Source organism: Thermobia domestica, unplaced genomic scaffold (genome assembly GCF_964235325.1).
Source record: "Thermobia domestica unplaced genomic scaffold, izTheDome1.hap1.1 HAP1_SCAFFOLD_269, whole genome shotgun sequence".
NCBI classification, from domain to species: domain Eukaryota; kingdom Metazoa; phylum Arthropoda; class Insecta; order Zygentoma; family Lepismatidae; genus Thermobia; species Thermobia domestica.
In genome coordinates this window covers 101-144,279 of record NW_027655984.1, presented here as the reverse complement: position 1 = coordinate 144,279, position 144,179 = coordinate 101, and the positions used below count along the sequence as shown (strand labels likewise).

General features: G+C 35.3%; 1 protein-coding gene across 6 annotated transcripts; it reads right to left on the bottom strand.

The window, feature by feature from the left end:
* Positions 1-42,147: 42,147 nt before the first annotated feature.
* Positions 42,148-142,327, bottom strand: LOC145676649 (uncharacterized). Of its 6 annotated transcripts, none has more exons than XM_081747492.1 (6): positions 142,175-142,327; positions 136,750-136,872; positions 126,669-126,809; positions 117,401-118,248; positions 47,090-47,178; positions 44,420-44,663 (listed from the first exon to the last, which is right to left on the bottom strand). In XM_081747492.1, the coding sequence occupies exons 1-6, from the start codon at positions 142,199-142,201 to the stop codon at positions 44,563-44,565; spliced, it is 1,329 nt and encodes a 442-aa protein (XP_081603618.1). In that variant the 5' UTR covers positions 142,202-142,327; the 3' UTR covers positions 44,420-44,562. The 6 variants fall into 6 exon arrangements, 4 of the variants coding, with proteins under 4 accessions (XP_081603617.1, XP_081603618.1, XP_081603616.1 ...); XR_014129422.1 differs by lacking the exon at positions 47,090-47,178 and adding an exon at positions 75,652-75,728 and having other exon boundaries at positions 44,545-44,663; XR_014129421.1 differs by lacking the exon at positions 44,420-44,663 and adding an exon at positions 71,793-75,728.
* Between the last annotated feature and the right edge of the window lie 1,852 nt (positions 142,328-144,179).

Genomic DNA, 144,179 nt, shown 5'->3' with positions numbered 1-144,179 from the left:
CTTCAGCCTTATCGAACTTCCTTACCTCTACCTATATCAGCAGCTGTCCCCGTCCAGAATTTTAATTTAAATCCTCTAAACCAGATACAAAATTTTCCTTTTTCTGCCTACTCTGTTGACGCAATCGGTAAAGTGGCAATTTGTTGACTAATGGGGCCTTACGCAGAGTCGTTTTGACGTATGATTAGCGTCATACTAAATACCTGACTACTGCAGGAAACATATGTTAGTCGAACTCTTTAATATGGTACTACTCACAGGTCAGAACGACTCTGCATAAGACCCATGGTGTCTTGGATTCCAATCCTCTTCAGGTGATGCATGTTTTATCTTCCTTTCTCTGTCTATCTGTCTATCTGTCCCTCTCTCTCTCTCTTTCTCTCTTCCCTGACAGACTACTTAATCTTTGTACATACATAAACATTGATCTTCAAGACATGTGGGTAGAAACTCTTCTCTCACTTCATTTCAAGGGAGGCAACTTTAAAATGAACACCCTGTGTACATGTAGTACATGTGTAATAGGCCTACACCTATGATAACATCGATTGCATTGTTTCTTCCAGATCTTTCAGTATTTACTGCTTTCAAACAATTCGAGTTTCTCAAATTCGCCGAATGTTTCTAACATTTCGAGTGTCTCAAATGGTTTCGAGAGCCTCAAATGGTTTCAAGAGTCTTAAACAATTCGAGAGTCTCGAGAGTTCGATAAAATTCTTTAGGACGAAGTGGTTTTGAAATTTTATCGAATTGTTATCGATTACTCGATTATCGGAACAGCCTTAGTCTGTAAGTCACAGAGATATGACGATGGGAGAACATTATTGTATCCTTGAAAAACCGGGTAACAAATTTCTTGGCCAAGCCTCTGACCGGATCAGCAACGAACATTGCTAGTTCCATCTGCGGCGAATTAGCAGAAAATAATATGGACTTATCAGATGTGGTAGCTATCAGCTACGATGGCACTAATGCCAATATAGGGCCAAAGCAGGCACGTAGCCAAGGGGTGGGTCCTGGGGGTCCGGACCTCCCCCTTCGGATCCAGAAATGAAAAATATTAACGAAGGATGAAACAAAAGGAAACGAGAAAAAGATGAATCAGCGTCAAAATATAAAGCTACACCAAGTGTTCGGATACTCTTTCTTATGAGAAGCTTTGTCTGGAGGAAACGGGGGATGGGGGGAATCAAGTTGAAAATGGATATTATTGTAACGAAACATTCGGAATTCCATCTATCTCTATGTTAATAATATGGACTACAAATGACGATCGATAAACCGGTTCGATAAGATAGACTCTCAGGTATAACTTAAGAAATGTCCAGAATCACCAATAATATGAGCCATTTTGAATTTCGCGGCAACAGTAATCCATTCTATAGGATGTCTTTACTCCCAAAAGAGATCTCGTTGCAATCCTTGACGGCATTAAACGAAGATAAAAAGAAGAAGAAGGAAGACAAGTAGAACCGAGTTCGAATGTCCTTGGAAAACTATATCTTTTTCAATACTTTTTTATATTTTTTTCAATACTTTTTTACTTTATACTCAAGCTTTCTTCATAGTTTTTTTTATTAACATAATTACTAACATATCCTCATTTTATTGTCCTAACAAACCAATATAGGTATGTTGTCAGTAAAATAGCTTACATTGATTGATCTCCTGGTGTGTAACCACAGTATTTCATATCAGCCCCCCAGCATTACGAAATTCGGGCTAAACGAACGAATATAATGTTGCCACTAAAATAGTTTAGAATGATCGAGTCCCTGGTGTGATAACCACAGTATTTCGTTACGGACCCCCCTATTGCAAAATCCTGGCTACGTGCCTAGCCAAAGGAGCAGTGATTCGAGTACTCGAAATTTATTTAAGGAGACCCTTGCAGTGGCGCATATGCTTTTCCATTTCATTGAACTACCACCACTTCATCATTTACTGCAAGAAATCGATGGTGTAACTATTGGTCCGTACATTTTCTCTGATCCTATTGATAGATCATTCGTAAATTATGAAACAAATCCAGTGTGGCATCGAAAAGGTTTCCTCAGAACTTCCTACATTCCTAAATGTACGTGATCTTAGTTATGAACAAATTACTTGTATGATATACAGGGTGCGAATTACCGGGAGGATGAGGGGGTTTTCCCCCTCAATCACATTATGTCCCCCCAAAGAAGTCAGCTGAAGTATCCCCACTGGGGATGCTCGCTTTCCCCCCAAACTATTTTTAGTATAACGTCAAATTTCACTGATTTTTGTCATTTCTTGTAAGTTTAATATTCTATCTGTATTTTGAAATGAGCGATGTAATTTTCATCAGTTCTAATATCCCCACTATTTTCACTGTTGTTTAGTTGAACTATATTATTATGACTACGTTTGTAACTTGCAATTGTACCTTCGTACTCTTCAGTTCGTCATCGCTCTTGAATTTGAATGTACTAATTGCTCATAGCAAAGTCACATATGGATTTATAAATGCTCTTAGTGGTTGACAAGAAGTAAACAAATAGCTTCTTCTACCATACTTGGAGATGGTCGGACGCGTCATATTCATCCTCTACATTTGTATCGATTATCACCTTATTTTAATTTTTGTTATATTTCATTTTCCAGTGTATTCTTTGTTAGTGCATGGCCCTCATTCCCTAGTAGTTTGCGTGTATGCAACTTAAATTTGCATTTAATTTGTGGTAGTTAGCATAATAATCACTGCATTTTACATTTTACGGAAATGAACTTTGAAACTGTACTCAAAATCTGAGATATATTCTCTCGTGGCTATATGTTAACGTACATGCTGGGGATGCGTTCCTAGTTAGCAGACATGTTAGTGAACGTGAGTAAGCGCATAATTCAAGCTTCGTTTCAGCGTTTGCTAATACCACTAGTTCTCCGTGTCATTGTCTGTCTGTAGAAACACTTCAACTGGAGCGGGCTTTTTAAAGTTTACCCTTCATTTTTCCATCTTTCTATTAGCTGTACAGTTTGCTGTCCACGCCAATAATGTTGTCTGGAAAACTTCAATATAATGTTTATATTTCATTTGATAACGTAGCACATAGTGAATCAACTCAGCTGTAACCTAACAGTAAAGTAATTGTAAGTGTTGACTTCCTGAGCTCCCTCACGGAATCGATATTTGTAAAAACAATCGTCGTGAGCGCAGCATTAGCGAGGAGTAGAAGCGCAAGCTCGAAATTTGAATTGAGAGTTTTTAAAAAAAATATTTGGCCTTCGATTTGACTATCATGTCAGAAATTGGGACCAGCAACAATTCATTTCTCGTATGATAAGCTAATACGTAGATAAAAAAAAATAATAATAAGTTCGCTTTAACCAGGGGCGGACCCAGGCACAAGAGTGAGTACAACATTTAGACACATTCACAAATGTTAAGTGTGGTGTGTGTATGTCAGATAATATATACGTACTACCATGAGCAAAATAAATGACGCGTCTCTTTATTTTGAAGTTTTTGGAAAATATCTCCGTTTTCTTTATATGTTCGAAATTTCGGAAGGTTTCCCCAGCAGGACAGGTTAATAACAAACCCGTTTTTAATATTTGTGTTAGATATTAGCTTAAAATAAAGAAATTAGAAGCAAAAAACATTAAATCGACAGAAATCTCGAGAATTACCAACTCTGCTAAAGTGGGAAATTTTCAAGAACACGAGGGAATTCTGCATTTCAACACGAAGCAGCGACATCTATGTCATTGAGAGAAATGTGGATTAAATCTACAAACTAAACTTTTAACGAATATTTCTAGTATGTCTTATTATATGCATTATCTGCAAACTCCAAATATATGAATATATGCTAAGTATTAACATAAAGATAGAGCAAATTGTCGAAATTATCTATGGAAAAGGACGAATTGGTGGGACGATCGTAATGAAATATCGTCTTTACCGGAACAGGCTCAGTTCACGTAAAAAAACAAATAGCTCAGTTAGTTAAAGCAACGAGTCTGTATGCTGAAGGTAGCGGGTTCGATCCCGTGGAAGTGCCGTTATCATTTTTATCACTACACTACGGTTATTTTTTTATTTTTTTATTTGGGAAAGAATCAAATTGTAACGTATGTGTAAAACTCATGACGATACCAAAAAAAGAAAAAATGCTGTTGTCGCACTTGCATTAGCGTCCCTAATTTTGTTTGCAAACAGTTTCGTAATTATTTCCCCTGTGCTCACTGCTCACCATATGCTCGCTGCGCATAACGAATGTTTCCCAGTAAATGTTAATTCTAATTTGGAGAATTTTATAAAGTTTCACAATATTTCTCACTAGATAGTCTTCTATCTACGTGTTTGGATATTTTGATAACTGATTTCCCTATTAAATGTTTAACTTTCCCTAGATGTTTAATTACGGAAAAGTTTTACAATGTATTTGTATTGAATTGAAATTGTTTTGAATTTACTACATAAGGTAAGTAGACCGAAGGAGGAGAACTCAAGTAATTGATATTCTACGTAAAAGCAACCTATTGTAGAATGATGATGCTTCTTACCTTCAGCACATAATCTTTACGTTAGAGAGTCAGAGAGAGAAAAATCCTGGTTTTTCCTCCTCTATGACCACCCATCTTAAACCTCTACATATCATTGTTCGTCTCACAGAATTTCGGTGCTCCAAAAACATTCAAATAATAATAATAATAATAATAATAATAATAATAATAATAATAATAATAATAATAATCCTGAATATGCCATCCTTACATAATGTAGGATATCTTAGTTTCCTAGTTTAAATCTTAAATATCTTAGTTTAAAATGCTTTCTTTAGTACTTATTTGAGCAACCATGTAGGAGGGGGTACGACTTTTTATTTTGCTCCTCTCATTTCAGTAGCCTTCCAACAGAAAGTTATTTTTGATAAGCAGGACAGACAAAATGAATAAGAAATATATTTACAGCATCCTCTCCCCTTTCATGATTGGAATATCACGTAATATTTTTTTATTCTACGAAAGATGGCCCTCTGCGGTTAGGGGTAGGTAACTAAAAAAATACCTAATATATAGCGCCCCTTGATTGTAATATTATCGCTTCTTTATTTGTACGAGGGAGCCCCTACACAATCAAGGGTGACAAAAAGAATAGGAAGAGTGTCTATTGATTCCAGTGGTGGATCCAGCAAGAACTCCTGGGGGAGGGGAGGGGAAGTGAAACATTCTTTTGATGATGTGAAGCTGTCACAAATTACCAGTTAACTAAACTAAACAATAGTGGGGGGAACTGGAACCCAGTCAGTTTAAATTGATGTAAAAGTTTAATTTTTGGATTCATATTAAAGTTTTGGTTTCAAATGAGAATTTCAGTCCAAGTGGTCAATGATCAAATCTCGTGGGGCTCTTCAGTGTAGGCTAATACGGCCCCCTTATGAGAAAAGGCATAATTATTAACATGTTTATAACTTTCGAATTTTGCGTCTATTTTAAAGAAATATTTTGCTTCGTATTAAAGTGTTGGTTCCAAATGACAAACTCAGTCCGAGTGGACAATGATCAAATCTCCGGGGGGTCTTCAGTATAGGAGGCTACAGCTCCCTTATGGTAAAAGGCAAAAATATGAAAATGCTTATAACTTCCGAATTTTTCGTCTATTTTAAAGAAATTATTGGCTTCATATTAAAGTCTTGGCTTCAAATGACAATTTCAGTCCGTGTGGACAATGATCAAATCTCGGAGGGCTCTTCGGTGTAGGGGCTTCGGCTTCTTTATGGGACAAGATTCACGTAGTTGATATTGCGAAATTGTTTTGTATATATAAGTGGAAACTTGCACCATTTGGTTAATTTTACCTCTTATGTTTTGCAGATTCATATTCCAAGCAATAGTTACTTCGCAGAGCTAAAAGAAGGCACTTACTAGTTTCATTAAAATGAAATGTCTTTTATGAGAGGAGCAGACGAACGAACAGGCACCCAAACGTTGGTTGAGTCGTACGGTTGAAACTCGTTAAGCTCGCTTCAATTATTATTATTATTATTATTATTATTATTATTATTATTATTATTATTAATAATAATAATAATAAAGCATTGCAGGGACCTTCGGTGCAGGGGGTCCTTGGCTCGATTCCACTTCGTGCCAAGTGAAATTTGAGGTGGACCAAATACCGTGTTCATGGGTATGTGTTTTCTTGAGATTTTCCATTTTCCTCCCACTTTCTTCATTTCACCATTTCATTCATCATCATTCTCCCTTAGCGTAGATGCATAATCGTCCAACGTTAAACTAGATATTGCAATTTCAATAATAATAATAATAATAATAATAATTAATTCAACTGAAAGGACTGTAATTTATGTGGACAGCAATTATCATAAATATGCAACCATTATAAAAACAATGCTTTGAGTAGAAAGATAATCCTTCCCAAGTGTTAACGAATGCGCACGAGATAAGACGTGTCTCGAGAAAGAGACAAGACGCGCTTTGTGACATCCAAGATAATACGAGGCAAATGTTTTGGACACGAGATAGCTTGTAAAATGTCTCGTCTTGTCTGGAATGTCTCGAAAACAAAAGTCTAAGTTTTAAAATTATTTTTCAAGATCTATTCTCTCAGAAGTAGTTCTCTGCCTTAAAATTAATAACGACATTTGTGATTTAAAAAACGATAAACAATGCCTAAAGTTAATAGTTAACTTTTCGAAAAGAAGCTTCATTAAGGGTGAACCTGAAAGATGTCCACAAACTTCGGGAGGTGATTCGTGACATCAAAAGGAGACAAATGGTCCTCTTGCAGTTTTCGAATTCAGCTTCGTTGTCGAGATACAGGGTTGCCAACTGGTCGTGTTTGAGAAACTCACTGGGAATAAATTCAAGTCCAAGAATAAACTACTACTCATATATTTTTCAGGTCAATTGACTTATACCATGTTGTAAGGTCAAATATTTATTTATGAAGTGTGTACAAAATTCGCCAGGGTCTTTTCTGAGAAAATCGTCGAGAAAAAGTCACCTCCAAGAATAAACTACCCCTCGTAAGTTTTTCTAAGAGAAATATCTGATACTGCAATATAGGGTTGTTAATTAAATATTGATTAATGAAAAATAAACAAAATTGTTAAAACCATTTTTGAGAAAATAGCGTTTTTCGATTTTCGGCTGTTTGTAAACCACACTTATTTTAGGTGGTAGGAAAGAATGGAAAAGCTCCTGTAAGAATACTAAGTAAACCCTAAGTTTAAAATTTGGTGTAGATAAGTTGAACGGTATGGCCTCTAGGCGAGTGCATATAAAAGTGTGCCGAACGGACGGACCGGAAGGACGGGTGTCGAAAAGTCACATTTTCGGTATGTAGACGCCATGAAACATGTAAATCCGTTGAAATCTGAATTTGATATTATTTTCACAATCACTGTATTTTCTTCTCTCTTTTGTCGCTCGAAAAAGAAAAGCCTGAGTTTACCACAAAAAGCTAGGGAGTTTCTCAAAAAATATTCAATTACAGGGCCACCACCCTAAACTTTTTCAATTCAATTTCTTAACTGTGTTAGGCCGCAGTTGTTACTGAAGTGTGTATTTGGATAATACGAATAAAATTATCGTATTATTCAAATACATCGAATGTCAGATTATCTAATAAAAAACTTCGATTGAAGAAAATCTATACTACAAAACTAACTCACACTTTGAGCACATTTTCATTAGACATATAATAGACCAATTAATGCAATCATTGTTTATGAAATATGAAAAAAATCAAATGAGTCACTTTGGGAAAGTCATTCAAAAAGAACACGTCAGGAGTAACCTACCTCTTGTGAATTGTTTCGAACAATGAGTTAAGATATACTTTTGGTTATTAATGAAATATTTATTTGCGAAATTTGAACAAAATCGCCTGTCGTTCGAGAAAATTGTCGGGGAAAAAACCTTGACCCCAAAAATAAACTATCCGTTGTAATTGTTTTTCATAGAAATGACTTATACTAAAATATAGGGTTATTAATGAAATACTTATTTATGAATTATCAATAAAATTGTCCGAGTAATTTTTGAGAAAATCGTGAGGGAAAAATAACTCCTCGAATAAACTATCTCTTGAGGATTCTTTCAGGGTAAGCGAGTTATTCCATATTACTAGGTTTTTAATGAAATATTTATTTCTGAGTACGAACAAAATTGCTTGGCTCATTTTTGAGAAAACCGTGGAGGAAAAACACCCCCAAGAGTAAACTACCCCTCGCATATTTTTTCAGGACAAACGAGTTTTGCCATATTGTTCGGTTATTAACGAAATATTTATTTTTGAAATATGAATAAACTCTTTTGAGTCGTTTTTGAGAAAATCGCCCAGACAACACTCCACCAAGAATAAACTACCCCTCGCATTTTTTTTTAGGACAAACGAGTTATGCCATATTGATAAGTTATTAATGAAATCTTTATTTATGAAATATGAACGAAAACATTTGAGTCCATTTTGAGAAAATCACTGAGAAAAAACTCACCCCCTTAGTATAAACTACCCCTTGTAGATTTTTCTCAGATAAATGCCTTATACCACAAAATAGGGTTGCTAATTAAATATTGATTGATAAAAAAAGAAAGAAAACAAGATCGTTAGAGCCAGTTATGAGAAAATATCTTCTTTTATTTTCATCGTACAGGAAACTACCCTTGTTTTGGGAGTAGGAGGGAAATAAAAAAAACTATAGGAAATACTATGAAAATCTTAAACTAAAATTTGGTGCAGATAAGTTGAACATACCGTAAATTTTTCAACTAATTTACGGTATGTTCAAGTATGGCTTCTAGGCGAGGTATGGCTTCTAGGCGAGTGCACAGAAAAGTGTAGCGAACGGACGGACGAACTGATGGACATGTATCGAAAAATAACTTTTTCGGTGTTAGGGGCTATAATACGTGTAAATTCGTTGAAATCTCAAATTTGATTTTTTTTTTCGAACACCATACTTTCTTCTCTCATTTGTCACTTCAAAGTAAAAGGAACTCAGAACTACAGATAAAAGACACCTACTTTTACACATAGACATTTATTGATTTAAAACTGTTTTAGTTTGTGTCATTTCACTTCCAATTGAAAGGTTTTACAATGATTAACGGCATACCAATGACGAGACGGAAGTTTTCAGGAAGTAAATGCATTCAGAAGTCTAGACTGCATTACAGCCTGTTTTTATTTCTGCAATTGTTAACAGCTGTAATTTCGTCCAAACGCTACATGAAATAATTTTTGGTTGACGTCATTGTATTACTATTTTAGTATTGTTCTCTTCAGACTTGGTTGAAGTTTTGTCTTAACGGTTATACATTTTTTCTTTCTTATTTCATCGTTACACATAAGAACAAAATGTTATGGTGAGTGGATAGATTCGAACCTACGAACATTGAGTTTATATTCTTCCAACACTTTACCAATGGACCAAGCTTTGTCTTCACGTTAACGCCCGGTTACAGGGTTTACTACGATTTAAATAAAATGGCTGGCTGTTAGAATTCCCTGCTCACATATTTCGATAGATAATTTTCATTGCTTCACAATATTGGCAATGGACAAAAGTTAGCCCGTGTTGAAGCTTTTTGCTCCTAATTTAGTTATTTTACTTATTTAAGGAATATATTGAAAATTGTCAGCAGGCACGTATGCAGTAATTTATTTCGGGAGAAGTCCGACTTCAATATTAGGATAAATTATAATAAAATTTAAAAGATAATCCTTAAATTTAGGCTAAATTTACAGAGAAGTTGGGATTTCAGAGGGGAGTCCGGACCACCTGGACCCACCCCTAAATGCGTCCTTGTTTGTCAGTAACGTTTCCTCATTTTGAAACCCTCAAAAACTTCGGATATATAAAGGAAAACGAGTTATTTTCGATAAAATATCACTTCAGAAGACGCGACAGTTTTATTGCACATGGTGGTGTCCCAAGTTCACAAGGGCAAGAATTCATTAATTTTGATTCTCTGTCATTGTGCTCTATCGAAAGGTTAGGTTTGTAACATATTACTCCTACGAACAAGCATGACTGGCAGATAGGAATACTGAACACAACTCTAGAGAAATGCATGCTGAACTTAACGTTTATAGCTACGCTTTGGTGATTTGCCCTCAAGGTCAATCGAGTGGTAATTCAGTTCCGTCCCTGTTCTTAAGCCATGTTCGTATTACTTCGAACAGTTTTGATAATGAAAAGCATGCCTCTTAATATAACAGACTTCTTTCGCGTAAGAAATCGAAACTCAGTTGGTCAGAGCAACTAGTCTGTAAGAATTAGGTTGTTAGTTAGTTAGGAGCCCAGTACGAGTAAGGGTTTTTATTACTATTGTTTTTATCTTTTTTATGTGAGGAAAGATCAAATTGTGACATCGCGATATCAAATGTATTTGATTAGGTAGCTTTGTCTTAGCTAAACTTTAAACATCAGTAACCGTCGAAATTATTTCACCAACTGATCACTTACTGAACATTTCAAACACGTCAAACCAGTGGCATAACATGAAGGTTAACCTCTCCTCCGCAGTCCTTAGTTATGCGTCCATACTTTCAAGGGCGGACTAAGGGCCGGGCGACTGCCCGGGGCGCCAGAGAAAGAGGGGCACCAAAACGAGCCTCAAAAAGTAAATTTTATAATGTGCTTTCTACTGACGTTTTTGGTTTATATTCTTGTAAAGTAGTGGCAATTATATGATCTTTTTCCATTTCACTATGGAAGAAGAGAGTTTCATAGTACTAAGGGGGCTGTGTCGAAAAATTGAGAGATGGCATGTAGAATAAAGAGTGCCGGGAATTAAGTATTGTTTGTTTGTTTGCTTGAGTTTAGCGTTCCACGGTTATGCCTTAATGGGCAAGGGAGATGTGGATACTAATTATAGTGGAATCCGAACCACTTTTATCGTTCAACAGTAATCCACCGGGAATTGGACCCGGTACCACAGAAGGCAGGCGTGCTAGCCACTAGACCAGGGGGGTGGAGTTGGTATTGTTTATAGCGGGCCATATTCTTTGTGAACTTTTCCTAGGTAATGGATTTCTTTTTGAAAATGGGTTTAAAACAGGAGCGTCATTTAGGGAGGGCAGGGAGGGGCATTTGCCCCCCGTGAGTTTGAGATGTATATAGATTTTATCATTAGAATAGTAGTAAATCAGTGAAAAACGCGAAATTTTACTTATATCAAGAGGTCTTGCCCCCCCCCCCAAAGAAAATCTGAAATGACGCTCCTGGTTTAAACTATTAAAAACACTATGATAAAATGTAAAATATAGGCTACTACTAGGGGAAGGGCGCCAAAAAGTCACTTTGCCCGTGTGAAAATTTGGCCTGCTCCGCCCCTGCGTACTTTCTGTATATTTTTTGGCCTTCCAGCTTGTGCGGTCCCCACGCCACATTGTTGCGGGGGCGCTATTTACGCCTACCCTTCGAACGTAATTCAATAACTGTTTAAGAAATTCTACCATCAGCGTGAAAACGGGAATATATTTTTCTAATAGTCCCATAGAACTTTCACTCAGAATGCCAGATGCAATTTTTCAGAGTGGGCTCTGGCTAAGTAGAAGGAAGATCTGTTTACTAAGTAAGTTCCTTTCAGAAAGTTTGCTATTTCTTTAACAGTGATGTAAATAAATATACTTATCGTTATTAGCTCGACACCAAACCATCCTGGACAAATCCCTCTAGAACAATGATAGGCAAAAGTTATTCTGCATAATTTTATAAGCGACTCAAGGGTGAAACACTTGTTAACGAAAGCAATGTTGTGTATATACTGCCTTGTTTCTGACAAAATATAAAGTCTTTTGTAATCTTTAGACACTTTTCCTATTCTTTTTGTCACCCTTGGTTGTGTAAGGAAGCCTCGAACAAATAAAGAAGAGGTAATATTACAGATAAGGGGCGCTATAAATATATTAGGTATTTCTCTTGTTACCTAACCATAACGGCCTAGGGTCGTCTTCAGTAGAATAAAAAAATGCTACGTGATATTACATTCACGAAGGAGGAAAGGATGCTCTAAATATATTTCTTATTCATTTTGTCTGCCCTGCTTCTCAGAAATTATATACCTTCTGTTGAAGGGTGCTGAAAACAGAGGAGGGGAAATAAAACGTCGTGCCCCCTCATACATTTTAAATTTTGTGACGTGGTTGCTCAAATTATTACTAAAGAAAGCACTTTAAACTAAGATGTGTAAAGTTACAACATTATGTAAGGGTGGCATATTCATTAATAATAATAATAATAATAATAATAATAATAATAATAATAATAATAATAATAATAATAATAATAAATATGAATGTCTTTGGAGAGCCGAAATTATGTGAGACGAACAATGATATGTAGAGGTTTAAGATGGGTGGTCCTAGAGGAGGAAAAACCAGGATTTTTCTCTCTCTGACTCTCTAACGTTAAGATTATGTGCTGAAGGTAAGAAGCATCATCATTCTACAATAGGTTGCTTTTACGTAGAATATCTATTACTTGAGCTCCCCTCCTTCGGGCAACTTTGCTTATGTAGTAAATTCAAAACAATTTCAATTTAAGACAAATATTTATAGAGAAAATTAAACATTTAATAGGGAAATCTGTTATCAAAATATCCAAACACGTAGATAGAAGACTATGTAGTGAGAAACATTGTGAAACTATAAAATTCTCCAAATTAGAATTAACATTTACTGGAAAACATTCGTTATGCATCAGTGAGCACAGGGGAAATAATTACGCATCTGTTTGCAAACAAAAATTAGAGACACTAATGCAAATGCGACGATATTTTCTCTCTCTCTCTTTTTTTTTTTTTTTTTTTTTTGGTATCGTCATGAGTTTTACACATATGTTACAATTTGATTCTTTCCCAAATAAAAAATAAATAAAATAACCTTAGTGATAAAAATGACAACAGTACTTCCACGGGATTCGAACCGTCTACCTTCGGTATACAAACTCGTTGCTTTACCTAACTGAGCTATTTGCTCTCTTACGTAAGCTGAACCTGTTCTACAGTAAAGACGATTTTTCATTACGATTGGGCTAACAATTCGTCTTTTTCCATAGGTAATTTCCACTATTTGCACTATCTATACGTTAATACTTAGCATAGATTCATATATTTGGAGTTCGCTGATAATGCATATAATAAGACATACTAGAAATATTTCGTTAAAACTTTCGTTTGTAGATCTAATCCACGCTTCTCTCAATGACATAGATGTCGCTGCTTCGTGTTGAACTGCAGAATTCCCTCGCGTTCTTGAAAATTTCCCACTTTAGCAGAGTTGGTAATTCTCGAGATTTCTGTCGATTTAATGTTTTTTGCTTCTAATTTCTTTATTTTAAGCTAATATCTAACACAAATATTAAAAACGGGTTTGTTATTAACGTTTCCTGCTGGGGAAACCTTCCGAAATTTCGAACATATAAAGAAAACGGAGATATTTTCAAAAAACTTCAAAATAAAGAGACGCGTCATTTATTTTGCTCATGGTAGTACATAGTTATTGTAGCTAGATTTGCTGAATTAATAAATCCCCTATTTATTACAGATGTCATATTTGTGGGGGGGGGGTAAAGCATTATTCTCTCATTTTGAATTATTGCATCTTCAGACTTTACGCCTTGCTGGCCTATTTTATCCCCCCCAATATAAATTATCTAATTCGCACACTGATGATATATGTCAATCTGTCATAAGAGGAGACTGTGATAAAAGCCTAGCAGAAACTTGGAACCTGGGAAACTTGTGCATGCTCGCTGGTTAACAATGGTTCGTGACTTTTGCGTCTATATAAGTATATCAACGCCAAATCCTTCAGGGGAGCTCAAAACTCTCGCAAAGTTCGTGGTAAGAGTATATGCAGCAGTGTGGTTTAACATCAAACTGAAACTTCTTCTCAAATACGGATCTAAACATTTGTTCTTGATCATAGGAATTTCGCTATGTTTTAAGAACCATACAAGACTTCTTTCTGTCAATAAAGTATTTTCCAGAAATGCATTATATGCGAATTTTGAAAATATTCTCATTGCTATGAATGTTTAAGATAGATCAGCTACACGATACCTTGCTGCCGATGAAATCTTTTAATCCAGTAAATAATGTAAACCTTCTGAAATTCGTTCCTTCCAAGAGCCAGTATTAAACTTCGAGGCTAATAATTACAAAGAAATGATAAACTGGAATGAGTGTAACATAACAGAACCACCAATACCGACTTATGTGACCGACGACAAATTGCAAGAAATTTGTTCTTAAGAAAATACACGGGTAGTTATCCCTGAGTTTCTATGTCATACGCAAGCAGTGGAAAGATTAGGGAAAATAGTTAGTGAAGCTTGTCAGTATGTGGGGCACGAGAGAGAGATTTCTTTATTCGTTCCAAAATTGACTCGAGAAAATACAGGCCTATTTTTAAGATAAAGTCTCAGTATTTTACACGAAGACGTGAATGAAACTTATGAAACATTCAAAGTAGCTTGTAACATACAATATGAACTTCGGTAGCTTTAGAAATTCACCTGGATACGCCAACGAATCTTAACGCACTCAAATGACAGTCTACTTCAAAAGAAGAGCTGCCTAATAATTATACACAATAAACGTGTATTTATTTACAAAATCTATAGATTTATGGCCCATTGCGACCTGGCTAAAAAATACTTTAGAGAAATGAAATTTCTTGTAGTAAAGTGCTACGATATGATGCAACTTTTGCCCCCTATCCAAAATCGAATTTCAAAAAAAAAAAAAATTGTCTCTTTTCAGTTTACCCTAAGAGATACACTTCTTATAGTGAACGTATTGACCTTGTGTCTAGATTCCGTTATACACTTAGCAAATTGAAGTGTCGTTTCTTTCATTGTAAGCTGCACTCCAAGCACTGAGTGTCTTTATCATCTCCCCGCCCTGTTTTGATATCCTTACTTCTGTATACAATTTCTTCCCTAACATCAAAAAAATAGAAGTCAAGTAACGCTTGCAAAGCTAAAATTTATTTATAGTTGCCCAATATATTGTTCCATGGTATGAGTAAAAATTTGGTATCTCGAATTCATTAACCACAAATATTTTAATGCTAATGCCTTTCACTCCTAAGACACCTATGAAATAATCTAAATCCTCAACTGAAATTTACAAACTTGAGTCTTCCTAAAGTAATTCAACATCGACTTTTGTGCATTTCCTCGTGTCTCACCAAACATTCGTCTACTATACGCAGGTGTTTCGAACAGCGTATAGAATTAGGTAACATGTAATAATGTTTAGCTCTTCTGCGAACATATGCACACGACCTTTGTTCAACCTGAAAACAGTCTAATATCTTGTGGTCTCCAAGATTTCCTCTTATACTCCAGCCGTCATGGGTTCATTATTACTGAAACAGCTAATAGATTCTTCACAGCTCACAGAAAAATATTCTTCTATCGGTAATTCATCAATACCTTTACCATAATTGTTTGATTAATCATTACTTGTATCACTAAGTTCGTCATCAGTCATTTTCCCTTATCTGTAATTCGACTGTAACATTTTCTGACTTAAAAGGTATTGCAGTATTCATGTTTGACCTGAAAGTTTCGGCGAAAACATCATCATGTAGCTTGATACGAAGGGGTATCGTAAAGTTTTAATTATAACTAGGAAGGTATTAAAATATGATGATGAAATTTTGTCAGTCTTATGCTAACGAAATTAGTTCCTAATGATTGTTTATTTTTTACAGGGTGTGCCGATAGTGACCAAAGTGCAATATGTATAAGATTGAGACTCGCAGTGGGATAAAGTTCCTGCATTTGAAGGATAATAATACCACACAAATTTATTTTGATCTGCGGATCATACTGATATATCTACGTTTCATCCATATTTACCAGACGCCCGAAAAAATCCTCTTCATCCTCTTTTAAAAGCGTCAACATCTGTTGGGAAAGGTCACGCCGTGCTTGCTTCTGAAAAGGTGTCAGCAAACGAGGAACCCAGTGCGCATATACCTTAGACATGTGAAGTTCGTCATTGATAGTTTTCCACTCACTACCATAATTTTACCGCACTCTCAATTACAATCGTTTGAATGGTTACATGTGTGTCTTCGAGGATTAAACACTCAACTTTTTTCACAGTGGCAGCATCGTCTCTCAGGGATGATCTTCCAGTTCTTGAGTCGTCTATGAGGGACATATCATCAGTTTGGAATTCCCTTTTCCACTTAACAATGGTGTCATAAGATGGACAATCATCGCCTAAATCATACATAGCCTTCATCTCGTCATGAATTTGTCTCGCATTATTACCCTTCAAATGCAGGAACTTTATCACATTGCTAGCCTCAATATTACCCATCATACACTTTGGTCACTTTTGGCACGCCCTGTAAAAAATAATCGTTAAGAGCTAATTTCCTTAACATCATGCACATGAAAGCAAAACATAACACTGACAAAAGTTAATCATCATATCTTAATAACTTCCTGGTGATAAATAAAACCTTATGGTACCCCTTCGTACATTGAATTTTAAGATGACGATGATATGAGAAAAGGTGCAGAACTAGTTAGGAATTATCTGAAGCACTACAAACTTCGAAATTTGTGAACGGTGAAAATGAAAGGGGTTATATTCACAAGGAGTCTACATGAACCCCTGTGATGCTTCTAAGTAAAAATCAAAAAATCTAATAAACGAAAAGTGTTCAAGTCTACGAATAAGTGAAAAGTAACTATTCTTGAAATAAAGAAATGTCATGACATATCGAAAATACACTCGAAACTTTCCGAAATATGTAAAGTTCATTATGCAAAAGGGGTTAGCATGGTACCTGCGATGCTAATGGTATTAATCGATATAAACACAGAAAGAAAAAAAATAGTTCACATTTTGTGTTAAATCTACCTTCACAAACCTAAGAACGACATTATATTGACTTTCTAAGTTGCATGTTAAAGCAAATCATTTCATGATTTTATCTTCAGCCAGCAATACTTTAAAAGCGAGGGAAAATGCTCATTCACGAGGTTAAATACAAGGATGATTAGATCACTGCAAGGTGAAACTGAAGGTTAGGAAAATATCGATTTGTTTCTATTGTTATAGTACTTTACGAATTCTACAGTTAAGCATCTGCTTGGGAAACAGGAGACATAAAAGGAAATGAACTTTAAAAAGCAGATCTACTACATATAAAAATCTTCGGAAAACTGTCCATATAGGCCTCATATCCAACTGTCCTTAAGACTTGTCAAAAGCTGCGAAAATTGAGTTTTAATCTAAGATCTTAGAAACTAAATTTTGAGAATGAACTGGTAACGCAAATTTCACAAACAGGATTGGTAATTACTTAACTAATGTGAAAGATGAATTCTATCCGAGATCGATTAGAAAAAGTAAATAAGTTTCTCTCTAAAAATTTCTAAGCAATTAGGTTTTGAAAATTCAATTGTCAGCTGTCTTGTATACCCAGTAATTAATGTAAGAATTTATCACTGAGGTAGTACTTACGTAATTTCTGCTAGTGATGTGTACAAAGTGATTATTATGTCGGGAAGTTCGGGCCACGATATGAGAAATAGGTAAGATCGAACATATCGGACACGTCGAAGATAGTCGGACGTGTTTTTAATATTCGTCATACACATTTAGGTATGAGAAAGCTGTCGGCAAGATGGATGCCGTAGTTGCTCACTGTTGACCAAAAGGGGGATCACACGAACATTTCGAGATAGTATTTGGATACGTGGAAGCACAATCGAAATGAATTTTACCCTTGTGTCACTGTTGATGAAACATGAATACATTAATAACCTCTAGAAAATAGAGAACAATAAAAGTAGTGGATCTCAGGAGAATATGCTTTAAAGAAAGGAAAAAAATCTATCTAGTGTTGTAAATAGAAAAAAATAACCGTTCGTATTTTTTCAGAAATGTACGTTTTTTTAAAAAAATGCCTCTCGTTTTTTTTCAAATGGTATTTGTAATGTATCTTACGTCTATTTAAGTCTGAAGTATTTTTATGAAGGGGTAATTACTGTAAAATGCAACATAAATTAAACGTTAGATACTGCCAACCCCCCTTCGTGTGCCTTCTATAGCAATTGCGTAGCTCAAAACGCAGGGAGATTGTCCTCCGAACATTCTTTATAATGTCCAGGAAAAGTTAGTAACTAATTTCATGAAAACAAACAACATGCCAAGTTTCATTAGTAAACTTTTGTATTTTCAGTAAAGAACTTCGTCATTAAAGTGTACTGTGTGTTGTGTAAAAAAATGTACGAAACATTATCAGATCACAACTCGCGAAGCCTGATTATTTTCTCTATTTGACAAGGATGATCAGATAGCAAACACATACCTTCTGAATTGATGTCGTTGATGGTCCTCTGAAAGCAAGGTGCAGCTTAACAAACTCCAACAACTTAGAATGATGAGACTACCAAGATTTTAGAACTTTGAATAATTGTAGAAATTATAATGGAGAATAGTTCACCATGACTAGTGACTATTCGCTGACTACTAACTGTCTCTGAATAAATCTCGTTGAATAATAATCCTTAGAGTGCTCCTCCTAGAATGAATCCTTAGAAGGCTCTTCTTAGAATGAACTTCTTAGAATGATCTTCCTAGAATGATCTCCTTCCAATCCTGATAGAGTGTTTATTTGGAACACGTAAATTTCCAAACTTCCACCTTGATTCACGTCACTCCACGTGTTTGCTTATCTCATTGCCGAAATTTACATTTCTGCAATGATCATCAAATAGACAAAACCCCAGACGTCTATGTCCCTAATCTGAAAGTTTTGTCACATCCTAAAATTGTGTTGATGTTAACAAATAACAAATAACAAATAATTTTTCAATTACTCTTACAATAGTTCTTACTCTGCAATTTACTTATTTGTTGTCCTTCGTCATCATAACATTACAAATTCACATGTCTGCGTTTACATCTTACTTGGACCACAGTACAATCTCATCATAATTTTGAAATGTATTTTCTTTTACTTAATTTTGCGTTTTGTAAATTCTTGTCTTTAATTTTATCTTTAATTTTGTCTTTAATTTTGTTACATCTTTTTGTCTTTATTTTAGCTAATTATTATGGATTTTTAAAATATAAATTTATTTAACTCTAATTCCTCAACAATACTGATAGGTACAAATATTTTACAATTTATATATGAGTAGCAAACCTACTAATAATTCGGGTTTCTGTAGTATTTCACCAATATCAACCAAGAAATTAAAGTATACATGAAAATTTGTTTTTTCGGGAAAGTAGGCCTTTAACAAGTACGAAAATAATATCACGAACAATATAAAATGCAAGTAACTTGTCTAAAGGTAAAAACTAATACTAATTTGCCTACTAGTATTTTTCTAAATACCATATATATAGATATATGATATGCATTGCCGGCTCTACCATATGTGCAACACACGCATTTGCACGGGGCGGCAATATCTATCATAAGTATTTTATTTAAAATAAATATTTCTTGTTGGAAACCGACTTCATGATCATGGTAGATAAATTTAGTTAGTTATCGGATTTTTGACATGAAAGCTACTCTTGTCTTTGTCACAAAAAGATCGTTATCATTGAAGGTGGAAACAACTTCTTTAAAAAAAAATAAATGAAAGATGTAGAAGGAAAATCAAGAAATAAAGATAAAAGAGTTAGTTGCACTATAACTGCAAACTGATACATTGAGATTGAAGCTCGATATTGAATTCTATAAAAAGGATTACCATCTTTCAGCAGGGTGTCTATCGGTCAGAAAAATCACGAATGTCACGAAAAAGTCAAGAAATTAGAAAACGGTCATGAAAGTCAAGAAAAAGCTACGAAATTTAGTTTTTGGGTCACTATTTTGTTTTATCTGGACAAATATAAGTATAGGCTGGATAATTTCGTTTTATAAAACATCAAAATTCCCTACCAAAAATGTGTACGGTCGGATTTAGACGCTGCCAAATCGCTAGCAAAACAGGCTTCTATCGCATGCATGAAAATTTGTCCTAATTCGCATCCAAATTCCCTCTTGAAAATTATTACGAAATTCTATGGTTTAGTAATGAAAAGGTCACGAGAAACTCACAAAATTTCATTTTGGAGTTTTAATAGACACCCTATTTAGGCGTGTGTGCTTTATATTTCACTAACATAATAGATTAATATTTAAAGAAAAAAACAGACACAACGAGATTGTATTTGTAGTAAGTATTTAAGCCTTTCTGATTGCGAGTGCAGTTTCCCTTCCCTTCGTTGTTCATGCCAAACTAGCATACTTTTGTTCTCTCTGGAGAAAGAGGAAGGCGGTAAATTACGTTATTGAGAAGGCAGACATTTGCCTAGGGCCGGCCCTGATGATATGTAGACTCATGTCCAAAATTATTGTTGCATGTCTATAAATATGTTGTTTTAAGAATATAATTTAATAACGAATTCGCCCGGTATTTCTTGCAATATTAGTATGCGTATAATCGGCAAATACATGCATATGACAAATTTCATGTTAAAAGAGTAGTAAATAAGAACAATAAAACGAAAATAAAACTTTCTTGTCCATTTAGCAACATTTTGTTTTATTCTTTCTAATTTTCGTATTTTTAAATTCTTTTCCTATGAAATTAACCACAAATATACATTTCCCGATTAAACACATAGTATCAGTATTAAAAGTACACTGCAAAATCATTATCAAATTATATTGTTACAAGAAGATAGTTATATAGATATGCGACAATCCTTTTGGACATGAGTTTAGATACAAGACATGAATATAGCATGACAATTTGAAGTAATGCAGGATGTTTCAAAATGAATATTGGGTTTTGAAACTTCGTAGTATCTATTACAATTATAAATATTATCAAATGAAAGAACAACTCAAAAATTTAATACACACGCATGCACATGCATTGTTTCCTCTGTCTGCCGTTAGAAAGAGCAAGTAGCAAGGATGGAGACGAGAGAGCAGAAAGCTTTTTCTGTTTTAATTTTTCAAAGACTAAACCTGTAGTTACAGTGCAACCGTCTGTGTGAATTGAATGTTTTGTGTCATATGGCGGAAAGTTTATGGGCCTTTCTCACCTATCAACTCAATGTGTTCGAATGAAGCTCACATCGAACACTTGTAGCAAAAACTGTTTGAGGTGTTCTTTTATTTGATGTATTGTTTATAATTGTACGTAAAATGTCGTAAAATGTATCAAGTACTACGAAGACTTAAAACCCCGAAATTCATTTTGAAACACCCTACATTTTTAGCAACAATGTTGGAATTAAAATGTAAAAAGGAGAGAAAATTTTCCTTATAAAGTGACTGTTTACAAAAACGATATTATTATTAGTCGAGACTATAACTACTACAACAACACGAGTTACTAGTCAAAACAATGTAATCAAATAAATGTTCAATAACACTTTCGGAACAGGTGGCCGAAGTGGAACATACGGGTGACTCACTTTTTTAATCCGTTCCTGGTGGACACTAATTATGATATCGGGATAATTTTTTGCTAAATATGATTGGACCATAGTTTACTATATTAGTTTCGTTTCCTTCTGTGTGTCGAATCTCCTTCTCAAATTTCACCTCAGTCAAAAATTGGAGAATTTTCGAATTTTCTTTATTCCCCCCCCCTGTAACTTCATTCGTTGTAGAGAGACCTCCTCAAGACTTGTCGGATGGAAACTTAATTGTTGACATCAATTGGACGGGCCTGTGTGCAGTGTTTCGAAGTACGGAAATTAAAATTTCCTTAAATTTGGGCAAAAAATTCGAAATTTTTGTTTATAAATCCGTACCTACACGTCCGAGTGCAAGTCAACTTACGCCAGTCGAACATTTGTCCTTACTGAACAAATGCGGGTACATATCGTTACAGTGGGGTAATTAGGGGGCGCACGAAAAATTGAGATTTAGGTTCTAACCCTTGATTTTCCCCTACTTTTCTGTTTACCGTAATATATTTTTGGTAATTAGAACCTTTGCTCCTTAAATATCGCCATGATGCTTGTAGGATATATTAGTGGTGTACCAATTTTTATTTTAAGATAGTTCTCGTCTGTCTGTAACAATGTTGCCAGCTGCAGAAAATTTTAATTCCAGATTTTAGGGGGAAATTTTGGGAAAGTTACCTGTTTTGTCTCTATTATTTCCCTCTTGTGGGCAACATCGGAACAAACGTACCAGTATCTGAAAGTGTTGTCTTCGTCCTTGACAACGCACTATAGAAAGTTTCAATAGGATAATTTGGGAAAGTACAGTTGAGGTTTGCAGTAGACTTTGTTCTCTGTAGAAAGATAACTTTTTTTAAGGTAGAATAAGATATTTTAATGACATGCTTACTTTATTAGATTTCGTCACGATACTTGTAGGTATTATTAGAAACACGAAAGCTTATTTTTAGAACAGTTTGCGTGTGTCTGCTAGCACTGTTGCCAGCTGCAGATAATTTTAATTCCCGATTTTAGGGATAATTTGAAAACAAATCCCAGTTTGTCTCTATTATTTCCCTCTTGTTGGCTACATTCGAACAAACGTACAACTCTCTGAAAGCCTTGTCCTTAGCCTACACAGCACACCATAAAAAGTTTCGGTAGAATAATTAGGGGAAGTACAGTTGAGGTTTATAATAATCCATGTTCTGTAAATGGTAAGAAAATTGTGAATTTCTGAGGAAGAATTATTTTTTTTTAATTTCAAGCTTACTTTGTTAGATATCGCCATGATACTTGTAGGATATATTCTTGGGGTACCAGGGTTTACTTTTAGATAGTTTGCGTCTGTCTGATGGCAGTGTTTCCAGCCTAAACGATTAATTCCCGATTTTTGTGAAAAATTCAGCAAATTTTACCTTTTCCCCTCTAATTTCCCTCTTGCTCGCTACATTGGAACAAATGTGCCACTACCTAAAAGCCTTCTCTTTGGTCTACAGAACATACCATAGAAAGTTTTAATAGGATAATTAGAGAAGCTGTAGCCGCGGCATATCTGTTGATTTTTGCTTCTGAGGCGTAAAAAGTGTCAAAATTTCATGTGTATGGTGACAAAGAATTTTTTCTTTCTCTCTTTGAATAGAAGCCAGAGACTTCAGGTTTTCACTGTACCCTCTCAACACACCAAATATTTTTAGGTGGCTTGGACCCATATGGCAACACTGGTGCTAGATACAAAAAAAATCTTGAAATTCGGTTAGGGAATTTTTTGTAAATTTTCACCCGTACATTTCCCTTAGCAATTTCCCACCCGTTGGCAACACTGCAATGTAACTTATACTAAAAAATAGCCACATTCCTTTTCTTAAAAACAAGGTCTTAATCATATGAATCGGGTAAATGGTTTTTGAGCAATAAGTCACTAACTGAAAATGTAGGAAAACGCCAAAAATGACCTGGGTCCGAAGGGGATAATCACACGATTTTGCTCGTATAAGTACAAAGAAATAAACGATTTGTAAATTACGATGAGAGCTGCGAGTCAAGTTCTGTTGATTATTTCAATAATCTTCAACATAAATCATTGCAAGAAAAAAACACATTTAAAAAAATGAAAAAGAACGATATTTTTTATTGAAAAAACTACACAGAAAAAAAAAACATTTTTTTTACAACACTAGTTCTATCCACCAGAAAAAGTATGACAAATACTTATTTTATTTATTCCCATGCATCGTTTTTATTGCAGAGGGAAAATAACGTATGTGGCGTACGTACAGGTAAGATCTGTAAATCCTGTAGTTTTTGGACTTGACATACAACAAACGTAAAACTAAGAAATATATATTTTATACGTACTTTCCGTATAAAGGTTCCGAGTAAACGAACTTTCCGTACGAACGGAAGAACTGTATAAAGTAACTGAAGAATTGTAACAGGGCAAGAACTGCATCTTGCCTAGTTTGAATAAATTTAAATAATCTTACTTGCTAGCTATAACGTTATATCATATACGTATACAATTTTCTACGACTTAGTGGAGTTACCTTAATGTATCCTTTAACAATTTTAACTCTTTACCCTTCTTAAGGCACTTCATGAATTCGCCTTGTATACTAAGAGGTCGAAAAGACAAAACGACCTCTTTCTGTGATAATCTTATAGTGTGCCTGTGTATGCATTTATATATATATAAGCTTTGTTAGCAGAGAGGGCACTACGTAATTCGAGTTTTCCTTCGAGGGTGACTACGTAATTCCATATTATGAACATTCAACGAAAGAATGTTCAAAGATGAGACAAATACTAATCGATAGATCTCATAAAGCTTAACAAAGTGATATATGTGAGTAAAAGCTCATGCATAAGTTTAGAGAAAATTGAGAAAAAACGATTTCTTGATAAATCTAATGTGAGAGAACTTCTGTACGAGAGCTTATGCTACCAGGCTACTTGCTATGTACTAGACGTGCAAGATGTGTTTATGAAGTGACTTGGTATTCATGTCCATGTCAATAGCTTACTGTGTTAAACAAGGTGACAGCTTAAGTAGCCTAAACCGTCCAAAAGAAATCAGACGTAATCAACGGAATTAGTGTTTCCAGATATCCTGATGGCATTTCTTTATCCACTTTTAATTAACACTTCGTTTTTAATTTCTATCCTCCATTACTATTTTCAATTAAGTGAGATCACAGAACGTATGTACTAACAACTCCGTTGTATAATGGACAAATTTGTCACTAAACGATTTCTACAAATACAGGGTATCCCAGAATGATGATAAACATTTTATTTGGAATTAGTGGGATATTAGTAAACTTATATATGTGTATGTTATTGTTCTTGAAAGCCAATGCATGTGAGTTTGTCATTATTTGTTGCAGGTGTCTAGTTCTTGATGATGTAGACCCCAAGGAAAACTGCGTACGCTTTAGAGGCGAACTTTCCTTTCCAAGACTCGATTATCACAGTACAAAAGACATTCAGATCTCACTTTAATGAACACGATGCACCATCCGGGAAAGTGAGCCTCTGTGCAGTGAGGAACTCTATACAGCAGTGGCGGTTTCTCTTAATGTTTGCATGTTTGTACGAACATCCTTCCAATATTTTCATTTTTTATTTGTGCTAAATCACTTTTCATTTTATTGTCAACATCATCTTTTCTTAAACAAGTGCGTTTGAAACGGGGCCGGCTAGTTGCTCTCTGCTTGATAGTTTGCCAAACTCCCCAGCTTTAACAGCTTCTGGGCCATTGCGGGGGTTGCGCAGTGAGAGAGTATCACGCCATGCACTGCTTCATAAGGATCCATATGCTTGCACATCTTTTGCAACTAAATCTACCAAACAAAAACAGCCTTTCCAAAACATAACGCTTTGGAACTGGAATTTCACCACCGTCCCTCCCCCTGCAGTATTGGTTGACACGGTTCTCGCCTGAAGGGGAATAGTGTGTTCCTTTGTGACTATGTTGTGTACCGTAACCAAGTCGCTACAGAGAGAGAGAGAGAGGACTTGCGCCTTGCCTAAAAGCGAGATTGCCAAGTGGTCATAACTATTGGTTCTGTCAACCAAGTAACGTCAAGGCAGCTATGAAGACAGTAAAGGCGACCCCGTGAAGAGTGGAGACAAATTGACGGTGTCGATATTTAATAGACTCGTATCTGAATAAGTAGAAATTTGGCAGCATAGATACAACGTTTTCCTTTTCGTGTGTGCATGAGTGAATGAGAAAATTGAAGGGCAGTTTTTAGAAAAAGGGCGTTAATTGGGGAAGGGGTGAGATTTTAAAGCGGGTAGCGGACTTGTTGTGTTGTATGTTTGTGTGTGTGCCGGTCTTTGTTGTTCATTGGAATATTGTTGCTGGGGTTCTGGGGTTGCGGTTGCATAATTACGTGCCTGTCCCTGATATACGTGAACTAGCAATGCAGTAGCAATGAATTCTGTAATGTCTCTGTTGAATTAGCCGTTTTCGAAAAGAACTTCAGAAGCAAACCTACTTGTGAAAGACATCGGAAGACCGATTCTGACTCTTAATATAACGCAAATAATTATAAGTCAGAAGCGAACATTTACAAGGAAGTTTAATCTCAACTTGTACGAACGACATAAGTGGTTATGTGAATGTGAAATTAAAAATGCTTTGTTTTGTTTTCCCTGTTTGTTGTTCGGGGCGGAGGAAGATGCATGGAGTAAAAAAAGGTGTGGATATCCAGAATCTGCACAAAAAAAAAAAAAAATCGTCAGGTCATATAAGACACGTTCTGATCTCACTGTGTTGGGAAACGTGAATAGTGCTGCTCATCTAAATGCTTGTTATAGGCTGTCCATTGAGAATCACAAAAAGTGACGCAAAACAGGTACGTGCTCAATATAATCATCAATTGCATTTAGTTTCGTGGCACCTTCGAACTGGCTTTAAGAGGACATGATCAAAAAGAGACTCGTCTTCAAATCGAGGCGTTTTTCGTAGATTAATTAATTTCAGTGCAGAACTTGACAGCGCTTTCAAGTCATTTAGAAAGCGCAATAATTTTCAAGAGTACGTCAAAAATCATACAAAATGAGCTTCTCCATTGCATGCTTGAAGCATGCCATGAAGAAATCGCTATTATTATTTATAACTATCAGTGGCGTATTTAGGGGGGCTTCCGGGCTTAAGCCCCTCGAAATCTTACTTAGTATAGTAAAGTATATGAAATATCTTGCAGAATTTTCACATTTTCAGGCAAAGCCCCCCCCGAGAGTTAGCAAAGCCCCCGAAACAAAATCGTGAATACGCCACTGCTATTATTATTATTATTATTATTATTAGTGTAAAAGGAGAGATCATCTATTGTGCACCACCTAAAATTCAAGCACCAACCGCCACTGCTATAGAGACAAGAAATGAAATAAAAACAAATCCCTGAATAGCCTCGACAGTCTTGTTCTCATGACGTAATTGAATATGTTGCAAACGCCATGAAACGAAGTCCAACAAGTTTGCCAGTCGATTGTCCCAGAAAGCAACTCCGCAACTCATGCAATCTGTTATCGGTCCGGACTTTCTTGAGGACAGAGATAGTGCTGCCGTTATCGTAAATAGTGAACAATATACTCACATGCTAATTGTACGTTTCTCATTCTTGAGTTGGAACATCGTAGTTTATCAGAAATGTAGATGTAACAGGACGACGATACCTGTCATACAGCACAACAATCTATGACAACTCTCGGAAAACACTTCCCAGGGCGCCTCATTTCACGAATTGGTGTCCCTAACTGACCAGTACGATCACCAGATCTATCACCCGCACACTACTTCTTTCGTAGTTATCTGAAGGAGAGAGTACATACCAACAATCCACGTATTTCATATGCTTATACAATATTCTCTGCCACTGTACTGATTATTTCAGATGATAGTTATTTATTGTTTTGTGCCGCGAATTTTTATGTATTTAATTAAAGATATAATCGTAGCTAATTTCTTTTCTTCACCAAACAAGCCAAGGTGAAGTAAAATTTCGTGTAACTACTGAATATGTGCTCTGTGAGTAATTAAAATGGAAAGATTATATTAATGTTTGTGCAAACGGGGCTGTTTCTGTGACAGAGTGAAAAGTTTTGTAGCTAAAGTGAGCGAAGCAAATCGTAACATACAATGTGTTTATTGCATCCATCACCACTATTGTAGTTAAGTCCTTGAATATTTTCTGAAATTTGAACTGGATGAAGTAACTAAAGTCGTAAACGTAAACATAAAAACATAATCAAATCGTAATACTTAAGTTCGAGGCTTTCTTCATTTTGTGTCAGAAAATGAGATCAGAGCGTACCCTCCTTCTACACACAGAAGTGCAGTCCCTATCACGAGAAATATTTTAACACCAATATTTGAACTTAGAAATGAAACCGATGCATTTTTGACCGTTAAAGGGCATGACTACTTATGCGGATTCATTTGCAGATAGTGATTGGATATGCAAACTACAATGTCTTTCCGATATTTTCATGCACTTAAATCAATTGAACATAAAAATGCAAGGCAAGAACGAAAATATGCTTACTATTATGAATAGCATTGAAGGATTCATAAATAAACTGAATTTGTACATACCGAGAATTGAAAATAAGTCGTTCGGGATGTTTCCAAATGTCTGGCAACTTGCTGACGGTAATAAAGTGGTGAAATCCTGCAGCAGCAATTCAAAAAGCATTTCACAGGTAATGTTCAATATTTCGACTGGGTTCGTGATCCATTCATTGTAAATTTAAAACATCTTTCATCTAATACACAAGAACTCACAAATTTAAAAGCCGACGTAACATTAAAATTCAAACTTCTCAGAGTTTCTTTGGACACGTTTGCTTGACAATATGAAGTGACCTCCAATATGACAGTTAATGTGTTATTGCCATTTTCAACTATATATTTGTGTGAACTGTGTTTCTCGACGTTGACAGAACTTAAAGCGGCTAAGAGAAAAAGACTCAAATCCGTCGATGAATAAGTGAGACTTGTATTTTCAACGATACTTCACGGATGAGTTGCGCATGTGCAGTTAAGCAGGCAAAACTATCATATTAAAGCTGTGAGTAAAATTATTTACTTAAATAGTAACAGAAATGTTTATTTTCTACACAGAATAACTTTATATGTGTAGCTTAAATCTATTGCCTTTATTTGCCGCAAAACGCTTAAATTCATTTAACAAATTATTAATAAATGCAGGACTCCATTTTGTTTAATAATAATAATAATAATAATAATAATAATAATAATAATAATAATAATAATAAAGATTAATCAGAATACACTTTCAAATTAATAGTGTCACACAATACGTTTTTCGGGAGATAGCATTTTGCTGTGACGCATTAAATCATGAATAATTTATGTTATGCCACTAGTAGAAGAGGATTGCGGATGAATGCACTAAAGGAAGAAATTAGAAGGAAAATGGCAGCCATTTCAATTGATACGCTTCCACGCACAATTCTGCAGCTTAAAAACAAAGCCCAACACTGTACTCGTAATGGTGGCTACCTAAAGGACCTGATTTGAAATCTTAATGTAGTGTGGAAAACTCATGTACATCACATATGTATTCATCACAGTTTGCATTAAATCTTATTATTACAGTAGAAGTACTTCACATTTATGGCCATTTCACAGTGTTGCCTGTAATGAGAATAATTACAGTGATTCTTTTTCCCCCTAAATAGGTATTTTTTTATTTTTTAAGGGATTTTTAGTGATTTTTGCAGTGTTGCAGCGAAAAGTAACTATATTTTTGATAATTTTTGTATGTAATGTAATTATTGTTCCCTTTTATGACTTATTTTAAGTACACTTTAATTAGTTTTTAATTAATAGTTTGCAATTATCCCGGATTGATAACGCGTGTTAGATGGAGCCGCTGGCGCCCTTACTGTCTGGTTATGCTGCGACTTTGCTTTATACTTTTATCGCTTGCGTTGTATATATTATCACATATGTGTGACCTAACCGCTTGTGCCATTATTTCAAGGTCACTCTTGACTTTTTTTTTATACTTTTACCGCCTGCTTTGTATATTGTTACCCGCTAGTCGCGCAGCAGCGGACGCTAATGGTATTTTCCTTTATAGATACCGGCACACTTTGTATGTTTATCCAGTACTTTAACTTAAGTAAGAAGACAAAGTTCACTTACCTTTGATGACACGCCCGCTATTTCGCTGGCTATTTCCTGGTTGCGGTTGGTGGTTCATTGATGTTGACAATCTTCTTTATGACGTAGAACTTGTTGCGCGAACCGAAAGCAAACAAATATTGCGATACCGCAGTTGTAGTTTCCAGTTTTAGGGTATATTTATAACCTCGGTTGACTATTTGATTTAGGTTATTATTGAATTTAATAAAATAATAATTAATTGGGTGAATATATAAATTTGATATTGTAACTTTATGAAAAATCTAATTACTGTGCACTTATGTATTGAAGAAATTTTTAAAAAGTACGAAAACTATACATTATTGCAATATGTAGCGGATATTTCTATGTTACGTGTTAGACATATGGATATTATCTGAAACTAAATATGTTTACAAACTCGCGTTGCATGCTGGTAATTGTTTACCACTCTTTTCCGAAACTTTGGCTTATTTGATACTGATTGCGCGCACCATTTGATTGAAGGATATTTGCGCATCCTTACATGCTTGAACTATGTTCTTTATACGCAACACTTTTTTATTGTTAATACAGCTTGAATTGGAATTTTCATTTATTATTATTATTAGAATTATAAAAATAAGTATTATCTTACGTAAATAGAATTGGAACTTGGGCTCTTTGAATTAATACTTCGTTATGTCAGGATATATATGACTGGAAGAGAGTTAGTGTTTGTATGTTGCAGGAAATTATTATAAGCATGTGATTGCGTTTTTAGTATATGAAATTGGATATAGAAATAACAATACATAACATGTAGATGCGATCGTTTTTATTGCATCCTCCTATTATTTAAATGTGAAATTACACGTTACAATTATTTGATATGTATAATACAGGTATTATTTTGTTACTAATTGCGGAGACGATATGATTATAGTTTACTTTTGGATTGTGATATTTAGATTTTAATGTTTAGTGTATGCATCCTACCAGTTATGTAATTGGTAAGATCGAACAAACAATTTGAAAATGCGTAGAAGTCTTGTTTACCAACCTAATTTTGCGCTGTTTAGATTTTATATTGCATATGCATAAGAATAGACATTCCATACATAGAATGAATATATTTAAAACTGAACTTGTATTTTAGATATTTTGGAGGGTGGATTTTTAAGGATACCCATTTTTTGTTTTGTTAGATACTTATTCTTTTATTTAGGGTGCTGCATTTTTATTTACAATATTAATGCATATACATTTAAGATATAAGACCCGAACTCAATAATTTTATTACTAATTTAAAACAGCTTGTATTCAAAATAATGGTGTGATTATGGATTGTCAAGTCAAGCATGAATTTTACTAATTAAACTATATTTACTACGTATGGCACTAATTTTACTAGAACTTACATTGGTTTTAAGCTGTTTTGCTTCCATGAAATTAACATTAGCGGTTTGATTTACATTGGAGTTATTTGAATTATGCTTTGAAATTAGATTTTTTTATAACGGGAAACTTTATAGTTGAATTTACTTAGAAATCCTGTTACAGCGTTTGAATGGTATATACGTTTATTGCATGATGGTTATTGTTCTTGTAGGTGAAATGAATATCTGTTTACTGAATGAAGATATGATTACAGAAATATTTGATTTTTGATAGTCTTATTAGGAATTGAACTACAATTTTATGCTCCAGACATTACAATCGAACACTAAATAATTTTAAGTTTAACGTCCTACAGTTATGCGTGCTAGGGTAAAGGGCACGCTAATGATGAGAAATGAATGAAACGGTGGAATGAGAATGTAGGAGAAAACGGGAGAACCCCGAGAAAATTCCATATGTACGATGTTTGTCCATAACAAACATACATTGTCCAGAATTGAAACAAGACTATTGACGATACTAACTTCGAAGTGTGTTCACTATAAGTAAGAATAGAGGGTATTCCATTTTTTGTAGTGAATTTAATGCGAAATTGTTGATAATTGTAGGGGTAAAAGTTATTCACTTTATGTGATAGATAATGTTGCAGAACTATTTATATATTATGTAGACTTAAGACTTACAATGAATACAGTACCGAGACTATTGATTTAGCCGAATATCTTAGTTGATGCCTTTTATAGGGAGTTTTTAGTTTAAGCTTGCTGAGGAATGTATTATTATACTTTGAAGTAAATATACTACAGATATTTAATCTTCCACTCACAAGTGGACTTGATTCACAAGCCTTTTGGTTATCACTTGGATGTGCTAGCTGATTATTTATTTTTTATGCTGCACAACAATATTTAATATGTATGCTTTATTTGACTCAATTTATATACATTTAAATCACTGACAGAATTATTATAGGTAAAAATTGTTTTTTGTTTCGAAATTTTATGTTGTGTCTTGATTGTTCACCGTAAAAATATTTTTATGGAGTATATGTGAATTTGATTATATCTAAGACTAGAATATATTGTTATTGTCAGAGTATTTGACATAGGTTTAATTGAAGTTGGGAATCAGAGATCCACAAATTGACATGTGATGCATATATGGCACATTGATATTTAGTATAGTGTAGATATATTTAAATTTACAATGCACGATAATATTAGAATTTGACATAACTTGTATTGTGGTAAAAAGATTACCCTACAGAACCATCATATGAAGATTTGACTGATTACACTTTGTATTTTGCTGAACTAGGTCCTTTAGAAGATTAGTTTTGTATAGAGATACAGATTAACTACACGCTATTAATGTATGATGGTGAAAATGATTGATACTTTATTGTTTGGATATTATATATACGGGTTATTAGTTTCTAGAAAAGAATTCACGGAAACTTATGTGCATTAAGATTTGGAATTTCAGATTGCAAGATAGAACTTTGTTTGATGTTATTTGGTTTATTTATGGATGTTGATTTAAATTTGTTGAATTATAATTACACTGTTTAAACTTGAAACCTGATTAATGTATAATATTCATGTAACATTACCAGAAACAACTACAAATTAGTTTGTTATATCACATTAGGCCATATTAGAAACTATTTATCAGAATTGGTAACTATATTTGAAATAAGATTGAAGACAAAGAAATATGCTTGAATTTAGCAATGAATAATATTTGCTTATTATATTGATTAGAACTTTAATTATGTGTTATGGTACCTCCACTGATTTACTACTTTATTGTACACATATTGCATACATTTAGGATAAATTAGTTTTCTACGACTACTTGTAGATATTACAGTACGATTAGAATGTATTTTATATTTGAAATATGACACAATATTACGTATGAACTATTGATAACTAATAATAACTACGGTTTACTAGGAACACAAGTTAAGACAATACTTTGTAGGTTTGAAATTACTAGTCTTTTAAGAAGTAGATGGTTACTATGTTTAAGAGCAAGCACAATTGATTTGTACAATAGTGACAGCTATTATACTGGATTGGAGATACTCTATTTATATAACTTTAATTTATTAGTATTGCAATTAGCAGATAGAAGTACATTATTTATAAATATTGATGATACCGACTCTTTTAATTATCTATAAATGGTATGTTTATTAATGTCATTTAGATTTGTTTAACTGGAATCAACTAAAGTAACAGTTTTAACTATGACCAATATTATGATCTACTGGAGAATGTTTTTGAGTTGATATTAGTGAAAATGTACGGTAGAGACTTATTATATCCTTGGAATTATAGTTTTTACTAAAAAATGCTATGATTATGAATTATTATGATCTTGAGAGATATATTGATATGTATTGCTTTAATAATAAGAATTAATTGATTTAGAATATTAGGATTGACAGATGATTCCTGGAATATTGTTATTTATTTATTTTAGATACAAAACACCACAGCTAGTGACAAGTATTATCCTCTTGAACTACTAAACACATAATTGAGAGGATTCCCACATAGTACTTTATAACATAAATGCATTGCAATTACATGTAATGCTAACTGAAGAGTGTACTATCAACATTTAATAAATAGATAGCCAGGCCACCACAAATAGTGACAACTATTGTTTTGTTTAAAGATATTTAAATATAATTGACAGATGGGTATGTTTTGCTTTTATAATAAGATATATTTGGTTTACATTTATGGAGACACTTTTGTTTTCGGCGTTAGTCACTTATTTTAGATATGAGGCAGCGCAACTAACGACAGCTATTATTTTATTTGAAGTATTAAATACGTGAATGTTAGCATGCTTTCTTCTTTTGTCATAAGATGTATTTGCTTTACATTAAAGGTGGATATTCTGATTATTACAATACTGAAATCTATATATGTTAGATAGAAGGCAATACAGTGACATCTATTAAATTATTTGAATTGTTAGAATGTGTGAATGCCAGTTTGATTTGTTTCCTTTTCATTATAAGATGTATCAGGTTTACATTTAATGATTGATATTTGATTAGTATAATACCAAGATCACTCATGTTAGATAGGAGGTAGCACAACTAGTGACATCTGTTGACTTATCTGAATTATTAATTACATGAATGTCAGATTGAATTGTTTTATTTCAAATATTCATTTATTAAACCATAAATATTTTTAAAATGCCTGTATAGTAACAAGGTATATTGACGGTAAATACGACTCAGTATACGTCATTACCATGTACTACATCGTATTTAAATTATTAGATTTTTGAATGACAGACTAGGACGTTTTGCTGTTATACTAAAAGACTAATTATTTTGAATATTTATTCATTCAATCAATAAATACTAATGGATATGCATTATATTTTCTTTTACATAACTTTATATTTCATTTATTTTGCTGCTTATATTAATTTGTTATTGTAGACATTTTCTTTTGTTAAAGAAATTTGATAAGATAAATATAATTGTATAAACGCAGGTAATTGAAATTATATATTTATAGCCTACATATTGAATAAATACTGGTTTGATTTACGAGTTGATGATGAAGAGTTGAACAAACACACTGAGTTTTATATTTGTACATTAGTAAGCATAACATTAAGGATAACTTTCTATGAATATGGATTAATTTTCTTGTACTGAAGAACACTGTATCCTTATTGAACAGAAATTTTTCAAATACATGAAGTTTAAAGAATCATAAGAAATATTTACAAGTAATTGGTAAAAAATCTAAAACGATGAGATCTGACTTTATGATGTGGAGATATATCAGGAGAATATGATGGATAAGAAAATAGCATTTTTTTACTTATGAAGACTCTTTATGTATTTTTGTTTAATAGTGACATCAAGTATTTTTTATTTCAGATTGATTACAGACAAAAATTATACAGTAGTTTCACTACTGATGAATTACATGATAATTTAATTATATTATAGATTATGACATTTACAGTATTAAGCAAATGCAGCCACCTCGCCGTCCTCCTCTCCTTTCCGTGATGAATCGGGGGTGGTGATCCTTATACCAATAAAGAAATTCAGGAGGAACTTACCTACGAAGAACACACACTCCTGAAGGTTATACGAATTAGAAATGTTATATGTCCCACGTACATTGTTCAAGTACTAACACCTTCTCAAACCACTAATGACTCTCTTCTAACTAGTGGGGCATACTTTTATAACAAAAACAGAGTTAAACTTTCACGGTCACCAACACCTCCTAACACTTCAATGCAAAAAATGCTATACATATAATCACCGCACTATGCCGCAATATGCCCAAATACTTCTGTCTGCAGCTATTGATCTGATGATCATTCCAATCATTCATATCACCAATCTACAACCCCCCCAAATTATTACACTTGCCATGAACAACACCCTACATATAGTTACAAGTGTAATGGCAAATCCGTCCATACTAAAGTTCATCCTGAGTAGGTGGTACCACTATGTATATACAACTATTTTGCAAACGTTCTACAATCACTGGACTCTTCTATAACAGTACGCAATATATTGTTGCCTTTCTAACTTACTCTTCAAAATATTCAACCAATTCATCGTTCACATGTCTTAAAAACAAATCACCCACGCAGCAAAAAAATATTCCATGTTACATTTCATACTACTTATTCTGGTCCAAATATCTATTTTCATACACTACCTTTGGAAACTACTGTCTAACCTACTAATCATGGATATAGTCTTTATATTTCTCAATATTAAATTCATTCATCAGAATAAAGCTTTATTCGAAGCGCTGTTAGTGGTAGAAAGAGCTGAAGTGTTTATCCTTAAAGAAACCTTTCTCACTCCCTCCATCATTTATCATTTTTCTGGATATACATTAATTCTACAGGCTAGCACCTTCCTAGGAGACGCACAAATGGATGAACAGTTGTGGAATTTTCTCCACGTATTCCATCACGCCGACACTTTTGTAAGTTGCCAGATCTTCCTGAATATCTCATCATTACTTTATACTTCCGTAATATAACTATAATCGTTGCTACATTTTATATCAGACCTGTAAAACCGCTACCTACTGTGATCGTGCAACACATTTCCGATAATAATAAGAAATTCATAATTATGGCCGAGTTCAACATGCACAGCAGATCAAAAAGAGACAGATCTACCTTTCAAACCTTTGTCATAACTTACATACCTGGCATCATCCATGATCTTCCAAACCTACTAGGCCTGTATCACAAATCATACCCAAATATTGTCATTACTTCTGCTAATCACGTTTCACAAATTCAAATTGATGTTCTCAATCCAATATGAAGTGAGCCTCTTCCGATCAAATTACAACTTAGTACTCATCATACGACTCAACCTACAGAATTTCGAACTAGCATCCGTTTTGACAAATTCGACTGTGAACAATGCAAAATATATTTGTCGGCAGCAGTAAACCCATTAAAATCGTACATCAATGGACGCACTGCATCATGATATTCATACCCACACATCACATCTTCAATCCAAGAAGCTAGTTCACTTTACATACCAGTAACTACATCAACGCCTTATCGACCAACATTGCCAACAAAATATCTCACATTTATTCGCTCTTGACAATTTTAGCGTAACTATCAACGTACAAAAATCCATAAGCACTCCGTCATCACCGATAACATCAAAGGATGGTCAAGAAGTACATCTGTGGTTACGAGCTATGATGTCGGATTAAAATCTGTAATACTCTCTAACGTCACTCGTCCTAACAAGTACTGGAAACATTTCAATGCTCTTTGCGAAAAACATAGTAGAACAGCATATCAACTATCAAATGTTGCATTACCTATATAGACAGACTCCTCCAAAGCTGGTGCTTTTGCTGATTTCCTTCAAAACATCTTCACACCACTCACTCGCACATATTTCTATGGACATCCAGCCGACACAATCAATCCATCTTCTTCTTCATTACAGCCTCATATCCTTCATACTCTTCAGCAAAATGAACCTCTAATAATAAACAAATTGGTTGTTATCATTTTATTATTGTCATTCAAATATCACAATACAGTTAAAACATTTGTCACTATATTGAAGAGATAGGATCAACAAACGTAACATAAATATATCTTGCAGAAAATAAAGAAATCATTATATTGAAAACAACCTATGCAATTGTTAAAGTCAATATAGTCTCAAACTGTCACCTAGATGAACAAGCGTTTATAGTTACTAATAATTAAATTATTCTTTGTATGTGCTGAAACTATGAACAAATCCTACAATGTGATGATCCCCCTGATTAATACGTTTATTAACACATTTATAAACGGACATAACATTCATCTATTTACAAACATTGTCTTGGAAGGATTTCAAACCTTCAAAGCACTTAATACTGTAAATGTCATAATCTATAATATAATTAAATTATCATGTAATTCACCAGTAGTGAAACTACTGTATAATTTTTGTCTGTAATCAATCTGAAATAAAAAATACTTGATGTCACTATTAAACAAAAATACATAAAGAGTCTTCATTAGTAAAAAAAATTGCTATTTTCTTATCCATCATATTCTCCTGATATATCTCCACATCATAAAGTCAGGTCTCATCGTTTTAGTTTTTTTACCAATTACTTGTAAATATTTCTTATGATTCTTTAAACTTCATGTATTTGAAAAATTTCTGTTCAATAAGGATACAGTGTTCTTCAGTACAAGAAAATTAATCCATATTCATAGAAAGTTATCCTTAATGTTATGCTTACTAATGTACAAATATAAAACTCAGTGTGTTTGTTCAACTCTTCATCATCAACTCGTAAATCAAACCAGTATTTATTCAATATGTAGGCTATAAATATATAATTTCAATTACCTGCGTTTATACAATTATATTTATCTTATCAAATTTCTTTAACAAAAGAAAATGTCTACAATAACAAATTAATATAAGCAGCAAAATAAATGAAATATAAAGTTATGTAAAAGAAAATATAATGCATATCCATTAGTATTTATTGATTGAATGAATAAATATTCAAAATAATTAGTCTTTTAGTATAACAGCAAAACGTCCTAGTCTGTCATTCAAAAATCTAATAATTTAAATACGATGTAGTACATGGTAATGACGTATACTGAGTCGTATTTACCGTCAATATACCTTGTTACTATACAGGCATTTTAAAAATATTTATGGTTTAATAAATGAATATTTGAAATAAAACAATTCAATCTGACATTCATGTAATTAATAATTCAGATAAGTCAACAGATGTCACTAGTTGTGCTACCTCCTATCTAACATGAGTGATCTTGGTATTATACTAATCAAATATCAATCATTAAATGTAAACCTGATATATCTTATAATGAAAAGGAAACAAATCAAACTGGCATTCACACATTCTAACAATTCAAATAATTTAATAGATGTCGCTGTATTGCCTTCTATCTAACATATATCGATTTCAGTATTGTAATAATCAAAATATCCACCTTTAATGTAAAGCAAATACATCTTATGACAAAAGAAGAAAGCATGCTAACATTCACGTATTTAATACTTCAAATAAAATAATAGCTGTCGTTAGTTGCGCTGCCTCATATCTAAAATAAGTGACTAACGCCGAAAACAAAAGTGTCTCCATAAATGTAAACCAAATATATCTTATTATAAAAGCAAAACATACCCATCTGTCAATTATATTTAAATATCTTTAAACAAAACAATAGTTGTCACTATTTGTGGTGGCCTGGCTATCTATTTATTAAATGTTGATAGTACACTCTTCAGTTAGCATTACATGTAATTGCAATGCATTTATGTTATAAAGTACTATGTGGGAATCCTCTCAATTATGTGTTTAGTAGTTCAAGAGGATAATACTTGTCACTAGCTGTGGTGTTTTGTATCTAAAATAAATAAATAACAATATTCCAGGAATCATCTGTCAATCCTAATATTCTAAATCAATTAATTCTTATTATTAAAGCAATACATATCAACATATCTCTCAAGATCATAATAATTCATAATCATAGCATTTCTTAGTAAAAACTATAATTCCAAGGATATAATAAGTCTCTACCGTGCATTTTCACTGATATCAACTCAAAAACATTCTCCAGTAGATCATAATATTGGTCATAGTTAAAACTGTTACTTTAGTTGATTCCAGTTAAACAAATCTAAATGACATTAATAAACATACCATTTATAGATAATTAAAAGAGTCGGTATCATCAATATTTATAAATAATGTACTTCTATCTGCTAATTGCAATACTAATAAATTAAAGTTATATAAATAGAGTATCTCCAATCCAGTATAATAGCTGTCACTATTGTACAAATCAATTGTGCTTGCTCTTAAACATAGTAACCATCTACTTCTTAAAAGACTAGTAATTTCAAACCTACAAAGTATTGTCTTAACTTGTGTTCCTAGTAAACCGTAATTATTATTAGTTATCAATAGTTCATACGTAATATTGTGTCATATTTCAAATATAAAATACATTCTAATCGTACTGTAATATCTACAAGTAGTCGTAGAAAACTAATTTATCCTAAATGTATGCAATATGTGTACAATAAAGTAGTAAATCAGTGGAGGTACCATAACACATAATTAAAGTTCTAATCAATATAATAAGCAAATATTATTCATTGCTAAATTCAAGCATAGTTATTTGTCTTCAATCTTATTTCAAATATAGTTACCAATTCTGATAAATAGTTTCTAATATGGTCTAATGTGATATAACAAACTAATTTGTAGTTGTTTCTGGTAATGTTACATGAATATTATACATTAATCAGGTTTCAAGTTTAAATAGTGTAATTATAATTCAATAAATTTAAATCAACATCTATAAATAAACCAAATAACATCAAACAAAGTTCTATCTTGCAATCTGAAATTCCAAATCTTAATGCACATAAGTTTCCGTGAATTCTTTTCTAGAAACTAATAACCCGTATATATAATATCCAGACAATAAAGTATCAATCATTTTCACCATCATACATTAATAGCGTGTAGTTAATCTGTATCTCTATACAAAACTAATCTCCTAAAGGACCTAGTTCAGCAAAATACAAAGTGTAATCAGTCAAATCTTCATATGATGGTTCTGTAGGGTAATCTTTTACCACAATACAAGTTATGTCAAATTTTAATATTATCGTGCATTGTAAATTTAAATATATCTACACTATACTAAATATCAATGTGCCATATATGCATCACATGTCAATTTGTGGATCTCTGATTCCCAACTTCAATTAAACCTATGTCAAATACTCTGACAATAACAATATATTCTAGTCTTAGATATAATCAAATTCACATATACTCCATAAAAATATTTTTACGGTGAACAATCAAGACACAACATAAAATTTCGAAACAAAAAACAATTTTTACCTATAATAATTCTGTCAGTGATTTAAATGTATATAAATTGAGTCAAATAAAGCATACACATTAAATATTGTTGTGCAGCATAAAAAATAAATAATCAGCTAGCACATCCAAGTGATAACCAAAAGGCTTGTGAATCAAGTCCACTTGTGAGTGGAAGATTCAATATCTGTAGTATATTTACTTCAAAGTATAATAATACATTCCTCAGCAAGCTTAAACTAAAAACTCCCTATAAAAGGCATCAACTAAGATATTCGGCTAAATCAATAGTCTCGGTACTGTATTCATTGTAAGTCTTAAGTCCACATAATATATAAATAGTTCTGCAACATTATCTATCACATAAAGTGAATAACTTTTACCCCTACAATTATCAACAGTTTTGCATTAAATTCGCTTGAAACAATGGAATACCCTCTATTCTTACTTATAGTGAACACACTTCGTAGTTAGTATCGTCAATACCCTTGGTTCAATTCTGGACCATGTATGTTTGTTATGGACAAACATCGTACATATGGAATTTTCTCGGGGTTCTCCCGTTTTCTCCTACATTCTCATTCCACCGTTTCATTCATTTCTCATCATTAGCGTGCCCTTTACCCTAGCACGCATAACTGTAGGACGTTAAACTTAAAATTATTTAGTGTTCGATTGTAATCTCTGGAGCATAAAATTGTAGTTCAATTCCTAATAAGACTATCAAAAATCAAATATTTCTGTAATCATATCTTCATTCAGTAAACAGATATTCATTTCACCTACAAGAACAATAACCATCATGCAATAAACGTATATACCATTCAAACGCTATAACAGGATTTCTAAGTAAATTCAACTATAAAGTTTCCCGTTATAAAAAAAATCTAATTTCAAAGCATAATTCAAGTAACTCCAATGTAAATCAAACCGCTAATGTTAATTTCATGGAAGCAAAACAGCTTAAAACCGATGAAAGTTCTAGTAAAATTAGTGCCATACGTAGTAAATATAGTTTAATTAGTAAAATTCAGGCTTGACTTGACAATCCATATGGAATGTCTATTCTTATGCATATGCAATATAAAATCTAAACAGCGCAAAATTAGGTTGGTAAACAAGACTTCTACGCATTTTCAAATTGTTTGTTCGATCTTATCAATTACATAACTGGTAGGATGCATACACTAAACATTAAAATCTAAATATCACAATCCAAAAGTAAACTATAATCATATCGTCTCCGCAATTAGTAACAAAATAATACCTGTATTATACATATCAAATAATTGTAACGTGTAATTTCACATTTAAATAATAGGAGGATGCAATAAAAACGATCGCATCTACATGTTATGTACTGTTATTTCTATATCCAATTTCATATACTAAAAACGCAATCACATGCTTATAATAATTTCCTGCAACATACAGACACTAACTCTCTTCCAGTCATATATATCCTGACATAACGAAGTGTTAATTCAAAGAGCCCAAGTTCCAATTCTATTTACGTAGGATAATACTTATTTTCATGATTCTAATAATAATAATAATAATAATAATAATAATAAATGAAAATTCCAATTCAAGCTGTATTAACAATAAAAAGTGTTACGTATAAAGAACATAGTTCAAGCATGTAAGGATGCGCAAATATCCTTCAATCAAATGGTGCGCGCAATCAGTATCAAATAAGCCAAAGTTTCGGAAAAGAGTGGTAAACAATTACCAGCATGCAACGCGAGTTTATAAACATATTTAGTTTCAGATAATATCCATATGTCTAACACGTAACATAGAAATATCCGGCTACATATTGCAATAATGTATAGTTTTCGTACTTTTTAAAAATTTCTTCAATACATAAGTGCACAATAATTAGATTTTTCATAAAGTTACAATATCAAATTTATATATTCACCCAATTAATTATTATTTTATTAAATTCAATAATAACCTAAATCAAATAGTCAACCGAGGTTATAAATATACCCTAAAACCGGAAACTACAACTGCGGTATCGCAATATTTGTTTGCTTTCGGTTCGCGCAACAAGTTCTTCTACGTCATAAAGAAGATTGTCAACATCAATGAACCACCAACCGCAACCAGGAAATAGCCAGCTAAATAGCGGGCGTGTCATCAAAGGTAAGTGAACTTTGTCTTCTTACTTAAGTTAAAGTACTGGATAAACATACAAAGTGTGCCGGTATTTATAAAGGAAAATACCATTAGCGTCTGCTGCTGCGCGACTAGCGGGTAACAATATACAAAGCAGGCGGTAAAGTATAAAAAAAAGTCAAGAGTGACCTTGAAATATTGGCACAAGCGGTTAGGTCTCACATATGTGATAATATATACAACGCAAGCGATAAAAGTATAAAGCAAAGTCACAGCATAACCAGACAGTAAGGGCGCCAGCGGAAAGATCACCCATACGTGATAAGATATACAAAGCGAGTTGTGAAAAATATAAAGGGAAGTCGCGACGGTAAGGGCAACAGCGGAAAGGTCAATCATACGTGATAAGATATACAAAGCGCGCGGCACAACCAAACACTAATGGCGCCAGCGGCACCGTCTAACAAACGTTATCAATCCAGGATAATAGCAAACTATTAATTAAAAACTAATTAAAGTGTACTTAAAATAAGTCATAAAAGGGAACAATAATTACATTACATACAAAAATTATCAAAAATATAGTTACTTTTCGCTGCAACACTGCAAAAATCACTAAAAATCCCTTAAAAAATAAAAAATACCTATTTAGGGGAGAAAAGAATCACTGTAATTATTCTCATTACAGGCAACACTGTGAAATGGCCATAAAAGTGGGGTACTTCTACTTATTACAACTCCATGTTGTTGTATTTAAAATGGGTTCCATCATCTGTATGATAGTAAAACTGGATTTCTAAAAATATGATCAAAAATACTATAATGATGTGGCTGATTGGCGGATATGTGGTTGATTGGGATGGAAACCAGGAACCTTATATTAATGAGCTGGCATGATAGGCCGTACACACAGATTCTGGGCTCTCACACTCTAAATTCCATTCGCAACGATTTTATGTTATTTATTAGTACTCTGACTTACTTGCTAGGAACATGGTTCAACACTAGAGCAAATACAATATGTAAGTATATTCCTTTCTAAATTTATTAATGCAAATGTTCATTTATTTGAATCTGTATTGTTTACTGGTAAATTCATACATTATTATTATAATAATTATTTAGAAAAGAAGCAGCGAATTACAATCGAAAGTATAAAATTAATCTTCTTTAAATTTTCTATAGAATGGATTTGCACATAACTATTACTAGTAAATGTAAGAAAATACATATCACATCTTACAATTATTATGTTTCAACGCGAACATGATTACCAGAGCGCTTAGGTATATCATTACGTTACAGCTACATAAGAATTCTTCTGACATGACCTCATATGCGTCCGCAAATTCCACTTCTGAGCAAATCTCTTTCCACATAAAGCACACACAATTTTACGAACTCCTCTGTGCAGTTTTAGGTGTGTTGTCAAATTGTAGTCACGAGCAAATTTTCGACCACAAATCTCACATACAAATGGCTGCTCACCTGTGTGGGTTGTCATATGAAGTTTAAGAGTATTAATACTAGACAGCTTTGCACCACAAACTTCACATTCTTTGCTTTCTTTTGATTTAGTGTGGTTCTTCATATGTTGTGAAAAGAATCGTGTTCTCACGTCTTTTCCACAAACTTCGCAAGAAAAGAAACTTTGGTTGTGAAGGACTTTATGATCAGCCAATTTTCTACCTGAAGCGAACTTTCTGTCACATTTAGGACAACTATACTTTGCAATTCCTTCATGTTCTTCCATATGGTGTTTCAATTTGTTCCTTAATATCTTCATATTACACACTTCACATTTCACACTGTTTTCGTCTTTTTTATGAACATACCGAATATGACTATCTAGGATATTTTCCGACAAAAATGATTTGTCACATATTCTGCAAGCAAAATCTCTGGTACGTGAATCTGAATGTACAATCAAATGTCGATTCAAAAGATAACTTTCAGAGAAACTCTTAGGACAATGTGGACATTTAAATCCCTCCATATTATGCTTCTTCAACATATGCTTCCTCCAATATCTAAGTTCTTGAAACTTCTCTCCACATTCAGTACAACCTTCTCTCCAGGAACATATTTCTGGAAGTTTGGCTTCAATTCTGAAAAATAATATACACTAAATAATACATGATACTATAGTTTTAAAATTACATTTTATTTTGTAGAAAGAGAAGATTATATATACAAAGTGTTTTCTTTACTAAATGTAGTACGTATTAAAACCTTTCATTCGTGATGACTCATCTCTTCACCTTTTTTCATTGGGGATCCATTGTTTTGGGGAATCATTGAAGAAAGAGATATGGTTATAAAAATTCTTTTAGAAGACAGTATTAACAGACTCCAAAAAGCAAAAAACAAGATAATATTAAAACACTTAAAACACTTAAAAGCACAAAACAATTCATTACCATTATCCATAAAAAAGTGTCGAAAGCAAGCAAACAAATTTATGGCTAATATGAGATTAGTTTGCATGGTGATTTCAGGAGCCATTAATTTGTTTGCTTCGGCAGAGACTTCCAATTTATATATATATATATATATATATATATATATATATATATATATATATATATATATATATATATATAATGGCAATGAATTATTTGTGCTTTTATGTGTTTTTTTATTATTTGCTTTTTAGCGTTTTAATTATTCCCTACTTTCTAGCCCCCTGTTTAATATTTTTAAAAATACTGCTTTTTAGTGCGTTCTTTAAGTCCGTTTTTTTTCTCTTAAGTTTATTTATTTATTTATTCCAGTTTCTCGTTACCGCAGTACTTTAGTTAGATACTAAACTGGTTCAATCCCGTGTCTCGTAAAGGCTTCTGAACAACATATTTTTCTATGATAAGAATGTACACCATTTTAGGCGAGATTCTTATCTTGCCTAATCCTACCTCGAATAAAACGGCGACGCAGGAATTTTTGTACTTCATTAATAACCATAATAACTATGAAATCTGTGAAATCATAAACACATTTGAAAAATCTACACTATTTACTAATTTCTATTAAAAATCATATACGAAAATAGATAATCTAATTTCAATATCAGTTATACTAGTCAATCGATTCTAAGTGATCAAGCATGTGCCGCTCGACCATCTCCGAAATATCTAATTTTTTCATGAATGTTTATCCTATATCAGGGTACTTCAAAACTACAATTAATTATTTTTTACAACATCCCATGGCGAAGCAGGGGCTGCCGCCATTTTGCGTTTCTTCGATTTTAGGCGTTTACGTTGTTCTCAATATCTCAGCATGTATTTGTCCTACTAAATTGAAAATTGATGGACGTTGCTTAAAACCACTTGAAGGGGGTGAAATCAGGGTCTATCGTAGAAACATTTTTGGACACGGAAGACATGTTTGGAAAGAGGAAACAACTGATGTAGAAGTCTGCATTTGTGTGTGCTTGTAGTCCGGGGTCATAAGTTAATACACAAAAAATTACAGACCTGTAGCTGCTCCCAAAGGCTGAAAAAATCGTAAAGTTGGGGAATTATGCCGATTTGGTATGTTTCACTGTTCACTATCTCCAATGGACCTGAATAAAAAAAAATAAAATTTTGGGAATAGTTAGTCTTTTAGTACATCATAACACAACTAAGCGCGTTTTGTGTTTTTGAGCTGAAGGGGTTCAAAATATTAAGGAATGATATACTCTAGGAGGTGTTTTTTCATAAATTCAACAACTAGAAATTTGTTGTTGTGAAGTAAAAAAAAAATACGATGAGTGGTTAACTATCCCCAAGGACTAACAATTCCCAAAATTTCAGATTTTTTTATCCAGGCCCATTGGAGATATTGGACAGTGAACCATACCATATTGGGATAATTCTCGAACTTTACGATTTCTTTCAGGCCTTTGGGAGCAACTACAGGTCTACTTTTTCCTGTATTAACTTATGACCCCGTACTACTAGCACACACAAGTTCAGACCTCTACATCAGTTGTTTTCTCTTCCCAAATGTTTTCAATGTCCAAAACTGTTGCTACTGTAGACCCTGATTTCACCCCCTTCAAGTGGTTTTAAGGCAAAGATGTTAAGAGATCAAAGTTTTAGCTCTGCACGAGGTGAAGACGTCCAGCGATTTTCAATTTGGTAGGACAAATACATGCTGAGATATTGAAAACAACGTAGACGACTAAAATCGAATAAAGTAAAATGGCGGCAGCCGTTGCGTCGCCATGGAATGTTGTAAAAAATAATTTTTGTGGTTTTGAAGTACCATGATATATGATTCATGAATAAAAATTGATTTTATTGAAAACGTCGAGCGGCAATTTTTCTTTTTTCTCGATCACTTTGCATGGATTGACCCATTAACAATATAAATGATTCATTTTTAAATATAAATAAAATTATTGAAGTTGTTTTGGAATAAACAGAATTTCAATTATCAGTTTTCAGTGTATTACCCTCATTCTTGAAGAAAGAGATGAAAGTGGAAAAACTACTCTATGAGTCTCATGAAGGTCTTACAAATTGGTCATCTAGGAATGTTAACTTACCAAAGGATGGGCAGAAATATAGATGATTGGCGAACAGACAGACATCAAAACCATCTTTTTTACCGCGTATAGGCCATGAAACAAATCGGCTGAAATACCAAATTCAATTTTGTTCACTATCATCTCTCCTATTCTTGTTCAAAAGAGCAAGCAGAAAATTTGCAATACGTTGATTGAACTCAACATGTAACTATGAACATAATATTTGTTATTTTACCGTTCAACAGCATGACGGTACTATTTACAAATTTTTCATTACTGCCTATAACCTTGCCAAATTGCAATTTCTACATTCAGTTTACAACATAATATACGATAAAGTAATATAACATTTCATTTCTCATCCAACATACAGCGAGCCCACAATATCATTCTGTGATTTCAATTAAAATTAAAACTGTTTGCAATATCTTTGTACATGTCAGGAAATGCATTAAATTTTTGTTTCTTCTCTCCAAGTTTTAACATTCACTCCTTGTTCACTGTGTTAGAGGGCAGTTAATTCAAGATGGCCCTCGACGAACAGCAACGCAACTGGTGCGTCTTGGAATTTCACTCAATAAAGAGTGTTGTGTCTGTGCAACGTGCGTTCAGGCGCACATCTCATGTGAAATCACCGTCGGAAACGTCAGTTTTGAAGTGGTATGCGTCTGTCCACATAAACTTGGAAACTCGTTCAGAGACTATGTCCAAAAAAGTGACTCTATATCCATCATAATTTCCGCAGATCTATAAACAGGGAAAGGCATTTCCCTTCCATTCTTTATATAAGCACTAAACTAAAAGACGTGAATGTACCGCCGGTAGCCGACCGTGGGGAGGCATTGAGTCTTCATAAAGAACTTCTGAAATTGTAATATTAAGGCTTCGGAACTCAATTTTAGATGTCTTGTTAATTTTAATTTAAAAACGAAGATGTGATGAAATAATTAAAAGTGTAATATTTGTTACATATGTAAATGTTAAATTTAATGATTTGGCTGTTGTTTACCGCTTTTGTTTAGTTCCAAAAGAAATACTTATAAGTCTTCTCAGTTTAAAATCTCTACACTAATCAGTGACACTTGTATGTGAATTTAGACTGAAATACATGTAAATAACCATGTAATTAGAAACTTATACATCGAACTAATTTTGTATCTGATAAAATACATTTCTATAGCAAATATATTTGATAAATTAATCATACAGTACTAACAAATTATATATATATATATTAGATAAAAGTTAACTTACTGCAATGAAGATAACTTTATTTTTTCTTTCTACCACGAATATAGTTATCCTTCCGTTACTATACAACAAAGAGTTTGCTTCCAGCTTTATGAATAATTTGCATATCCTTTTTGCTTTCTCGTAAATAATCATCCGATACGTATTGCTAAAATATTTGGTAATTTGCTAACGAAAAGGGGTTTGAAATTTCCACACATCAGAATAGATTCCTGCTGTGGAGTAACGTGTAAATGGAAAGTTTGAGAAAACAGTTAACAATATAAACTAATCATCCGATATTCAGTCAGTAACTATCAGCTCCTGTCTTTTCGAAACAAACGGCTGACAGAAAAAATCCCAGGTCTTTTAAGTTGAGATTCTCAACTTTCACTCTCTCTCTTTTGAGAGTATTGGAAACTGAAGAACTCTAGAAAATTAAGTGGGGCATATATATTATTAAACCAGTCAAGTAAGCAACCTTCCGGAATCGAAATGTTACTTGTCTCGGGTGGTTATGTGTTAAGGAACGGAACAATAAAATTCACTTTTTTGTTCAGTTGTAAATATTGTATGATATACGAGTCAGGTAGACTCATTTTAAAATAGCTTGTTGCAGGGCAGGGTGAGAATTAATAGGGGGAAACGCGTCCCACAGCAAAATGTTCATTCGCTATTGTAAATACAATTTTCATCATTCATGAAATAAACAGTTATTGCGACATATTTAATAAATTGCACCTCTCGAAAAAGAGACTAAAGAACGGGCTCTGTAATACTCAGTCATTCATACATCAATCTAATTTCACACACGTTTTCCTACAGTTATATCTATTACAATTTTCGAGATGTAGATATGGAAAAGGATGGAAAAATCAACTGGAAAGAGAAAATATGAAAAAGAAGTTCTGAGAAGAATGAATGAAGAAAGACGAATGCTGCAGTTGATACTAAAAAGGAAAAAAAAATGATTTAGACACTGCCTAATCATGAATTCCCTTATAAGAGAAAGAGGGGAAGAAGGTGCCAGCTCGTGGACGATATGAAGATCGAAAGCTTTGATGCCTTAACAGAAACTAAGTAGGATTTGTTGTGTCCCTATCATGACACATAGTAACGCCCTTTCTTTGGATAAAAGAATTTAGATTATTTATCTGTTCTATTGATATTTTAACAAAATATAGATAGTAAGAAATAGTAAAGAATTGTTCGGATTTACAAATTTTGGTTAAGCGGATATATGGAAATGTTGGAGAAGACGAACTAAAATATTATTTCTAGCAATAACAGTAATAGCAGAACAAGTAGAAAATTAACAACAATTCCTCAATTGCTAGAATAAATAACGTTTGTTTTTGATCAGTCACAATATTATGTTTGTTTTTGACCAATATTAAGGATAAGCCATCGGTTGTTTGCTAAACACGTTACATTCTCAGACAGTACGAATAAAGGTTCATACAGATGTCATTTTGTAGACATGTTGTTTGTATTTCTCCTGTGAAGAAAGCCATCTCAACTCGAAGGTCGAGAGAAATTGAACATTTCTCATGTTTTTATCTATCAGAAGTATCAATACTGTAAATGATAAAAATTTCCTTAACTAACTCAACGAGAATCAAACTAAAAACCCCACATGCGAAGCCGATGTTTAAACCATTACTCTAAGAAAGCACTGTTAACAGGGATTGCTACTTTTTCATATAAATGCTAGAGTGAAATTTTAAATTCACATTAACAACTATATATTTACAGCTACAGAACTTGTGTTTGGTATCTAACGTTTTTGAAACATTAACAAGTTTACAAAAATGGAATTTTAAAGAACAGTACTTTACTGTGTTGCATTGTGGACCGCAAAATGACGCCCAACTGCTCAAGTGGACCGATAGATTGAACGTTGGGCATTACTGACCCAGAAGGAGAAACCCTACCATTACCTCTTTAGTTATATAATATAGTTTTATATATATTAAATTTAATTTTCTCACTTAAGCCCCACTTAATTTTCTTGAGTAGTTCAATTTTCATTACGTTTCTCCAAGAAAGTGAGTGAAAGTTGAGAATCTCAACGTAAGAGACTTGATTTCTTTTCTGGCATCCGTTTTGTCGAAAGACAGCAGGTGATAATGACTCACTCTGAACGAGTTTCCAAGTTTATGTGAGCAGGAGTATACAACGATTTCCTTGAAGAAGACATGTATGACAAATGAAAAGGGAATTCCGGCCGACCACCAGTGACGAAACAAGTTGTTAATCGCGTGAGATAAACCTTTGTGCGGAACCCCAAGAAATCTGTGCGCAGAGCTAGCTAAGAACTACAAACCCCAAGAAGTACAGTTAGCAAGGTGTTACGTAAGCGCTTGCACATTCATCCGTATAAACTATAATTGGTGCAGACGTTGAAACCCGAAGTAGAACTTTACTTGGGATGGACGTGGGTAAATTTCCCATGGGGACGTTCCCTGGGCGCTGGGTGCTTAGTTGCTAAGCTGGTATACACATGTTCATGTTCTTGGACAGCTACCAGCTACAGAAACAAGATGAAACATGTTGTTTTCTTTTTTTTCTTCTCGACGTGTATTGGTTAATTATTTTGGAACCCAGTCCCTATTACGAAGAACGTGTCCATTGATCGAATCGGTCTTAGTTGCTACGGTGAATATCGTGTTACATGATTTTTTTAAATAGCTAATTTTGTTGTTACAACAATTTTATTAGAAAAAGTTTGATTAATATGAAATATTTTGTTTATTGCGAAAAGAGTGACTGCTATTGCTGAAAGTGAAAACGTGGGATGAGAATTCATATATGCAAGTACTTGGTCTTGGTTCCCACGTGAAAGTTGTTGCAGCATCATCGAAATTTAGCCTTGGTCCTATTCAACGGAAAAGGTGATGTTTAAACAAGATGAAACAAGACTTATGGTCGTTGCTAAGTGCAATGGTCATTTCCCAGGTCTTGAGTGAACAGCTGAGGATCACGTGATGAAAAGTTGCGAATGAAAGGATGGTGACGTCGTAAACGGAACGTGATGTGTACTCATGTGTTTGTGTAGATCATTTCGTTAGCAGATCTTGCGAAGGAAGAAACGTCAAATTAAAGATGGCATCGTCAATGAATTTATTAGGTAAGCTTAATGTCATCATTGGTTCCTTTTCCAAAAATGCGAGATTTAAAGATTGGCGTATCATTTCGTATTATAAACTGTGAGATAATTACGATATATGATAGGAAGGCATGTGTGACATTTGAAGTGTGCGAAAAAGTGATTTTACCAGGATGCTGTACTGAGAAATTGGAAGCAGATAATGGTGTATTATTAACGTTTTTACAAAGTGGAAATGTATGTTTAACATATAAAGGAATGAAGATTAATGTATCTGGACGTAACATGCACGATCTTGAATTTACTGAATTGGTATCTTCATCGTAAGTGTATGGTGGCGTGTATAAACAAGATGAAACATGAATTTCCTCTTCGTCCTTCCCTTCATGCATGCGCAGTTATCTGTATGCATATTGCCTTTATTCTGTTGATCAGCTACTGGAGTAACATGTCTTTGACTGCTTGTGCATCAACTATGGCTACTAAGAAAGAGTACTTGTTAAATGCTGAATATGAACTTAATTCAATGAAAACCAAATTAATTTGTATTGGACTGGATAGTGATACATTTGAGCTAGTGATTCGTGTTGGTAAAGAACTTGTGTTTGGAGTGAAGTTAAATTTGGCAGAGTGGGAGTAACCTGTACCTGTACCATTTGACTCCGTTTGTTTTGCACTATTTAGATACTCAAGTGGAAATCACATTTATAAAATCTCTTGGACGAAAAAACGAACTGGTGGTGCGAAAACTAATGGGTGAAAATTAGTGATCTTAAAGAAGAAAGGAACACTTCATGCTCCCCGAAATACAGTGTACTTCAAGTGATTTGCTTTATTTCTTGGAAATATTACCGTGTATTGAACATGCTGTGAAAAACAGTAAAGTTTGCAGTGTTGTGCTGCGTGAATATTTTGACTTGTGTATAGATACTATTCGCAATCATGTACAATTGCAGTGTCTTACATACAGAGAACTAGCCGGAATTCATACATGCGTAAAGAGTATTATTAATGGAATGAATATCAGTTTTTCAAATTTATGTCTTGATACAAACAGTGATGGTGAAAGATTAAAATTGGAAATGAAAGCATTTTGCAAACAAAAACTCATAGATTCAATTATGGCTGATTTATTTGATAGTGAACAGACACAGCCATGGTGGGGGAAAACCGATACTCAATCTTTGAAGGGTATCGACGAAGTGGACTTCTGTTCATCAAGAAGAAAATTGATTAATACTGAACAGTGTAGTTATAAATTCAATAATAAAAATATAGTGAAATTGGAATGTTTTATTTGTTTTCTGTTCGTTTAATACACTTCAATATGATAGAATTTTTTATTAGTGCACTAATGTTTTTTATAAGAAAATCGTAACATATTTTTCCTTGTATAAGTATTATTTATAATAATAATGAATTCACATACTTGAAATGTTTGTTAAATAAAAGTTAGTATTTGAATTCATTATCATCATACAACTTTGTCTTAAGTATAAGGCCTTTTTATTTTGAAAAAAACTTTAAAATAATTAATATTAAATTTTAAAATAAAGTCCCATCATCATCATAATAATATCGAATTCACATACTTGGTTTTTTTTATGGAAGAATAACTTATTAAGGATTTGAATTCATTTTTTTATTATTATTATATGATTACATCATTGAACTAAAGCCGTCGCTGTGTGTCCCCTTAGCGTAAAGGGGACGTTAAAGTCCAGTTAGCGTAAAGGGGACGTTCAACTGAAAGATTTCTCTCCCTTACGCGGTACGGTGTCTGAATAATAGTGTGATTTTCTCTGGTGTTTAGGATCGCCTTGATTCGTTCTCCAAGCGAGAAAATTTGTGGTAGACAACATCGTATCCGTGAGTTTTATCGGGGTACTCTCTTTGCACATTGTATTCCATCACTTGTCTTAATCATGTGTTCCCTTAGCGTAAGGAGCATATTTGTGGAACGTTAAACTGAAAGATTTCATCTCTCTCTTACGAGGGGCATGGTGTCTCAATGATTGCCGAACACTATCACTTAACTCAATATGATGTTCTTAATCCGTAGAAAATATGAAATCTCGATTTAGGTGCCGCTCAATTTTTTTGACCGCTCATCCAAGATCCAATATATTTCAATCAGAAATTTTCTTGTACGCCTTATGTCTAGAAAACTACATATAGTGTAGCCAAACCCAAACTATTACTTAACTCAGTAGGATGTTCTTATTCTTTAGAAAATACGAAAACTCGATTTAGGGGCCGTTCAAAAATTTTGAACCCTGATCCAAGATTCAATAATTATATTTCAATAAAAAATTTTCTTGTACGCTTTTTCCTGGAGAACTACATATAGTGAAGCCAGATTCAAACTATCACTTAGCTCAGTATTATTATCTGATTCCGTAGAAAATACGAAAACTACATGGATCAGGGGCCGTTCAAAAATTTTGTGACCCCTGATCCAAGATATTTAAATCAAAAATTTTCTTGTACGCCTTATATTTAGAGAACTACATATAGTGTAGCCAGATCCATGATATCACCCCTGGAGACCCCACTCCAACCCCATACATGATGAGCTAATGTGTTCGGATTTTCATCACTGATCACAGCGGCTCCGAAAACTATGAATTTGACACTAATATCGAGCATTTTGAGTTATCTTTACGTCTCGATATCACCCCTGGGGGCCCCCACTGCAACCCCTCCCCCTTAGATGATGTGTTAATGAGTTCAGAGTTTCATCACTGAACACAGCGCCCCCGTAAAGTATGGATTTGACACTAAAAAAGATCATTTTGAATTATTTTTACATGTCTCGATAGCCCACCCCCTATTACAGGTGTTCCTGACCTCATGCGGAGTGGGATAACTTTGAAAGTAACGTGTATTCAAATTTACCCAGAAAACACACTTCGTCTTGGTCTAACACTAAGATCAAATTTTGATTCATTTTCAATTCAATCGGCTGGTCCCCGACCACATACGACAGACAAACAGATAAACACTTCTTTTATTTTAAAGCTATAATTATATATTATCACGGCCTAAAACACACATCTCCATTCATATTACTATTTTTTAACATACAGCAAGTGATGTTTTGTGTTCATCATCTGCTTTCACAGAACTCACCAGTAATTTTATCGCACGTCGCTTGGGAATGAAAATGAAATACGAAACACACACACACACACACAACTACATACTCTGTGAGCTTATCTTTTGTTGTTGAAATTACACAACATTTTTATGTATGTCTTCTTCCTTTTAACGCTGAATTCAATGTACAGCAAAGTGAAGAAGCACGAAACAAACGTTCACAGCTTAATTCAGATTACCTTATATGTATGAGTCTTTTTTCGTTAGAATTCATTGTCGTGTCTCTCAAGCTCTTTGTAAATAAACGAACATATACAGTTTTAATGCTTCATGACATATTCATGGGACGTGTAACTTAAATATTATTATTTAATTACTATTAATATTTCTAAGTTCTGTTTTTACTTATCTATTTTAATAAATACAACAACTGACTGAAATATTGACCTCTCCGGAAAACGAAGCACTGAACACATGTACGTTGTTTCACTTATCAATTACAACTATTCTTTTCCCTTCCTATACAAGTTCCAGCATCACACACACACATGATTACCTTCGACATATGTTCTAACAAGAACCTGGGGCTTTATTATGAGATTTATGCGTAGAGTATTTTCCTCCGTCATTCAGACTAAAAAAAAAAAAAAAAAAAAAAGTGGCTTTGAAACATTAGTCAACGCATCCTTCAGTTTACAAATACGTCTTCAATATCCAGGGCCACATTAATCACAACCAATTTTTCGGGTGATCTCAAGGCTATACTAACTTACAATTCACTGACATAATTTGATCCTTGGGGCTCTCTGCATAGGTTACTTTCATTACTAGTCATCGTTTTCTATGGGAATGTGTTTCGAAAAAATATCTCATCACGGCTTCAACACAGGCATCATCATCATATATTATAGTTTTCGTTTATGTAGTTCTTCATAACACTTCACGTATAACACAAGCCCCCTGGGGGACTTGAGTATACAAATTTTCATCCTATATTGTCAAAAACATTATGAAATGCTATGAGGAGCTTCCGTTCTTAGATCATGCTCAATGGAATCCAAATAACAAACTATTCACTCAAGACCTGGGACAGTCGTGTTCATCTAGTTTATACAGGCATTTCCGAGGGAATAGGACCCAGGCTAAAATTTCGATGCTGCAGTTCTTCGTGAAAACCAAGGCCAATTCATATTCAATGTCTATGCGGGCACCTGCATATACGATTTCTCATCCCGAGTTTTCAAAAAAATCATGCAATACGATATTCACCTTAGTAACTAAGACCAATTCGATCAAACGACAAATTTCATACAGTCTGCTCCCATGGACACTTACGCTCTTCGCAGGAGGAGCGGGGGGTCCAAAATAATTACCCAACAGTAAGTACGCCAGAAATTTTTACTTGGGGGTGTGTTCAAAATAAAAGGAGGGGTGTGCTCTCAGAATAGTGATATAATTTTTAAACAAACTCAAACAAAACAGTATATTTTCTTACGCAATTTTTGCAATACTACTATTACTACTACTACTACTACTACTACTACTACTACTAATAATAATAATAATAATAATAATAATAATAATATCTGCTAGGTTCAATAAAGTTCGCATATTTGAGCATTTATTATTATTATTATGAAACTAAGTAATACAGTGAAACCTCTCAAAACGGACATTGGTGGAACACGATTATTTGTCCGTAAATGAGAGGTGTTCCTAAATGGAAGGGTTTTCTCTCATAACACCACACCACACATATTTATGGAATGGAAGAATAAGAAAGTTTGTCCTCTTATGAAGATGTCCACTATTGAGAGATGCCTGTTAAGAGAGGTTTCACTGTATTAGGAATTAACCTCCACTATTTTACCCAGTACTTACACGTGAATTGATTACATGCGAATTATTGTAATTATTTTGCAAAATTCTGCTATTATTTCAATTTATTCACCCCCAGCAAGTTTTAATGGGTGATATTTTTGCAAAATATTAATTGGGAAAAAATCCCTCGTCCCATGCTGAAATCACATTCGTTTAGTAATTTATACTATACATAGTTCCAATTTCATTATTTTAATATACTATACATAGTTCCAATTTCATTATTTTAATATTCTAACCCTGTTGTTAACGTTAATTGTTGTAATATTATTTGATCTCTTAATCTCCGTTCATGCCCCCGCCTGGCTACGTTATTGCCTCTGAATATCTTTCATCAGAAAATTATTCATTGATTTAGTTGTTTTCCAGAAATCCAGTTTTTCAATTTACAAATATTTTGTATCTTTCTGTTTTGTCTTCTTTAATATATCCTAATTTTAATAATCCCTGGGCTCATAGTGGTATGGTCGCTTGTAAATAGTTGAAAAGTGACCAAAAATGGCCAAAAGCACACGAAAAAGTGACCAAAATCTCATTTTGCCCCTTTTTTTCCTTTGTCAATTTTTCCATCACCACTCCCTTTGTTTGTTGTTTTGTTTCTTCTTTACTTCTTCTTTTTGAGCTTCCTTCTTTCTTAGGTTTTCAAAATAAGCTTTGTAGTTACGGTATGCAGACTTAGCAGATGTAAAAAGCTTCTGAGTAAGTGGAACCAGTTCTGGCCTATTTCCGAATTTCTTCATCCCAGACATTATGTTTAACTTCGCATTAAGAGTTCTCAAAAACATGAAATATTCAAATTCATCACCTACTCTTAAGAAGAACATACAAGAAGCATAACACAAGACGAACATCATGAACCACACAGACACACACACACAACGTTGAGCGGAGCGTTAACTATTATGAGAGAAAACTAAAAGACTATTATGATAGAAGAAAGATTAGACTGAGAAGGGTTCTCAACTGTGCTTTAGAAAGAATAAAAGCTGAAGTGAGAAAAAAGCTGACTGTTTCACATGTGGCAGTAAGTACTGAAGCTTTCAGAAGAGTAATGAGTAACAAGTTTCTGCCATTTCCATTTGTTTTTATATTTTTCTTAGAAAACTGCTAATGCAAAACATAAATCATGCGAAAAAGTCACTTTACCTCTCAAAAAAGTAACTTTTAGTGACAAATTAGAAAAAAAGTAACTTTTAGTGACCAACTTGAAAAAAAAAGTAAATTTTAGTTAAAAAAAGTGACTTGCTATGAGTCCTGTTCCAATCAACGAATTTACGTGAATAAAAATATATTTTACAAAAAATTAAGCTAGCGCCAAATGCGTTCCTGCATAATACTAGACTCAGTCTAAAATATATATAATTCTTACTTCGATCGATCTCTTCGTTTCTAAAAACGTTTTGACTACACCCTTCTATCGTCCATCCGTTGATACACTACTTGCAGAACAGGCTCGACAACCAGCCACAGAGCTTTGGGGGGCCATGAATATGTTAGGAGGGGCCAAGTCATTAAAAATTCTCTTACAAATATCTAAATTGTGCATTGTGTATTGAGGTCTGAAGGGGACATGAAAATTAAGGGAGAGCCAGGCCCTCCTTAGCCCCTCTCTGGTTCCGAGCCTGTTGCAGAGTAGCACTTACCAACTGAATCTGGTATAGGCTTATTACTATATTGTCACATTTTTCCTTATTGAGGAGGAGGTAGGTGAATGACCGCTCAAGACGTTGCCAATTTCAGTCATCTGCATCTGTCCATCAATCTCTTTTCTCGGAAACGACCGCGGAGCCCAGGAGGATAGGTATGAACGGGTCTGCTTTGTCAATTGTTTCGATTGAAACATCGCCTGAAACAATGAGGTCATGTATTTCTCGAAGCCGTACATGAGAACGAGGTCCCTTCGTATTTTGAAGTGAGATAAATAAATAAGAATATTGCCTTCTTTCCTAAAAGCTAAACTTTTTTAACTTGATGTAATAAATAACCTATATGATACTGATTGATACAGTTGGATTTGGGGGAGTATTCCTTTTCCATCCAGGGGTGTGTGTAAAGAAATTTGGAGGTGTGTTAGGGGGGTGTAGATTACTCCCTGTTACCCAATACACGTCAAGAAGAAGAAGAGTAAAACAACATGTTTCACCTTGTTTCTACAGCTGGTAGCTGTCCAAGAGCATGAGCATACGTATACCAGCTTAGCAACTAACCACCCAGCACCCAGGGAACGTTCCCATGGGAAATTTTCCCACGTCCATCCCAAGTAAAGTTCTCCTACTCCTGAAGACCATCCAAAGCGACTGCAATTCTATTCGGATCTCCAGCAATCACTCGAAAATTATAATAACTTTATGTCCAAGATCATTTTCAAAGACGAAGCTAGCTTCCACTTGTCTGGAAAGGACAACAGACACAATATGCGAATATGGAGATCGGAGAATCCCCTCCCTACGTTGGAGGTGGAACATTATTCTCTTTAGTGTATTTGTGTGTGTGATATCAGAACGGAGAGTTTACAGACCTTTCTTCTTTTTAAGATCTAACTGTGTATAGCCAAAGTTACCTGGATGTTACGGAACTAATTGATGCTACAATTTACTGAGGTAGGTGATTATCTTTTTCAACAAGATTATCCACCACCACACTGGCATCGCAATGTCCTGTCTCAGTAAGCTCCTGCCAAACGGATTGATTGGTCATGCTTGACGCAATGATCAAGTGTTTCTCCAGTGGTCTCCTAGGTCACTACATCTTAATGTATGTGATTTCACCTGTGGGTATATTCAAAGTTATAGTGTACTATGGAAATTCTGAAGGAACGAATAACAGAAGCTATCGACGCAATCACGCCGGATACGCTTGGAAAAGTGTAGAGCGAGGCTGATTATCAAATAGATGAATGCCATATAACATGCGGGATCTACATCCAGTGACTGTAATGAACATATACCACCTGAACTTGTGTGTTGATATACCTTTAGGCAAAAAATTAACTCTGAATTCCAAACGGTTTTCGTTTTATAACCAATTAAAATCACGGAGTGTTTTTGTGGACAAGCAGTATACTAATAGAATGATGTACATGTGTACGTAACGTTTTCTCGGTAAAATATTATATGGTATAAACATTACATCACCTTAATTTTATAAGAGAAAACAAATGTACATTCCTGATACTTTCAAAAGAATTAAATACTTCTGTCGACTGTCTTTGCACATGATCAACAGATACTAGGGTGGAGCGAAATATACGTATATATATTTTTCGAAATTCCAATTTGGATAGGGGGCAAAAGTTGAATCATATCGTAGTACTTTACCATAGAAAATTTTAATTCTCTAAAATAATTTTTGGCCGAAGCGCAAGGGACCTTAAATTTGAGATTTTGTGAATCAATTTCCATTTACTACTATTTGGCAACGCTTCGCTTTAAGTAAACTGTGATTTGTATTGTGGATAGAGGGCAAAATATGCATCCTGAGATAACAAGAACTTTTAATTCTTTAAAATTATTTTTATCCCGGGTGCAAAGGCCCTGAAATTTGGAAATGTTAAACGAAAAGTGTTCAACTATAAGCATTTTGCAACTTACTAACAGACTTTTTCTGATATAATGAATTTGTTGGCTGTATTAAATCACTAGTATAATAGTTTAGTGGGTAGAGATAAGAGGGTATAGCACATACACGGAATTATGATGCGCATTCGTGAAGGTGCTAAAGTCTTGCGCAAATGTTTGATAACCTAATGATTGTTATCAGTGTTGTAGCAGTGTACGGGACACGTGTTTGGTTAGCGGCCATGTTGATACGTCAGTGAACTGATTAGTTTTGTGCTTTCGTAGTTTCTGGTTGGTTCATTATCTACTACTCTGTTAGTGCTTAACGTCTGGTATTTTTGTTTTGTGCTATAAAGAAAGATGGTAAAATCAACCAGGAAGAATATGTCAAGATGAGAAGATACTTTTGTAGTGCCAAAGGTCTCGAGTGGAGTGGAATTCTTCAAACCTACAACGACGTTATGTCATGTTATTTATTTACGCGTCTGCAGCTGAAGGGGGAGGAAGCTAGGGATGCGCACGCGACAAGATTTGTGGCTGTCTCGTCTCGAAAATGTACTGTAAAAGTGATGTCTCGACTCGAATTTTTTCAGGAAAATCCTGTTTCGACTCGTCTCGTGCGCATACCTAGAGGAAGCAAATAACCAGCAGAGAGGGATTTCCATGAAGTTAGCTGAGAAGGTGGATGACATTTGGAAACCTACTTCAATTCCTGTTGTTTCGCTCCGCCGTATATTACTAATGATCTACAGTTATTACAGAAAACTGAAAAATATTTTTCAATTTGGCAGAAGGAAGAAGCATGAAAGAACAATTAAAATTACAAGAATTAAAAGAGCAGATCAATAAACTGTTTGATATAACAGCTTGCCAGTCTTTAGATTTCACGGCGTGTCGTTATGACAGGATACTCAAAGTGTCTGCATTGGAAATGGCGTTTTTATCAGATTAAAGGACAAATAAAAATAGTAACCGATAGTATTGATGTTACTTGGACAAAGAAATTGAAGAAAAGAGAAGAAAGTAAAGCCAAAAAGCAATGTTACGGTGAAGGTTTCAACCAACCCACTACCAGTTACATTATCAAAATCTTCATACTCCTCGCCATCTTCGGAAACAAGAAAGGAAAGTACTAATGAACACGCTGAAGCTGGAGGAAATCCTGATTTTAGTTGGAAGTATCCTTCGAATAAGACACGAAAGCAATCACAGATTATATGCATGCAAATGACAAAATCGCTCCCAACATTACCAAAATTGAAGAAGAAAACCTGTGTGATTGGAAGAAAAATTGCTGCCATTGCTACTACGGTTTTGGAAGATTTTAATATTGTGATTCCAGAACAGCCGGAAAACATAATTGACAGAAGTAAAATACAAACAGAGGTTGCGAAAAATTGTAAAAGTGTGAGAACTAAAGAGACTGTTAATAAACTGAAACCTCATGCCATTTATTTTAATGGGAAGAAAGACGAAACACTCGTGATGTCCGAAAGCCACATTGATATGAAGATGGAAGAACATTATTGTATCCTTGAAAAAGCGAGTAACAAATTTCTTGGCCAAGTCTCTTTGACCGGATCAGCAAAGAACATTGCTAGTTCCATCTGCGGCGAATTACCTGAAAATAATATGGACTTATCAGATGTGGTAGCTATTAGCTGCGATGGCTCTAATGCTAATGTAGGGTCAAAAGGATGAGTGATTCGAGTGCTCGAAAACCATTTAAGAAGGCCCTTGCAGTGGTGCATATGCTATTCCATTTCATTGAACTACCACCACACAGTGTTGGGAAGTAACGTAACGCAAGTAACGCGTTACTTGTAACGCGTTACTTTTTAAGTAACGTTTACTAGTAACGCGTTACATTTTTTCCAAAGTAACTGTAACGGTAACGCGTTACAAATTTTTAGGTAACGTACCAAGTTTGCGTTACTTTTTTCGCGTTACATTTCGGATGAGTAACTCCAATATATGTATTTTTTTTCGGAAACAAATGTTTCTTTCCTGTAAGTGAATTTCTCAGAATGAAACAATCGAGCAGGAACTATGTATGTCAGTGACCGATAGCCACAGCCACACAGAGAAACAGGTAAGTTCGTAGTGCCACTTGCTGTTTTTTGAAGATGAGGACAGCCTTAGGGAAATCGCGTGTATTGATTGCAAGCACCTGGAAGATTTTGCCGTAGATTTTGACAGCATCAAATCAATACATTCAGTGAGTGAACTAGGAGTGCAATGATACCGGTAGTCTATTTTACTTTGATTGGTGGTGTTTTTATAAAGATGGAGAACGAAAATATGTTACCGTTCGAACATTTGAAAGAATACTTTTTTTTTTTTATTTTAACGCTTTACTCTTATTCCATGGTGGCTGCAGGAGATCTACTACCTTTAGTGGTATCTGAACATTTTTTTTTTGTTCTACTGTACCCTATCTCTTATCGGAATTGAACCCTGAATAGCGAGCTCCGAAGGAAGTGTGCTAGATACTATACCAAGTAGAAGACCTTAAAATCAAATTAATCTCTAGTAGACTGTTTCCTTGAATAGTATCAAATTAATATCTCTGGAACTACTTTATATCCTTATGCCAAGCAAAGGGGGTCTATGTACACTCATGTCCAAAATTATTGTCGCATATCTATAACTGTCTTTTTGTAAGAATATAATTTGATAATGATTTTGCAGGTTGCTTTTAATACTGATATTGTCTGTTCACTCTAGGATGGAAGATGGTTTACAAACAACAATTGTAGTGCGAGCGTCAAAACCTTGCTTCTCACCCCTACATGGTTAATTCATGGTTGCCAGGCACATGAATCTCCGAACCGAATGTACCTACTTCTGCACAGTCATGGACCACGTGCTATTACTACATAAATTGCTGCTTTTGAGATGACTGAGATATTAACGTTATGAAAAATTGAGTTAGTTATTATGTAATACAATCTTACATATAATGCACACTCAATTTTGTACAAGTGTTCTTGTTCGAAAGTGTGCGAAAACTTTGTACGCCTGGCAATATTGGAAGATGGCAGTTTGTGTTGTAAACAATAAACAGAGGTAGCGAAGACCGTTAGGTTCGCTGGACAGCGTTGTTTTCATGATAAGGCGACAGAAACATATTGTACTGATTGTAAACAAGGGCTGGGAATTTCGATGCGAGTATAGGTGGAAATATTCTCCCCACATATTGCCTGTTGGTGAAGGTTTGCAATGTTGCAAACTGCTAAGTGTAGATTTTCATACTAATTGAACGAGCTTTGAGAAGGATTAGTATGATGCAATAATTATAAATACTAACAACCATAGACTTAAAGTATTAGGAAATAAACCATGCTGCTGTAAGAAGAATATAATACACATTGAATTAAGTGTTCAAAGTACAGAAAAAACGAATTTTAACATTTAACACGTTCGCTGCTGAGGACGCCCATCGGCGTCCAGTACTGAATTTGGCATATGCGCCGGACGCCTCTCGGCGCTTGTCCCTGCAGCTGATTCGTTTTCCCGCCAGCGCTAGTGCAGGTATTGCTAGCGCTGGCGGGAAAGTGAATCAGCTGCAGCGACAAGCGCCGAGAGGCGTCCGGCGCATATGCCAAATTCAGTACTGGACGCCGATGGGCGTCCTCAGCAGCGAACGTGTTAAACATTTTAAAGCTGTACACATTTGCCCTGTTTGGGTGCCCTTACCAGGCACTGTGCAACACGAAAAAAGGCATTAAAATAGGTAGATCGAGCGTGGGCATGAACGCGGCTCTGGCCGGTATTCCTTATTAAGGTTTTCCTCAGTCCAACGAGGTGAATGACTAGATAGTAGCTTTTTTAAGGCAGGGGCGGATCCAGGACGAACTTTTTGAGGGCGGTGGGTTTTAATACTGCTACTTAGAGCTATTTTTAAGAGCTCCAAACTCTGGGATTGGGTTTTATTTAAATATATAAAATGAGAAAGGTTCCTTTCCTGGGGGCAATCGCCATGATCGCCCCCCTGGATCCGCCACTGCTGCAAGGCCAGAATTGGGCCAAACACCGAGGCCCCAGAATTGGCGAGAAATATATTCCTTCAGAATATTATGTTGTCAACACTTCCACAAATATTATGGTGGTGGGTTCCGACATCCCTTTTTCGTTTATGTGTGTTTAAATTCATTATGAACTAAATGTAGAAGTGTTTCTTTCATTCTCTTTCTTTCTTTCTTCTCATCTTTCTCATCCTTGCTCTCGTTTCCCCACCTTCTTAAAATATGAATACTATCCTCCTGTAATATTGTTTCTCTCCATGGCCCAAGGTTTAAAGAGACCAACCTGATATAGTTAACTATTAGCAGAAGTGTACCAATAAATTCACATTAGAGACAGCGCCGTAACTTATATTTTTTTTCTGGGGGGCAAGCATTAATATGTGTATTTGGGCCTCCAAGAAAAAGTTGTTTTTCTCATTCTTGCCCCCCCCCCCTCTTTCTAACTTTTTCTTACTATTTATGCCCCCGGAGCCTGTCGGCCCTCCCTCACGGCAAGGTCTGCGGGGCCGTTACTTACGCCCTTGGGCCCATTCCATACATGACAAATTAATTAAGGGGACAACATTGACAAATCTCAAAGCCATACGAATAAATGTTATTTCTAGGGCCTCTAATAATAGACGTTTCTTACTGAAGTGGGCACAAGGCTCACTTTTGTTTTATTTACCTTTTGTGCGCTGCTTTATGTAATGTAGTGAAACTGTTTAATGCTTCATTTATAATTTCATGTTCGTATTGTATATGGATTAAGAAAATTTCGTCTCCAAATGGGCCCCTTCGAACGGCGGGGAACCTCCCTGGGGGGAAGTTGCCCCTCCCCTGTTCCACACAAGTTACGGTCCTGATTAGAGAAGAAGTAAACTCTTTCGAAATTTACGCAACTTGCAAATACCAAACCCTACTAGTGCTAAAATTGATGAGTTAGTTCCACTGTTACAACTGCTATAAGGGGAAAGTAGGGGAAGAACTGCTAAGATTCGATGGCCAGGTTTTGTGTCAAAACACAGCGCCAAGCTACAGTGAACGGACAATAAGGGAAGTTCCTCTAAGAGCGCGCGGCCTCTAAGAGTACGATCAACAATTTGCCAGATCTGGCAACGCTGTACGATGTTTGTGTGCATCCCTGCAGAAGCGTCGTTGTGTGAAAGGTGGTTGTAGGCAAGTTGTCTGCTTCCAGCATCTGTGCCCTATGTTTTATTGGTAAGTAAATATTTTTGATACTTCCAGTGTAATAATTGAGTTCCTACTAATTAGTGTGTGTAGTTGAATACAGATATATTTTGTTTCTAAACTTAGTATCAAATGTTAGGTGTCACAATCAGGTTTGGGCGTATGGCAGATAATATAATCATATCTGGAAACTAGTGCACACTTGCGATAGATTTGTAAAATGAGTGTGATTCCTCTAAGAGTACGCATTTTCTTTCCTTCAAGAGTACGCGCGCACTCTTGGGGACCGGTGATGCGTAACTCTTGGAGGACTGTGAAGACAATTGAATTTGACTATCAGAGAACACCTTGTCAGATTCTTTTCTAATTCTGACACTTCGGAGTTACTTTGAGGCAAAATGAATCGGTTTCTCTAATATAAACACTAGCGGTGTGCATCGCTGTTGATTCGCATGGCCCGAGAAAGTAGGTAGGCCTAGGTATGATGTGAATCGCCGGCGATTTACACGGCTCACTAAAGCAATACTAATGTGAATCACCAATGATTTACATTATAGCAATGTGTCATTACGCTATTATTGAAATGAATGAAGTAGGACAAAATCTCAGAAAAGTGGGTATGATTATTTTCAGAATCTGATAATGACAAATTTGAACCTACTGCATGCGAACTAACCTTAGAAAAGAATCTCATAATTAAACAAACATACTGCAATGAGTTTTTAAATGGTTTTTGTTTAGCTATAGTTCCCTTTTTTATTATTATTATTATTTTTCCAGGGTACTGTCCCAACGTGTCTGCCACGGATAAAGCAAACATTCAGCCCTCTGCAAGAACAGGAATTGACTCAGCACGTAAGGGACCTTGACTCCATACTTTACGGTATCACATGCCAACTGATGGACCTTGCGTTTGACTATACAGAGAGAAATCCCATCAACACAACTTCAGCAGAGAGAAGAAGAAAGCCGGAAAGAATTGGATATATGCATTTTGCAAAAGGAATAATAACTTAATATTGGGCTCTCCGGAGAAGTGTAGCCTTGGAAGAATAATTGGCTTCAACAAAACTCAATACGATATTCTTCAGCAACTTTCAGACAGTGTTACAAGACAAACAATTTCTATCTCATATAATGTTTAATATGGATGAAAATGGAATTTTAACTCTCCCACATAAAATTCCAAAAGTACTTTCGCCAATCGGTAAAAGGCATGTGGGTAAAGTTGTGTCTGGTGAGAGGGGACAGACGATTACTGTTCTCTGTTACATGTCTCCAGCTGGAGTTTACGTGTCTCCAGCCAACATATTCTCCAGAAATAGAAGGAAAATTGTGTTGTATGAAGATGGATCTGCAGGAACTTTACCTCTGGACTCAGATTCTGGATACATAACCAGCGAACTTTTTTGGATTGGTTGAAACATTTTCCTCACCTCGTGATGCCAACTCAGAATGATGAAGTGTTGCTCGTTCTTGATAACCACACCACACACTGCACTTTGGAAGCAGTGCTGTGTTGTAGGGATAAATACATTACCTTTCTTTCTCTTCCTCCGCCTGCAAGCCACATGCTGCAGCCCCTTGACAAGGGGTTTGGACCTCTGAAGACTGTCTTTGCAGCTAAATGTGACAAATGGATGGTCAATGGATGTGATGAGCAGTACACGGAACCCATCATCGAGGATTAGGTGCAATGTCATGCCTGCAGGAAGTGGTGGAATGAGGCATGTTCAAATTATGAGGGCCTCGGAGTTTTTTAATGTGACAGCTGCTAATGATCATAAAAATGTTAGGTTTTAGATGCACAATTTCATTATAATGTTTCTATTTGATTTATTTGCGCATATAAGTTTCTGTTTAGTTTAAAGGCAGTGCCAATTATATTTTGGTATAATTTGGCAGTTTTCAATTTTATTTTGTAATTGCACTTTCTAGGCCTAGGTTAATTGTAGGCTATCTTTTGGTTTCCCTCATTATCAAGAATTTGAATACTTTTGATGTTACACTTATATTTGTATTCATTTATATCAATTTCTCGCAAAACCAAAAAACTTTGTACCTCTTTCCGTGTTTCTGTCATAATTTTCTTTGAATTGTGTAATGTCATCTTCATTTGCTGCCTAGTAATAGTATTATTCTCACATAGCAAATGCGTACTCTTGGAGGACACATTGCGTACTCTTAGAGGCATAGTCCTTCAAGAGTGCGCAAATGCATTGTTTAATGACAATGCGTCTATTGTTGTAACTATTGCGTCACTGTCTTTATATTTGCCTCCAATTTTAACCTTAAGGAATGAATAAAGATTTGTGATAGAAATTATCACTCTAGGTGATTTCCCTTTTCTTCGTTACGTGTTTAAAGACTAAGTGCGTACTCTTTGGGGAACTTCCCTTACTATGTGTATAATCGGGAAATGTATGTTTGTGGTAAATTTAATAGGAAAAGAATTATAAGTACGAAAATTATAATGAGTAAAATAAAATGTTGCTAAATGAACAAGGCAATTTTATTTTCGTTTTATTGTTCCTATTTATTGCTCTTTTGACGTGAAATTTGCCACATATATGTCTTTGCCACATGTCATTTGAAATTTGCCACATATACACATACTAACATTGTAAGAAATACTGGGCGGATTTGTTATTAAATTTTATTTCTAGAACAATATATTTATAGACATGCGACAATAATTTTGGACATGAGTGTACATTAGAAATCCTAATTTTTGATACCGTTCAGGAACGTAGCTGGAGTTCTGATTTTGGGAAGCCATATTAGCAAATGGGCTCCTTCATATAAATAACTTTAAATAAATATTTGGAGGGTTAAGCCAACTTTTAAGGGGTCCGTGGGCCCCCATGCCCTCTCCTAGCTACGTTCCTGGCACCGTTGTAAGCATACGACGAATGTACAATTTTTAACAGTATGACATAAATGCACATTCTTTAGGGTTTAACGAAGCGATCAACATAAAATATGTGCAACATTTCCATTAGAACAATAAATAGCGCGAAAACACTGAAATCACTATTGCCTAGAATCGAGCATCAAACTTGATTATCATGAAAGCCTTTCACTTAAACGCGAATTTTTTACAATAAATTAAAAAAATAAACAGACGACACTTGGAACTGTCATCGACGAAAGACAGGGGAAAAAGTAGATAACGCCGATGTTGCTACTTAATATGCTAATTCTGAAAAAAAAATTACAGTAAAAAAAAAAAAACCTGGTCTGTGCCAATTTCAGGGTGATTTATCCTGTACTTTAATGAACGAAACGAAACCATTTGGTATGTTGGGATGGAAACACATTACTTCACATTGAGAAGCTAGTTCCAACTGAGCTCACTACAGGCGCTAGAAGCGACCTACGCAGGTGACCTCTCTTGACACTGATACAAACTACGTAGTGGATCAGCCCACTTTAAGAGCTGAGGATGATGGTGGACAGAATTTGAAAGTAAAGTGTCTGAAGTGCCCCGGCGGAAAATATTTATCAACAACTAGGGTGCCATAATTAACGATTTACAGTATGGGGTCAATATGAATAAACTGTGTTTTAATGAGCAGGCCTACTTTATTACTAGAAAATAGTTTGCTGATGGTATGTAATATTGGAGTTCTTTCAGATCAGTTTGCTTATCCTAGAGTCCCGTTGATTATAGAGTAGTGTAATGTTTCTCTATATTCTTTATTTTTAATTTTACATAACAACATTGTTATTATTATATAATTAGTTTAGCAGAATAATAATACGCAACCATTTTTTCTAACGCATAGGGATGAATACGAGTCAAGCTAAAACTCGACTCGACTCGAATTCAAGTCGAGTTTCGAGTCAAGTCAAGGGTAATATCCTCGAGTCGAGTTTCGAGCCGATTCAGTTTTTCGCTTCGAATTTCGAGTCCAGTCGAGTTTGATAAATGGCTCGTTCGTTTTAAGTCGTCTTGAAATCATGGCCTGATTACACTGGAAAACGAAAGCCATGGAATACTTTTAGTGTTGCTCTCGAGAGGGGACACTGCTTCCATCTCGTCTCGTCTCGATAATGAGACCACAAGATATTTTTTATAACAAGCTCAGCTCGGCTCGGCTCAACTGAGAAGATGGCTCGAGCCGGCTCACTTGGGGTGAACCATCGGCTCGAGCTGGCTTGGTAGGGATGAGCCATTTGCTCCGTTCGGCTCAAACGAGCCTAGGGCTCTAGTCGAGTCGGTTGGGTGAGCTGTTGGCTCGGCTCACTTCTCGGTTCTGGTCGATAGTGAATGAGCTGTCAGCCGAGCTTCTCGAGTAGTTGACAACTCTAAACCCGGGCAGAGCAGTTTTGAAGATATTTGGCCAGTGCCCTATAACTTTTAACAGTGTTTGGCTCGAACCCGAATACTCAACCTAGACAGTCAACCCAAATTCAGAAGCTCGTGAACAATGTCCTTGACTCCTAGACTTCACGACTACCGAGATTGGCGATCAACTAGTTTTTTAGTATTCAAATACAAACGGCCTATGTTGTTATAATTAATAATAATAATAATAAGCTGTAGTAGCAGTAGTTCCATTGATAATAATTATATAATCTATGTAATATACTTGAAGAATGTATTCGAAACTACACACCGGATTTGGCTCGAGTCGACTCGGAATATGACCCCAATTCGAGTCGAGTTGGAGGAAATTTTTCGAGTCGACTTCTCGGGTCGAGCTCAAATATGTCTGTTTCTAGTCGAATCAAGTGTCAAAGAAAACTCGCTCGTGTCCATCCCTACGAGAAACGCAGTATGGCATTTTATCAATGTAACACTATATGAAAATGTTCATATATCAAGTAAAAATTTGTCCTTGCATTTACATAAAGCGATTCAGAACGTGCAATAATAATAATAATAATAATAATAATAATAATAATAATAATAATAATAATAATAATAAGAAGAAGAAGAAGAAGAAGAAGAAGAAGAAGAATAGCGGTAGTAATAGTAGTACGGAAAATTGAAGTCATAATTTTTTACACATTTTTAAAGTTTCGGACCTAAAAGTAACGCGTTACTTTTGAAGTAAAGTAACAGTTACTTTTTGGAGGCAAGTAACGCGTTACTAACGCGTTACATTTTAAGGGAATGTAAAGTAACTTGTAACGCGTTACATTTTTACAAGTAACTTACCCAACACTGCCACCACATCGTCATTTACTAAAAGAAATCGATGGTGTAACTATTGGTCCGTACATTTTCTCTGATCCTATTGGTAGATCATTCGTAAATTATGAAACAAATTCAATGTGTGGGTTTGAAAAGGTCTCCTAAGAACTTCCTACATTTTTTAATGTACGTGATGCCAGTTATGAACAAAGTACTTGTATGATATATGCAACTCTGTCATAAGAAGAGACTATGATAAAAGCCTAGCAGAAACTTGGAACCTGGGAAACTTGTGCATGCCCGCTGGTTAGCAATGCCTCGTACACTTTTGCGTCTATATATATCGTCAAATCCTTCAAGGAAGCTGAAAACTCTTGCAAAGTTCGTGATAAAATTATATGCACCAGTGTGGTTTAACATTAAATTCAAACCTCTTGTCAAATACCGAGCTAAATATTTGTTCTTAATCATAAGACTTTCGCGATGTTTGCAAGAACTATACAAGACTTCTGTCAATAAAGTATTTTCCAGAAATGCATTATATGCGAATTTTGAAAATATTCTCATTCCTATGATTAGTGACGATAGATGAGCTACACGATACCTTGCTGCCAATAAAATCCTTCAATCTAGAAATCGGTGTAAACCTACTGAAATTCGTTCCTTCCAAGAGCCAGTCTTAAACTTAAGGCTAATAATTAGAAAGAAATGATCAACTGGAATGAGTGTAACATAACAGAACCGCCAATACCGACTTATGTGACAGACAACAAATTGCAAGAAATTTGTTCTTCAGAAAATACTCGTGTTGATATCCCAGAGTTTCCATGTCATACGCAAGCAGTGGAAAGATTAGTGAAGCTTCATCATCAGTATGTGGGGCATGAGAGAGAGATTTCTTTATTGGTTCCAAAATTCACTCGAGAATGCCTAATTTTGAGACAAAGTCGCAAAATTTTGCACGAAGACGTGAATGAAACTTATGAAATATTCAATCTCATGTTCGCGAGGGGTGAGATGGCACTCGACGGCAGCCACTTCCTCGTGGTGAGTTCTGGGTTGATGTAGCATGTAACACAGAGTATGAACTTCGGTAGCTTTAGAAATCCACCTGGATACGTCCACGAATCTTAACACATTCAAATTAGTCTACTTCAAGCGAAGAGCTGCCTAATAATTATACATATACACTATAAAGGTGTATTTATTTACAGAGTCTATAAACTTAAGGCCCATTGCGACCTGGCTAAAATATACGTTATAGAAATGAAACTTCCCATGGTAAAGTACAAAGATATGATACAACTTTTGCCACATATCCAAATTCGAATGTATGTATAAAAAAAAAAATGCAGGCCCATTGCGCTTCGTCTAAAAATTATTTTAGAGAATTAGAATTTTCCATGGTAAAGTACTAAGATATGATGCAAGTTTTGTCCCCTATTCATTTTTTTTTTAAACTCTACCCTAAGTGAGATACACTTCTTAGAGTGAATGCATTAACCTTCTGTCTTGATTCCGTTATACATTTCGCAAATTGAAATGTCTGTTGTTATATTGTTAGTTGCAGTCGAAGCATTGGTTGTCCTATTATCTTCCCGCCCTCTTTTGATTCCTTTCTGTATAATTTTTTCCCCCTTACATCAAAAGAAACAGAAGTGAAGTAACTATTTTGCAAAGCACAAATTTATTTTTAGTTGCCCAACACATTGTTCCATGTTATGAGTGGAAAACTGTCTCATCAAACATCCATCTACTATACGCAGGTGTTTCGAACAGAGTATAGAGTTAGATCCGGAGACTTAGGAAATATAATGTTTAGCTCTTCTGCGAACATACGCACACGAACTTTGTTCAACCTGAAAACAGTCTAATATCTTGCGGTCTACAAGTTTTCCTCTTATACTCCAGCTGTCACCGGTTCATTATTACTGAAACAGCTAGCAGATTCTTCATAGCTCACAGAAAAACATTTTTGAATCGATAATAATTCATCAATGCCTTTGCCGTAATTGTTTGATTAATCATTACTTGTATCACTAAATTCTTCATCAGTCACTTTTCCTTATCTGTAGTTTGACTGTAACATTTTCTGACTTAAAAGGTATTGCAGTGTTCATGTTTGACCTGAAAGATTTTGGTGAAAACATCATCATGTAACTTGATACAAAGTGGTATCTTAAAGTTCTAATTATCACTAGAAAGGTATTAAGATATGATGATGAAATTTTGTCAGTGTTTTGCTAAGGAAATTAGCTCCTAATTGTTCATTTTTTACAGGGTGCGCGATAGTGACCAAAGTGCAAGATGTAAGAGATTAAAGCTTGCAGTGTGATAAAGTTCCTGAATTTGAAGGATAATAATTCCATACAAATGTATTTTGATCTCCGGATCATACTGATATATCTAAGTTTCATCCATGGTTACCGGACGTCCGAAAAACCCTCTTCATTGTTTTCTATAAGCGTCAACATCTGTTGGGAAAGGTCACGCCGTACTTGCTTCTGAAAAGGAGGAACCCATTGCACAGATACCCTAGACATGTGAAGTTCGTCATGGATAATTTTCCTCACACTACCATAACTGAGACCACTCTGATTCACAATCGTTTGAATGGTTGCACTTCTGTCTTCGAGGATTAAACACTCCTCTTTCTTCACAGCAGTGACGACGCCAGCTGTAAGTTCCTAGGGGGGCAAAGGAGGGGCAGATACATTTTCGGGGGGGCGGCTATTTTCCACACCAAAAATGACATTTATTATGTTTGACTTACTTTACATTATGTATTTCGTTGTTGTTTTTATATTACGAATATATGATAAACTTATTTCAAGTAAAATTTGTAACTAACAAATAAGTAGCGTCTGCACATGAAATATTTTTCAATGCAACTTTTGAAACCTAAATTGAATTACTTTCGCGTTTGCTACAAGTAACAAATTCGTCTAGTACTATATGCTATATATATATATATATATATATATATATATAAATTTACGAGAGGCTGCTGAAAATCTCCAACCCAGAAGGGGTGTAGGTACTAGGTAGAAAGATGAAACTGTGGTTTTGAAAAAGATGTTTTCAACAAATTTTCATATTAATAATGAAATTTTTATTGCTTTCTCAGGCCTCTGAAGTGATTATGTGTGCCCAAACAGCGAATTTCACGAACATCCAGATCACAACTATTATAACATTTTTGTTCCACCAAGGATAGTCACCAAAGTAAATTAATGAGAAAATCAGTGAAACACTACGGGACTCTCCTCCATTATATACAGTGGTGAAGAAGTGATGGCTTAGTTCAAACGTGGCGGTTTCTCAACAAATTATGCTTTACATCCAGGATGACTTTACATCCAGTGACTGTTCCCGAAATCATGGATGCAATTTGTAACATTATTCTTGAAAATTGCAGCATTTCAGCCAGTGGTAGATACAACCTGGGGCCGGGGTTCCTACGCCACCCCAGTTTTTAACTGTCAAAAAGAATTTAAGCTATTATTTATACACTTTTTAAAGTGTATAGTAAACTCACGATATACTTATTATAGTCTGAGGTTTGGCTGCAATCCCCTTCCCCAGGTTTTACCGTCTCAGTAAAACTTGTGTCAGAGATTGTGGGCATTTCTTTGGAACGCGTCGGTAGTATAATTCAGAATGGCTTGGGTATGCGCAAGTTCTTGACACAATGGGTTCCCAAAAAAATCTGTCAGGAGAATTAAAAAGTGACGGCATTAAGAGAAGTCTTCTTCCAATTTGAATGTAATGCTGATCATTTCGCTCACGAATAGCAACCATGAACGAAATATGGTTGTACCACTATGATCCTGAAAAGAAACAACAGCCAATGGAGTAGTAGCACTCATTTCCCCCTCGCCCCAAGAAGTTCAAAACACAGAAGTAGGTTGAAAAACTGTTTGCAACATTCTTCTGGAATAAGTATGGAGTCGTACGTACTCATAGACTACCTCCGCAACGGTCAGATATTTTATTCAGAATCTCTACATTACTCACAAAACTGAAAGAAAAATTCAAAGTTCAACACCGCGGAAAATGAAAAGAAAGGAATCGTGTTCCTTTAAGAGAATACACCTGTCCATCGAACCCCTGCGAACACAATTAGCATTGCATAATCTAGGATTTCAATGTCTAGAACTCATCCTTATTCCCCAGATTTAGCTCCGTCTAACTATTGCCTGTATTTATTTCCCAAACTTAGATCTGATTGAACTTTAGATCTGATAAGGGTAGTGTTACGAACAGTGGTGCGAGGAAGTCTCCAGATTTTTTTTAACTTCTGCAAAACTGGAGCACTGTACAAGGTAGTATATTGACTCTCGGGGAAAGTGTAGAAGAAGTAAAACTTAACCATTTCACGTGCACTCCTGGGTTGGGCTACGAATTTTTCAGCAGCTCCACGTACATTTCTAGTCAATATGGTAGACGTCATGTCAGTACTTTGAAACAAAATAAGTAAGGGAGCACTAGTGCATATCAATTACTAACTAAAGATCAACACTCTGACAATACGTTTTATTGGGAGCTAAACAAATAATCGATTTAATTCCATACATTTATTATTATTATTTGCAGGAAGGGAAAACAACTTTTTTCCTTCAAAAAATTAAGCCCTGGTAGTCGCAAATTAAGCTGTTATAAGCCCATCCTCCAAATATTGAACGCCGAGAATAATGTTTCAGGAAATAGAAGTATAAAACCTTTAAATAAAACAAAATATGAAACCGAAAACTTCAAAACTGGATAAATACAAACAAGTTATGCAGTTGGTTTTACCTTTCTTTTGTTTCTAATCGAAGTTGATCCAATGAGAAGAAAACAAGTCGACCAAATCACTATTGTTCGCTAGGCACAGTAATTAAAATTCATAAGAAAGAACTGTAACTAAAATTTACCGGAAAAGGCGCTAAATTAGAAAACAGAAATATACGTGCATACCCAGACGCTCAAAGAAGAAAGCTTGAGGACTAATCTGCCACATAGTAAATGCATGGAAAGTAGACTACAATTAGACAATGAGATTGGTTATGAGACTGATATAAAATACTATATGTAGAATGTTTTATGATTGTAGGAGTCTGGGGGGCAGTCTGGATGGCAGTCAGGGGGGCAGGAGTAGCCACCAGGGGGGCGCTCGCCCCCCTTGCCCCCCCTCTGGCGTCGTCACTGCTTCACAGTGACCACGTCGTCCGGCAGGGATGATCTTCCAGGTCTTGAGTCGTCTATGAGGGACATATGACGAGTTTGAAATTTCCTTTTCCACTTTACAATGGCGTCAGAAGATGCACAATCATCGCCATACACAGCCTTCATGTCGTCATGAATTTGTCTGGCATTATTACCCTTCAAATGCAGGAACTTTATCACACTGCTAGCCTCAATCTTATCCATCTTAAACTTTGGTCACTTTTGGCACACCCTGTAAAAAATGACAATCATTAGGAGCTAACTTCATTAGCATATAAAAACCAAACACAACACTGACAAAATTTCATTGTCATATCTTAATAACTTCCTGGTGATAATTAAAACCCTTACGATACCCTTGTACATTGAATTTTGAGATGATGATGATATGAAAAAGGTACAGAACTAGTTACGAATTATCTAAAACTGCAAACATTAGAATTCGTGAACAATGGAAATGAAAGGGATTATATTTAAAAGGGTCAACATGAACCCTGTAATGAATCTAAGCTTTAAAAATCTGATTACCGAAAAGAGTGTTCAAGTCTACTAATAAGTGAAAAGTAACTGAAATAAAAAGTCATGACACTCACGCAAATATGTTCAAAACTTTCCGAAATAAAGAAAAATCATTTTGCAAAGGTGTTAACATGACCCCTGCGATGCTTCTAGTGTTAATCGACAGTAAGACAATAATAATAAAAAAGATATAGTTCACATTTTTTTTTAAGTCCATCTTCAGAAGCGGAAGGACAACATTACAGTACTCTCTACACCGCATGTTAAAAGCAAATAATTTTATAGTTTTATCCTCAAAAACAGAGACGCTTTAAAAGGGAGGGCCGCGGTGCCTCAGTGGTAGAGATTTCATCTCTGGTGCACGGAGTCCTTGGTTCGATCCCAGCTTGCGCCAAGTAAGCTTTCTGGTGGACAAACGCCGTGTGCGTGGGTTTTCTCATGGTGCTCCAGTTTCCTCCCACTTTCTTCATTTCATTCATTTGTCATCATCACCTTCTTTAGCCTAGCCGGCATAACCGTAGGACGTAAAACGTAAAGATTTCATTCTTATTTCGTTTTAAGAGAGAGGAAAGGTACTTACGAGGATAAATATAAGGCTGGTTGGTTCATTGCAAGTTAAAACTGAAGGTTAGAAAAACATCAATTTCTTCAGAAGCGAAACTAGTTAAGATTTAAAACTTTTGTCATGGTTGTCCACGAATTCTACAGGTAACCACTTGCTGGAGAAACAGCAGACAAAAGAGGAAATAAAATATAAACGCAACTTTCTCAAATAGAAATTATCATTACTTAGTTAAGTGAGTGGTGAATTCTAGCCTAGATCGGTAGTAAGTAAGTAAGTTTCTCTCAGAAAAAGTAAGTTAGTTTCTCTCTAATAATTTCTATGCAATTTGGTTTTGAATATTCGAGTCAGCTGTGTTGTATACGCAGTAATTAATGTCACAATCTGGTATCACTGAGGTAGTACTTACGTAATTTCTGCTAGTGATACATGCAGAGGGATTATTATTTCGAGAAGATTAGGTAACGATATGAGAAATAGTTAAGATGCTAAATATTTCAGTCGAACGTGTTTTTAATATTCGTCATGAATATTTAGATATGAGGAAGCTGTCGGCAAGATGGATTCCGTAATTGCCCATTGTTGATCAAAAGCTGAATCACAGGAAAATTTTCATACAGTATTTCGACATGTGCTAGCACAACCCAAATGAAGTTTTCCCTTATGCCACTGTTGATGAAACTTGGATATACTAATAATAGCTATACAACAAAGAACAATAAACGTAGTGCATCTCAGCAGAAGAATATACTTAAAAAATAAAAATCAAAAATCAAAATGCGAAAACTGTTCCATCGGCTAGGACTTCTTTTACTTATTTCCATGGCATCGTTTTCATTGGCAATCTGGAGAAAGGCTGAATATTATAGGTCAGCACTATGCGTCCTTATTTGATTGTTTCCACAAACAACTCATAAAAAGGCGGCCCCATTTAATGAAGAAAAAAATTTTCTTCATCAGAACAATGTTCCGTCTCATACTGCTCCAACTACCAGACCAAAACTGTCCAATTACACTATAAACTGCTACCTCACTCACTATGCTTTCTAGATTTCGCACTATCTGTCCTTTTACTCTTCAGGATCTGAAGACCTGGATGGTAGATGATGATTTGCGTCTGATGATATCATGCTAGACACAAACATCTTTTTTGCAGCATTTGAGAAGTCCTTTCTTTTTCTTTTTTTTTTTTTCGGAAGGCATGAAAATTTTGTGAAGACTTTGGACCGATTTAAAAGGAGACGCTGTAGAAAAATAAACTGATTTTAGTACGAAACAAAAGTTTTATTTCAAAGTCCGTACTTACCAGAAGTCCTCGTATATACTATTTCGTTTGAATGAGGCAAACTGCGAATAGTTAGATACATTTGTGAAAAGAAACAAAACACAAGAATAATGCAACAAGGGTATAATTTATTCATTTAACCGATCTTGAGAAATCACTTTGCACAAGATTCTCTTCCACACTCTTTTTCCTAAGTTTCTAATCCGGAACACAAGAATTGAAAGCATAACAGTTTCAAATAATACCACAAAACTTGTTACCTTTCCCTTCCCTGACTTTCAATAAATCTTATACTTGGCGCTACCCGTTTTTATTAGACACTGAATTAATAGTGGCAGTGCTCGAAATGCGCCGGTATGCCATATCGCCACTTTTTAGTTAAATTAATTTTTATACCGGCGCTTTTAAAAGCAAAAATTCTATACCGGTATAAAGATTTTGTTGATATAAATTTAAAATTCCAAGTGTTTTACACGTTCTCATAACGTACTGAACAGGACGAAAAAGAATTTGTAAACAATATTCTATTTACTTTCACTTTTTTATTATTAAATTATTATGCAAATTTGAGATTTTTCACTTGTGTCCTTCCTGAGATACTTGATGGTGAAAATACTCGATTTTCGAAAATTCGCAATGTTTAAAAATTTCCAAAAAATCAAGCATACGTTCTCAGGTCTGAAACTTGTTTGGGACGTTGTCTAAAACTAGTCTTTATGTAGACAAAAATTTGAAGGTGAGTTATTTTTTTCGTTTCAAATTGTACATTCCAAAATGGTCATTTCTAGGTTTCCAACCTTGATGTTCAGAGCGTTTCTTATCTACGTCCTAAGTACGTCTCAATGTGCACAGAGCATAGTATGTTGTCCATTGTTGTGCATTCCATTATCTTTCATATGGTTTTGGTTTGAACTCGTTATCTTTAAAACCTAACAAGATACAGCGTTTAACGGAATCCTCTGAAAAGTGCAATATACGCGCACGTGCCTATACAAAATGGCCGCTATAAACAAACCTGCGCGGCTAAAAAATAAATTAATATCCGTTTTCAAATCCCTGAATGTGGTACAATCTTAGGTAAATAATAATAATAATAATAAATAAATAAATAAATAAGTAAATAAATTTGTCAGCAACCTTTGACCTGGAAATCGGTTGATTTCATTTGGATTGCCCCCTATGGCTACAAACTCGTTCGCAAAGTGGTTTTAGCTTTCAGAAATTCTATGGGTGTTAAAAACGTCACTATAAGCCGAGGATATATGAATGAGTTATAGCGGAAAAGTGGACTCAAGTAAATTTCTTTAACAAAAAGAGACTGAAAACATAGGAAAGACGATTGTTTTAAAACTGCTTTTGTTTTCACGAAATATTCATTAAATTTACATAAAATTAACCTAACATAAAAATTTCCAGAATATATAGAAAATTCCCAGACTGTTCCAAAATTTACAAATTCCCTGACTTTTTCCGGTTCTTTGGCTTTTCCAGACTAGTAAACATCCTGCCAGTACGTGCAGAATTAACAAATCATTTCCCAACCAAAACTACTACTCCATAATAAAAAGATCGAATAAACGATATTATTACTAGTGAATCTGCCTGACAAACACTGGATAATTTCAAATCACTGTATGCAGATACTATGAATTCAGGAACACTTTAAACAATTTTGGGATCAAATTTACGATTTTGGATCTATGAATCTCTCAATATGAAATTTTCCCGAAGTTTCCCGAAAAAAAAAAACTTACAATCAACATACGTAACGAATTCCTGATAGTACTAAACCATACTGAACAAGCATGCACAAGGATGTCCGAGAGAACGTTTAAATAACTGGGTACCTCTAGGTATTTCTCCTTGTTATCAGTGCTATGACCGGTAGGCTATTCAGGAAAATTTCATCTATTTCGACATTAAAGACGAGGGGATGTAATAAGCAGAGTTTGATACTCACATTTTTCACCTTCTTGCCGATCGCATAATTTTCTTTCCTTTTGACTAGTGAAAATAATAATATTAATGCTTTGCACTCAAGTGACGTACTATGTACTTCTTTGGACCACTGAAGACGACGACACGAGAGCCACAACAGGTCTTATCCGAACATACTAATTGCATTCTGTACTCTAACTGAAAATTATAGTTACTAAAAACCTAATTAAGTACCTCAATCACACAAGTACTAATTAAACAAAATATAGACTTCACTTCAGCCAGCTGGCATAGTCGAGAGGTCTAAAGTATTAGGTTGTCACTCGTTCCGTGTAATATCGTTGTAATATATATATGATCTAATGTACTACTTTCCAAAGCTGTGCTACATTTTTATAAACAAATTACAACTTCTTTTGTCTCTAATCCATAATCTTGAGCAGAAAGCAATACAGAAAGGCATTAACCTTCAACACTGGTACTATACCACTTCGAATAGCAAGAATCATTATTTAAGAAAATAATTTGCCACTACATTATTTATCAATACTAATGAAATAACAAAAATAAAATAATGCATATTTTGCGTTGTATGACAATTGTATGGGCTCTACATTCATTGCTGTCAGTATAAAGAACATACTTTGTAAAACCATTGCGAGAATGTAACGTTTGCTTTCTCTTTAATAATTAATGAATTAACTTTATGACACTGCAAGAAACAAGTAAGTTCTGCAATTAATTAATATTTCTGAAATTTTCCACAGAGTGGATCTGCCAAAATTACCATTAGCAAACGTGAGAAATATCATCTTTCATTAATTATGTTTCAATGCTAACATGATTACAATAGTGTTCACGTATCAAGAAGTTACTACTGCAGAAGAATTCTTTTGACATGACCTCATATGTGTTCGCAAATTCCACTTCTGAGCAAATCTCTTTCCACATAAAGCACACACAATTTTACGAACTCCTTTGTGCAGTTTTAGGTGTGTTGTCAAATTGTAGTCACGAGCAAATTTTCGACCACAAATCTCACATACAAATGGCTGCTCACCTGTGTGGGTTGTCATATGAAGTTTAAGAGTATTAATGCTAGACAGCTTTGCACCACAAACTTCACATTCTTTGCATTCTTTTGATTTAGTGTGGTTCTTCATATGTTGTGAAAAAAATCGTGTTCTCACGTCTTTCCCACAAACTTCGCAAGAAAAGAAACTTTGGTTGTGAAGGATTTTATGATCAGCCAATTTTCTACCTGAAGCGAACTTTCTGTCACATTTAGGACAATTATACTTTGCAATCCCTTCATGTTCTTCCATATGGTGTTTCAATTTGTTCCTTAATATCTTCATATTACACACTTCACATTTCACACTGTTTTCGTCTTTTTTATGAACATACCGAATATGACTACCTAGGACTTTTTCCGACAAAAATGATTTGTCACACATTTTGCAAGCAAAATCTCTGGTACGTGAATCTGAATGTACAATCAAATGTCGGTTCAAAAGATAACTTTCAGAGAAACTCTTAGGACAATGTGAGCATTTAAATCCCTCCATATTATGCTTCTTCAACATATGCTTCCTCCAATATCTAAGTTCTTGAAACTTCTCTCCACATACAGTACAACCTTCTCTCCAGGAACATATTTCTGGAAGTTTGTCTTCAATTCTGAAATATAATATACACTTAATAATAAATGAGATTTCAGTTTAAAATTACATCATTGTATTACGAAAGGAAGCTCTATACATATAAAGGTGTTTGTTTACTAAATGTTGTATTATTGATGATTACTCATGACTTCGCCTTGTCTCATTCGTGATTCTAGAACTCAAAATTTAACGGAAGTATATTAAAGCTGTATAAAATTCAATATTGTACTATCCCGCACATGCCTCTGTTTACAAACAACCAATACATGTTCGCATTTATAAACATCGACCATGTGCGTCCCACTACGAATTTCTATAGTGACAGATGACACGAAGACCACCGACACCATTGGTCATGTGACGACGAAGGACCACGAGTACCACTGCCACACTGAAGCAGCTATAATACCAATAGGATTACAGCGACTACTATCAGTTCCTGGATGGTCAAATTCTCTTTCTCAGCTGCAGTGGAGCTCTAGGCCGTCATTCCCGCTTGGCATGTAGGGGAGCTCTAGGCCTTCATTCCCGCTTGGCATGTAGTGGAGCTCTAGGCCTTCATTCCCGCTTGGCATGTAGTGGAGCTCTAGGCCTTCCAGGGTTTGCCCAAGTGGGCCCAGCACGAAAAAAACCGGCTATTAGTATTATTTCTCACCTTTGATGGTAACAAAAGTATTCATTAAAATTTGGTTTTCCAACAACAACAGTTTAGTTCAGTCATTTGTTGCTACCCTTCAAATAAGCATTCTGTAGAATTAACACTAGCAATAACATAAAAATTCTTGTCAAAATTATGAAGCATAATGCTCGGAGCTCCGAAGACTACATAACGCTTATTATTTCAAGTGCTGCATTCAAACTTCAGTATTAATGGAAGTTTCGATGTACAATAAAGCAAGCTGCATTTTCAGGGAAAACCCGTCGTGAAAGAAGTGTTCGGGAAATTCCCGCAATTGAACCCACAAAGCATCGAAAGTGAATACTTCAACAATAAAACTATTTATTTTACGCTGGAGGACATTTCATTTCATTTCAGACATTTTGAAACATATACTTTATAAAATATGAATTATAGGCCTATCTTTGTTAATTGTTTTAAATTAATTTTCGGAAAAGAACGGTCTTACAACAAGTACTCGGGTAATTTCCGTAATTGAATGCATAAAGCATCGAAAGTGAACTTCAACAATAAGACCATTTATTTTACGTTGAAAAATATTTAAGATATTTTGATGAATTATGTCTTTGTTTTAAATTAATATAGCTATTTGGTATTCATATTTGGCGAACGTCACTGAGGCTCCTGGGATGACTCGATCTACATTTGTTTGTTTGTCTGCCTTTCACTGGCGCAAACCCGGGGGGACGAGGGGGACAGTCCCCCCAATAATCTGACTTAAAAAGTGCCTTTTGGGATAAGTTTGATGATTTGTGTCCGACTGCCACAAAGGAATGTAAGATGAAATTGATTCCTCTTGGCTTTTCCATTTTTAAAAAAGAATCGTAATCTATAGTATTTCAAACTGAACTTCGTGCTGTAGTGCGTTTAGTAGTCTCATCAATATGTATTAATTCTACTTCCGCTACTTCGGCACAAATTGCAATAAATGCCAGAGGAGGATATAGCCCTCTCCTCATGCTGAAAAGTTGTCTCAGCTGTAGGTACGGGCACAAATTCCGGCGAAATGGGGATACATGTCCCCCCCAACATTGGAACTGGAGGCTCTCCCAATAATCCGATTTGAAAAGTGTTTTTTTCAAAAAAGTGTGATGATTTGTGTCCGACTGCCACAAAGGAAAGTGAGATGAAATTTGTGTCTCTTGGCTTTTACATTTTTAATGAAAAAAATGAAGGCGTGGGACTGCGTGACGTAACCTGATATGAAACCTTATCTCCTTCTCTCCCCTAGGCCCTAGCACACGAAGAATATACAGACTATCCAATGTCAGTAGAACCCATCTTTTCACTAAATGGGAATTTAATCTATTTGTAGTATCAGCCTAGGCATCTACTCATGCTTCGTAAGTTAACTAACTCTATAGCCTATGAAATCCGGAGGTTCAATGCCGCGTTCACAAAAGCTCTTTACTGACTTCTATCCTTAGCCAACTGGATCCAGTTTCTACTTTGTATTCCTATTTTTGCAAGATCCATCTTAATATTGTCTTCCCATCTGCGCCTAGGTCTTCCTAATGGTTGTTTTACCGCTACCACTTGGTCTTACCGCTACCGATTGGTCTTGACGCTAACACTTTGAAAGCGTTCCTACTTTCTTCCATTCTGGCTATATGTCCTGCCCACCCAAGCCTCCTAGACTTGATGACCCTAACAATGTTTGGTAAACCGTATAAATTATGTAGTTTCTCGTTATGAAGTTCCGCCATCCTCCATTCCCGTTCCTCTTGGGTCCGAATAATCGTCTCAGGATCTTGTTCTCAAATACTTTCAGTCTATGTTCTTCCCTCAGAGTAAGCGACCATGTTTCGCAACCATACAGAACAACAGGATGATTATCGTTTTATATATTTTAGGCTTCAAATTCCTCGACAGAATTTGCGACGACATGAGATTTGAACCGAATAGTAACACGAATTCTCTGCTTTTAGTCGATTTAATTTCTTCGTGAATATGATTTTCGTCTGTTAATATTGATCCTATATATTTGAAAGTATCCACTTTATCAAAAGAATTGTTTAATATTTTAACGCATCCATAATTTACCGTATTATGGTCCCGACTAATACTTCCATGTATGTAGTTTTCTCTGCATTTGCTTCTAAACCCATGCCCCTGCAAGCGTTTAATAAGATCTGTGCATTTCTTTCTATTGTTCTCCTGTCATCCCCTATTAAATTTACATCATCAGCATATGCCATAACCTGGTGAATACCGTTCAATTCTAGGCCCTGGTTGCTATCTTTGATTTTCCTTATAGCGTATTCCAGCACTAAATTAAATAATAATGGCGACAACGCATCTCCTTGTTTCAGGCCATTCTCACCGTAAAAGCTCGTGGCCAAAAATTTTCCTACCCGGACTTTACACTTTGGGATTCATTTAAACATGCCTTAATTGATCTAATTAGCTTTTTCGGTATTCGAAATTCTGTAAGAACGTTGTACACTGTTTCTTTCCTAACCGAGTCGTAAGCCTTTCTAAAATCAATAAATAGTTGATGTACCGGGCTACTGTATTCCCACTTCTTTTCCAGTATTTGGCGAATGGTAAATATTTGGTCGATCGTTGATCGATTTCGTCTAAATCCACACTGATAATATCAAATCATTTCATCTGCGTATGGGGTCAACCTTGCTAATAGAATGTTTGAAAGGATTTTATAGGTTGTTGACAGAAAAGAGATGCCTGGATAATTATTACAGTCAGTTTTGTCGCCTTTCTTGTGGATTCGAACAATGTTTGATTCTTTCCACTCTTGCGGTAATTCTTCCTTGTTCCAGATAAGGAGAATGAGTTTGTGTATCTTGTTCCACAATTTTTCGCCTCCAGCTAAAATTAACTCAGCCGGAATTTTGTTTACACCCAGATATTTGTGTTTCTTTAATTTCTTTATAGTGATTTCTAGTTCTATTCGGTTGGGTTCTGGAATATACTTTTCTGCCGTGTGTATCTCCCTTTCTCCACGCATATTAGTTTTTGCTGCGTGTTAAGCAAATCGTTAAAGAAATCTTTCCATTTTTTTTAAAATGCTATCTGTATCAGTGAGAACTGTTCCATCAGCTTTCTTTAATATAAGCACGAGGTTGATAGCCTTTCTTAAATTCGTTGATCCCTTTATACATGTCCCGAATGTTTTTATTTTTACTATTATCTTCAAGTTCCTAAATTTTAGCTTTCAAAAAATCGCGTTTCTTTGTTCTAAAAGTTTTGGAAGTTTCCCGCCTGATGTCTACGAAATTTTGTGTAGTTATTTCATTCGGATTTTGTAGCCAACGTAATTTTTGCTTGTTTTCTCTTTTCTGCTCGTTCCACCCATGGTTTGTTGCTACGTATTTCGGCGCGTCCCAATTTTTCTTTTGAGAGAGGATGCTTCGTAAGCAAAGAAAAGAATTCAATTGCTGGAATATTTTTCTCCATAATCTTAAGGTTACATCTGTTAATTAAAGCGTATATGACATGAATTAGATTTCTGTAATGATTTCTTTAATGTTATTGAGATCAAGGGGCCCGATCCTGGGAGATCGGAGCCCCCCCCAAAAGCTCACGTGGACCCCCTGTATTTTCATGAATATGTATTTTATATGTATTTTTATTGTTATATGTATTGTTTTATGTATTTTTCATGAATGCCTCCCCCCCCCAAAGTTACAGAGAAATCAGCGTTCTTGATTGAGATTATCATCATTTTGCTCAAAGAGTATTGTTGCGTCATACATAATTGATATTCTTTCTTCATAGTTTTTGGGAAGTCATTATTTATATTATTATAAAACAATTTTAACGTAGATCCTTGTGGATGCCTAATTAGAAACATATCAATTATAAATATGCATGTATTCAGATTTCAGAATGTGTTCACGGCAGTGATTTGTAATACTGATATGTATTACTACTTCATCTACATCGCCTAATATATAATATACTCTACAACAGTTGATCAGATTCATCTACCGTAATATGAGTTTCATTTCCCTTCTCTAGAATAAGCCTCAAATGTGCCCACCTCCCAATGTTGAAGACAACCAATGGCGTATTTAGGATTTTCTTTCGAGGGGCTATGCCCAATACAAGGAAGGAAGTGGGCAATTGCCCATCTGAGTATGAGAGTTAAATGTATTTTAATTTATGCATAAATTGAAGTTATAATGGCAAGAATTGCAGACCGATAAATCCTATATGATATGATATAAAAATTTAGGAGTGAATCTAACCCTTTATTCTATTCATACAAGAAAAAGGAAGCATCCTCTTGGCCTTCCTAATTTCCCGGGCTAATTATTCCCCCGTTTTGATTTTTTAAAATTCAAACATTTCCTTCTTTTAAAAATAACTAAACGATATAATTTTTCCTTTTTTATAATAACTCAAGTCCTGTCATGTTGATATCCGCGCAAGTTGGTGTGGAACACCAGTTTCGCTTATCAACTCCTCTTAGTTTTGGTGTTACTGATGACGGCCGACTTGAATCACAACTGACAATGGTCCATAAAGTATGATAGACGAAATGAAAGAAGGTAACGTCAAGAAAAAGAAACAGAAAAGTAGAAAGGACGAAAGAAAGAACAAAAGGACGCAGTTCTTACATGGAATGAAATTTGGCAAATACAGTATTATTTCTGAACAAATAGCATAAGAAAATGGAAAGTCAATGACATTCTTAGAAATGGTTAGAAGGATTATTGTTGTACGTGGAATGCGAAAAACTAACAAATTTATTTCGGGGGGAGCTTGAGCCCGATAGCCTCCTAAATACGCCACTGAAGACAATTCTGTTCCCTGATTCTTCACATTGTTTTTCAACTTCATAAATATTTTGAACATCGCTTATATATATAGTGTTCAAAGTGGAAAAAAAGCAGAGGCGGTGTGTTTCATTATGATTTTGACTCAACATACCGGCTATTTAAATATTGTGTTGATCACTGAAAAACCAGAGACGGTAGGCTACGTATGTCCTCATTACTGAAAAACCAGAGGCGGTATGGCATACCGTCTCACTTCGACCACTGTATATATATATATATATATATATATATATATATATATATATATATATATATATATATATATATATATATATATATATATATATATATATATAAAATATGGGAACGGTCTTACCCGTCCCCCCCAATGTTAAAGACAGATTTGCGCCGATGCTGCCTTTACCACACAGTGTTCAACTTTCGGTCTTTTAAATTTTCAGGATACAAATCAGAGACACACTAAATTTTCTGTTTAGATTTTGGCAGCATACCAACGTAAAATCACAAAATGGCGCGCTTTTTTTTCAAAATAGCTGACATCCACTGGCGAAAATTCCGGGGGGATGATTGGGACATATCCCCTCCAATCTTGGAACTGTCCCCCTCAATAATACGATTTGAAATTATTATTATTATTATTTTTAGGAATAAATGTGATTATTTATGTCCAACTGCCACAAAGGAAAGTGAGATGAAATTGATACCTCCCAGAATAAGCCTCAAATCTGACCACCTCCTAATGTTGAAGACAACTCTGCTCCCCTACGCATGTTGTCCTGGAGTCCCACACAGAGGACATAAAATATGACGATATTATTATTGCTTTACAACTTTAAAATCAGACCGGCAACACTGAAAACTGTTTATAGGGAATGATCATATTTGGATCATCCCTTGTAAACAGTTTTCAGTGTTGCCAGTCGGATTTTAAAGTTGTAAAGCAATAATAATGTCGTCATATTTTATGTCCCCTGTGGAGGACCGACATGGCTAATCCTCCTCAGCATTGCTTTCCGCCTTCATAAACATTTTGTACATCGCATATATATATACAGGGGCGGATCCAGGATATGATCAAGGGAGGGGCTAAACCATATTTTGCCGTTTTATCCAGTGTAAAGCACGATTGAAGCCCATTTTTTCCAGTGTATACCTGAGCGTCAAGGGGGGGGCTATAGCCCCTATACTCCCCCCAATGTTGAAGACAGATTTGCGCCGCCGCTGATATCCACGCTACAAAGCGCAATTTAAGGTCTTTCAAGTTGAAATTTTCAAAGTAGAAGCAGTAGAGACTAAATTAGCTGTATATATTTTGGCGGCATAAAATTTCAAAATGGCGGTCATTTTTCTAAATAGCGGGTATCCATGCTACAAGGTGCAATTTTCGGACTTTTTAAGTTGATATTTTGAGGGTAGAAGCACACGACATTCTAAATTTGCTGTATAGATTTTTTCGGCAATCCAATATAAAATTTCAAAGTGGCGGCAATTTTTTCAAAACAGCAGTGAATAGAGAGTTGTTGCAAGTTGTGACAATGACACTCATGAAATGTAAATCATATTTTAACATTTTTACCCCAAAGAGATTGACATATTTCGAAAAAAACAATTAAACCCGAAAAAACCCACATGGGCCCAGGTGGGTTGGGTTTTTTCAAACCCTGAGGCCTTCATTCCCGCTTGGCATGTAGTGAAGCTCTAGGCCTTCATTCCCGCTTGGCATGTAGTGGAGCTCTAGGCCTTCATTCCCGCTTGGCATGTAGTGGAGCTCTAGGCCTTCATTCCCGCTTGGCATGTAGTGGAGCTCTAGGCCTTCATTCCCGCTTGGCATGTAGTGGAGCTCTAGGCCTTCATTCCCGCTTGGCTTGCAGTGGAGCCTTGTCGGGACCCTTACCTCTTTCCCTGCTTTCAGTAGAGCATTGGGGGATTCCATATCACAGAACCATCCAGCTTTCAGTAGAGCTTCGTTGTAGTCCTTGCCCACTTAGCTTGCAGTGGAGCTTAGAGAATTGAGTGTCCTACCTCTCCTCACTTAGCTTGCTTCGTGAGAAATAATTTCCAAGATCGTCAGATCTAGGGGACGCCTATTCCCACCCAAACATGAGAGAATTTGTACTTATTTTGTATTATACTGCTTTAGAACGGAATTTTGTGATAAGATTTGGCAGTGAGAGAAAACAACTCCCGTGTATAATTGTTCTACCTTAGCTCTACTTAAGTGAATTTTACAGTATTTTCCCTCCAGTTCCCCGCAGACTATTATGCCGTTTCATCGGTAGCGAAATATTGGATATTGTTTACAATATTTTAAACAGTTTATGAGATTTTTATTTAAACTTTGTTCAAATAAACACGATTCATAATACTAGTAAGATTCATAACTAAGAAATTCTTTAAGTATTATTATATTACGTAAACAGTATGTTACGATAAACAATGAATAATTGTAAAAGAATATGGTAATAAAGAAGATGGTTATAAAACTTCTTTTGTTTAAAAAAAAAAACAATATTAACGAACTCCAATGTAAGTTCTAAATGGTAGAAAATAAAAGCGCTAAAAAGCATATAATAATAATAAGAGGCGAACTAATTCATTACCATATTTAAAAAAAAAAGTTTTAAGTCTGTGCCAAGCCAAACAAATATAAAATTACTTTGGATGAAGATTTTATGAGGCACCGATTTATTTGGCTTGGCATAGATTTCCGAATTTTTATATATAACGGCACTGAATTATTTGAAGCTTGTAAATGCTTTATTATTACCTGCTTTCTAGCACTTTAATTATTTCGTATTTTTCAGCATTTTTGTTCTAGTACGTTAATATTTTTTTTCTTTTTAAGTTTGTTTTCTGCTTTTTAGTGCATTCTTGAAGTCGGTTATTTTTCTTTTAAGTTTATTTAATTTTTCATTTTTTTCGTTACCGCAGTAGTTAGATAACTAAATTGACTCAATCTCATCTCTACTAACTGTTTATCAGTAACATATATCTCGAAGATAAGAATTTACTCCATTTTGGGCTAGATGAGAATTCTCGTCTTTCCTAATCCTATTTCGCGTAAAACAGTGACGCAGAAATTATTGTACTCGATTAATTGCATTTCTGGCGGCGCCAGTGTGCCCAGATCGCCTTGCACACGTTAAAATATACTGTCTTCTACAGCATTCTGTTCTAAGACTTTTACAGTAAGTGAATTGACTAATTAAACTGATGGACATGGTGTTTGTGAGATAGAATCTACAAGAAACGGCTCTGTTGATGTATGGTAAATACTTTGTACACGTAAGTGTTTTAGGAGAAACTACTATTAAAATGCTATTAATAAGTGAAAGACCTACAAAATACTAATGAAATACTGCCGCATCAGACTCCGCAAATTTTGTGCTGCGTCGACACAAATTGTACTGAATAATGCACCTGAAAATAATTGTTGATTTCATTTAGGATTTACTCTTTGTGTTTTCACTTTTTTCCGATCGCGATACGGGAAAAGCCTCTCGTGTATTCGCATTATTGCTACAACTAGTACTGGTGTCTTAATGTTATGTGATGGTCTTCTGTGTTTTTGCAGATGGACACCCCGAAATTATGTAGAGCTGAATTCGAGGTTACTGTTTGGAACATGTGTCACAGAGTTTTCACTTTTAATGCTCTCTCCTCACAAGTTAATATTTTACATAATTTGACAATACCATGGTCGATTTCTCTGTTATTATCAAAATGTCAGAAGCATAAAGAATATGTTAATGGACTATAAAATTCACAAAACTGAATTAGTGTTTATAACTGCCTGGTTGTCACTGGAGGCAAGTGGTTGAACTATTTTGTACAAGATAATGAACTTCCATTTTCACCTCATTTTAACATATATAGGAAAGATCGTGAATCCACTCGGTGTGGTGGTGTTACGGTTGTGTAAACAATCAATGGACCTACAAAGTAAGTTAGGACCTAAGAACAAATTGTGTACATGTTACTAAAGGTAAGAGAGAGTTCCTTGGTTGAAACTATAGGCCATACAAAATCCCACCCTTAAATATCTTGGAAAGTTGTAGGGATTCTGTATTAAAAGCCCTTTCTTCAAGCGATGTGGTCTTAATGGGTGATTTTAATTTGTCCACTGATTGGATATCACGTGATATGGGGTTTGGTAAGTGTGAAAATGATAACTGGTTTTTAGATACATTTATTCATGGTCTGTGCTTACGTCAATATATGTTCAACAGGCACGTTTACAGTAACCTGGATTATGTTGTCTGCTCACTAAATAAGAGAACTCCACGCATGATTTTTTTTTTCCTGATCATGATTTATTAGATACAACATTTTGTCTTAACGTACGAACTTCTATTAGAAAATATAGTCCTGCGAAACATGTTAATAGACTGACATGTGAGGAAGAGGGCTCCATGGGATGACACCTGTCGTACCTTAGAACCTTTTCCATGGTGTTGTTGGAAATAGTACTATCGATGATACTACAGCGCATCTAATTCATGCCATTGTAGCTGCTATCGAAGACCCTGTTCCCCAAAAACCACAAAAGTTATCTAAGTTCCCTTTTTGGTCTGATGCTGAGATTCGGTCGAGTCTTAAAAACAAGAAGCTCGCGTTGTCAATCAGGAAACAACATCCAAACCAGTTTACTTTTAATAATTTCTCACAAAGTCATCGATATGCCAAGTTCCTATTTAGAAAAAAATACAATAATTATGTTTCCGACATTGCAATTTCGTTTTGTTCGAAATCTAACAGCTTCTAGTCTCTCAAAAACTCAAGGAAAAATAAAACTAGTATACCCAAGAACGTCAACTATGCTGGCAGCACTGTTACTGAAGAACACAGAGATGAATAATTCAATGATTATTTCTACACAAATTTCTCCACCCAGAGTACCTAATCCTCTTGCTGATCCTGACGCTATTTGTTCGCATTCTCTATCCTCGATTTCTACTATACCCGCTAAAGTGAAGTCACTCTTGTCAGCTCTACCTACCCATCGTGCTCTTGAACCTGACAATATTTGTACAATCTTCCTTCGCAATACAACTGCGTCAGTTGCTTACCCTTTGGCTTTTCTATTTAACAGTTGTTTTACAGAAGACATTTCCCCCTAACTTTGGAAACAGGCTAACATTATTACAATTTATAAATCTGGCACTAAAACTGAAATATGTTCTTATAGACCCATTTCTCTTTCTCCACTGTCAATTTTTTTGCGAGAAAATCATAAAGGACAGATTTTACAAGTCCACAGCCCCTTATTTGAAAATCGCACAGCATGACTTCCTGCAACAGAAATCATGCCTTACTAACCTATCACAATTTCTTATTCATGTTACAGATTGTGTTTCACGAACTTCTCAACTGGATGTAAATATACTTAGATTTCTCAAAAGCTTTAGATAAAATTGAAATCCATCTGCTTCTACACAAGCTCTCCAATAGATTTAATCTTTATTACAAATTCCTGTCTTTACTAAAAGATTATCTTACTGATCCTATGCAACGTGTTGTTCTGCCACATACATCATCCAAATTTGTCCCAGTTCTTTCTGGGTTTTTTCAAGATAATATACCAGGATCATTGCTATATCTTCTTTACAGGGATAATCTCCCTTCCTTCCTTTCTTTACCATCTACTAACATTGTTCTCTTTGCTGATGATTGTAAAACTTTCCATAAAATCTCCACCATAGACGATGCCCTACGACGTCAACAAATTCTCACTAAACTTACTGACTGATGTGAACTTGGAATGTAAAACTGAACCCTCAAAAATATTATATCTTTGAAGAAAAATAAAATGTATCACACATATTATATTAATAATTGTCCTATTGAAAGAGTCGTGAAACATAAAGACCTCGGAACAGTATTCGATAAGAAACATTCGCTAATCATATCACTGTTACGGTGAAGAGTGCTATGAGAATACTGGGCATTCTTTCACATTTACTGAAATCTGCGATCTCAAATCACTCAGTATTTTCTGCAAAATTTTCGTATCTCTTAAAATTAAATATGCTCACCGATAAGGAATATGCCTGTAGTTTAAACCTTATCCTGTTTTGATTCTGTTCTTATCTCTTTTTTTTCGCCATTCTTCAACAAGAGTTCCTTCAGTACGTAGCCTCAATTAAACAAAGCTCCTAACCAAACTTAATATACAGACTCCATTTACTCGACGGATGGTGGCCGACTTGCTGCTTCTCCATAAAATAATCAATGGAAAAACTGACTCCAAATTATTGGTTTCTGTTTTTAATTTTCGTCAACCTTCTCGCCTTACTCGCAGCCATACGTTACTAACATATGTAACACCCAAACTATCAATTACACAACGTTCTTTGTACTTCAGGCATCATTGTACAATAGTTTATCGTTCGATGTTGATATTTTTGACTCCGAAAATCGTTTTAGAAACTAACTACAGTCTTTGTAAATATGGTACACATTTTATATATATATATTATTGTTGTTGTTTCTTATATATTTTGTTTCACTGTAAAATGGACACTAGATCTGTGTGTGAAACATACATAAATAAAAAAATAACCATAATCACTACGAAACTGTGATATTATAAACACTTTTGAAGGACTCTACACTATTTATTAATCTCTACTAAAGATTACATACGAAAATGGATAACCTAATTTTAATATTAGTAGTTCTTGTCAGTTATACTAATAGAAATGATTGATTTTTAAAAATAAGTAAAATTATTGGAGCTGTTTTGTAGTAAATAGTTTACAATTAACACTTTTCAGTATATCATTACCCTCATTCTTGAAGAAAGAGCTGAAAGTCGAAGAGCTACTCTATAGATTCTCATGAAGGTCTTACAAATCGGGCATCTAGAAATGTTAACATATCAAAGGATGAACAGAAAAATAGAAGACAAGCGGACAAACTGATATCAAAAATATCTTTTTCACCGTATAAGCCATGAAATTTATAGAAAAGTTCGTTTCTACAAGTCGTCCATGGGTTCATTTCCACTCTAATGTATTTGATATATTTCGAATTCTGCCATGTAGGTTGGCAACTTGGGACGACTTAGTCTTGTTAACTTGCTCTTCAACTGTTCATATGTAAGATTCCCCAATGTATTTTGATTTTTTAATTGAAGAACTTAAGTCCAATACAATGTCCAGTAAGTATATAGAAAGCAACTACTCCTTTTTCTCCGCCGTCAATAACTGGAGTAGTGTCGAATGATCAAATAACATTAAGAAATGATCGGGATTTTCGGTTATTTGTCCGGAGTACTTCGTTAAATATGGGATATTAAAAGGAGTCTAGAATCCTGTTCGGGCATATTTTCTGTATCTGTGTTCTTGCTGGATCTAGTTTGTGGAATAAAGTTCTGCCAGATCAATTTTATTTATACTTTTAGGAGAAGAGAAACAAAAACACAGTCTACACAGCCTATAGTATGTACCTAGTAAGTTGTAAGTCCATTTTTTGATTAATATATTGTAAAACTTTGTGTAAATTCGTCTCATATAAGGAAGAGGTAGAGCAGATAATAAAAAGAGTGTCCGGAATCGTCTCCCACTACCAGTTTTATTATAAAAATATGAGTATTTGTACAAAATACTATACAATTTGGTCTCTATTTAAAAGGGTGAGTAAAAGGTAGTCTTTGACCGAGTGGTCGCAGACAGGATCTCCAACAGAGCCCCGTAGCAGGCTAAGAGGAGTGGAGTTAAGGAACCAATGCTCCGTAGCAAGCAGAGGCAGGTTAAGTTGCCAACAGAGCCCCGTAGCAGGCTAAGCGGCTGAGGTTGGGATTCCCAGACAGAGCCCCGTAGCAGGCTAAGCCAGGAGATAGGATAGGCGTAGTCCCGTAGCAGACTAGAGGCCTGGGGTTAGGTTACTCCAAGAGTCCCGTAGCAGACTAGAGGAGGGTCACCAGAAAACTGGTGTCGAGTTGCCTTCGTCCATCCAATTTATAGCGTCCCTTGGGTGGCGGTGGCGCTTCTGCTTCGATTTCGTCTTCTGCTCCGTAGGAGGGGCTAAACGTCGTCTGCAGGTGATAGCAGGTCCCTCTGGTGGAAGATCCTCTTGCCGAACCATGTGGTGTTGTTTGTAAACATTGAAGCGTGGAACTGCTTGTTTACGACATCACATAGGATATTACACCCCCCTGGCTTGTTTAAAAATAAGCCGAAGGGTTATTTTTGTTTATGTGATAGTTGGCAACACTGAAGAATCACACACACAAAAGAAATCACTGAACACTAAACACTTGTGGCACTGAAATAAATGAAAATCACTTTTCGGAGCAGTAATGTGGTAGCGGAATATAGAGCACTAAACAGGTGGTCCCTATATACAGGCAGGATCCGTACATGGTACATGATACTTCATTTCCCTCGAGATAGGGCTGTTTTTGGCTTGGCGTCAATAAATATAAACTAATTCACTTATAGTAAGTGGGGTTGGAGTCTGTGTTAGCTGTTGCTCCTTAGTTGTATTATTGGTATTAAATGTTTCCAATGGAATAGGAGATGAAATTTCTATGCGGTTCGTTCTAGATTTGTTTGGTAACGAACGAAGACGACGATATAATATGTATAAAATAATAAGACTTAGGAATACTAAAAAAGTTGCAATTGACACTGAGATATAAAGATAATTTATATTGGAAAGTTCTAATTCGAACGGCGTGATTTCTTGGTCACCCTGTATAAGGTGTAAAAGTTTCTAAAATATTTGCACTAAAGATATGTATTTCAATAAAATAATCCAATTTTAAATGTCAATGACAATAGTAATAATGGTCCTGAATTCCTGGTCATCCTGTATAATGTAGATGTGGTCATAACTTTTGAAACGTCCTGTACAATATTCAAGTTGCATAATGTCAGTTACAATATGTAGTTTACAGAGGAAAAGAAAAAAAATATCGATGATAATGTAGAATTATGTTGGCTGTCCTTGTAAAAGATCAGTTGCCTTTTAAATGCGGAAATGCAGATCTCAGCATTTTTTTTTTTTCATTCAGTTGCAGAATAATGATTCAGCTTTTTATAAAACAAAGAGGAAATGAATGTTCGTGTCGTTATGAAAAGTGTTTTTATCTGCTGAAGTCTTGACTTTAAATATTTCTTTCTTCCTAGTGGTGAGTACTGTACTTTTTTTTTCGCTCGTTTAGAAAATAAAATGAAGTTATTTATTCTTGTTCTATGTTTTGTAATTCTTGATAAAATGGCTTGATTCGGTCTATTGAGATTTCTTGTATTTTCTTCCGAAAAGAATTTGGAAATTCTATCTTATAAAGGTTAGGATTCAGTCTATCCAGGATTTGAACGGGTCCAACATAGGAAGCTGAAAAACTTTCCGGCACTCCTATTTGCCGATTAGGAAAGTAAACTAGTACTTTTTGTCCCTTTTCAAATTGAGTTTGTCGGTGTCTGCTATCGAAATACTTTTTCTGCTTATTATAGCTAGCGATCAAGTTATTCTGTACACTCTCACGTATTTTATTCAAATGTTCTTTGTTGACACATAATGTTGGAGTTGACGCTAACGCAATATCAGAGATGGTCTTAGGTTCATATCCATACATGAGGAAAAAAGCAGAATATTTAGTTCCGGCTTGCACAAATGTATTAATAGCGAATGTAATATATGGTATCAGCTTCGGCCAAAGATTTTGGTTTTCTTGCACGAAAAATTTAAGTGCATTCTGTATTGTCTTGTGGAATGTTTCCACTACCCCTAGGTTTTTATGGTCGTATGCAGGGCAAAATTTAAATTCAAAGTTATAGCATTTTGCCAAATTTTGCAGCCTCTTAGCGTTATGTACTGGATGTCTATCCAGGTATAAATATGAAAAAGGTCCAAATTTGAGTATGATGTCATATATGAGAAATTGTTCAATTTCTTCCGCTGTTATGTTGTCCACAACCTTGGTCACACAATATCTTGTGCACATTTCTATGGCCACTAATATGTGTTTAAACTGTCCATTTCCCACTGTTATTTTTCCAATAGAATCATATTGCCAAGCTGTTGCGATCGGCTTAGGTGGGTGATGGAGTAATTGACCCGCTGGTTTAACTGGTAATTTCTTGAGTTTCTGACAGGAAATGCATGTTTTAATTCTGTTGGCAATGTACGCTTTCATATTAGGAAAGTAGTATTTCCTAAGCGCCGAATGATATGTTTTGGTATATCCAAAGTGTGGTGCCATTGGGTTATTGTGTAAGGCATCAAACCACTTACTTAATAAAGATTTCGGCACACAAAGTAGATATAACAATCCTAATTGGGGATGCTTCTGTGTTCTGTATAATATCCCGTCCTTTAGAGAAAAATATTTTGCGGCCCGAAGAGTAGACAACTTATTAGGTTCCTTATTTTCCAAAACAGTGATGATGTCAGAGAATGAAGGATCTTTCCTTTGTTCTTCTGCTAAATTTGGTAGGATTATAGGTTGTTCAATTTGGAGAGTAGTGTCTAAAGAATGGGATGCAAATACTTTAGCATCTTCTGTGTCCGAGAAATTGTCAATTTCTTGTTTTTCTCCCTGTTTAATCTCCTGTTTATCTTCTAAACGACTAAAGATGTCCGCTGGGTGTAATTGACTTTTAATGTGTTGTATTTCGAAATTGTAGTCTGCTAAGAATATTCGGTAGCGACTAAATTTTCCAACTTTGTCCACTTGTGTTGTGAGAGATGTCAAGCATTTGGCGTCTATAAATAATTTAAATCTTCTATTTAGTAGGAAGTATCTAAATTTTCTCAAAACATATATTAAGGCGTACAGCTCTTTTTGCCAAGTGGATGCTTTCCTTTCACTTGGTGTAAAACGTCTACTAGCATAGGCAACAACACGTTCTTGTTTCGTTTTTTGGTTATAGCATGCTAATAAGCCTCCTGCGGATATAGAGGAAGCGTCGGTATACACACGTATTTCCAGTGAGGGATCGAAGTGAAACAAAGATGGCGCGTGTATGATGTCAGTCTTAAGTTTCTCAAATAATTCGTCATGCTGAGAGGTCCATTTAAATTTTGAATTCTTGTCTAAAAGGCACTGAAATGGTTCTATTTTTTCTGAGAAATTTTTGATATGTGCTCTTAAATAAGAACATAATCCTAAAAAGCTTTTCAGAGTTCTTTTAGTAGTTGGTTTCGTAAAATTTCGAATCTTGTTAGCGATTTTAGGTGAAATCTTGATTTCTTTCCCACTAACTGTGAAGCCTAAAACGTCCAATTCTGTGTATAATAAGTGGGTCTTTTTTGGACTGGCACGAAAATCATGCTTTCTTAATCTTTTAAAAAGTAATTCTAAATCCGATAACTGTTGTTTCCAATTTTTACTTCCTATGACCAAATCATCAGCGAATGCAGTTATACGGGGTGGTAGGCCCTCTAAAAGCATGCGTACAGCTATACTGAGTCCGGCGGCGGAACTGGAGTGACCCATGGTACACCTCTGGAATTTATATGCCTTTCTAGTATGGTTGACCTCAAAAGTCATGTATTTTTGGCTTTTGGGATGCAACAATAGCTGGAAATAGGAGGATTTTATGTCGATTGTGGATATGGAGTTTTTTCCTCTTAAAACGTGTAGAATATCCTCCGTATTTTGAAATGGTATACTTAGGTAATGTGAGAACCTATTACAAGCTTGGAGGTTGAGAACTAAGCGGAACTCTGAAGTATTTGGCTTCTTCACTATGAGAAGTGGCGAGGAAAAAGAACTGTCACTAGTTTCTTTAATAATATTGGCATCTAAAAGTTGTTTAATTTGTAAGTCAATTTGGGGTCTTACTGCCAATGGAATGGGAGGTGATCTCTGATGAAAAGAGGCTCCTTTATCTATTCTTATTTTATGTACATAGCCACGAAAGTAGCCAATGTCAGTTGGTGTGTAGGAAAAAACATCTCTGTATTTAAAGAGTAAATCTTGTACGGCTTTCTTTTTTTCTTCTGATAAATCCGGGTTTATGTCAAACAAATTAATATCAAAAAATGATTTTGTTTCTTCTAATCGATCCTGAATTTCTTTGTCTGATCTGTAAAAAGTTTCGTCATCATGGCCATTATCTTGACAATTACCCTGTAAATCTACTTCTTGAAGATTCTCTTCTACGTAAGCAATTGGGGTGCTCTTTACTAACGTTACCGGTCTACTAGTAGGATTTGATATCAATAAAGTCAAATTATTCTTAGGTACCTTAGTAGGTAACGTTTGTAGTCCGTATTTGTCCAGCAAATTTTCTAATGGAGAGATGAAAAAATATTTATTATTCTTTTGCCGATTCTTGACACTAATTGGTAAAAAGAAATGTGACCTGGCTGGTATGGTAACCTTTCGAGTTGTAAAAACATCAGCCGACTTGTGCTGTTTTATTGTATGCATAGCGTTAGCAGATAATTTTTCCTGGGTATCAATTTCAATTGGATACTGCGGAGGCCGTGGTTTCTTGTATACTGACAACATGTTATTCTTTAAGTCAATTTTGGTCTGTAATCGATTTAGAATGTCTTCACCGAATAAAGGCAAAAAATCTCCATGCTCTAAAATTCTGAAATAATGAGAAAATGTTGTTGAGCCAATTCTGAATGTAATCAAAGCTATATAGCGTAAATTTACGACAGAATTCTCAATTCTTCGTAGATTAGTGCTAAAAGGAATCAATTTTGTGTTTGGTGGAAGCCAATTTTTAGGCCAAAGACTCAATGAACTGCCAGTGTCTATGATTACAGGATACTTCTCTTTATTAATTGTTACATTAATTAATAATTTATGTTCCTGGTTTAACATTTTAATGTTCTCCCTTCTATCTGATAACGGAGCTACTGCATAAAGTGATGTATTTGTCAATCTTTGTTGTTCACTTTTTTCCTGGTTCTCGGCCCTCAGAACATGTTCTTGAGAGGGTGTGTCCTGGGGCCCCCCTAGGCGTTTCCCTGCTGATTGTTCTTATAACATGTACTGGAAGAATGACCTTTCTTATAGCACGTACCGCATACTGTAACAGTTTCCGGCCTAGGATTACTATTATTATCTTTATTATTATTTTTAGAATTGCTCTTATTTCCATTTCTCTGCCGATTTTGATTTCCGTTATTTGTACTTTTCGACCTATAATTGTTACGGCCACCTCTTCTAAATTGTGAGTTCTTAATGGCATTTTGAGCTACAAGAAGAGATAGTTCAGCCATTTGATTTGCTAATTTAGTAAAATCTAATGAATTGTTTGCACTGGAATTACTAGATGTGCTAGGCGCGGGGGGTTCGGGAGGGGGATTCGGATTAGCAACTTGGGGGGAAGGATTTGGAATTATCTGATTTTGTGATGCATCCTGTAGCTGTGGTGCTGAAGGTGTAGGAAAAACTGAAGCTGGTTGCTGGTATTGATTCCAACTAGGTGTTGGGTTACATATTGAATAGGTCAGTTGTTGTTGATGCACAGGGAAGGAAGCGCCAGCGACTGCTGATGAATGTAAACTGCTGACTGGTGTACTCTGATCGCAGAGTGAATAGAATGCCTGTTGTAATTCCACGTAATCACGTTTCTTCATGAGGTCATTTGCTTTCTCGAGGTTGTGTAAATGCGTTTGTAAGGCGTGAACAGTTGTAAATGTTTCTAACGCTATCTTTTGCAAAAAAGTTTTCTTTAAACCTAAGGATAAATAATTTATTTTCTGCTCCTCGGTGGCCTGAGGCAGAACTTGTCTAATGACCCTTAATTTTCTGAGAAAATAAGCATCTACTGGCTCGTTTTCACCTTGTTGGACTTGAAAAATTTCGAATTCCGCTCGATATGCCGGTAATCTTGGTCTACTCAGTGCAACTAATTTGTCTTTTAATTGGTCATAATTAAGCGCGTCTAACTGATTCTGGGCCTTTAACTGTAGGACTAAATCAAGTGCTACATCTTGTAAGTACATAGGTAATAGTTCTTTCTTTTTCTGTTCATTCCATGAATGTAATAGTGCCAAATGGTCAAAGAGCATAAAAAATCTATCGGGGTCTTCCGTAACGTGTCCCGAATACTTAGTGAGGTGTGGTATATTAAAAGAAGGGCGCGAATTTTGCTCCATGTTAAAAATGTTTTCTGGAAAAGTGTTTTTACCAGTTCTAGTTTGAGGCATAAACAAAATTCAGTTCACTTAAAAGCACTAACACTTTAAAAAATTCACATACCTTCCACAGAAAAAAAAGTCCACTTCTGGTTAATAAAAATACTGTCCGGTAGGGGAGTATTCAGAGTTTATTCTGAGTCGGTCAAGCCTCTACCATGTAAAACTTTGTGTAAATTCGTCTCATATAAGGAAGAGGTAGAGCAGATAATAAAAAGAGTGTCCGGAATCGTCTCCCACTACCAGTTTTATTATAAAAATATGAGTATTTGTACAAAATACTATACAATTTGGTCTCTATTTAAAAGGGTGAGTAAAAGGTAGTCTTTGACCGAGTGGTCGCAGACAGGATCTCCAACAGAGCCCCGTAGCAGGCTAAGAGGAGTGGAGTTAAGGAACCAATGCTCCGTAGCAAGCAGAGGCAGGTTAAGTTGCCAACAGAGCCCCGTAGCAGGCTAAGCGGCTGAGGTTGGGATTCCCAGACAGAGCCCCGTAGCAGGCTAAGCCAGGAGATAGGATAGGCGTAGTCCCGTAGCAGACTAGAGGCCTGGGGTTAGGTTACTCCAAGAGTCCCGTAGCAGACTAGAGGAGGGTCACCAGAAAACTGGTGTCGAGTTGCCTTCGTCCATCCAATTTATAGCGTCCCTTGGGTGGCGGTGGCGCTTCTGCTTCGATTTCGTCTTCTGCTCCGTAGGAGGGGCTAAACGTCGTCTGCAGGTGATAGCAGGTCCCTCTGGTGGAAGATCCTCTTGCCGAACCATGTGGTGTTGTTTGTAAACATTGAAGCGTGGAACTGCTTGTTTACGACATCACATAGGATATTACAATATAGATTGTCCGGTAGAGGAGTGTGCAATTCAATCTGTTCGGATTGAGTCCGACGCTTCTACCATGTAAAAATATCCTGCTAGGGCTGTAGGTATAGCAAATTAGTTGACGGTATTTGGGCTTTTCTCTCCCAACCTTTTAATATCAAAATCCAGTTACATACAAATATAATACTAATCACTATAACCAGGCATGGGCTGCCAACCAGACATTTATGAAGCCAAGTGGATAGTTGGCGAAACTGTTATACGTTAAAATTTTTAACAACAAATGTATTGTTTCGCTCAGCGAGTAGTTTTAATCGGATTTAAGTCTACTAAAACAAAGCTTGTACAATGCAAAATAAAGAAAAAAGCAAGCTTTTCATTCTACATACAAATGTTGGATAAAAGGTAGTAATAACATTTTTTTTTTTTTATTTTTTTAAGTCAGAGGGCTATGTCCAATCATTATACCTAGTTATATCATAAATACTGTCACAAGTTTGAATGTGAATAACACAGAGTATTAACACTACGAAAATTTATTTTGGTTATGTTTTACATTGATATGTTGTACACTTGACGCACGAATCATTTTTCGAAATGTTCCCCCTTGGCCTTGATGCAGGCACGAAGTTTTTCCGGCCACTGGTCAATGGCATTACGCACCACGTACATGAGACAATTGTTCACTGCTCGGGTCAAGGATTGTTTCAGACTGTCGACAGATGGATGCCATTTATGGCAGACCTTTGCCTGAAGGACTGCCCAAAGTTTGTAGTGCAACGGGTTAAGGTCCGGGATGCTAGAAGACCAATCAGCGGTACAAATGAAGTCAGGGACGTTCCGTGCCAGCCAGTCCTGGGTTGTTTTCGCTTTGTGGCCTGGAGCGGAATCCTGCTGGAAGGTCCACCTTTCTCCAGGGAATATGGTAGCAGACAGTGGTTTCACTATAGATGTTAGCACTGTGTCCTGGTACATCTTGGCAGATGTTTTAACACCTTGTTCGCAAAAATGCAGCTCGGTTGTGCCTGAGTAGCTCACTCTCCACCAAACCATCCTGAAGCAGGATGATATGCCCTCTGAACCCTTGGAGCTGCCTCAGCAGCTGCAGTAGATGACGTGGCATACACACGGTCATTTTGGGCGTTTTAGATTTGATCAATTGTGAACATCTTTTCGTCAGTGAACAGAATCTTTGTGCAGACTGTTGGCGTAACGCCGCAACAGTCTCTTTGATTTAAGGACCCTCTGCGACATTAATGTTTGGGACAGAAAGTGACCAGTCCGCCTCTTATACGCCCGTAGATGTAGGTCACTCCTGAGCACACGAGACATGGAATTTCTGGTGATGTTCATCTCAGCAGCCATTACACTTTCTGTTCGAACAGGATTTCTTTGAATTCTTGCTGCGACTTCTTGCGCGGTCAGCTGCCGTTCCAGTCTCGGTGTATCGCTGTATGGCGCAATACAGGAATCTCCTGCTGATTTTTAGGGGTTTCAGGAGTTTGAAAATCTCACCTGCTGTCTTCCCGACCTTGTGTAGTGCAATTACTGCTACACGATTTTCGTAATCTCCCCACTCCATCAGAACTCAATACAATATCAACGTATGTCATGAACAGTCAAACACACACTACATGCATCTTCCGCTTTATACACAGATGGCTACACTGTGCCACTCCGGATGCCTACAGCGCCACTCCAAACTTTGTGACATTACTTACGATATAACAAGGTACGATTTCCGTAGGTGATAAAGGAATGTGGGGGGTGACGATGCGTGGCGAGTGGCAACGAATTTGTGTTATTCAATCAAAAGCATCAGTGTCGTAAAAAAGTGGATGCACCATAACAATATGTTTCGGAAAGACGAACAACGTGTGGGGATCAAGATTGAAGTTGCACTTGGGTGAAGTGCAAAAACAATGTTTTCAGGGACTTCGTGACAATTTTCACGCCAAAATGAAGGAAATACTTCGCCGGAAGCACTAGAACACACGAGAAACCATCATCCGTCCCATATGGTGGTCCATACAGGACACCGACAAAGATTGACACCTTATAAGGTACGACGCCTTCTATACGTGTGGCAGAAGGCGATAATGGGAGGCAATTACACTGAAGGAATATAACTGATGTTCTGTGCTTAAATCCAGCTAAGAATTATAACAATGGGGGTTGCAATTACTTTTTATCCAGTTCCTGTATATAACTATTTCCAATTTACATTTAAAAAAAAAAAAAGTGTATTGCTTATTAGATATTTTTCTATATACTATAGATTGTAAGTAAATAATTGTCTCAGCAAAACGAAAGTGGTACATTGAAAATTACGATAATTTCATCTATTTGTGGGTGTAGAATTCGGCTGAAGTGAGGAAACATATGATTAGGTGTTCGTCTAACTTAGACGATGAAAAGGAACCTTAAACTGCAATCAAATGATCGAACTTCATTCTATGGCTTATAAGTAAATATAGTGCTCTGTTTGAAGACAGAAATGTGATAGATTTTGTGTTTAAAACTTGTGAAAAGAGTGTTGGAGCAACTAGTCCTCTCTTTTCACAAGGCTGAATATACTCAGGTTCTACCTGTAGATTCCATAGTGAGATAGAATACAAGACTTGGTCAATTTAAAATGATTTTTTTGCAAATAAGAGAAGCAGCGTTATATTAGAAGAACAAATCTTAGCTCGTATGTCAATACCATCCCCTCACTACCCATCTGTCTTCCACCATATCATTTTTCTGTGAAATCGAAGGTGGTTTGCAAATTAATGGAGATTTTCTCTGAGAGAGGAAAGAGTCATTAACATGACGACGTGTGTGCTGCATTAGTATCATTTCAGAAATGTATGGTAAATGACGTTAGTTTTGAACCATTGCAAATACGCGGAAATTAGTTCAGTGCTGGACGAGGCAGCAATTGCGGTTTCTCATTCTTATCAAGACTAAGTTTGTTTACTAAGGTATCATTTTTCTGTATTAAAATGGACCTCCGATATGCAACTACAGATGAAAAAAGAACAGTAAAAAGGGTTTTGAACGCTCTCTTTCATACGACGCTTTTCACCACTAGCGGAGCGAACTACCAGAAATTCCCCGACTTTTCCTCCCTTTGAAAGGCTGAACAGTTTCTAGACCAAGCAAAGTGATCGTCCTTACAACTGACTGACGCAACATGCTTGGTTGTTGTACAAAGCTCCGCGCAATTACCCACCCCCCAGAGTGAGAAACTTAAAATCAAAATCAAAATTTGCTCTGAAAACGAAAAACTTGCTAAAACAGAACCTGTCTACTTAACATATCCATTCTCTGATAAACATAACTCAAAACTTTTGTAAGATTCTTTGTAACTGTCATATTTGTATAGTGTTGTATTGTATTAGTTATTCTTATAATGTGTTCTTAGTAAGCATGTGTGTGTGTGTTTTGTGTTTATGTACACCCATGTCCAAAATGATTGTCGCATATCTATAACTGTCTTCTTGTAAGAATATAATTTGATATTGATTTTGCAGGGTACTTTTAATACTGATACTATGTGTATAATCGTAAAATGTATATTTGTGGTAAATTTCATAGGAAAAGAATTATAAATACGAAAATTACAATGAGTAAAACAAAATGTTGCTAAATGGACAAGAAAGATTTATTTTCGCTTTATTGTTCTTACTTACTGCTCTTTTGACATGAAATTTATCACTAGAGTCCGGATGTTAGGCAAAATGCCTATTCTTTATTATTAAAGATATGATCAAAAATAACGTTTTAAAGTTTATATGGGGGTTTATAGTTTGGATTTAAGCCAATTTTATTTTGCCTATTTTGCCTATTTCGACCTTTACTGCCTAAATAATTGCTTTAGTGCCTAATATTGCCTATTCTATGCATTTTCTTCAAAATGAGCCTTCATTAGGAAAAATATATAATTTATATAACAAATAATACACACATATTAAGTGTTTGTAAACACAAGCACGTGGTACGTTACGATATATATACATGGTGAACTTCAAAGATGTGCACATACTTCGGGAGGTGATTAGTGATATCAAAAGAAGACAAAATGTCCTCTGGTATTTTGTCAAATTCCGTGTCGTGTACGCCTGACAGAGTGCCAATTTGGAATCGAAAATTAAATCCTGACAATTGGAACGGAACCGAAAGATGTGCACATACTTTGCGAGGTGATTCGTGACATGAAAAGAAGACAAAAAGTCCTCTTGAATGTCACGTATCACCTCCCGAAGTATGTGAACACCTTTATGTCTCGTTCCAATTGCCACGATTCGGTTTTGGATTCCAAGTTTGCCCCCCTGTCACTCGTACACGACGCGGAATTCGACAACATGCAACAGGACTTTTTGTCTACTTTCGATGTCATCAATCAGCTCCCGAAGTATGTGCACATCTTTCAGGTCACCCAGTATGTATGGAATGCATAACAAGCTTCGTTTTTATATATACAATAAAAGAAGATATTAACAAACAAGTATGTTTCTATATTCTTTGAACATTATCTATGACTTGAATCTATTTTTAATGGTATTGAGTATTTATCTTCATTACTTCGAGTTACATTTTAGTGCCTATTTTTTAAATTTTTAGTGCCTATTTGCCTGCCTATTTTCCAGGTTTTTAGTGCCTAAACATCCGGTCTCTATTTATCACATACATGTCTTTGTCGATTATACACATACTAACATTATAAGAAATACCGGACGAATTCGTTATCTAATTATATTCTACAAAAAAAAAAAAAAAAAAAAAAAACATTCATAGACATACGACAATAATTTTGAACATGAGTGTACATGCGTGTATAATGTGAAACAATGTATCGTGTTTTTTGTTTGTATCAATTAGTTTTTTTTTTTTTTTCTGTAGTTAGGTGTAAGAGGAAGGCCTTATGGCCCTAACCTTGCTGCTGTAGAAAGGCAATAAATAAATATTTTCCCTGGCCATAATTTGCACATTACGTGACGTTTCGGTGTCTCAAATGCTGACATTCAGAGCAGCAAAGAGGATTGGGAATATAGAGACGTACTTTCAATCGGTAATATTAAGATTTCACGAATTCCGGAATGGTGGCAAACTAAAAGTAAGAATCAGGAGCTAAATTCAATGCACATCTCATGATTTCTTACTTTTAATTCGTGCCAATTTAACATGTCCGAAGATTCTGACATAGCCAATTGGGAGGGGGGGGGAATCCAATCCACCCCTCATTCTTCACTGTATTTGATTCCATGCAGTGGGAATCACTAGGAAGCCTCATCAATAATTTTATAAGCCATATTATATCAAAATCGAATAATTTTACTGAAAATTCTCGAACAAAATTGTTTTCTTTCATTATAAAATAATAATAATAATAATAATAATAATAACGAAATCTTAGCGTCTGAAGGAACTTACCTGCTTATTCTTGACCAACTTCAGCCGAAACCAATGGAAATGATCGCAATATCCCAAATAAAATACAAAATATACACTGTCTTATCTAAATTCAATAATTTTTCCGTAGGTATATGTGAAATTTGCTACAGGGGGTTCATTTTACCTCTTATTCTTTACAGATTGCATTTCCAAAAAAGTATTATCATCTCGGAAGATTGGAAGAAGGCACATATTAAGTTTCATTAAAACTGGATAAGCCTTACTAGAATTATCGTGAAACAAACAGACGGACGAACACACGCAAATATCGGTTGAGTAGAATGATAGAAGCTCGCCTGAACTGATTTAATGAGACATCTCAGGAATCCATGGTGCAATTTTTTAGTGCATCCATGCAGCAACACTCGTAAAACGAAAAAACTACTAGCTACGTTGACACTGTCTCAAAAGTCCCCTGACATAGAGTAACTCTGTTATTATCAGAGTTACAACAAAAAAATGAAAAAAAATGAAATGAAATCTTTGAGTTTTACGTCCCACGGTTATGCCGGTTAGGCTAAAGGAGACGGTGATTATGAGAAATGAATGAAATGGTGGAATGAAGATAGTGGGAGGAAACGGGAGAACCCCGAGAAAACCCACGAGCACGGTGTTTGTCCACCACAAAGTCCACACGGCGCGAGCTGGGATCGAACCAGGGACCCCAAGCACCGGAGGTGAACGCTCTACCACTGAGCCACCGCGCCCCCCTGAGTTACAACAAAGTCTTATGTCCCTTTCACATTATCCGGCGATTTGCCGGATCCCGTTCCGGTGAATTGCCGGACGAGGTAGAAAGACATTGCAAGCAATGAAGCTCTTCACATATGTGCGGCGGTCACCGGACATTCATCCGGCGAGCAAAAACAGCCGGATCTCCCTGCTAGAATCCGGCGCGGCAAATCGCCGTGTATAGCCAAGCGGAACATTACAAGCAATGACGCTCTTCACATATACGCGGCAAACTACCGGATGGGTGTTGGGGGAGGAAGCAAGTGTTGCCAGGAAAGAGCAGAAAGTGGCTGCTATAATATGGGAGCGTGTGGTTTTGTGTGTTATGTGGAGTGTGTTTGTGTATGTGGTTATGTTCTAGCCCAGTACATCTGGAGTAATTAACCAAACCTGTATATACAATATATGGGGAAAGATGACATGTAAAATTAATTGAAAACGACCAATACTACCGGTGTCGAAATCAATATAAATTATTATGTAATAGAAGATTGGGAGATGTCCGTGTAGCACTGGACAAATGACCTTCTATAAATTTGTGGTGACCCAAAATTGAAATATACACTATCAAATATTTCAGCAATATAATCTTTTGCTATATATTTATATACTATTTTGCTACGCAAAGCAAAAGAGAATTCATGATGTGATATTTGATAAATATACCGTACTTTATATATTTTATAATTATCTGGTTGTAATTGCTTGAATAGTCCTTTGAATTCAGAGACTAGAGCAGTGCTTTAAAGAGACTTGAGTCAATAGTCGGAACGCTTAAAACAAAAGAATAAACCCGAAATAGTATAATAATAATAATAATAATAATAATAATAATAATAATAATAATAATAATAATAATAATAATAATAATAATAATAATCTAATATAAATAAAATAAAGAGTTTATGTGTCTGTCTGTCGTTGTGCGGCCTAGGGATCATACGAGTGGACCGAAAGTTACCAAAATTTGGTCACAGGTACCTTGGTCCAGGCTCCAGATCAAACCGATGCATTTTTTTTCAAAATTCGAACCAGGAGGTCTCAGGGGGGCGTTTACCAGGACATGTAAAAATAGTAGAAAATGACCGATATTAGTGTCAAATCCATAGTTTTCGCGGTCGCTGAGATCCATGGTAACACTACCATTAGCGATGACTTCAGCCACCATTTGTATGCGGGCCGGGGATCACCAAAGGGGGGGGGGAGGAATTTCGAGACATGTAAAAATAATCGAAAATGACCGATATTAATGTCAAATCCATAGCTTTCGGGGTCACTGAGCTCAATAGTGAAACTCAAGATAGCGTTTACTTTCACATTTAGTCCCCATCAGCTAAGGAACTTGGGCCAGGAGATTACCGAGACATGTAAAAAATAATCCACAATGACCGATATTAGTGTGAAATTCACAGTTTTCGCGGTCTCTGAGATAAATGGTGATACTTTCATTAGCGATGATTTTCAAATTCAGCCACCATTGTATGCGGGCCGGGAGTCACCGGGGTGGAGAATTGCAAGAGATGTAAAAATAATCGAAAATGACCGATATTAGTGTCAAATCAATAGTTTTCGCTGTCGCTGAGATGAATGGTGATACTCCCAAAGCGTTGACTTCCAAATACAGCCCCCGTCGACTGGGAGCCAGAGGCGTTGTTTTTTCAAAATTGGAACCAGAGGATCACAGAGGCGTTTACTTTCTATGTAAAAGTAGTAGAAAATGACAGATGTTAGTCACATTCATAGTTTTTGCGGTATCGGCTGAACGCCAGAGGCGATTTTTTCACAATTCGAACCAGAGAGGGGTCTCAGGGGGTGTTTACCGGGACATATAAAAGTAGTAGAAAATGACCAATATTTGTGTCGAATTCATATTTGTCGAGGTCGCTCAGATGTATATTGATACTCCCGATAGTGTTTACGTTCAAATTCAGCCCCCATCGGCCTTCCCAATGAAAACACGTACGTTGTTGGATATATATTCACACAAAATGTATCTAATTTTAGAAATGTTTCTTAATTCTTCTCTCATTGTTCAGTTTGTTTACATTGATATTTTATCTGACCCGTGCGAAGAACGGGCATAACAGCTAGTAATAATAATAATAATAATAATAATAATAATAATAATAATAATAATAATAATAATAATGATAATAATAATAATAATAATGCCTACAGACCAGTCTTGGGGTCAGTGGCTGAATGTTGGCTTGAGATTCTCGGATAGACCTCAACGGTTGACTATTCCGAGGGGACTTTAGCCTGGTTTTCTCAGTCACAACAGTTGAATACCGGAACGGTATTTTAAATATCCAGAACCGGGCCGCTATTTTGCCCAAGTTTATCAATTGTGGAAACAGCATAGAAAAATCTTCCAAAATACCGCTTCTCTAATAAAAAGTGCACATCTTTTCTGTATGTGGCATGTTCTCTCATTTCGGTAACAGACAGACCCGTATCCACGGGGGGCTAGGGGGGTCGGTCCCCCTAAACTTTTGCTGGCCCCCTAAAAGTTTCACGGTAGGCTTGCAAATGAACTATAGTATGGTGATGAAGTATACTATGATTGGGTCGGGCCTCCCTTACTTCTACCGGGCCCCCTCAATTTTTGGGCTGGCTACGGGACTGGTAACAAAGCGAATAAAATGCATATTATTTTGCATTTGTCCACTGCAGCCACGTTAACAAAATTAATGAATGACAATAGTTGACGCGATAGACATGCGAAAGTAATTAAAGAATTTTCCTTCGTCTTCCCTTAATTGTGGAAACAGTATAGAAAAATCTCCTTCAAGATACCGGTTCTCTAAAAACAAGGATGAACCCATATGTGTCTCTGACGTTTTTTTTTTCTGCTTGTGTCTTAACAAGGCGAGCAGAAAACACATTTTGCGTCTGTCCATTAGAACCACCACAACACGACAAGAGTCACAGAGTTTTGTTTCTTCAGTTGCACAGCAACCCTGCTCGCATATTTTTCATCCACGGCAAAACGCCGGATAATATGAAAGGGTCCGAAACCGGATCCGGCAAACAGCCGGAACCGGATCCGGCAAATCGTCGGATAATGTGAAAGATGCCTAAGAGGGAAAACCGTCTCCAAATATGATGTTTTCAATCTAAAGTGAAGATTTTTTTTTAATTGGATGAGCCGTTTGAGCTGTACACTCTTTATGCGCCCAATGCTAACTGAAAATGCAACGTTGCCATTTAGCTGGACCCACAACATAGGTGAACAAAGTTTCTGTCTTTTATACTAACATGTCGATAGACAGCTCCTATTTCAAACAGCAAATTCAGGGAACTTTTGAGACACCTGATATATATATTCTCATTTTTAACGTTCTCCACCGGGATCACGTGCACCAAAGGCGCATGCGCTAGCCATTACACGAGTCGAAAGGGCTCACTAAAAACAGCAAATCCAATGATTCCATGCTATTTGTGACAAAATAGAAGTATTCGGATTTTTGAAAAAGTTTGACTGAAATAGACAATTTTCTTCAAGACGATTGTCGCACCAGGATTCTATACTATCCTTTTTATTATTTCAATAGTATCAGTTATTTAGAAACTGACAGATGTCATAGTGGATAAGCAGTACAGCCCTCACCTTCGGTACAAGGGTTCCCAGGTCGCAATAGCGGCGCTAGGTTCGTAATATTGGGGAGGCGAGGCAACCACACTTGTTTTGCTTTGAATATAATTATTATCGGTTGTACGTATTATTATTATTATTATTATTCACCTGTTGTACATAGAAAAATGGTGGACGAAGGATGGACGAGAAAAAATATTGGGGTGGTGGTCGCCCCTCTTTGTCCCCCTGTAGCGCCGTCACTGCCAGGTCGATCCTAGGAGGAGATGAATTTGTTGTGGACAACATTGTGTTCGTGGTTTTCTCCGGGTTCTCCCGTTTCCTCTCACACTATCATTCCATGGATTTCTCCACAAGCATTCACTTTAATTAATCATCTGTTCCCTTTAGAATAAAAGACACAAGCATGTGGCATTGAACTAGAAATTCCATTTCATTTGAAAAGAATTGAGTATTCGGGTGCCTTATGCTCAAGTGACGTTCTCCTCGACGTTCATGTTCCAGCCTCTCTTCAAATGCTTACAATTCTCACCCCGATCGAATATTTATACCCGCGGAAGTTTATTCCAACAGGCATTTATCCTGACCCTCACTCTTGTCCTCAAATCAGTATTTCTTATCTACCTCAAATGATGTTGGCATTAACGCCTTTTCCCTTGAATATAATTGTAATTTTCACTCTCTATTGAAATTAGGGTTATGGTGGTCTCTCATAAGGGCATACTTAAAGAACTTTGAACACCAATTTTCTGTTGCATGTGTACAAAGTACAATAAAATTTCAAAAGAGACAAAAACATAAGGAATTTATTCAGCATGTTTCCGTCTGAAATAATACAATTTACTTTCTCTAATATCACGTTGTCTAAGAAGCATTGATCTTTTAAGCACGAGATGGCGTTCGTGTCCCAAATCTCAGGATTTATAAGTCGCAGCGTGTCAGGCCTAATGTCATTTGATAGATGATAATCCAATATAGTAGATGTATGAAGTGTTGGAATTTTAATAGTGAAACGTCGTAAGATTGACTGACAACTTTCCTGCAAAACTGCGCTACATTTTACAATTTAATTTCGATACAGTTATGGAAATTTCCATAACGCTCCTTATGGAAAAAATTCGATATCTACGACGCTCCTCGCAGTAAGGACCATTACAGCAAAAACGGATGATTATTGCAAAACTCGAGCAGAACCGTTATGTAAGTAGTCATGACATTGCCACTAACCTAAACTTACATCGCCAAATAGTGTTAAACCATTTGAAGAAAGATGGCTATAATCAGATCCTTGACGTTCAAATGTCACATAAGTTACAAAAAAAAAAAATAAATAAAAAAAATACTCAATCGAATTTCTATCTGTGAATCTCTATTCAAATTTAACGAACTCGAGCTATTTCTAAAGCGGTTGATTACAAATGACAATAAGTGGATAACTTACGACAATAATATGCGAAAAAGATCCTAGTCAAAGCGAGGAGAAACTCCACAGTATATGGCAAAGCACATGACACTCGGTAAGGTTATGCTATATGTTTGTTGGATTGGATTGGCATTCATTGTGCATCACGAGCTACTGTCGTCGGGCAGAACGACAGACCAAGACTTCTACTATCGATAATTAGCACGAATGACCTTAGTAATTAAAAGGAAACGATCGGAATTGGTCTACAGAAATGGTATTGTATACTATGTTGACAATTCCAGACTGCAAACATCTTTAACGACCTATCAGAAATTGAGGCTGGAAGGTTTTAATGCATCCACCGCATAGCCCGGACCTCATAACGTCAGACAACTGTTTGTTTCGATGTTTGCAGCGCTCCCTGAATGGTGTTAAAGTTTCAGAAGTGACCTGTGAACACCACAATTTTTTGATCAGAAAGCACAGAAGTCATACAGCGACGGGATTATAGTGTTGCTGGAAAAATAGTAAAAAAATCATCGAACAAAATGGTGTATATGCGGTTTCATCATGTTATTTTTTTCAATTCATAATAAATATATTCTCCAAAGGCTCAATATTTTTTAGACAACTTGATATATGACTTTTATATGCTTTAACATTTGCATTCATAATATACATAGTTACATAAATAAAGAGATCTGAGTGTCTCAAAAGTCACAGAATTAACTCCTTTCATCTCAAACAACTGAAACTAGAATTTTATTAATTTGAGTGGACGATATTTTAGACTAACAAAATTCGAAAAATTCTCTCATTTAGATTCTTCAGCTTTTTATATAAATGCGGTTGTTATATATATATATATATATATATATATATATATAACAACGATGTTACACATGATCATTTGGAATGCACTTTAGCCCTTGAATAACTAGAATACTTTCTGCAAGTACGCAACCTTGTCAAGAATTTAATAATCTTCATAGTTATTTCAATTAGTTTTCTGGAGAATTTTTTTTTTTTAATAGAAAATATTGGAAAGGACTACTTTGCAGAAAATCATAAATTGTTATAAATTTCGGCAGTAAATAATTTACTTCGATCTTACTGGTACCTTGAATATTTGAATCAGTTTTGTTAACGTTGTTATGTGCATATTTAGAGTTCAATGCTACATAAAAATACGGGCCTATAATCATATTAAAAAAAGTTATAAAAAAATAAAAGCAACAAAACGTATAGCCTTGGCTATACTGAAACATTAATTTCTTTTTCTCTCCGGAACTTACGAAGACTGACTTCATATTCTTCCAATACTTTAAAAAAAGAAAAGAAAGAAAAAAAAGCGACGATAGAAGACTACTCATACAAAATATTAAAAAAATACTCATGCAAATTTACAGACCTGAATGTCGTACTTCACATATACGGGGTCCGGAAGATGAGTTGGACGGTTTTAAAATGAGAATAACGCACTAAAATTTTCACATATAGAGAAAGAGGTTGTTGTATGCCATTTCTACTTACCATGATAATTCTTAGTCTTAAAAATGATGCCCTTCAAAAGCCCCCATTTGTTCCTATACGCATTTGGATCCTCTTCCAGAAATCGTAGAAAGCACTTTGAAACTTTTCCTCACTAGTGTTGGTAATTTCCTCTGTTGCAGCAAGCTTCAGGTTGTCTAATGTTCGAAGATTATCGTATACTTAGGATTTTAGAAACCCTACAGGAAACGGTCACAGATGGATAGATCAGGTTATGTCGCTAAACCGAGAAGTGAAAAAAGTTGAACAACACACATGAAGGCTCGGAATGTATAATCCTTGACATCGATTCGCCCCGATCAGACAGAATAAACCCCGTACATTAGACGACCTGAAGCCTGTCACAACAGGAAAAACTGCCAACATTGATAAAAATGTGTGGTATAATTTGCAAGCAATGAGCAACTCACTGAACATAACAAATATAGCCTATAAGCCAATATAAACAAAGTATTCCATGCAGATGTATGATTAGCTCGCTTACCTCTAGTGTATGTGCTTCAAGGTTCGATTTACATGAGAGCACAGAATATACAGAGCTGAACCAGCATTATGTGACAACTGGGAAGACTCTTAAATTAAGGATATGATACTGTGAACCCAAAAAGCCAAAAGTAATGGCGTTAAGAAGACAACCGCCCAGTTTAATCACACACCATGCAAATTAACATATTTCTCACAGCAGTAATTCGGTCTCCAGTTAAGAACCATTTTCAGTCAAATCAAAATTAAAGACAATGAACCAGACATTTATTTATTTTCTTATTTTATACTACTACGTAGGTTTCATTGATTCTAAAAGTATACTACAACTGAACTGCAGTGTACTGGCTGAGAATAATTTTATCATAGGAATACTGGTAATAATATACGGAGATTTCACACAAAGTGTATAGTGAAGAATTAAATTCAGGTTTACATAGACATAAAATTATAAATGCAGAAAGAAAACTTGAGAATTCCACCAAAAACGAGAAGAGAGGCCATATATCCAAGAGAGATCTTGCGAAATTGTTTCTGTTCAAGGAAGATTTTGCTTATATATATTATCCATTTTTAGTAACCTTTAGATAGAGGAAACGGTTTCAGGAGTACTTTTGTAAACTAAGTAATTTAAGACAAGAATTTAATTGTACTTTATGAAATCATATTGAGTCTACCTGTTATAAACGGAGCATCAAATTTTAACGAATTCTGACCAAATATATACTACAATATTTTATTTTATTTATTTAGTTAGTTATTTGTTATTTATTGATTTATTTACATCTTACATGGAAATACTTTTCTAACTATAAAACAGCGCTCAGGTTACATACCTGAATACATTCACGATAAGGTGATAGTATATAACTGTTCAAATTTTGAGCAAAAAAAATTTATTCCATATACCACAGTGAAAAATTCAGTGATCTTTATTGAATTCCTATGAAGTCTTTGGATGCATCGCTTTCCAGTAGTGTTTTGTTCTCCTGTAACACTACCACCTGGCAACAGAAAGCTAAACTAAGAAAAAGAAGACAGTAGTGGAGGGTTCTTCGTTGTCATGATGTCTGTGTGTGTTGCTAAAGAAAAAGTAACTTTCAAAAAGAAAAACTCATGGTGACGTGGAACGTTAATGACAAATCATGGCTCTTCTACCAAAAAGCTTCTGTGTTGTACTTCTTAAATTACGCAAGTTATAAATGTACCTGAGTGCATCGTATTTAGACAAAGATAACATCATTTCGTCAAGTATTTATAATTAATTAAAGTATATACGTTTAATATGACGTAATTAACAACACTAAACCCAGCTGCTATTTTTTAAAAAAAGAAAAAGAAAAGCTGGGAAAGGTATAAACGCTATTTTTGGTAGTATTGTGCGCGAAAATGTTTCAAAGAACTGTCACGTTATGCATGACCTCCGAGATTAATACTAGGTTTGCAAAAATTAGGTCAAGTTAGTTTTGCATACAAGCCATTAAAGAAGAAATTATTTAAGGATTTTCCAAACGTTACAATGAACCAAGTGGAAGAGTGTTAACACGAAATTGATTATGGATATGTAACACGTAAAATGCCATCGCGCATGCGAATTGGACTTTGGGGGCATCACAGTTTGTATAAATATTTTCTTACTTTATGTGCATCAATCAGGTACGTTAATTTCTTCAATAAAAGTATAATGAAAATAGTGCTTTGATTTAAAACAATGTCTATAAAGGTGAATTTAAAGTAGTAAAAGTACGTGGAAATTATGATGCCGTAAGTAGACTGGAATAGGTGATGACGTAACCTATTCTTATTAAACCAACCACTAGACTATCTAACGGTTGTAGTCCCCCGAATCTTGGCATTAGTGTGTTGGGTTGACTTCTATAGACCTCATCACACGGTGAGGACCCGCTCGAAGTGAATGGCAACTCGTGGCTGTTTTACTGATTTAGTGCAAGGACAATACCTAAAATCCAGGATGTCGGGCTGTGCGCAGCAGATGTTTTAGGTGATAACTGGTTGCCCAAATGGTCTGAACAGGAGAAACTCAATACACTAATAAGTATTGACCTACCTCATAAGGTTACTGTATTGACCTCTTATTTTTTATTATTTTTACTTGCTTTCTGTTAGCTTTAACTAGAACTAGAAATGTCTCATTACGAGACTGTATATACTTACACGCAATGTTCCATTTCTCCGGCAGATTCATTCAAAAACAATTCGCGTTCTGTGACCGAAGACTATGGTCTGAGATTTACTTCAGTATCATCATTATAAGTAACTACTAACCTCACACTGAAGAATGAATATCATCTATTGTTACTACATGACTAAACGACTTTGAATGAAAAATACTTACCTAGTGTTGATATCCCTGCCTACTAATGCATTCCCCTGAATACTATTTTCGCTGCTGTTTTCAGGCTTGTCGTGACTCTCAGACACATGTCCTGATTTACCTATTTGTTCTTTAACAGTTAGTTTATTTTCACTACTTCCGTTTCCTGAAATCGGTGAACAAAAGTCTTGCAATTCTATTTGAAAAGCGTCAGAAATTTTACCAATTTCGCGATCAAGCATTTCCAACAACGTACTTTTCTCCTCATTCAATGTAAGTTTTTGAGATTCACTGCTATCACCAACAAATTTATTATGTATTATAGAAGACATGTCTTTTGGATAGCAAGACGTCTGATTTTCGTCTTTTAAAACAATGTTATTTTCGATTCTTGATCCCACGCGTATACTATTATTATCATTAGGTTGCTTACAAGTACCTTTTGGCACTGGTTCCTGCTTTAGACAATTAATAGAGTTCTGTAATACATTCAAAATATCATCAAAAACACCAGAATTTTCTCTCTCATTATGAGAAAAATTCAACCCATAACTCTCTCTACTAGAACCTATTTCACTCGCTTCGACTTTTATATTGTTTACTGCTTCGTGCCTTCCAGGAACAAACAAAGTACTAGTGGTCAAGTCACAGGTGCTTGGATTCTGTTTACCATTTAACACTTTTAAAGGTGAAACATTCTTATAGTTTTCCCCCATAGAAGTCAAAGGGCTGGATGCATATTTACATGCAGAAAGTCCATCATTTGAGCTCTCATTCTTCAAATTACTCTCTTTGACGAGATTCGTAATTAATTGTTCAAATGATTCAATACATCCAGGAGTATCATCATTCGTTCTTCCACATGGACCCTGTGAATATATAAGTAAATTATTTTAATCTTCTTTCTTTCTAATATAATTATTTTCACATTGGAATATAATTAATTCTATTTCCAAAATACATGATATCCTCATTTTAAATAATCTACATTTAAGTATCAAATAAACAATATAAACTAGCTGTAGTAAACAAGGAATAAAGAAGCCTGTTCCAGATACACAAGGTCTAAAAATTTTATATGTATCTTCACAGTTTACTACTTACTTCTACAACATTGTGAACTTCAAAAACTATACTGGTGCAAGATACAGAGTTCGATTCTCGTGGGATTACACATAGTTTCATTTAAAAAAAATGTTGATCATATTACGGTGACCATGAAATTTTCAGCTGAAAAGAACAAGTTCCTACTTTAAGAAAGTAGAAAAATCATGAGAAATGGGAAACAAGTCATTGCGTAAATTAGTTCAAAAACAAACAAGCAACTGCTAAAACCTCAGCTGCCTTTCGAGCAGTACTGCGAACTATAGATCATGTTTAACGTAGGGAATTTCAGTTCAATTCTTGCCTCTTTGCTGTTATTAATTATTAATACCTTTACAAGGAGTAAAAGTACTGAGTATGTTATTTATTTCTTACATTTGCATAAAATGGACAAATACTACTTTTTTTTTAGCTACTGACGGGACGACCGAGACACACCTCTAAAATGGGACGTATGGTCACCCTATCACTTTTTTTTTCCAAGTATTACAGTTTTCTTCTTCCGTCTTTACTTAACGATGAATAATCAGAAAGTAGAGACGGTAGAAATGATTGCCTACATGCAACTGTTTTTATTACAATATTATCACATATGAACTGAAAACTCTAGTCAAGAAATTCGATTAAGAAACTGGAACTAAATCAGAACGTTGCGTTTCTTGGCTTTAAAATGAGTGTCTATATTGTTTCCCGAAGAGGAAAAACGGGAGCATGGAAGCCTTTGAAACATGGTGCTATAGAAGAATGTTCAAAATTAAGATGGGCGGACGAAGTATCAATCGAGAGAGTATTGGAAATGGTAGGAGAAAAAGACGAGTATAATTAATATTTCCAAATGACGGGATACGATGATTGGACACATTACAATGTACACGTTGTAGCGTTGTAGTACTAGGTACTTCATGAAGGACCAAATGGCATGTGTAGGTCGCCATTTAAGAGAAGAGTACCGACCACTGCTCTCTGTCAGTAAAGTCGTCCAAGAAATTTACTCCGCACACTAATAGACTCAATGGCTTATGTCGACTGTCTAAATACACAGACATGGTCATTTGGAAGTAAATATTTCCTAGTACAGCTGTAAGAGCTCCAACTTGCCTTTGTCTAGTTACGACAGAAGTACATTATTTATTTGTAATAAGCCACAAGCAACTTATAATTTATAACTTGTTTACATTGCGCTTGCCTTTGTTTCCGTCACTAGGACAACAGCTATCATCAGTTACCATCGCTCAAGATGGAAGTTTGAGCAGTGGGAAAGTGTGACAGAGAGAGAGAGAGAGTGAAGGCAACTGAAACCACTACATTGTTCGTTTTTCTTTTATAAATCATTAGGTAAGTTTTTGTAGGAATTCTAACTGAATCATCATGAAGTATAATTATTGTCCTTCGTAACGAAATATTTCGGATATAAAATTCTACTTCGTTCAACGTTAAATTAATTAAAATTCCCTCAGTGGAAGTCGAAAAAGTACTTCCAATGATCGGGAAGTGTTGCACCTAACCATCATGAAAGAAAACATGTGTAATATTGTACGACTGCTGTAGAAGATGAAGGAATATTGTTTTAAATTAATGTTTCTCATGAGATAATATATCAATTGGCACACAAAAACAAAAGTAACCTATTAGTTATGGATTCATGGAGATCATCATATTTAAGTGAAATTTTGTGGAACCTCATTATTATGCTACGACCTCGTGTTATGTCACGAGATTAGTAAATAGTCTTTGTCGTACTTTTCCTTCATAAAATAACATCATATGCAGATTTCAACATGTGCCACGACTCACTTGCTTTTACGTCCTATATTCCTCCAATTCTCTCTGTGAAGTGTTTTAGTATATGTTTTTACTAATTCAATTGAGTGTACCTAAATTCCATGTAATTATCACGTATTTGCATTTGTCTTTATAGAGTAATGATAGGTACACTCATGTCCAAAATTATTGTCGCATGTCTATAAATATGTTGTTGTAGGAATATAATTTGATAACGGATTCGCCCAGTATTTCTTATAATGTTAGTATGTGTATAATTAGCAAAGACATGTATGAGGAAAATTTCATGTCAAAAGAGCAGTAAATAAGAACAATAAAATGAAAATAAAACTTCCTTGTCCATTTAGCAACATTTTGTTTTACTCATTTTAATTTTCGTATTTATAATTCTTTTCCTATGAAATTTACCACAAATATACATACATTTTCCGATTATACACATAGTATCAGTATTAAAAGTACCCTGCAAAATCATTATCAAATTATATTCTTACAAGAAGACAGTTATAGACATGCGACAATCATTTCGGACATGGGTGTACAGAGCTCAGCTGCCATATTAAAGGAAGATAATCATTTTACAAATGCTATATTCATGTAATGTATACATATTAAGTTTCTCAAGCATTTCGTATTTCAATTTAAAGTTAGTATTATTGCAGGATGATGCTCTGGCTAATTCCCAAATGACCACGTCTGTGAATTCAGACATTTCTACAGTCATAGGGTCAGGTAACGTCCGGTGTGCCTCTTCCGTAAATGGAGGTGGTGCCGTATTGCTTGGAAGTCTTTGCCAGAAGAGAACTGGTTATCTTCTCTCAGTGGCGACCAACAAGTACCACTGACTCTGGACTGCCCGGATTGGTCACACCGAGGGATTGTGTAGCTGGTACTTGTAACAGCTTGTGGGAAGTTTGCTTGCCTTATAACGTTTGGATACCAACACTGCAGATGCTTGATAGTCCAGCCTCCACCAGTTACATCGCTAGTAGAATATAACTGGAAGACACTCAGAATCTGTCTTCTCGCAACATGGGGCTACACTATTTATGAAATCCCACTCTCCTACTTGTAACATGGGGTTACCTGCCATATGGTAAACGAAGACAAGGGAACCAACCGTCAAGACAGATGAAACAACACATCTTCACTGCAACCACGGACGGCTCATTCAAAAGGGCGGAGGCCGAGGTAAGTACATGCCCAGTAGAGCACACACGAACAATATCACCTGTTTAACTGTTAATTCCGCCATGACCAGTCTCAAGCTTGTGCTGAGAAAAGAGGAGGGTACCCTTCTTGAGGTAGGTGTTTTGCCTGACAAAATTCGCCAACTTTTGTGTCTAACCATAATGGATTCCTTGATATGGACATCTTGTAATGATTGACCACATTTCACCAGACATTCTTCTGCGTGTGCAGTCGGAATGGATACGGCGTTTAGGATTATGGTTTAGACGGGAAGGCCACCACATAGAACATGTGCTGTCGTATACCATTGGTATGTGATTTTTCAAACTTTTAAGTGTTCATAAAGTGAAAAACATTCAAGACATAAAAGGAATAATTACACTTTTGAATTCCGAGTTCACGTCAGTCTTACTTGATATGTGATAAAGGGACATGCTCCTGTTCCCATTTGAAATTTCTAACTTGCAGTGAAGATGGCGAATTTCAGTATGACTGGCATTGTTGTCACGCACCGTATAAGTTGCAGCTCTCATTCTACTACCATCTCCCACTGCGACTTTCATATTTTCTTCTCAGGATTCAAATTGGAAAAGTGTCAAAATACTTTTTCTTCACCCTGGATTACAAAAATACAATTTTTCGCAGGAACTCTCATTTCTACAAAGCAATATTTTTTTTCTAAGAAAGATAACTTGAAAACCTATCCCTTACTAAAAAAAATAAATTATTTATTTTGAAAATACAGTAATTTATTTTTTAGTACATTATATATTCACTCATTTTCCAAATAATTTAAATATTTTAGCATTTATGTTTCAATAACTAAATTACCTAATTCCACAAATAACAATTACTACATTGTTACAAAATATACTGACCATAATGAACCAATTGAGAATGCTCCAAGAGCATTGCCAGAACGAATTTAAAAAGAATTAATTTTCTCGGACTCTATATCAAATTGTATATTAAATTTATTTTATTAACTAATGACGATTTATTGAATCAATATCGGTATTGATCAACACCAATATCATGTCTCTATGACTTACGGTTCCCGAGATATCGCTCCTTAAATCTCCCGAAATCGGAAATTTTTTGGCCAATATCTCGGGAAAGGCAAGAGCGACGCGAAAACTTCCATCACTTCTTTGAGATAGTTTTTGATGCTCTACCAAATGGAGGGCTCCAAATTGAATCAACAACACCAATATCATCTATCTATGACTTACCGTTCCCAAGATATGGCTTCCTAAATCTCCCGAAATCGGAACGTTTTTGGCCAGTATCTCGGAACGGAATGACTGACGTGAAAAATTCCATAATTTCTTTTCAAGTAAGTTTGGCCCTCCACTGTACAACACGTGTTGCGGTTGCCGATCGTTTTTTGTTTTCAATCTGTCATGTCGACCTTCCTCTTCCGGCACCAGTAACCAGTTCACCTGTGAGTGTCGTGGTGTGAAAGTGGTGGTAAAATGGGCGACCTGACAGACTTTCAAAGAGGAATGATTGTTGATGCCCGTCTGGTTGGAGCTTCAGTGGCAACAGTGGCGAATATTGTGTTGGTATCGAAAGGCACTGTGTCCAATGTCACGAGGGCATACACAATTCATGGGCAAACGACGTCTGCAAAGCACAACTGTGGTCGAAAGACAATTATGTCAGATAGGGAACGGAGGGCATTAAAACGGATTGTAGCAGTTAAAAAGAAGACCACTGCAATGAAAATTACGTCTGAACTCAATTCCGGTCTACAGAACCCGATTTCATCGAAAACACTGCGACGGGAACTTCATAAAATCAAAATTCATGGCAGGGTCGCTATTGCCAAACCCCTAGTCACAGCAGTAAATGCGAAGAGGCATACCCAGTGGTGCAAGGCGTGGAGGGGGTGGTTCTGTTACAGTATGAGCAGTGATATCGTAGTTTTCTGCAGGTCCCATCATAGCCCTGCATGGAATGATAAATGCTAAGCCGTATGAGGCAATTTTGGGGGACCAGGTTCTACCCATGGCCAAAATATTGTTCCCTGGTGGTGATGGCATCTACCAAGATGATTTGACACCCTGTCACGCTGCAAAAACGGTGAAATCATGGTTTGAGGAGCATGACCAGGAGCTATCACACCTCCCCTGGGTCCCACAATCACCTGATCTGAACATCATTGAGCCATTGTGGTCTCAGTTAAAAAGGCGTGTTTGGTCTCATTACCCTCCACAAGCATCCCTTAAGGAACTGGAGCATATTTTGGGGGAACAACGGTAAAAAATGCCACACACCATGATTCAGGAGCTGTATACGTCCATTCCACGTCGGATCGAAGCTGTTTTGGACGGAAAAGGAGGCCCCACACCATACTAGGTATGATTTTCACACTTTTGCGAACGTTTTAGATTTTTTTGTCCAAACCCTGTATATATATATATATATATATATATATATATATATATATAGAGAGAGAGAGAGAGAGAGAGAGAGAGAGAGAGAGAGAGAGAGAGAATTCAGTAATGAACTTGTAAAGTTCGTTGAAAAGAAATCATGGCTCTAGCTATATCTTCATCCATTTTTTATGTTTATTTTTGTTTCAATAAGCAATTAGCAGTAGTCGGAGCTGTTGTAGGTAGCTGACAAACTTTAAAGGGCTGTATCTTCGAAACACTGCAACCACAAAATCCAACTTTCGCTCCTATCTCAGAGCGTCTTAACGAGATGGGTACATACGTTAGAGAAGAGCCCCTCTCTATTATGCTAATAACTCTGAATCAGTCGAAAGAATCATTGATACTTTTGATGTAGATGATGCATCTTCAATCAAAGTGTTCGAAGTTTACTTAAGAAGAATTCAGGATGTAGCTTTGACTCTTCAACGATGTTGTCAATGAACTGAGTGTTGTACTTGGCGACAAGGGCGGGCACATTCGGCAAAAGTGTGATCGTGTTGTTAAGTACTAATTCAAATTTCGAAAAATAGAAGAATATATTTACTGTTGTGGAAGATTACACTGCTGTTGACATCGACGTAAATCCTTCACAAATTTTGTTTCCGGTATGTTTCAGAGACATCTGCAAATGTGTAAATCATTTTCACATCTTAAGCATATTCTTTGACAGTCTTTCGTTTGAATATCTTAATAACTTGTTGATTATTTCACAAAACAAAAACGGTAAATTGACTTCCATAAAGAGAAATTGGATCATTTAATTTTTATAGTTCGCGTACTTTCAATATCAAAGATAATGTTGCTCACAGCAGAGGAGAAGGCATTTATTATCGAGGACTATTTCCAGTCATATGCTGTGGGACAGTGTCTCACTGTAGGAGATGAGAGCGCTTTTACTGTATTGCTCTGGAGTGTTAGTTATGGCATATGAAGATGAAGACTTCATCAGCAACATATACTTCAATGATGAAAGCAATATTTATATTGATCGCTACATCAATTGACAGTTGATTATTGACCCATTCTTGCACGGTTTGCTGCGCCAAAATTCTGTCGTTACAAGAACAATAGATACAGCAAAGACGGAGCTACTGCCCACATTGCAAGACAGTCACTTGTTCTGCTCACGAGAGTTTGGATGTCACTTGATTTCCCGTGGAACGGATTTTCCATATCCTTCCCAGTACTCTGATCTCATGGCTTCAGATGTCTCATATGGGGTTTGCTGAAGGAAGCAATGTTCCGAACAGATAATCACTACCACTATACTGGTGGTAAGAGAAAAGATCCGGACATTCGTTTTGTCGTTCCAGCAACTCGTGTTCACTACCACGTTCATCAATCTAGAAGCCAGCTATGAAGAATGTGCGCGAGGTAATGGTCAACATTTTGAACACATGATGTACAAGCGCGGTTCCTCTTAAATTTGCAATATATGTTGAGCAACATTTAGTTGAAATCCATTTAACATCATTTCTTATGTTTCATTATGTTGTACAACAAATAAATAAATAAATAAATGTCAATGACGTAATTTCAGTACTGTTTGTTTTGCCGCATACTGTATAAACTACAAAATGGATTATATTTTATTTCATGCTATCCAAATTACTTATTGGATTTTTATATCGACTGTTCGTTTGTTGAAACTAAGCATTCTTTTCTCGATCGAGGCTATATTGGACGTGAACCTATAGTTTAAGGTAAAATACACCGGTGCATAAAGCAATCCCATAGGGTGTAGCGTAATTAAGCATTTAGTAAGTTAAAATCAATTCTGAGACAGACTATATCAGTCGACGCCTTCAGCGGCAGCAACAATGCTCTGTACTATATAGAGTCACTTCTTTATAGAAACTTGTAATGTTTCACTATTATATTATCTACTGTATATATTAAAATGCTAGGTTATATTTGTGGTAAAAAAAATTATGTTTGTGGCCAATCCTTTCTACAGTGAGTTCTCGGATACCATAGGCTCTAGAAAGATGCCGTTTTCCCTGATCGATTGCAAATTTTCTGTACATTGCTCAGTTCTAATTGAATTTTTTTTTTAAAAAAATGGCTGTTATTTCTTTACTGCATTTTTTAGGGGTACACTGGAAGTGTTGAAATTTCTTAAAAAGTAAAGCATCATATCCTATGAATTATACATTCCAACATCACACATATGTATACGGGGTTAGTATATCTATCCGACATTTGTTTCATGGCCAAATGATAATGAAAAACGAAGGATAACCATTTCTCCAGCCTAAGATGAATCTTTATTGTTTGGAGTGTTTTGCACAATGAATACCATATATCACTGAAATTATAATTAATTGTATGTGTAATGTATTTGCTTATTACATATTGCATGCAAGAAGAAAAAAAACGCTGATCATACATGAATTAGAAACTCTCCATGATTATAGGCTCAAATCTTGCAAACGGCGAGATACTGAAAAAATAATCGAAAAAATCTTTCCTTGCCGATTTTTATCAAGACGACCTTCACTTGTGTCTGTAAAGGGACATGTACAGATGTTATGAGGAATGACAAAGAGATTCATGCTCATCGCTGTGTAGAGAGCGCAAGTTCAGCTAGTTATTAAATAAAAAATCAAGTAAAAGTGCGTCATGATGTAGCGGGCGTTCAGTAAAGTGTCTCCTTAGTTTAAAAAAATAATAATAATAATTGGGAACCACTAACTTAAGTTGGGAACAACTAATATAAAAATCTTTTCTTATCACCTTCATTTGATTTGACTTCATTTCATTTCACTTACCATATTTGCCTCAGAAACTGATGGTTCTGTTTTCACATGTTGCAAGATGTTATGGCACTTCAGACGGAATACATGAAAGTTTTCTAATGACTCAAGGCAGTCTATACAAACATCATTAGAAAATGGGTCATCTATTGATACCTGTCGAACAAAAGAGTTCCTCAGATTACAGTATTTATCATCTTATAACTATTTTTTTATTAATCTATTTTTATACCTGTACTATAGCTATCAAATGGAAATCACAAATCTACACCCATATCTATACCCCGCATTCCAGCATAGCATAGGGTCTATTTCCCAAAGCTACTACTCTTGCAATATGCTTTCTGTAAATCACAAAATATCACGAAGCAGGAACACTAGAATAAGTTATTTCTAAATACTAAGGCTGGTACGTCTGATTTGTCGGATTTTACGGTATATGCAAGTATAAAAGGTTTCATTTTGAAAAATTTCACATTAATATTTGAAAAATTTCACATTAATATTACAAGACTATAAATTTTCAGAAGTACATCCCTTGATGCCGCACAGCTATTTCCTGTTCCTTAACTTTTCTCTTCTTTTCTTCCAACTTATTCACTTTCCTATCTTATGAAGAGCTCGTAGTGTACTTTTTTTAATGGGTATTATTGTTGTTATGTTTTCCTCATACATTTTCTGGTAAGGAATTTGCTGTATATTCCAGCTTTGTTATTTGTTTAATCGAGTTATAATACATAGGATAAACAATTCATCTTGAAATAAACTTGTAACTTAAATACATAAGAAAAATGAAATGAAATCTTTGAGTTTTACGTCCCACGGTTATGCCGGTTAGGCTAAAGGAGACGGTGATAATGAGAGATGAGTGAAATGGTGGAATGAAGAAAGTGGGAGGAAACGGGAGAACCCCGAGAAAACCCACGAGCACGGTGTTTGTCCACCACAAAGTTCACTTGGCGGGGGCTTAAATACATAAGAAATGCTGAAATGTTGTAGACGCAAACTCGACAAGAAGACACTGATATACCTTGCAATATTGTCCAGCATTAACAAGTTACCAATGCAACATAAAATCATATGTTTGCAAATTGCACTACGACAGATTATTACATATTATTAAACTATATATTAAACGAAAACTTAATGCCACATTTATTATTCAGTGTTATTAAGATAAAGCAATACTATATTATTCGCCAAGGAGTATTATAAATTGTGGCACTTTTACTGACATAAATGATATTCAGGAGCCATAGAAATGACATACGAACGTAACGAGTGTTGTCGTTATGTTAATATTGATAAAATAACGCAGTGGCCAATTATTTTCTTATATAATGATTCATGCTGCACAAAAAATTCGAGAGCTAATTTGCAAAATCAACATCTCTATCTATTGCTTTGTGTTCAAGAGCATACACCAAAGACAAGAAGACGACGAGTTATAATTTGTTTAGGTAATGTTCTAATGTTTACGTGTATTACATATTAATGTTATATTAATAATTTTCTTTCATCATACACACTACTTCTTTTTCAATAAAACGCACATTATTTATAATTTGTTATGGTAAAATGAAGATTAGCATGCAGATACGTGACCTCACAGATTACACCATGAAGTCTCTATTTTCAAACAACTCTTGCCTTTAGCTCTTCCTATCTTCGTGATCTTGCGCTTTCTACAGGCTTTGATCGTCTCCAACCTAATATATGAAGTTTTATTTTGATCATTTTATTTCTTTCTTTTTATGACTGTTTACAACAGATCAATTTATATATATTTGTTTAGTGGTAACATCCACATGATACATCTCTCTCATCTATTACGCACTTAGCGTAAATGGAGTTTCCTGTGTGCAGACTTATAGCAATTGGAAAAGATCGTAGGTTCAACTTTTTGGACTTAAACCCTGAAAGGCTATCTAAGTTTTGTGATTAGAGTATACTAAGGCATGAATGAACTCTGGAAAGAGTGTCAGTCAGGGTTTTATGTGGTCCAAGATCTTGAATAGTAATGAAAATATCCTATCTGATCCCTGACATGTTCTAGATCAGCATTTCTCAAATTTCAAGTTGGGACTAGTTTCATTAGAATATTCTACGGACCACACTACACTTCTCCCTTATTCTTGTTTTTGTGAATATACTTGTATGCCATTTTAATTATGCTTTTAAAATAATATTAAATTTTCCTTAATTTAATATTGGTATTAACATAGGAAAATACAAGTTTGTAACTGTTATTTAATATTTGAAGGATATTAGGAATATTTTCTAATAACATATGTACATATTATTCGGATTTACATCATCTTTACCTTATTAAATTACATAATCTATACCTGTTTGAGGCTCTCAACTGTATTGTCTGATACTTTTAATTTTTTGAAGTAATGTTCGCTGTAAGAGGACTACAAGAGCATATCTCGAGAATCACAGTTTGAGAAACGTTATTCTAGATAGATGAGAGCGGCATTTCAATCACAGGAAAATGAGCAAAAGGATAATGAAACAAACTTCTAAGAACTTCGCACATAGAAATTGAAAAATGAAATCTTTAAGTTTAACGTCCCACGATTATGCCGGTTAGGCTAAAGGAGACGGTGATAATGAGAAATGAGTGAAATGGTGGAATGAAGAAAGTGGGAGGAAACGGCAGAACCCCGAGAAAACCCATGAGCACGGTGTTTGTCCACCATAAAGTCCACACGGCGCGAGCTGGGATCGAACCAGGGACCCCAAGCACTGGAGGTGAACGCTCTACCACTGAGCCCCCCCCCACATAGAAATTGAAACAGATATTTAAAAAAATATGATTCTACTCTAGCCAATCTATCCAAAGAAGCAGAAAATCCTATTAAATAAATAAATAAACTATTTAATATGGTCGAAAGAGGAAATTCCAAAGGAATGAAAAGAATCAGGATTAGTATATATCTACGAAAGGCAACTAAAGGAACTACAATTGTTGAGGAGTGCTTCAAGATCTTGCCAACATTCTTGTAGCAGGGTTAACCCCTATGTAGATGGAATGATTGGAGATCATCAATGTGGCTTCAGATGACATAGGTCAACATGCAACCGAATATTTTACTTAAACAAATATTTGAAAAAAAAAAGTCAAAATATGGCGGTACAGATCACAAAGTATTCGTACACTTGAAGAAAACCTAGGCTTGATTAAATGGTCTACAAGTTATATAATATCTTGAAATAATTCGGAAATCTCAAGATTTAAGGTTCGTGAAAACACGTCTTAACGAAATAAGAAGTAAAATGTGGATAGTAAGAAAACTGTCTCATTATTTCAGGACCTATAACGATTTGAAACAAGAGAACGCATTATCTCAGTTATCTGTTAATACGTGATAAAAAAGAAAAAAAAATTAAAGATATAGTAACAGGGGACTACTGTTGAATGGACTGAACCATCTCTTCCATTTGCAAACGATGTAACTGATAGAAGACAATATTTACATGAAACATCCGTAAAGTGTTGCACGCCGATTTCAACGAAATTTTGCAGGTAGATACTACACAAAATAAAGTGACCCGTATTTTATCGTTTTTGCGGAAAAACGGTTTGAAGGGGCCTAAGTCCCTCCCGAAGTATTTTCAAAAAAGCTTGAAATCTCCAAAACAATATGAGCAATTTGCAGAAAAAGGCATATACACACACTAGATAGAAAATTAAGGTATACAAGTTTTTTTCTTTTGTGTGAAAAAACGGTTGCAGGGGGAACAGCGTCCCCCATTTAAATATTTCCAAAAATAATGACAAAGGCAAAATTCGACAAAAGGGTAAAAGCAATTTCGAGGAAACTATGCATGCAGATACTAGACTTAAAAGTAAGAAATACGTATTTTTTCGTTTCTGCGGAAAAACGGTATGAAGGGGTCTAAGTCCCTCCCGAAATATTTTCAAAAAAGTTAGAAATTTGCAAAAGAACATGAGCAATTTACAGAAGAAGTTTATACACATACTAGATAGAAAATTAAGGAATAGGGTTTTTACTTGTGTGTGAAAAAAGTGTTGCAGGGGCAACAACGGCCCCATTTAAATATCTCCAAAAGTAATGACAAAGGCCAAATTCGACAAAAGGATACAAGCGATTCAAAGGAAACTACGCATGCAGGTACTAGACTTAAAAGTAAGGAAATGTACTGTTTCGTTTCTGCGGAAAAACGGTTTGAAGGGGCCTAAGCCCCCTTCGAAATATTTTCAAAAATGCTCTAAATTTCCAAAACCTCACAAACAATTTGCAGAAATTTCCAGCATATATTTCTGGGGCCCGTATATCTTTCTATTACGAGCCAATGTATATGTCCCACTCATGGAGTAACTACACGTAAAAGAAAGAACTTCTGAAACGACATATGAATATCTTACGTCTCACAGACAGGAAGCTGTTAAAGCGACATTTACTGAACAAACAATGCGAGAGATTTCTGAAGAAGCATTTGAAAGGCAGCAGAATATATCAAACTGTATTATGAAATATGTATAATGTTATCTTGCAGTAGCAAGCCTACGAGGTGGTCATGCTCATCGCTGCATATGATAAGTTCGAGCAATAGTAATTTTATCTGTGTGTGCAAAACATATGACCGATAATTGACAAGGTGGTGTGCAATTACACTTATCTGGCCCTTGGCTTGTGCAATAACCTGCTTACTTGTGATAATGATACATGAATACAACAAAAGAACACTTCAAGATAATTAGCCATACGTGCAAAATGAGATATCAATATCTACCTTGTGTACATAATATGCAATCAAGAAGTTAAGTACATTGCGTCAGATACTCATATGTGTATGATATAAATTCTTGGTTCTATCAGCGTGTTGAAGAAGAGAAATTCAGCATGAACCCCGCTAACAGTCTAAATTTACTGTTTTTTGCTTTTGAAGTGATACATCCACCAGAGTTTAGCTCTTATTCTTACAATAAACTTTCAATGCTTCTCGCTTCGTACAGTATTCCACAAGCCGGCGTCATATAATGTTTAACACTCCAATGTATATTTTTAAAAAAATAAATAAAAAAGGACAGTAATAACCAATCACTTTTAAAAAGCACTTGGTTGATTTTCTTTCTTTTTTTTTTTCAGAAGAGGAAATGTACCATAATTTCAAATCTTCAATGTATATTAAAAAACTTCTAAAATTAAAAATAAAAAGAAACAAACAGGCTGAGGTTCCGTAAACTCACTTTCAGGCAGGGTTGCCAAAACCATGGTTTTTATTGAAAAAACCAAAAAAAAGGGTTTTTTGGTTTAAATCCGGTTTTTTTGGTTTAAACCAGGTTTTTTGGTTTAAATAATTTACTCTATGTATTCATATTAGATATGGACAGAAATTAGTTTGTTTCGCGTTGGTGTTATTATGGAACAACAAGGTTATGCCGGAAGGGGTCACATAAGCTTAAAGCAGAATCCAAACCGCTTCTCGGCTTACATCCAAGAGAAATTGTCCATTTGGACACGAAACCGGGACTAATTGGTCATAAATGCGATTGCCGACTCACTCACGAAGGACTCCTGATAAAAAATACGTTGTACTGATCTTTACATAGGCCTACTTGTTAATATAATTGCGAAGAGTCATTTCAGAAGGACAAAAAGATAAACAGTTACATAAGTAAAAACATTATACAGAATGATATATAAATCGGGAAACTCCCGCCTTAGCCATTGGGAAAATCCTGTCATTACTTTAAATGTATTTGTATGTAAAATTTTAAGGTCAACGTATCATAATCACTACGCTAAAACTGAGGTATTAAATTACAAATTTCGTATGTAGATATTCAATAAAATTAAAACAAAGTCAAATCCAAGCTCATGTTAGAAGATACGTAGGCAGTTGATAAATTTTGCCAATTTCTATCAATATATTTAAGCAATCTTGGCTAAAACAACAGGCATTCATTCAAGTAGAAATATATAATTTGGTTTCATTTTGTATGTTAAGGCTTAACACCCTTATGAAATACCAAGGTTATCACGGAGAAGACTTTCGCTTAGAGGGACACCACGAATCGCTACTTGGTTTACGCTTGAAAGATGAGTTATGGTTCGACCGAGAATTGAACACGGAACTCCTTGATTAAAAGGTGAAAAGTAGACAAACGTAATGCGGATGGTTTGATATGTGGAAACGTCACCATGAAGTTTACACGATTTAAAGCACTTTTCATTCTTTTTTTTTTTCTTTTTGCTTAAACTTTTTTTTTTTTTCAGCTGGTTTAAACCAGCCAACCCTGCTCTCAAGGAAGTGAAATTTAAAAATTGAAAGTAAAATTGTCACTAAATAAAAACAAAATAAGGAACTGCATACAGGTAAAAAGCCAAAAAAAAGTATATAAACGTAAGAAATTGTAAACAATGGGGATTCATTGGCAGTCAGTCGGAGCAGTCTTTGGACAGTCGGTCCGTCAGACAGAACAGCACAGAGTCAACCATTAAAACCTTGTCAGTAATGGATTTCAGTCTGTTTCATCCAACCTTCTTGTAAGTACCTCATTAATATGCTAAGAAGCACTACATAAAAAGTTCGTGCATGGAGGTCTTCCTCCATGACAGGCATAATATTGTAAAATTTATAATGTCTGTATTTAATTTATAACCTTTTTCAGTTACTCAATAATAAAATGCATCTAAAATAGTATTGTCCTTCTACCAAAAATAACAAAAAGAAATATCCTGTAATCATTATTCAATTAGTAACTAATCAATCTATTTTAAAATTACGAAGGAGTACATACGTGTTAGTTGGCGAAACTGTAACACGTATGTACTTTATTATGTAAATATATTGTTTTGTCAAAATAGTTTGTTTGTGTTTGTGTATATCTAGTATGTATATATGCCTTTTTCTGCAAATTATTCCTGTCATTTTGAAGATTTCGAGTTTTTTTTTTTTTTTAATATTCCGGGAGGGGCTTAGGCCCTTTCAAACCGTTTTTCCGCAGAAATGAAAAATATGTATTTCCTACTATTTTTAAGTCTAGTATCTGCATGCATAGTTTACTTGGAATCGCTTGTGCCCTTTTTCGATTTTGGCCTTTGTCATTATTTTTGGAGATATTTGAATAGAGGCCGTTGCTCCTCCTGCAACCATTTCTTCACACAAAAGAAAAATCCCGTGTTTCTTAATTTTCTATCTAGTATGTGTATACGCCTTTTTCTGCAAATTGATCATGTTCTTTTGGAGATTTCAGGCTTTTTTTGAAAATACTTCGGGAGGTGCTTAGGCCCCTTTAAACCGTTTTTCCGCAGAAACGAAATATATATATATATATATATATGGGTCACTTTATTTTGTGTCCAGTATCTACCTGCAAAATTTCGTTGAAATCTGCGTGCAACATTTTACGGATGTTTCATATTAGTAGTGCAAAACAACCCTAATACGAGTATTCTTTTGGCGATGTGTAAGGAAATCAGTGCCGAAGTGCTCAAAATCGAGTACATGGTAATAAACTGAAACAGAATTAAGGGAACATCGTAACCGATAATACATCATACGAGGGTATTACCGAGAAGTATAAACACTTAATTGTATTAGTTATGGACGCTATAGGGTACACACTAAACAACTGAATAAAATTCTTGCCATATGTCGTTACGAGCTATTCTCATGGTTTATTAATTTTTTCCGTGTTATAATGTAAATTTGAGACTTTTTCACCTGTAAAACTTCATCTGCGCTACGAAAGAAGAATCAGCAACTTAAGTATTTTCTTGTACATATTTCTGTTCAAGCGAGAAGAATTTGTGGTGAAATGTTACTTGGAATTCTGTTGATTGAAGTTTAATCCTCGATGGCTGTGAAATGTCAACTACATTCTTCCACAATATCTAATACAAAGTTCTATAAACTGGTTTATGAGAGGGGAAAAGTCTTCTTAAGGAAACAGAAGAATATTGCTTGCTTAAGTGAGAAAAAGAGATCATTATCTGGAATTTCGTGTATACCTCAGACACAATCATTTTTGATGATTCATGCTCCTTTAACTCTTCTAGGAGAATTTCACACTAGGAAGAGTTTTCAAGGAGTCAGATGTCGCTAGACTATGTGTTACCGATAAAGGTATCAGAACTATTTTCAATTGAAAACGGAAACTGTGGCCAGATAATTTTATCCAATTACTCTAGTGTAATTTTAAAAAGTCAAGGAGGAAATGCACAGTAAATTAATGGCGGAAAATACGTGTTACTATTCCGCCTAAAACCGATTATCGAACAGACTAAGATAGAAAAAACTAAAACTAAAAATTTATAAAAGCATAATTTTATCAGACGTACTGTATGGATGAGAAAGTTCGGCTAAGGTGCACAGAATATCAGAGACTGAGAGTGCACGAAAATTAATTTTTAATGGAAATATTAGGTGAGGAAAGAGACAAACAAATAGATTTTAGAAAGCTACATAACGCTGAAACTTCATAATACCTATGTGTCACACAATATCAAACAGACAAAGTCAAAACTAAGATGGACGGAACAACATCGTTCGCATAGGCAATATCCTTGGGATGCACAAAGTTCCAGCATGAAGCGAAGGGAAAAAACCTTTAGATATACCAAGAAAAAGATGGGAGGATAATGCCAAGTAGAATCTTAAGGAGAGTAATAACAATAGGGTGTATCTGCTTGGCACAAGATAGAATCCAATGGGGAAATTTCGTTTCTTCAGCGTTGAACCTATGGAATTAGTTATATTTTATTTTGTAATTATTCCTTTTCTTATTGCAATCTTATAAATAACTTGTGGCATGAAATTCACCTTCCTTCACCAATATCTGAAACATTCTTACATGACTGGTTGTTATCACAGCGGTGCATGCTTCACAGATTCTGCTTTTGTTTTTATTTCATTTTCATTCTTATTTCGTTTCATTCATATCTGATAAAGCAACATGCGAAAGAGAAAAGTATTTTTTCTTATTGCGCTTTAAGCAATGAATGTTCAGATAATATTCATAACTGTAAGAAATTGATCGACGAATAAGACTAGTCAAGTTGAACAATGTTCGATTGCGTAAAATTCAGACAACATGCAATACTAGTACAACTGAATATTTGATGAAGGAGTTAGTGCAGTAAAATATTTTACATCCTTCTTCCCTATAAACTGTTAAAATACTGAAAATAGCTTTTTGTATATTATTATATATAAAATGTAATAATTCTTCTATTATTATAATTCTTTAGATTCTTTAGGTTGTTAGATTAGATTAGATATTTCCTTGTTAGTTAAATCCTCTAATTTTCCGTTTCATCACGAAGCAAATGATTCATTTATGTTTTCTTTTCTTTCTTTCTTCCAAGTAAAATAATTTCTCTCCCTCTTTGCTTCTCGAGGATATAAAAATACTCGGTTGAGAGTCTAATCGACTCTTTTGCAAAGGCTGATTTAGTGAACTGCGCCCTAGCAAAAACGTCTTTTTAAACATGCGTTCATTCTTGTCTTTCCGTTTTTATAAGACGGAGAAAAGGATAGAGAGCCCAAGTAGACGATCCCATTAAACTGAAATGTGTTTCATCAAGGTTTGAATGTTGTAGCTATTCTTACCCGATTGAATGCGTTGAGTAGTGAGTTACCCGTTTGAGTGAGATGGAACTCGTCGATTTTAACTAGTAACTATTCTTGCGCGAGTGAGTGCTTTGGGCGAAGTAGTGAGATACTTCTCCGTTATCATAAGCTGGAGACTAAGAATATAAAAGAGAAAAAGGACCCTAGTTCATGATTGCTAGGGTAACAATACTAAATTCAAAAAGAGGACTCACTAATATTTTATCTATCTCTTTGTATATTTGTATACATATTATAGTTTATTACTTTTTATCATTAAAAAGTAAGTTCTATATTTTATTTCAATAGATATATGTGCCTTACAATGTAGAAATACTCCTAGAAAAAAAGAAGAAGAAAAAAAAGAACATGTGCGAAATGAAATTATGATGTATGAATATTACACATCGATAACACATTAAAATAAATTGCAAATTCATAGTGAAAATATGACGAAAACCTCATATATGACAATAGAATAACCTTAATATCAGTTAGAAATACTTACTGTAATATTTAAACATAACTGAATCTTGGTAGTTATATTCACACTTTCTCCAGAGATATTGAATATATTAATCTTGTTCTTTCTATCTTCCGTACAAAGCCGGCATACATTAACTGAATGTTTCTGTAAAATAGAAGAAAGTTACAGTGAGTTGTTCTACTGGAAGCTGACCAACAAATTATTGAGCAGAAATAACAATAATATACATAACATCTAACTTTCCAATACTGACAGTTTAACAGGGGGAGGGGGGAGACCGGTGATTCAGTGATAGAGCGTTTACCTTTCTCGTGTGTGGGGTCTCTGACTCGATCACTGAACAAGTAAGTTTGTGGTGGACAATATCGTGTTTGTGAGTCTTCTCAAGATACTTCAGTTTATTCCCATATTTTTACTTCACCGATTCTTCCATTATTATTTACTTGCCTTAATCATCTGTCTCCCTTAGCCTAAGGGGCATAATTGTGGAACGTTAGACTGAAAGATTTCATTTCAATGACAGCTTATGGGTACAAGGTCGACATATTAACATTTATTTCTTTTATCCTTTCTACTTATGCCAAATTATGTTTGTATTTTTGCAATATTCAATTGTTATCTATTAGTAACCCGCTGTAGATGTTGCTCATAGAATGTTGTAAGATATTTCTTAAATAATAATAATATAAATAGAGCTGAAATGAAACCTGTCCAAGATGGAAAACGAAAATACTAATACGGCCTGCATAACACATGCATAAAATAATAAAACGCAATATGTAAGGGTCAAAAGTTTAACAAATACTGGAGGTTAGTAATTTCTAGAGGTCTGCGCGGACACGAAATATCGTATCCGCATCCGTACTGCATCCGCATCATCTCTATCCGCACCCGCATTCGCAACATCTCTACCCGCACCTGCATCCGCATCCGCAGATAATGAGGTAGCAAATATATACAACTTACATATAATAGTCATGATTTCGAAAATAGTTTTAAAAACATTTTAAATTGCTATCTTTTGTAGTTTTCTGAATCAAACGAAACAATACATTATATGTTTCCTCGTGATCAAATACCAACTACAATAAATAAAATGCAATATAAACTGTGCAGATACAAATTAGCATCTTGGGTAATGATCTACGTACTTACCCAAGATCTTCAAATGCAGATATCGGACCAAAATAATGCCATGTAGATGATATCAAGTAATTTTAGAGCACGTCACTAAGTTTTTAAACTTCATCATTACTGATAAAAAAAAAAAAAAAAGAAGCATTTGTTCAATCGTTATTAAGAAATCACAGAAATAATCGTTATTAAGAAATAAAAATTAATCACAGCACTGCAAACACATGCACATATCCCGAACTGACACTAGCAGCAGCAATTGCACTAAATAATAATAATAAAAAAAAAAAAAAAAAAAAGTGACGAAACTAACAACGCAATACAATCTGCATTCTTCATGACCACGCTTTTACTGAAACTAGAAGTCAAATAACTTCGAATAGAAATAGGTCTATGCTTTTAATTTCGGGAAGAAGCAATAGAGGAAGTTTAGAATTTACTGCTTTTCTGTGCAGCCCCCACTCATTGTTGGACACACTTAGGGTCGGAGTGACAACGCATTGGTTATTCTTTCTTTTTTTACCAGAGGCCCAGAACATACATACATATACATACATACAAGGGGAGAAAGAGAGAAACAATTGCTGTTATAAAACTCCAACCCACCGGAATGTTCATTGAGGTCCGTCACAGCTCTTTGCAGAGAGAAATCTGTAGGGTCACAAATGTGCATTGTATTTTCTGTACTTCAAAGGCAACAGTAAAGAAGATTTTTTTTAAAAAGAGAAGAGAGAGGGAGAGAAAAAGATGAGAGTACTTTTTTAAAGTTTAGCTGCTGAAGAATGGTGTGATGTGTTTACTATTTCGGTGACCTACGCACTTCTCCAGTTTGTCACAAAAGCAGGGTTGGCAAAAACCATGGTTTTTATTAAAAAAACCAAAAAACCGGTTTTTTTGGTTTAAACCAGGCTTTTATGGTTTAAATAATTTGCTCTATATATTCATATCATATATGGACAGAAATAAGTTTGTTTCGCCTTGATGTTATTATGCAACAACCGGGTTATGCTGGAAGGGGTTACATAAGCTTAAAGCGGAATAAAAACCGCTTCTCGAGTTACATCCGAGAGAAATTGTCCTCCATTTGAACTCGGAACCAGGACTAATTGGCCACAAATGCGATACGTCTGCGACTCACTCACGAAGGAATCCTGATTAAAAAAAAAAAAAAAAAAAACACCAACGTTGTACTGATCTTTACATGCTTCTTAATATAACTGTCGAGAGTCATTTCAGAAGGACAAAAAGATAGTTGCACAAGTGAAACCATTACACAGAATTACATATGAACAATTTTAAAGTACTACGGAGTACAGAAGAACTAATTTAGTTCAAGTTAGTTAACAACGACTTTTATTGGTCCAAATTAAAGAAATACACCGAATTATTTGAGTCCACTTTGGCTCAGACTCATTTATACATAAATAGATACCAAAGATACTTATTTCACTAAATGCCTCTCGTGGGGTCTGTATGACTCCCCCCCCACACACACACAAAAAGTACGGCATTTTCGATGTATTTTATCAATAGTAAACATTGAAACGAAACAATATTTAGAATTTTTCTTCGATTGCAATTACATAACAATAATAACAATTACAAAAAATCACAAAATAAACATTTATAAACGTATAAAAAAAGTTGCTTTTGTATTATAATCTTTTTGAGTAATTAATGGGGAATCTAGGTCTGAATATAATACGAATAATATACGAGAGTGAAACGTGATAACCCACAAATGTGTGTTCATCAAGATTTTACAAACACATACACTTTTACGAACATTTTTTTTTTGTTTGTTTTTTAGTTTAAACCAGTTGTTTTTTTTGAAAAAACCAGCTGGTTTAAACCACCTTGGTTTAAACCAGCCAACCCTGCACAAAAGGCAAAGATAATTCTGCTGACCAGTTTTCAGTTTATGGAAGGGGATGTGGTTAAATTAGGGTTTTGGTTCCTGACCTCTTAGGCTAGAAAAACTTTATTTGAAGACATTTCTTCATCTTCAAGGCCAATGGTCTGAAAATTTTCAGATTTATCAGAGGAGCTTAGGCGGCATTTTTTTTTTTTTTTTTTTTTTTTCCAGTAAATAGCGATACTTGAGTAGCGAAAGGGACTGTCGTTTCGTTCTGTTTAGGTCAGAGATGCCATTCACCTACAAAACGGTTGCTAAACATATTGAAAACAGCAATAAAAGGACTATTCTCTCGTGTTATTTCTTGTCCTTTTGCTGTCACTGAGCCACAAGCTTCAAACACACTTATATTTTGATTTTAGGTATTTTTCAACCGGTTTTAAAACTTTTACTTGAAAACAAACGTTTCTTAGTGCTCTTTCCACCACCATCACAATTTCATAGCGTTTTTTAAGTAGGAAAAAGATGTAGGAAACCATATCCACAACTTTATCCGTTATCCGCACAGAAAAGAAATATATATCCGCAAATACCCATTTCGATCCGGATATTCGCATCCGCGCAGACCTCTAGAATTTCCATAGTGGATGAGACAGGCATCATCACAAGTTGAGTTCCTGCCGAGAAGGAGTTCTGCTGTGCACTGTACCATTCACTTCATTCTCGCTGTGAAACACTTTCCTCTTGAGTTTTTTTTTATTCAAGAGCTCGAATAATTAGAAGTCACAAAGTGATAAGTCCAGGCTGTATGGGGAGTGAAGTTGAACCTCCCATGATCCTTCTTTAATGTCCCCTACACAATGCCCGCCACATGCGAGGGAGCTTTGTCATGAAGAATGACAAGCAACAGGCGTCAACATCTCAGGACATTTCCTTCGTATGGCCGCATGCAATTTGTTGAGATTCGTGATATAGCGTGGTATGATACCCGGTTCCTTGAATTTTAATAACGAGTATCCTCGATAGTCGAAAAATGCTGTCATTTATACCTTTGCCACTGGCGGTTGGGCCTTCATTTGCGTCACTTTTGGCGATGACGGAAGCCTCCATTACATTGTTGCTGCTTTCGTTGAGGGTTCAAATGGTGACATCTCGCTTCATGCCTTGCCGCAATGCACAGAAAAATTCGTCACCATTTTCGGCATATCGACGCAGGAACTGCAGACACGCATCCATGAGAGATACTTTTGGTGTGTACAAAGAACTCGTTGGACACACTGTGCACACCCTTTACAACAGCTTCTTCTTCACGATAGTGTACATTGTGCCGTGCGAAGCACCGAACTCCATGGCCGACATACAGCAGTGCCAACCCTATGAGGTTATCACAGTTGATGACATGTGCCTGGCCCGGACTTGAAGTGTCTGTCATATGTTTCCCATCATCTCACAACATTCGTGCCCAATTCTTTACAATTATATTCGATACACACTTTTCCCCATAAATTATACTTATTCTCCTGTGAGTTTCGATGTGCGGACAAGAACTGAATCATAGCGCATTGATCAACGTAGGACGGGTTTGCAATCGCAGATTTTTTTTTTTTTTTTTTGTGTGTGTGTGTGTGTGTGTGTGTGACACCACAGTCAAACACCACGTGCTAACAGCTTGGCTGGTATTCTTGCACGTCCATTACTGATATGTTACTCGCCCAACACATACTTTCCTCGATTCTCAGAAGAGTGCAGAGTGTTATCCGGGCAGGTGGTATTATTATTATTATTATTATTATTATTATTATTATTATTATTATTATTGAGTTTAATTACGATATGAATGATTCGACGAAGGAATAATGAAAATCCAATTTTGATATTAGTAGACGGAAATCTATGTCCAGCAATTATGAAATTATTTTAATGAAGCTGATCAGATAGACAAGAGAATTAATTATCACGCTCGTTGTATTTATATCGCGTGCGATATCTGTCAATTGTTTAATCTGCATATCAATGTCAGTTGTTCATAAGATGTACTCTGCTGTTGCTTTACTATACGAATTAATATAGTGTTTTGTCTATTTGAAGTTGCACACGACAATAATAATAATAATAATAATAATAATAATAATAAACTTATGTTTTGGCTATGACAATATGTCATTCTTGTAATTTCGTGTTCGAATATTATTTTAAATATTTTACTGATTTGTTTATTTCACTGGGGTCCATACTCCTTGCTATCTCGATGAAGTCCGATTCTTCTGCAACTTCTTACGAATAAAAAAAAAAAAAAAAAAAAAAAAACCAATAACCAGTTACTACGTATGAGAGCAATCTTCATCAACAAATATTAAAGATCCGGAGAATCGTATTTCTTCACAACTTTGTTACGTTAAAAGTTTGATTATCATACCATCAACGAAATGACACTATGAAAAAAGCATACAAGTTTACCTGGTGACGTCTCACATCATCAATCATCTTTGCCTGAGCATTCTGACATTTTTGTTGAAATCCGTCAACTTCATTCAATTGTTGCAAACAAGACTTGCATATTGATTTCGGCCATGGATCATTTGGATGCACCTGCAACGAAATTTACAGTGTTAAACGTATATACATAAAATCAGATAGAAGTGTAGAATGAAACTTACTGTAACAGAGTTAATATTTAAAGTTAACATTCCGGTTAAGGTATTTTCCCCCCTTCCAAATTGTGGGACGCTACACATAAAAGCTGGAGACAAGAAACTTGAACAGGTGGCTAGTTTACAATACAGAGGTAATAGTAATATTAGTAACGATCTGAAATATATGAAATGAAATCTTTAAGTTTTACGTCTCACGGTTATGCCGGTTATAACACTACATGGAACCAGGATCTGTGGCATAGTTATCATTCAGCTCTCTTGGAGAGAAGATACTGCGGTGGGAAATGGCATATACAATCAAAGTTGATCTTCACGATGGTTTGTGCATCTGCCAACTGCACCGATTCACACCATCGCTATGGTTCGGAGCCCACGTTAACAGTAAGTTCAATCTTTCATAATCCCTATAATAATCTTCTCGCAAAAGCTTAAAAGCCTTGGTGGGTGGTATAGAAAATTGACCTATTGGCCTTCTCCTCCCACTACATGGTAGTGAAATAGATATTTTCTCCGAAATCCAGTGTTGCCAAGAAATTCGATCTGTTTGGTAATTCTCAGTCAGAATAGTGGTGAGTAAAAGCTGATCATCTCTGTCACTTGAGAAAGGAATGCAATGTCTTAAATGTTTTGGGGATGGAAAAAGTAGCCTGGAAACTCGAATGGTTTGTGTTGTTTTGTTATTTGACACTTTCAGAAGAAAACCTTTCTTCTTCCACTGAGAAAGAATGAGCCATATGCAGGCAGTTGGTCAGTGTGTTCATTTTCGGAGCATCTACCTTTCGTTGATGAGGGGGGGGAAAAGGAGAGAAAAAACAAAGTGGTCTCTCAAACCCACATGTGTAAGTCATTAATTACTGTTAAAAGGGGACCAAAAATATGGCAACGTCTTCGGACACATGTTATGTTACAATGTCGATAGTAAGAGGATACAACTGTTCGGACAGTTCCGAATATCATCCACTGAGAGCCATTTTGTTGCTGCGAGAAATATAAAATAAAATAATAAAATAAAATAAAATGCGTATGTAATTGGTAAACAATAAAACCGCAAAAATTTACATTAACACAAATCATTCTTGTATAATATTCTGAATTGCAATGACAAAGTAGTTCTAAAGTTGTTATATTGTTCTAGGGTCAAAGAATTACAATATATAAGTTGATACAATATATCTTGTATCATGCTTCATGAATTCGAATACAGACTGGTTGATTGGCTTTAAGTTTAACTTCCCTATTCAGCACCAAAGCAATAAGAGACGCAGACCTATCATAACGTGGAATCCGAACCACTCAGTTTCATTCGGAACTGAACCCGAGTCTCCCACGTCCAAGGTGCGTATGTAAACCAAATATCAACGACGAAGCTCCTTAATCATTTAATATATGCGAGATTGATGTGTTTCTTTCCATGCATCTAAAACCACAATCGTTTCGTTAATATTATACAGGGTTATTCAGGAGGATGTCACATAATTTGTGAAGTGATTCTACATGTGAAAATAAACCGAAAAAGTCCTATGAACATGTGTCCGAATTTCGATCGTTACGGAACTGGAGCAGGTTGAAGACTACACACATTCATGAATTATTATTAAGACAAGTGTGAATATTACTAACCGAAATGCTGTGCAGGCGCTGTAGTGGTCAGAATAATGGTAGGACAGGACTGATCCATCTTACAAGAAGTGTGGTGGTTCTCCAACAGATATCCAAATCGCATGACAACCGGAGCATACGCACATATCCTGAAAGAAGACCTATCTGCACTTTTGGAAGGCGTGACATTAGAGCAACGATAGTAAATG

Excerpts from the sequence above, each read along its gene's own strand:
- LOC145676649 (XM_081747490.1), bottom strand. The coding sequence starts at position 142,201 with ATGATTGATGATGTGAGACGTCACCAG. Across the intron at positions 126,810-136,749 it reads AGTTATGTTTAAATATTACA|GTATCAATAGATGACCCATT; the intron begins GTAAGTATTTCT and ends TTTGTTCGACAG. Across the intron at positions 118,249-126,668 it reads CAGTTTCTGAGGCAAATATG|GGTCCATGTGGAAGAACGAA; the intron begins GTAAGTGAAATG and ends ATATATTCACAG.